At 45.2% G+C, this 144179-nt stretch overlaps 1 long non-coding RNA gene across 2 annotated transcripts; it reads left to right on the top strand.

Moving 5' to 3' along the window:
- Positions 1-33014: 33014 nt before the first annotated feature.
- LOC135901882 (uncharacterized) lies at positions 33015-113249 on the top strand. 2 transcript variants are annotated; one of them, XR_010564299.1, is made up of 3 exons: positions 33015-33218; positions 104877-105011; positions 112969-113249. It is a non-coding gene; the product is annotated as an uncharacterized lncRNA (long non-coding RNA). The 2 variants fall into 2 exon arrangements; XR_010564298.1 differs by lacking the exon at positions 33015-33218 and adding an exon at positions 99891-99987.
- The last annotated feature ends 30930 nt before the right edge of the window (positions 113250-144179 follow it).

Here is a 144179-nt window from a genome sequence, read left to right as displayed (position 1 = left end):
CGACGGATTGTTGCGTCCGCATCCACGGCAAATCTTGTCGTTGGGATTGGGGCACACGTCGGCGCGGTGTCCCAGCCTGCCGCACTCGTAGCACACGTCAATCTGCTTCCTGTAGAGGGAGCATCTGACGAGCATAGGTCCGTAATATACGTATCTCGGTACGTGGAATCCGTCGAACAAAACGATTATGTTGTCGGTGTTGCTCATGCGTTTCGCGTGCAGCACTCCGGGGTTGCGCTGCGTCACTAGATTAGCGATGATGTCTGCCGGGCTCTCGCTCTTGGAAATGTTCCTAATCAGGCCCTTGGAAGTGTTCTCCGGGGCGGCTTGATAGCTATTCGCCTCGAACTCTCGGTCTCCGATGCACAGCTTGCTAATGGCTCCGTAGCGTTTGGCTCTGTCTTCAGACGGCGTGCTGAGCACCACCACGTTCTGTTTAACGTTGAGGCAGATGCTATCTTCGCCGGCCGCTTCTCTGCCTACACCCGCCGCGTTACGTAGGCAGCAGTAAATGCGATCCGTGCCGTAATCGCGCACGTTGAAGCCGCCTCGAGGGCGTACGACGATTTTGTAATCGTCCGGCGGTAACTCTGGCATTCGGCTTGCCATGGCAACCTGCTGCACTTGACGGGCGTACTTCCTTTTGTACTGCGCTGTGGTGACTCCCGTGGTCGATGTGGCTACCGTCTGTGGCTGCATGTGCACATGCTGGTTATGCGCCGACTCGGTCGCACCGTCGGCCTGTTTCTTCCTCTTGACATCGCACCACCCCGCTCCCTTGCCGAAATCTTCCGGCCTAATATCTGTTCCTTCGACCTGTACAACTTCCATTGAACGTCAGGAAAGGCCTGGCACCTTGCCGTCGGAGTCTGGGAGCTCCAATGAGGTCCGGTGGCACGGTAGGCTTGGCACGCCCCGCCGCCGCGGCGGCCGGGCAATAGTAGCCTACGTGGAGATAGGCTTAGCTCGCCCCGCCTGCGTGGCGGGACAAAAGGCGCTGCTTATCGGCCAGAAGATGGGCCCACCTGGCGAAACTTGGTGTCGGGGGAGTCTTGAAGAGTCCGACGATCGCTGGTAAGAAGAATTACCACGAGAAGCTAGATAATCCGCCAAAAACATAGGAAAATAGAGGAGCCGACACGAAGCACACCTGCACTCCGTGGTCTTCTTCTTCTTCCTCTAATTTGTAATAAACGTAGTTTTTTATGTTTATGCTCATGCTTAGCATAGAGGCTGTCCTAGTAAATATATGCCAAATATGACGTCTGATAGCATCTTATACAGCATTTAAATTGGTAAAGGTCCATCGAAATAGTTTCTGGGTTAAGCAAGAAAAACATTCTACAAATGATCTTCCACCACTCTTGAAATTTCCATAGTTTCTTTGGCTAATCCACATAGCTTCTTGGTGGCTAAGACGATATGCATGGACTTGAGCATTCTCGCACCAATAGAGAGGAGCCTAAATTGCTTGCAAGTTAATTGCTTCATTGCTGAGTAACGTGAAGCCGCTTCAGCGAAAAAGACGCTGATGGATTTCATGCATTTACTCGCATGTTGCTGTTTGCTATCGGCCTGCTTGGCATTATCATTAAGGCTGCCAACTCTGTAATGGACGTACTCATGACGGATTGGAGGTGGGGGACAGAGGCAGGAGCCTCTAGGTTGTACTTGCAACAATGTTGCACAAATGTTTTTATGCGAAGCATATTACGAGAGCTCAACCCAGCTCCTCAGGCGCGGCGGTGTCGCCATGAAACCACGTGACACCGTGACGTCACGACAGAGGAGAAGTGGCTTTGGCTCAACTCTTGCAAGACGGGCTGGGTGGGAATCGAACCAGGGTCTCCGGAGTGTGGGACGGAGACGCTACCACTGAGCCACGAGTACGATGCTTCAAAGCGGTACAAAAGCGCCTCTAGTGAATGCGGTGTTGCCTTAGAAACGAGCTGTTTCTAAGGCGTGCGTCTCTTGCTCAGGCGCACATTTCGTTGCCGCGCCGAACGCTGCTTTGCTCGACGCTCACCGCGTCCAGTGCGGGGCGCGTAGTCGCTGCCCTGTAGCCCATTGTCTTACACCCCTTGGCGGGTCGACGGGAACGCTGTCGCGTTCCACTCTTGAAGGCGAAGCAGTAATGCATGAGTTGTTTCTTCGTCTAGCCGAACCAAATATAGCCAAGCAACAGCAGTTCACCAGGCTAAACAGTGGTTCAACAACTAAAATAAAGGCTAGTATGCTTCGCATCCTGGGCTTAACCTTACCTAAGCCACAGCCATTTTTTTAGTTCTACTATGTCACAATTTACAAGAAAAGTGCAGCAGTTGCCTGCGTAACTTGGTGACCAAACCAAATAAAGGGTTACTGTTAAACTTTAAGGTATACTGTTAGGCCGTACAGCACTACTATAACCCCGTAAAAACTGAATCACATGTTTACTTATGGAAACGCAAGCCAAGATAAAAATATGTGCAACCGAGCTGTGCATTGAAACTCGGTTGGAACCTGAGCTCATGAAACCAAATGATTTGTTGGTCAACTGCAAGCCTGCCATCTTAAAATATCACTGTATATTTTCTTAACCGGCGTTAATTCCCAGCAATGTTAATGCAAGTTCAACATCTCTTGACATATGGAAATCAACAAGGTAACTGAAATGATGAATTGCCATGGTTATTTGTGCAACAAAGTGCAAGCTGAGAAATAAATTGGCCCACTGGGTAGTGAACAATACCAATGCGCTTCTCTAGACCTTATTCTAGTTCTTCCGCCTCTTTCTCGCTCCAGCATTAGAATGCATGACAACTTTCACATGTTTGGCATTTTAGCCTCCTAATTTGTGTTCGATAATACGTAATACCTCAGTAAGAGGAATAATACTTCCTTTTAACGGCAAATAGTGCCCGAGCAAAGAATGTCGCTGGAGCCAATGTTCCAACAAGAGGACTTTTCTTCTTTTTGTCAAAACGTTGGCACCAGTGACGTGCCTTGTGCTACCACTCTGCATCCTTTCAAGTTTCCGCCTTCCTTTGTCAATCTGTACTTTTAACGTTTTGTCAATTAAATTGTGGGTCAATGAATTAGAACACGTAGCTGACGAGAGGTTTGGGCTTGTTGGTAGATAATGACGCAGAAATCGCGCAGCATCGAGGTGCACAGAAAGAGGCTTGTGCGTTTTGTCTCCTCCAGCCATGTCTTGTCTGTCCACAATTACTTTGTCGCTATGCAAAGGTATTATCATTCGCCTAATTATACCAAAATGAACAAAAGCAGGAATGAGCACACGCACACGCAAAAAGATATATATACTGTGGAGCAGATGTGCCAAAATACCTGTTATGATTTGTCTCACACTGAATGTGCTGGATAAGATGGCTACTTGCTGTGGCTGTTGGCACTTCTTGAAAACGCGAAATAAAATACATTTCAGTGTTGCGAAATACGCAGGTAAACAGCAGTAGAAAAGCAGATGACACAACAATGCTTCGTACAAGAAGGTAAGCTAATCTCTCATATACGACGAACAAGTTTCTTTTTTTTTTGAAGTGAGAAGAAATATACACCACATTTTATCATACTTCTTTCAGTGGCGTGCGAGCTTCTTCGTGCAATAAAGAACGACATTTCTCCATGGAAGCAGTGGTATCAGAAATGGCCGTCTACTTTTACAACACTATAACGTACAGCAATTAAGCCAACTACAGCTGCATGTACTTGGAACAGATATACGCGCATTGCAATCGCCAAGATAGGGGTAACTTGGGTTCTTATGCAGTTGAGTCGGAGGAACAATGCTGAAGTGAACTCACTTCCGCGTGCGAAATATAAGCGCTAACATAAATGTACAAATGAAGGGATCCTTTTTTTCATTAAGCACATGCCACGAAATAGAAAAGCCAGTAGCAATACTACAAAATTCACCACAGCACACACCACAGTTTTGTAAGCCGGGTAGGTTTAGCTATAGAGGGTGTTTCAGCGAACACTTTCAATTCATTTTTTTCCTCGAGTAGATAGCCTAATTCTAGTCCATGAGTTAGTCTACTTCAAGAGGTTGAGCTCACTTGCCCAAAATATTGAAAGGCATAATGTGCTAATTTACGAAAGTTCCCTAATTAAGCTTTAAACAAATTACCTGATGGCATATATGGCATTTTGCAAATTAGTGTCAACAGTACTAACAAATTAGTATTTGTAGAAAACAGCATTAGTGCCAACAGTAGCAAGAAATTAGCACCAATACTACCAACAGTGAAAATAACGGTTACGTGAAAATGCTACATTTTATATCGTCTTAAAGCATTAGCTATCGTGTTTCTGACTTCTGTGTTTCCCAATTTCTCTCTATTTTCCTCTTTTTTATTGCCCCTTTCTCTTACCTGCAGTGCATGGTAGCAAATTGAGCGCTCGTGGTTGACTTCGCTGCCTTACCTTTACTAGCTCTCTCTCTCTTTGGTGTGCCGTATCGTTGAACCCTCCGTACAGCATAGTAGTGATCTGATTCTATCCATATATAATAATTATATGGACATAAGCGGCAAGTATTAGGTGTCGGCGTGCGCGCGCGGCCCAGTTCGATAAGCCGAGATGCGACACACACACACATCCGTATATATATATATATATAAATATATATATATATATATATATATATATATATATATATATATATATAGTCACATAACGAGAAGCCAACAAACACTGACACCAAGTACAACATAGGGGAAATTGCATGTGCTTAATAAATGAAATAAGGTAATGATAAACTAATGGAAATTAAAGTGGATGAAAAAACAACTTGCCGCAGGTGGGAACCGAACCCACAACTTTCGCATGTCACGTGTGATGCTCTACCAATTGAGCAACAGCGGCGGCGTTTCCCCATCGACTTTCTTGGGTATTTATGTGTACTATATATATATATGTGCAATAAGTTCGACGGTGAGCCGAGATTTATGGTCGCTTGAAGGGTGCCTCATGATGGAGGGGTTAGTTCAGCACGGTTCTGGTTCTCGAGCACTTCCTCTAGCCTGTTCTTATGCCACCCTCGCAGTGTCTTGGAGGTATTCCCCGATGTGTAGAAAGGCTGCGTGCGTTGAGGTCGCGTAATGTCAAGTTTCGGAGGCACGTTGAAGGAAGAGGCAGCAGAAACGTTCGGTCACTTCTGTATGCTCTCTTCATCGTGCCAACGTTGTGTACGCAAGTGTTCACGGTCATTGAGCAAGTCCTGTTCAGCATTGCACGTGCGCGCGTGACACCATGCTTGTCAATTTAATTAGTAAGCGAATGTTTACCGCAGTTCATACAGTCGATAAAACTATAAACCTTGCTTCGTGGCCGCGCCAGTACATCGTTATGGCGATGAAGGATTCGCTTTGAAGGCGAAGCAGCGAAATTGCTGCGTCTCTATTTCTTAGGAGTCTAAATAAATTGAATTAGCACTTCGGGATAAAGATTTCTTGAATGGCAAGATAGGCTGACACCCTTATAAACGTCACTTTACACGTGTTTATATTTTCTGTATATTACAGTACCTTGTTTGAAAAAATGAACCAGTTGTTAGTCTGCGCTGGTATTGTGTGTAGTTCCTCTCGTCTTTCGTCAGAGTTGTCCTGCACACGCAGCATAGGAGCAGCCTAAATAATGTTGAATTCCAATGGCGGAGTCGGAGCAGCCGAAGGACTCCGCGAGCGGGCACTCGACTCTGAAGTAGAGCAACGCCTCCAAATCCGCGAGTGGAACACAACCTGCGCCGCCGGAGCAAGGCGGAAGCGGATCTTCTGTCTCCCAGTTACCCAAGATGCCTTGCGTGTTGTCCTTTCCTTCCGCTGTTTGCTCCCAGCACCGCCCGACCGGTCACTGGTTTCTTCAGCGCCGTTCACCTGTTTTTTTTTTTTTAAGTGCGTAATAGTATCTCGCCAAGCGTGAAGCAGCTTTTGCTTCCTCGCGAGTCGTGACCGGTGGCGCCTCGCAGCAGACAAACATAGTAAAGGAAATACGTCACGCAGAGTTTTGGTCCACTCCGCCGATTTTGGCGGAGCATCTTTTTCTGCTCCACGGAGTGACTGCCGCTCTGAATCGCCTGTGACTCTCTCATTGGAACATCTTACTCCCGCCCTCACTCGGTCATTGGAACAAACGTGCTCCGAAACGAGCACACAAACTTGCTCCGACTCCGCCATTAGAATTCAACATAACTTGGTGAATGCTTAAGCTTCGCGTTTAGAGTTGAATCCGATAGCATTAAAATATGCCTGACTGCTTCTCATGCTTCCCGCCAACTGTAGCTTACGTAACCATAATGCTTCCCGCGAAACGCTGACGGCGTACGTTAGTCACGAAGGCGAGTTTTCTAGTAGAAACTTGGCCTCTTGCGCGGGCCGATCCCGAAGATAGTACACTGCCGCCTCAAAAAGATTACATATTTTTCAGGTTTCTCCTATTGTTTCACACTTTTCAGTCTTACAAGATTTAACATAATATGCATGCGCTGCCGGTGTTTTGTTTCATGAAATATGTTTGTGGCCTGCCATTCACGAAATTCGGAGGAATCATTTTGTCAAGAATGTACGACAAGGTATGAGCAACTTTAGTGCCAGAATGGTGTGGCATTATAACCCGTACATACGGGAAGTCATATGGCAAGGCATGACACATACATATTCCTTAACGTATATTCGGCAATTTTCGCTCACAGGAGGCAAGCGCCGGCTATGACGCGGACAGCGGATTTCCGCGACGTGGGATCGCTATCGCGCCAAAATCAATGTTGCGTACGTTAATTAAATTTGTGGTAGCGAAACGCAACGCGCCGCGGTACCGCAGTGGCTATGGTGTTGCGCTGCTGAGCTGGAGGTCACGGTTCCAGTCCCAACCGCACAGGCCTCATTCCAATGGCGACGGAATGGCAATACCCTCGTATACCACGCATTCAGTGCATGTTAAAGAACCCGAGGTGGTGAAAATTATTTTGCAGTTTCCCATTATGGTGTGCCTAATGATATTATGTTGGTGTTAACGCGCGTAAACTCCCCAAATTTAACTTCAGGTCGCATAACTACTTATGCAGTCGCCGCTGTTGAGTGTCTCAAGAACTTGAATTATTATCGAATTGCTGCGCTCTGTTTAGTCGCTAAGCTTTTTCTTTATATTTGCCTTTGTAATTATACGCAGTAGGGCTAGGCCATGGTGTCAGCCATCTTCTTTAATTTCCCTCCTCATCCCTTTGTCGTCTTCGTTAAGACACCCTGCAAGTTCTTCTTCACAACGTCCACGTACACTCCCCCTCTTTGAAGACTCATCCCTCCTGGGAAGATACATAAATATGTACCCAATGCTCGCAAACTCGAGCACGCCGTCATCGTTGACGTAACCAACTCTCTTCAGAACACATTTTTGCACTGTAGTTTGCACCCCGCAATACGGTCCCATGTACACCTGCTTCGTACCCGGAAGACCTTTTCTGAAGAGTACTAAATCGTTCAGCTGTATACGGGGTATCCGCGTGTTGCGGCGGCGGTCGAACTGCCTCTCTATATCTTCGCGGTATCGCTGGTAGGCTTGCGCAGTTTTCCGCGTCTTGCACAATTGCAGGCGGTCAGCAATACCAAGGTGTTGATCAGCAGGGAGCACCGATGTCTTTCCAAATGTTGCGAAATGGGGACTACAGCCAAGAGTTGCAGTGTGCGACCGATTTTGATGAGCTACAGTGGCCTCCAAGCAGCAGTTGAATCCGCCTTCGAAACTTTGATACATGGAAATAAACTGTTTCAAGTCTCGTGTGATTCTTTCAGCCATGCCATTTCCTAAAAGATGGTAGGGCGCGCAGCATCGCAAAACAACTCCTCGTTCCTTCGCTCACTCTTGCAGATGCTTACTTACAAATGCTGGTCGATTGTCTGACATTACATATTTGGTATCCTTAAACATCTCTCGGCTCAAAAAGGCGCTCACACTATTTGCGTCTTCCCTGGCAAGTTGTGCGGCCACAATTCTAGTGCACTGGTCTATTGCCACTAGAAAAGGCTGTGTTTTTCTAGGCATATGCATGCATCCTAGGCATGCATATAACAGCCAACGGGTCAAACATAGAAGCTATTCGCAAAATCGAAGGCAAGGTTACAGCGGCTACCCGCCTGATCAAACGCATTACAGACAAGCACACGGGCATGAAGGAGGACAGTGTCATGCGCCTCATACACTCTTTCGCAATCAGTCACATCACTTATGTGGCTGCCTTCCACAACTGGAATGTCACTGAAAGGGAGAAAATCAACACCTTACAGACTTACAAGATCGCCCTTGGCCTACCGGAGTCCACAAGCACTGCTCGTCTGCTACAGCTGGGGGTATACAACACGCTTGAGGAAATTGTGGATGCGCAAAGAACCTCTCAACTCGAACGCATGTCTCTGACAGCCACGGGCCGCTACATCCTGCAGAAACTCGGCTTCAACTACCACGTCCAACACGGTCAGAAACAGGCCATTCCACCTGACCTCAGCGACACGCTGGTTGTCGCCCCTATACCTCGAAACATGCACCCCGAATTTAATCGGGGCCGACGCCAGGCCCGTGCCAAGGCACTGCTGCGCTCCTTGGGTGGAAAGAGGACTACGCGCTTTGTAGACGCCGCAGAATACACACGAGAACACCGGTTCACGGCGGTAGTCGTAGACGTTAGCTCCCGGCTTACGCACGCGTGTAGTGTCGCAACAGAATACCCCGAAACAGCAGAAGAGGTAGCAATTGCGCTTGCGCTTACCGACCCCCTCTGCGAGGTAGTGTTTAGCGACTCGAAATCCGCAGTTCGCAACTACGCGCGGGGGCGCATTTCCTCCGAAGCTCTCCAGATTCTAAGGAAAGCTGGTCGACAGCACTTAGATAACACCGCCATCATATGGTTTCCAGCGCACGTCGCCATCCCCACCGATGAGGGCCTCATTAACTTGAACGAGGTAGCCCACCGCTCTGCGCGAGAACTGACCCGCCGCATAGAATCAGAGACCGCCTCTTCGAGTTCAGAACTGCTGGCTCAAAACACGCGAGAACGCCTGGTCAGGTACAATGACATCACCAAGCACTACCAGCTACGCAGGCGGTTGCTGCCCCCACCTCACCCCATGCTGAAACGTCGCCAGGCAGTCATCTGGCGACAATTGCAAACACAAACCTTCCCCAGTCCGGTGCGATTGCAGCACATTTTCCCCGCGCACTACCCGACTGCTCTTTGCAAATTATGCCAGGCAACTAGAGCGACGCTGTCACACATGTTGTGGGAGTGTCGGGTTACATCAGCTACAATGGCAGTAGCTCCGGAGGCTCTTGCGTCGAAGTGGGCCGCCGCTCTGCGCAGCTCCAACCTCAAGACACAAGAGTGGGCTGTCCAGCAAGCCCGAGAGGCGGCGACGAGGCAAGGCCTCGAAGTCCCCTCATGGGAGACCTGAGCCCGGGTCGACAAATTTGCCGGCTTCAGAATAAAGTTGTTTCCATTCATGTGTTTTTCTTACTCCTGCAGCCTATTTCTTAAACTGCAAAATCCACCTGGATGACTTCAAACGGTACGTCAGAATGACGAGGTAGTACCATTTCGTTTGTTCTATGAAGGTACTTTACTTTATGGACGTCGTCTTTCAAGTGTTTCTACCGCAAACGCTAAAGAATCTTGCGATAAGTTCGCCAGAACCCGTCTTGCCTGCCAGAGTCTGGGGAGTCATGATAAAGTTCCAAGACACGAAACACCACTGTTTCCGGAACCACGAACTTTCCATCTGCTCTTTGTTGGTACTGTTAATTTGTTAGTACTGTTAGAACTGAAGAACTCCAGTTCTTCAGTTCCCTCCCGCAGCATAGTTGCGCTGACAGCCTCCTGATCTGGGGTTACCGCAAGTGTGGAGAGTGCGTCTGCATCCTTCAGGTGTTCTCCAGGTCTGTGATGGACCACGAACACAAACTTCTGGAGTTCACTCACTCACCGTTCAATTTTTTATGTAGGCTCTGCGAGATGAAGGATATACCTTAAGACTTAGTGATCAGTAAGGAGCCTGAAGCTCCTGCCATCAAGCTCCTGCCATCCAGGTAAGGTCCAAAATAGCGTGTGGCCATTAGGACTGTCAAAGCTTCTTTCTCCGTAGTCGTGCAATTCAGTTGCGCTTTCGAGAATGTATACGAATAATATTGCACAGCCTTTTGTCGCCAGCTCCGTGGAGCTTGTGAATCCCTCTAGTAAAACACTGCACCTGTGCCGTAATGAGAAGCGTCGGTGTTCAGCTCGAAGGGCAACTTAAGTCTGGAAGCGTCATAATTTGGTCAGACGAAATGATGCTCACAAGGCTTTGATGAACGGTATCACACTCTGCTGTCCACCGAAATGGCACATTCTGCTTGGTCATTTTTGTGAGGCACTTTGTTTTCGTGGCATAATATCTAATGAAAGCCCGAAAATGGCCCGCAAAGCCGAGAAACAACCGAAAAGAGTGTAGGTCATACGGTTTCTGCATTTTTGAGATTAGTTCGACTGATTCCTGCTTTGTGTCTTGGTTTGGCCATCAAATACTCTGCCTGGAAGCACAAATTTTCTTTGGAAAAACTCACTTTTCGTCTCATTAATCTTGAGCTCCGCATCACTGAGTGCTTGAAGTACACTAGCAAGATGCTCTGAGTGTTCCTCCTCATTGCGAAAGTAAATTAGTGTATCGTTGACGTACGCTTTACAAAACATCCCCAAAAAACGGTCGCGAAACGCCATTCATCATCTTCTGGAACCAAGCGGGTGAGTTCTTCCATCCAAACGGGAGTCAATTATACTCATAGATGTCAAAAGCCGTTATGAAGGCAGATTCGTCCTTGTATTCCTCTGAAAGTGGAACTTGCCAAAATCCTTTACATAAATCAATACGCGAAAACGCTCTGCAGCCACCTATCTCGTCTATATATGATAGTCTATTTGTGGCATAGGAAAAGGATAAAGCCCTGTCTGTTTATTACTTTGCCTGTAATCTGTGCAGAGTCGGAGGCTTCCACCTTCCTTAGGTGCAATAGTGATGGGTGACGCTAATGTAGACGTGGATGAACGAATTATCTGTGCATCCAACATCTTTTGAAGCTCGTTCTTCAGACACATTCTCTTCTCCCGTGACATATTATAACTCTTTTTTTCTCACCACTGTAGTATTGCCTAGCTTATATGGTACCTCAAACTTTGTAGTTGCCTTGGGATATCCCTTCGAGCATAGCAATTCTGGGTAAAGCCTCCTAAGATCTCCACATGACAATGGCTGCCTCAGGCTCCTCGAAGGAGGAGTTGAAGAAACGCTGACATTTTACCACCTTTCATCCGTAGTTACTTCTCCAGTCGAGTAGATGTTAAGGCGAAGCGCACTGATGGCTGGACGTGATAGGAGTAATTCATAGCGTACTCCGTCGAGTACTAGGTCCTGCGTAGCAACAGTGTTGCCGAGACAGGATATGGTTAAACATGTCAATTGATCATGAATATCTCGCCTTCCGTCATATGCATGTACTTCCACAACCCGTCCCTGTTGTACTTTCTCAGTCTCAACAACACGGGCATTTTTAATTGTGATGCTCGCTCCACTGTCAACTAACGCTCTCTTTTCCTTTCCATCAACAAAAACAGATACATACAAGAGGTTTGCATGCGACAAATAAGCAGCTTCTCTTGGTGTCTTCAGGCGGAAGCCGAAGCCCTCTTTATTTAGTTTTTTGTCAAAGCATCTGACTCTTCATGTTGGCTTGAGCCTCCTTGGTCAGTCAGAAAGGACACAGGAAAAGCGGTAGACTTCCAGCTTGCAAGCGGGCGTCTTTCATCAGCTCATGTGGCAGTTGGGCACAACGCACCAGGCATTATGGGCTGCCGATGGGGTCCTCAGTCTTGCAGGTAGAGGTTTGGCATTCCCTGCAGAAGTTCTTAAGCAATTTTGGGACCTCTCACATGTATTTGCTTCTGAAGGTCCGGACTCAAACCATGAATGATAAGCGGAACTGCAGACGTCTCGGGCAAGGCTGAGTCAGCCAGCTGGAGTAGCCTCCTTTTCTCATAAGAGAGGAGTGCTGACCCAGACCTGTACTTGAATGCGTTAACTTTATCCCATAATAATTCTTGTTCTCTCCAAAAGAGCCGAGAAAATTTTCCTTCCACTCCGTTCATGGCTTGTTGCTGTGAGCGTTGACACGCCATTCGAAGCAGCTCTTGTCTATTCATGGCAGGAATAGTGGCCATGTTTTTCACTTTATCTTCATCACTGTGCCAGTAGTTTTCATTGCATGCATATTCATAAAATGTTAGCCATGACTCGGGACTACTGGAATCTCCATCGAACTGGCTTCACGTATTCGAGACTCGGCCTGTTCGTTCCTTTTCAGTCACGTTTACAATCAAACGCATTAATTCATTTTGCCGTCTGTTCTGTTACTGTTGCACTTCAAGAAATTAAGTGAGCAGGTTCCGCCACTGCCAGACGGAGCAACGGTAGCAGGCTTCGCGCAATTTCGAATTGGAGTCAGCACAAACTTCTCATAAACTTGAAGTTTCATATTCAGCTTCACTATTTCTTTCGGAACTAAATCATCCTAATTGAGCTTCGTTCTAGCGCTTATATAGGAGACAAATGCGTCAGTGCTCACTGCTTCCGGAAGCGCTTGTTCCTCTTCATCTTGAGGCGTTGCAGCCAAGATTCGGTTGCCGCTGCGTTGATTTGCTCCAATGATGAGGTCCACCCGCATCTTGGCTTGAATGTCCACACAGAAAAAATGCGGCTGCGCCAATTTGTAATATTACACAGTAGGGCTAGGCTATGGTGCTAGCCATCTTCTTTATTATCCCTCCTCATCCCTTCATCGTCTTCGTTAAGACACCCTGTAACTTGTTCACAACGCCCACGTACAACCTATAGAATTCATTGTGATAATTTCAGATATTACTTTGCACCGGAAACCAGCTATCGCTTAGCGTGCGCCATATGAACAAACCTGGTCAAAGAAAATCAGTATCTAGACTTCGAAGTCATCGTATAACATGACAAGGACGAAAGAGCGAGGCACCCCACTACAACCAAGACTGAAATCGAGAAGGTCTGCCTAAGCCAGAAGCAAGTATAAAGGCATAGTAAATTATATGGAATTTCTTCTCCCGCATTATCGTTTTTCTCTCACCAAGACTATTCAAGAGTCACAAAGAAGTCGCGACCATTCACAACGACGCTTCGCAAGCCACTGAGAGTCAAGTGACTCATACAGGAGTATTGGCGATCAGTTTGTGCCTCAACTCACGCTAAAAGGCGCCTTCAGTACACAGGAGGAGAGTTAAGTTGGGCTGACTCAATTTGGCCTCTTCTTTTTCTATACAGTGGTCACCTGCATTGCCTGCGCTAGTGCAGCCTCACTTCAATCCTCTCCACTTATGCATGTTCCTTGCCTTCTGTAGAACCTTTCAAGGTAGGTATTGCTATTCCTTTTGAAGGGAAAGAAATCTGACCGTCTATGAACGAGTAGCGCGTATGATTGAGCTTTTCAAACAAAGCGTCGAGCCACCGCCCGTTGCTTGAGGCGGCGGTTACTAAATTTGAGGCCAGGCGAGCTTGAATAAAAACAGATCGGGAAAGTTTTCGCGTTACAAGGCCCCTGCATGGTAGCCTGAAAGTCCGCGACCCCTGCATGCGCGGTGAATGCTCCGTTTTACGGCTTTGAGAGGCGGTCGGACTGCGACTCTATATGAACCTCTCGCAGCACGAGTGCGGTTCCCAGTGGGACACTTGACAGGAATTTATGACTAAGACAACTCGCCTAATTGCTGCCGCATTTTCGGCCCAGGCACGATAGCATCTCTCTCGCGAGCATGCCTGGCAAAACATAATACAGTATTCGGCCTGCAGCGGTGCATTGCTCGCTAGATGAAGAGTTACATAGGCTGCAAAAGCTGTCTTCGGTGGGTCGGCGTCACGCTCGTAAAGTTGAAAAGGAACGGGCGCATGGTGATTTTACGAGAAGGAAAAAAAGAGGAGGTAAAAAACTTAGATGCAAACCAAAAGACTGTGTAAGTGGCCTCGAACTGAATTAATTGCCACAGAAGCAGAGCGAAGACCCACATTAAGTCTCGTACGTCCCCAGGTGTGCCAAAGAAAAGTGCTTTCCCGTGTCACTTGACGCGTTGCCTTCAAGGACAACGACAGGAGGCCATTCCACACGTCTTAAAGAAACTAGCAGGAAAGAATGAATCCTTTTTTTACGAATGGCTGTATTTTCGAGCGAAGTACGGTTGATTGATCTATATAACAATGTACTTATCGAGGTGATGCTTTACCCTAAATAAAGTATATTGTATCCCACATCTGAAGCATACGTGTGGCATGAGGCTGGGCTTTCCTTTCATACTCAAAATATATTGAGTATAGATAAAAAAAAGGAAGATAAATGGCAACAAGCTGCGAGGTCACTGGGTACGTAAGTTAAGTAAGTGGGTACGTAAGTTTTATTTGACGCCGTAAGAAACAACCAGATTTAAGCACTATGGACCTCTTGGCTCCTTGAACACCTAGAATTTTAGTCTTCCTAACCTTTTACAACGCACTACTAAGAATATAGCTTCTCGGTTTGGCTGACGAGTACGTTTTTTGCAAGGAAACTTGCGTCTGCACTCTTATATGGCTGTTCGGGTAAGAAACACTAATGATAACCTTAGTAACACATGCAGTCTGACTATAATTAATGGAGCTTAACGTCTCGAAGCAACGCTCTCACAACCAGAGACATAGTCGAGGTCGGCGTTAATTTTGTGCAGCAGTGGCTTAGTAACGAAAACCTAATACCTTAGAACACGAGTGTCTATGTTTTCCTTTTCGTTTCTGCTTTGTCCGAATGCAGCACTGTGCCGTGATGAAATTGTACCCATGGTTATTATTATGTAGTGGGTGGCACGAAATGGCGCGTATGAAATGGTTCAGGAACGGCGAGAGCAGCACAATTAGACCGCACAATTACCGGGCGCAACCACGACTTCTTGGTTACAGAATTGGAGCAAAGAAAGATAGTGCGGGAGGGCTATCTTTAATTGCGGCATTTGCAATTGCCGCGCAAACTTCAAAAACTTCGAACATGCTACTTATTTGCTTACTGCTAATTTGACAAAAAAATCGTCCTACTTGCAAAGCTTTTTAGGCGAGTTGGCACTTAGCCGGCTCAAAGAACACGCACACGAACAGTAGGCGTTTGTTCGTATTTGTTCAATTGTTATAGTAATTATACGGGCTCGAGAGGCGAGTTCACACCGTGGTCCTTCGCGCTGTCATTGGAGCCACCTTCCTCTTCATGTCGCGGCCTTGCAGAAAGCACACCGTGAGCGAAAGCAAGGCTCAGACATGAAGGGTTACAAAGTCTCGGCACACGTCGCACACACGGAGTGCATTTCATTTCAAAAATTAGGAAGCGCTACCCTCATGTACCGCTCAATTGACTCTGAAGAGGATCCGAAGTAGCCTTCTGCCAACCATGATGGTATGAGCCTCGTGGTCGAAATGAGAAGTATTCAATCTCAGCAACTGTTTGCGTACCAGACTATGTATTACATAGTGGTCCGAGCGCAACGGACAGGAGTACACTTCAAGCTGCACGCGCTGACCGTTTTGCTTCGGTCTCATCGCGGGAACCGTCGAGGTTCACGAGGTGACACTGAAGTGACCTGAGGTGCATTACTGAAAGCCAAACATTGTCACTCCAATTTTCAGACACTTGATGATTTGTGCACATTGTTCTCACTCCTCTACGTACTTTCGTTCCACCTATGGTAAAGCTTAATAATGCCCTTCCCCGCCCCCCAGGGATCTCCCTTTCCGCTTTAATGAAACAGTGACGTGTAATGCTACAGTGACAATTGCGGGCATTGTTTCATATCACGCCATGAATTTGATTGTAATTGGGGCGGATGCGGAAGAACATCTTTTTCCTAATGTGTTCATTCTGGCCACGTTTACTCGAGGAGTATGAGGGCACACGTTATCTTGCTGGAAGACTAATTTTCCACATGCTCGCATGTTGCGCAGAGACCGACTGAGCTTCTGCAGTGTTTCGGTGTATCGAGTTGCACTTCTAGTCCCATATTTCAATCTTGCAACTATTTCCTGAACATTGCGGTGTCCTATTTCACGCATTGTAGCTATTTTATGTGGAGGTAGTCACCTCTTGTTAGTTCAGTGCGTCAACGGTGACCTCGTTGGCTATAGTTGAGGCTGTCCGACGATGACTACTCCCAGACTGATGTTCAATGCTAGTATGCTCTTCCTTAAAATGCTCCGGATCATTCACGTGTCACCATGCGCAAGTGTTAAACTTTTGAAATATTGCGGCTGCAAGATGCTCTATTACCGGAACGACATGTCGTGTGCTGCCCTGTTGATCAGCGTACTTGTGTTTATGGTACGTAACATCTGCCTACCCAATGCCAAATTTAATGTTCAATAGCGTAGCAAGAAAACGAGAATTTATAATCGGGAGTCAGCCCTAAGGATATGTGCAGGAGTACGTCAATGTAGGTTAATATCTAGCTCAAAGAGAACCCTAGCCATGGCAGGGAAGCCAGAATAAAAATCAGTTCTCGCGCATGCAAAAGGCATTATCAAATCATGGCCGGCCGTTAATCACAACTTTTTGAAAAGAAAACTGTAATATCATTGCATTTCACCAAAATCTTGAAGGTAAGCAAAGAAGCTTGAGAACAAAAGTACCACAGAACGAGCGATGGAACGAAAAAACTGGCCGATTCGCCAGAAGGGTGACGCACTAACTCCGACAGAAACGTTAGCAATGCGCTTAAACTTTTCAGATGGTGTTCTAACTATATATTGGTACGAGTAACACAGGCGACATATGCGGTTGAGCGAAAATCTCTGGCACCCTTAAATGTTATAACACGCCATATAGGGCTTGTAGTGGCGCCACAGAGGCGCTAGTACGCTAACCGTAAAGAGCCGCGCGGCAGTAAAGTTAGATTACTTCCAGCTTTGAGCATTAAACATGGTTCTGCTCTTATAAAAAGTATGATCATTTCAAGATAAAAGGCATGCGCTGTAAATGTTATGTATCATGGCATTCGCTGGCGGGCTCTCATTTTCTAAATTCTGAGCAGTAATTAAGTCATGAAAGTTAGGCATGCTATGAGCAACTTTACAGATTGAATAATGTAGCAATATGTTGCTACATTATTATGTTGCTCATAGCATTACATATAAGAGGTATAGCCACAAGTATGTAACATACATTCACGTAACTATATGCGGAGCACTCTGGTGAAATCGACGGCAAAAATTTGCTTTGAGTGTCCATATAATTACCTGGTTCCCGTTTTCTCATCCCCCCGTCAGCCGGGAGAATTGCTGGACAGCCTGGCTCAGGTCCGGGGACGTCGACCGACACCTTCAACTGGCGGACTGGGCGGAGAAGGCCAAGCAGGCCCAGGGCCTTACATGAGCCCTATTCCTCAGCCACTCCCTCGTTCCCCTTTAGCCTCTCAATAAAGTTTACCACCACCACCTACTGTGGTAACAAAATGATAGACATAGCATCGATATTTAGAAAGATTTTGGTGTGACTGAGACGAATAATGAAAGTAAGAATAAATAACGGTAACATATCATCTACTAGAGCGAGTAAGAAAATCTTAGCCCCTAATTTTATTACCCTAAATAAGTTACATACATACAGTTACAAATATACGTACGTTTCTACGTACCTTATACTATGTTTTCACATAGTCCCTACATTGGTTCAGACATCTCTCCCATCGCAGTACGAAATTTGAAATTCCCCTGTCATCAGACAGCGATGCACGCAGCCTCCCACAATGCTCCTTCTCATGCAAGTCTTCGCGGCCTTCTGCGAGCTGACAATACCACCATCTCACACTTCTCAAGGCTAGACACCTTTCCCCATACGTGGGCTGCATTTACTTAGAGACTTCAATGGGCGTTCGTTCCTTTCTCCATAGGAAACGAATCCTATATCGTTCCTCGTACGCCGTGGACATGCAAATCACAATCGCCAACTGGAACAGTTGACAACAGCCCACTGCCCCGGAGCTACCGGCTGATAAGGCCGGGCCGGTCCAAGGAAGGTCCACCACTGAGAATGGATATGTTGACTTCGCTTTTACAGCGGCAACTTGGCAAAAAAAATACAGGCATATAATTTGTGATTCGCCCTCGTAGTTGGAAGTTGGCAGTGTTAGCAGTTTATAATAAAAAGAACAAAAGGAGGTAGTTAACAGAGAGCCGCGGGCATCGTAATCGCCCCCCTCCTCAGCGAATACGTGAACTGTCCTGCATTCGTGAGAAAGATACAGACACAGAGAACTGTAAGAGAAAAAATGGAGCTGGCAGGGCATGCGAAGCGTTGGCCAGATAACCATTTGTGTTTAGAGTTACAGAATGGGTCCTGTAAGGAGATAGGCGGAGTCGATAGCGGCTTAGTACCAGGTGGTGTGATGAAATGAAAGATCTTGCGGGCATGAGATTAGGTCAGTTCGCGCAAGGTAGGGGTAATTTGGAGACAGCTGGGAGCGGCCTTCAACCTGCAGTGCGGATAAATAGGCTGCTGCTGCTGATGATGGCGATTAAAATGTCATATGTGAATCCATGATTGCGCAAAAAATGGCGTCAGGTACCACCACACACCCATTCTGATGCTCTTGATATCTGCGTACAGAAAACTAACATTGCTGTTTGCATTGCTCTCGTAAGCGTTCTCCCAAACAGCAGGATCAATTCATCGGTTGGCGAAACTTTTCGATGAAAAAAATGGACCAGTTTCGAAGCTTGCCAAATACAGCAGTCGCTGTTGAAACCTGTTTTCAGTCACCAAGGACGAAACAAGGCAAAGAGAAGGAACCATAGGATGGCAGGCAGCTGAACATCCACAAAAAATTGGGGGTATATTGGATTTGCCTATAGACGGTAAGAAAAGTTACCGAATTTTTACGAATTTACTATCTTTTTGGTGTTCCTCGGGGTAGTGTTTTGGGTGCCTTGTTATTTTTAATTTACATTAATGATCTACCAACCGGTATCACCTCTAACATGCGACTATTCGCACACGATTGCGTAATCTACCATAACATTTCTTCTTCAGCTGATCACTTTGCTCTCCAACAGGGCCTGAATCTCCTAATTGGTGCTCACGCTGGCAAATATCTGTTAAGACCGACCAATGTAAACTAATGACCTTGACCCGCAAGAAATCAGCCTCAGCATCTAACCACACTCTTAATAACTGCCACGTAGTACGCAGAACTTCCTACAAGTACATTGGTGTGCATCTTTCACCCAAACTTTCTTCGACCACATACATAGGTAAGATCACAGCACAGGCATCACGCACCCTCGGCTATCTTAAACCAAACCTTCAAGACGCTCCTACTTCGACCAAATCACTAGGATATCTAACATTCGTCCTTCCTCATACCGTATAGGCGTCATCAATTTGGATACACCACCAAACGTATCAAATCAACGCTCTTGAACGTGTATAAAATTGTGCCGCGCGTTTCACCGCCAAAGTCTACAGCCGTCATCCCAGTGCTATTCACATTAAATTTTCTCTGTTCTGATGCTGCGCAGAACCACGCAGAAACATTTCTCTAATCTGCTTATTTCATTAATTAACAAACCAGCAGCACCAAACCGCCCTCCCTCTCTCCCAAACATTACGAACGTCTCGCTATTTGCACAACAACCGCTTCCTAAAACGTATCTTTGAGCACACAAACGCCATCAAGTCATCAGGGTTACCGCTAGCAATTGAACTATGGAATATTCTCCCTGATAATGTTCCACATTCATGGCTCCGATAGGTTACGTCATGAAGTACCCGCTGTTTCTTGTGACCAGTGTTCATTAATTTTCTCCTAATTATGTACACGCCTCTCGCTAACTTTTGCATTTAGGAATGTCAAGAGATGTACCGTTACATTATTTTTGTAAAACTTGATGGTGTTAAATGTTTTACCCTTACAGTGTGTATATCTCAATTCATTCCGATAGTGTATATCGCATTCTGCTAACTATTCTGTAACGGCACCTCGCTTTATGTACCTTAGCATACGTCTCATATACTCGGTATCTCTTCTTTGGAATAGTTCCTCCTATGAAACTATATAGTGTTTAATCCTCTACCCCTCACACAATACTCCTTCTGTAGCCTTTCAGGTTTTTTGAATAGAACAAAATAAATAAATTTAACATATCCCTTTTTGCCATGCCTCGCTAACCTTCAACATTACGCTGGTGCGTTTTGTAGTTACATAAGGTACCATTTTTGAGGATAAGCACAATGTATGACCTGGATTGGGGAGAATTGGGGATAAGAGTTAATGCAGAATACCTTAGTAACTTGCGATTCGCTGATTATATTGCCTTGCTTAGTAACTCAGGGGACCAACTGCAATGCATGCTCACTGACCTGGAGAGGCAAAGCCGAAGGGTGGTTCTAAAAATTAATCTGCAAAAAACTAAAGTAATATTTAACAGTCTCGGAAGAGAACCTCAGTTTACGATAGGTAGCGAGGCACTGGAAGTGGTAAGGGAATACATCTACTTAGGGCAGGTAGTGACTGCGGGTCCAGATCATGGGACTGAAATAATCAGAATAATAAGAATGGGCTGGTGTGCGTTTGGCAAACATTCACAGATCATGAACAGCAGGTTGCCATTATCCCTCAAGAGAAAAGTATATAACAGCTGTTTCTTGCCAGTACTCACGTACGGGGCAGAAAGCTGAAGGCTTACGAAAAGGGCTCTACTTAAATTGAGCACGACGCAAAGAGGTATGGAAAGAAGAATGATGGGTGTAAGGTTAAAGGGGGGGGGGGTAGGCATAAGAAGAGAGCAGATTGGATGAGGGAACCAACATGGGTAAATGAGATCTTAGTTGAAATCAAGAAAAAGAAATGGGCATGGGCAGGGCATGTAATGACGAGGAAGATAACCGATGATCATTAGGGGTTATGGACTGGATTCCAAGGGACGAGAAGCGTAGCAGGGGGCGACAGAAAGTTAGGTGGGCGGATGAGATGAAGAAGTTTGCAGGGACAACATGGCCACAATTAGTAAATGAGCGGGGTAGTTGCGGAAGTATGGGAGAGGCCTTTGCCCTGCAGTAGGAGCAAACAGGCTGATAATGATGATGATGACAAATATGGCGACTTATCTTTACGTTTCTCAATAGACCAAAGGTGCGAAGTCCTAAGATGGGCTTACGCTGCCTACACGCAATGGGAATATGAACTATCTTCAATATGACGTTTTGAATGCTTATTCTTATTTCGCCTATCGAATTCTGGCCACTATACGCGCATTTTATATCTCAACAAAAGGAGGAAAATCTACTACATCGCATTCAAGATCGGCGCGTACGTGCTCATGGAAGTGAGGAAAACGCAGAAGCAATAGCTATCTCCTAGATGATCTTGCAACAAATTCTCAAAGCGGCATTCAGTGTTACATAGGATATACAAACCTGGCTCCCATAAGTATGACTGTTGCCTATAGGACCAGCTCTGGCGCAAATTGTTTTGGTCAATATCGTATCACTGCAGTTTGGCACAAGAGAGTTTCGATCGTAACGCCAAAGTCATGTAGACGATACATGCAGCCAGCCTATGTACAACAATCTCGCTTTAAATGAAGGCTTAACTGTCATGTGAGAACAAGTCATATTTGCTAATATCATGGAAAAAGGCGTCGGTGATTAACACAGCTTTTAAGTTAACGCTTTCCCTGACTGAGGTGTAATTTTATTTCAGTTGCGAATTATGCTACTTCCGAGATGGACATCGCAGCAAGAAATCAGAACGCCTGAAAGTCAAACAAAACGTCTATGTTGATTCGTTTTCGAGCAGTCCTGCTGCTGCACCTATTGTCCCAAAGTGTTGTTCAACCAAGTAGGCCAACTTTGTTGTCTTCTATGTGCTGTCGTTTCACTTTTGCTGTATTGTTTACAGATTTTCCGTTTCGTCTGTGCTAGATGCTTTTCAGCGCTCTTCCGTTGTTTAGGTTCATGTTTGTAAGTAAATGTTCCAACGCATGAAATGACCACCCACTTGCAGCAGTGCGCGCTACAATCTGAATGGTACACAACGAGGTTCGTTTCACTTCCAGAAATAAAGATGAATGAGATATACCGCCCATCTAATTACAGAATGCTGCAACCTTGTGAGATGCAGGAAGCGCTGACAAAGAGCTATTACAATCCCGAAATAATTGCGTTCTCTCAGTTCCAAAAGTAAATTAGGATAGAGCTTTGAATGTCTCCTTAAACACGTGCTCCATGCAAGAAAAAGAACTGAGATGAACAAGTGAATAGAAGTCCACGTAACAAGTTCTTTGTTCTTGTTTGTTCTTGTATGTTCTTTGTATTATACAAATTGATGCAAGGAAAAAAATATCATAATGAACAACGCTGAATCGCCATTCCAACGCGGCTCCAAAACGTAGTCTGTGAAATGAGCACTAAAAAATCCTGCTTTCAATAGGAGATTTGCCGGCCACGTCAGCAGCCTTCATTACGTAGGGAGGCTGAGGGACATCGTGTGTGCGGTAATCCAAAAATCTCATCTGATTGCATGGTTTTACCAAACATTCCCTGCAATGCGGCGCTGCCACCGTCAAAGCTTCGAGCGTAACGAAACATAACCATCGATCGAGCTGGTCGAGAAAAACAAAAAGAATCCTTCAGTCCTTCAGCCGCCTGTGCCGCTCCCTTTGTTAGACGTGATGTAAACGAGCATTGTGCGGCTCAGAATGGACTGTTCTGTGAATCTTAGAAATGCTCTGTTCATGCAGATTTGGAATTACCTTCTTTCGGTGACATCGTTGAGAAATCTCTCATACATAAACTGAGTCAGGAAATACAGAAATTTTCGTCCATTTCTATTCAACGTTTTCTTGTTCTCAGACCGCTTGCGCCGGTAATGGCTTTGCGTAATGACAACTAGCACGAACAGTTATTAAGGTCCCGCCTTAGTGAAGTGCGACGGTGTTCAAACTTTCAAACTTCACTTCTCGCATTGCTGCGCTACACAACAATGTATAATAAGATCAATTCTTTCTTGACTTAAGTGGGCGTAAAACTGGTTATTGCTGTTCTGTTATCTTAGCGGCACAAAACAACAGAACTACAACCGAAAAATAAAATCTATCGGCATAATCTAGTTTGATCGAAAGTCTTTATTGCTGCGGTTCTTAATGTGATAAAAGAAAGGGCAGTACTGAGCTTGCTTGAACGTAACATGCTTCTTGAGTAAAAACTGCAGAACAATGCTGTATAGTCACGGAGGATACGCACAGAAAATGATCGGTCACAACAACTGTATCGACGGGCCTAGCTAACTGAGTGCGAACGGTTCTTGAAACTAAGCACGAATGCTGACATCAACAGGCATTGCATTAGGAGATATAAAGCAGCTGTTATTCGCTTAACGGTAGCTTGTGTCAATCGATACCGGCTGCCTGCTTGCTCGGCAGAGAGAGAGAGAGAGAGAGAGAGAAACGTTTAGTTATAATAGGGTTGGGTGTCTTATTAATACGGTTGAGGAATTAGTTGAATGCCGCATTGTCTTCTACCACTCCGCATGCCCACTGGATCAGGTGTCAGTAATCGTACTGCTTTGAGTCGTCATGCCACCTTGGCTGATCTTCGTGACCAGCCTATATATGAGCTGGTCACGAAGATGAGAGTGAAGAAATTAGTGGGTAGATTGGAGGCTGCGGCAGAGTAATGACGCCTGCAGAATAATATTGTTACCATTATCTGGGTATTTAGCCCTTAGTAAAGCTGCTCTAGTTCTTGATCAATGAAGAACATCTATATATTAGTGATAATTCACGTGACAATAAGAATCAGTTCAAGTCTCGAAACGAGATGCCTGTGCGAATAATTTCTTCATAACGTTTACTAAGAAAAACAATGAGAAACACGGCGGGCCCTATGCCGAAAAGGGCATAATTAAATACGCGCTTTAGTAGATAGGGTGTTAGATCAGCATTTGTGATAAATCGTTCTCAGCAGTTATTTATAAAGTAAGGCATTTTTCCTCTGCACTGTGAAATGAATTTGAACTAAACCGTCTCTTTGGACGTATACGACTGATGTTAGTACGCGGACGACTCTTGCAGCAGCAGATAAAAAATTGTATAGGACATTTCGGTCGTACATGGACCTTTGATTTCGGGAGAAGTCTTCATGGTGGCAGTGTTATGATTATTCCCATTAACTTTATTGGCATTATTATTCAATATTTTTGATTAAAAATTTATTGATTTATATTCTGCAGTAAGACACGGAGAAACACAGCTGCCCTACTACTTACTCCCTACCTCAGGCCCTCCAAAGCAGCTGGCGTATAAATGAACAGAATAGCAATAACTAGAAATCGACACGCTTCATTCACCGCTCAAGCAGCCTATGTACACTTAGCACAACAAAAAATATCTTTACACCGATGTTAGTCGCGCCTCACACCTTATTCCCTCGACCCAATCCAGTGAGGTTAGAAATAAAAAAAAAAACATTCGGGGAAATATTTGCCTTTCCCAACCTAGTCTCATAACGCCTGTTCAAGGGGGAGAACCGGAGGCGCCTCCGCAATCTCGCGCAATCGTGCCCGTCGCACCTGATGCCCACAGCGATGACCCATCGCCAGGGGAAACCACTGGGCCGAGGCGAGCCAGGCTGGGGTCGCATCTATGTGTCTTTTTTTCAGCTCTTTTTTATTATAAGCGATACTTCGCCCTAATGCATACGGTGGACGGCCAACTTCCGGCATCGGTCGCTCGCCTAGTTAATTGCGAATGGGGGGTGCGCGGCAGTTAATCGCGCGCCCACGCCGGCATGGGTCTGTGAACTTTGCACACTTTCTTGCTGTGCCAACTCACGTATAGATAGCGAAACAATTGAGAACAGGCTCTCGCCGATATTATTTAATTTGTTAATATTATTAGCCAGCTGCTCCTTTCTCAATGCTATAGGCTGGACAGTGACCAAGTCAGAATGACGTCATGTTTTCTTTTGCGGGTTAGAAAAATGTAGGTGGTAAGCAACACTGGCGTTCCGATTTATATCTTCTGAGCGGGTGTCTACAAATGTCACTTCTACCGCGCGAGAAAACAGCTTTGCTGCTTTACTAGTGGCGATGCCATAGTTCGCGCTTCTACAGCAAGAATCTAATACTGAGCATTGGAAATAATTGAATGGCTTGAGCGCCTGGAGCTATTTTGTGCTTAACGAGTACAGCAATAATAAAACAAACACAAATACACGAATGTAATGCAAATGATAACGTAATACTTGGCAACTGTGTTGTGTGTCATCATCCACAACCGGCCCAAACAAAAAGCGGTGTGTCTCAGATCTCCGTTTAGTCCGTCGTTCCTTAATTGGCGCACACAAGTAAAACTGAGGGCCCCTACGAGTCTCATCAGCTGGTGGGGTGCTGCTGCTGCTCCACAACACTCAGCACCACCTCCAGGACGCGGCGCGCATATCGGCGTCGCAACCCGACGCGTCGCTAGCGCGGCGTCCTCATTCCCTGATCCAAGATGCCTCAAAGCAGCGCCCTACAAATCAGAGCATGTTGCTCAGATCTCCGTTTATAAAACACGCACAATAACTAAATAAATAAAAGCTTCTGCAGTCTGCTGCGTGACCACGCTGTGCCCAACGGCAGGCAATATTCAAGTATTAAAACAAAACATTTTATGTAGCATTTTAAGGGGTGACAGTAGGTACTGTCGGGCGCCATCTACTTATTTTCTGATTGCATTCACACCCGTGCTTGGAGGAGAGCGATGTTGCGCTTCTAGTGACTGAGGCGATTTCGCAAGTCTTTGCACGTACGGCGATTCAAGGGAATCCTTGTGTGGAGGCCAATCTCTTCGTCGGCGTCTACATTTTGTAATCGCCCACAGCACGCATTACATTCTCTCGTGTACCCCCGGGCATTGTGTGTTTAAATTTTAGTTGTGCATAGAAAATCCACCAAATGATCCGCGGAAGGAACTAATATAATGAAATCTTTCCATGAATGTTTTATTATGTGAAGTTTTTCTAGGATGTAGACGATGATCTCGCTAAGGGAGGATGGGAGGATGGTTAGCGGGGCGAGTTGGTATCCCATTCCCCAGGCGAGGAGCGCACGAATATTAGACTTGATACAAAACCAAGAAAGACAAACACAACAATCTCTATCAACAGAGGTTTTATTAAAATCAACCATATATACTCTGAAGACATGCGTGGGAGAAAATAAAAAAGAGCAGAAGCTGGGTTCCTCTTCCTTGCATATGTATGACGCATTTCTATTTGCTCTATTCCCCTCAAGAATAGAAAGAAAGGGCGCGTTTCTGCAAGTAGCTTGAGCAATGCCTTCTCGAGCTCAGTCAATGAGATCATCGTTGTTGCTCAATTCATAAAGACGATCCTGTTGTCCAGTTCACATTCCAAATCACAATGAATTGTTTCTCGGTGGCGATGTTCGCATGAGTTGGGACTCCAGGTGCAGGTAGCAGAATATATCCCCGGGTTTTAATTATCCCACATATTTCTTTATAGATTTGCTTGTGCTGTTTGGATAGCAGCCAATTAGAATAACACCTTTGAAAATTACCTATCAAGAAGGGGGCCAGGCAAGGAGGCCCAATCTTTTCAATTCTATTCACTGCATGCTTCGAAGAAGTATTCAAACTATTAGACTCGCTTATTAGTGAGTATCAATGGCGAATACTTCGTCAACGTTAAGTTTGCAGATGACATTGTCCTGTTCAGCCACACTGTGGGTGAATTCCAACAAATGATTGAGTACCTTAACCGATAAAGTGCAAGAATGAGGTTGAAGAATAATATGCTCAGCACAAAGGTAATGTTCAATAGCTTGGCAAGGGAAGAAGAACCTATTATCGTTTGTCATTCTCTATACTCTGTGCAGGAGTACGTTTATCTAGGTGAATTACTCAAAGGGGACCATCATCAGAAAAACGAAATTGACAAAAGAATAGAGGGGGTTGCAGTGCATCCGGCAGGCATTACCAAATCCTTACTGGAAGCTTACCACTGTCATTCATACGAAAAGTGTACACTCATTGCATTCCACTGGTGCTAGCAAATGGGGCAGTAACTTATGTTATCTTCGGCTGGTCGTTTCTGAGCACTCTGGAGCGCTCTCGCGAGCGGCATCGTCTTCGGCTGGTTGAAAGAGGGTGCGCGCCCTGCGTTCGGCTGGTTCTTCTCGATTGCTCTCCTCTATCTTGGAGCGCTCTGAGGCGCTCCGAGCTCTGTCGTCGGAGCAGTCATCGAGATTGAAGCGTCATCGCAGCGCCGCGTCGCTGCTCTTGGCGACGGCACACCGTAACCTTGGCAACCTAGCCCACTGCATGCTGGCTTCTCGACGAACGTTCGTCCCGCCGGCACGTCCGCTGGTTTTTCCGGCAGCGCCGGGAGCTTTGGATAGGCGAAACATCGGACGTTGGCAGTAGTCACGTGGTTTCGCATCAGCAATTTCCTACTCCGAGAGCGAGTCGCACGTTCGGCTTGCGCGCTTGTCGCCTACCTTTGAGCTCGGGAAACGACCAATCTACCCGATTCTGCTTCGGGGCATACAGGCGACCAGTCGAAGATACCATTAGTGGTCGACAAAGAAGCTCGAGCATAAGGACCGGGCAATGAGCGGTGGAAAAAAAATGCTAGGCGTAACGTTAGGAGAGAGGAAGACAGCAGGGCGGATCACAGAGCAAATAGGGTAGCCGATACTCTCGATAGCAATAAGGGAAAAACATGGAGCTGGGCAGGCATGCAATGCGTAGGCCAGGCAACCGGTGGGCCAATACAGGTGCAGAATTGGCGCTAATCAAGGAAAGCGCACGCAAGGACGGCAGGGAATTCGATGGGGGGATGTAGTTTGGAAAGTCGCAGGCGCACGGTTGGCATCAGCTAGCGCAAGACAGGGGTAATTGGAGATCGCTGGGAGAGGCTTTTGTTTTACCAGTTGACCTAAAGACAGTGTGATGGTGGTGATTACGATAATGATGATAATCACACCGTAATTCCTGAAATTACACCGTACCATTTTATCAATGAAATTGATAAATACACACCAAAGGCATTTTAAGTGAATAATAACGCATGTAAAAGCTCTATAGATAAGCCGCAAAAATGGACTCATCAATTTTAGCCATTTCTTAAAGCACAGCCATAGGGCGAAAATCGTTTTCCTGCACCCTACAGTTCATGGTGCTCAAGTGTGTGTTCTTCAAGGACTTTATGGGGACTTCAAAGAAGCTTGAAGGATGGCCGCGCCTATTGAGTGCTTGTATGACTTTTCTGAAGCATTACCACCAAAACAACGCGTCCCGACATTTCTGCCTGCTACTCAGCAAAGTCCCGGCGAAGTGTCATACTTTCCGCCATGCGAGAGCTTGCATCGAGATGACAGACTAGTACCACGCCATGTCGTCGATGGAGCCACTAGTTCGGGTCAAAGCTTCAGCGCACAATGCCCATCGAAAACAATTCTTTTAAGTTCCGCGTTATTCGAATTAGCCAGCTCAAGCGTTGCCAATAATCATGGGAGCGATCAGTGTCATAACGAGACAATCGTCCGGTGATGTCCATTCAGTAGTGATGTTTACGTAAACTTACCTTTGTGAATACGGTCTTTTACCCGCCCACGCGATATGACCAATACGCTGTTCTACAATGTCGCGCATGTTGTGTCGATGTGTTATTTGAACTAATATGGGACAATGCCGATGTGTGTGAGTAAACTTTATTTCTGCTTCTCTTCCTACAAAAGTATGCGCAAAAGTACTGAAAGATATATACATAAAATGACTGACTGTTTCCGGTGGTCCCTTGTTTATTTTGTGTTGTTTGTTGCTGATTTCGCCGCTTATAGACAACGAGAAAATGGAAGGTTGTCATGAATAAACGGACGGCAAGCATCGTATGTACGTAACTCCACTTTGTCATTCACATCTGCATGGTGTGGACACGCGGAAATTGTTGGCAGATGGCATAAAGAGAAAGCATCCGATCGGCACACAGGATCGACAAGAGAGAATTAAGGAAAGGAACGAGGATGACGTCATGACAAAAAAAGGAATAAATACGACGGAATGAAGGGGATGAATCGATGATGACGGAATGACGACGATGGTCTAAATGCGTTGGAGCCCACATTCGCGCACACGTAATCATCTGCTGCCATGCGCCACCTCGGTGTGCCCTATGTCCGGTTCCGCTTTACACTTTGCTAGGCACCGAACAATCGTGCAAGACAACACCTTCCTACATATTTACACAAATATGTCCACATATGAATCAAAGCACCACCAGCAGCCAGAAGCCAGTAGCCACGTATAACTCGAGACAGATAACACATAAAGATTCCTTATAAAATAAGGTATTTTAAAAGAAGAAAGAGGGCGCTCTATATAGAATGGATGCGTGGATATATGGCGCTCTGGCTGGCTGGTTGTCTGGCTGAATAGACGGACAGACGGACGGACGGACGGACGGACGGACGGACGGACGGATGGATGGATGGATGGATGGATGGATGGATGGATGGATGGATGGATGGATGGATGGATGGATGGAGCGATGGAATGATGGATGGATGGATAGAGCGGTTAATAAATTTTATTTAGTCTTGGTGAACGTCGTTGGGCCCCTACATGTCCGGCAGGCCCCTGGCCGACATCTCCAAATAGGCACGGCACATCAGCCAGAGGAGGTCAGTCGGGCCGCTGGCCCGAATCTAGAGAACAACGGCCTGCATTTCTGATGTTGCTCGAATTCTAATGTTCCCCAACAACGTACGAAACTTACTGGCTGCGTTAAATGTTGGAAATTATGTGGCTACATGTCGCTGAAGTGCTCGAGAACAGATGGTGCAGCGACGTACTCTACGTTATTTCCATGGGCACATCAGTCACATGGCAAATAACGCTCGTTAACTTAGCAAAGATTAACTCGTCTAACGTTGGCGACGCCCTACTAATGTGATTTGTGACGAAGTGCGGGGAGCAAACTCAGAAGACGTACTTTGAACGTGCACAGGATGGACTACGGCAGTCGTGTCTCATAAATAAAAGTAATTTGAATAATACCATATGTTGAATGAAGTTTGAAACGTGCAAATTGTAGGGCACAATCCCCAAAGAACTAATCTCAGAATGACTGCATACGTTAATGCGATTAGCATTTCGGCCACGTAGCAATACACTGTATTTCTGAAGTCAAGTTTATTTAACACCTGTAGTGGTGATTTTTCAAAGTAAAATGATGGAGAAAATTTGTAAGGTACAACTGACGCATAACCTACAGACATGTTAGCGTCGGATTGTAATTTGTCTATAAGAGAAAACATAACTCTGTTACACGGAAACTCAAACACAAACCGCTCTTCCAACTGCCCTTTGAGGTCTGTCTTAGTAAGAGCGGAAGCAGCCCCCTCAAATCATTGCAATACCATAAAAAAACCCCAGAAAGCTCACCTTCGTGCACAACATTCGCCGTCAGCGTTTCCTGGAAAACATTGAGCTTACATGAGCTGCAGTTGCCGGGAAGCGTGAGAAGAAGTAAGGGAAATTTGAATGCTGTCAGGTTCCACACTTAAAGCCTACGCTTAAGCATCCCCCCGAATTTTTTTTAATCCGATTACCATTCTTTGTCCCGTTCAGGCATTCTAAGCCTATCTATCTATCTATCTATCTATCTATCTATCTATCTATCTATCTATCTATCTATCTATCTATCTATCTATCTATCTATCTATCTATCTATCTATCTATCTATCTATCTATCTATCTATCTATCTATCTATCTATCTATCTATCTATCTATCTATCTATCTATCTATCTATCTATCTATCTATCTATCTATCTATCTATCTACCTATGTACCCACCCCTGATGCTCCACGAGCAAGTTTCAGCTGAACTGCATCGAATGGAAACAGCTAACATCGAACGTGTCTTAGAGTCCGAATGATTATCTCCGCTAGCCGTGGTTTGCAAAAAGGACAGTACCCTTCCACTTTGTGACGATCTCCGGAAAGCTAACAAGGCCATAGTGGTCTAACGATTTTCGCTACCGGGAGCTCATCAACTGCTGCATTGACTTGCCGATGCAACTGTTTTCATTCCTACTGGTGCATGTTCTGCGGCAAACACTTCATTTTTATCTCCTGCTTAAGCTCCGCGACAGCGTTAATTTCCTGCTGAAGCATTGCAGGGCTTCAGTCTGTCATACCGCCGCAATAGAGGGCTCTTGAAGAAAATCACAACCGTGACACCCAGAATTCCAGCTCATCTATGACTAATGCTTCTTCTAGTCCTACTGCACAACCAGAATTAGTTCTTCGTAGATCTACACGAAGTATACAACCCCCGGTATGGTTTAAGGATAATGTTTGAAAGTAGTTATACTATATTGGTTTGCGAGGAAACGCTGGTTTCATATTTTACAAGAACAGTATAAAGAATGGTAACATCCTTACCTGCTTTGTCAGAAACAGCACAACAATGACTTGATAATACCTTATAACATAGACGAGATGAAATGTCACAAATCAGTCGTATACTTACAAGTTCATGCGCTACGGGTCAGATCGTTGAAGTTCCAATAATTACCAGGTTACTATAATTTACTGTATTAAGCATTTAAGGAGCTATGTATACGAGTTCTTCTTTCCTATGCTGCACAGAGAATTATTCTTGCCTTGGAAACTCGACTCTTATGCGAAAAATGCCTTTTCATACACACCGGTTAGGTAAATAGTATACTTAAAAAGGGGGAGTTTCTTTGAACATTCCCGCAGCTTAAACATGCCATACGTTCGCTACCACGTCCGCTACCGTCAAGGAGCGGACGTCGTAGCGTGGACGTGGACGTTGACCCATGCTCAGAGTGAATGACCCACACATCCTTGGTAACCGACGCGGAAACATGGGTGTTCACAATATCTTTCTTTCACATTCAGTGTTCATTAATTGCGTATATAATGTCCTCCCTCATCCAAACAAGTGAGGCTCCTTTCTGTGTTTCCCCAAGGTGGATACAAGCCAGTCTTATTTAACTTTGCCTTATTTACTTTATGTAACTAGTATTGTGTGCAATATATTTCGTGACATTCACTTTTCGGTGTTAGGTTCGTGCGAAAGAAAGCAAGGAGATGCAAAGATATCTCATGCCTATCATCTTTTGCCGTGAACATGGCTGTAATGTTGAAAAAGAAATTCTGCGATAGGTAAACGTAAGCACTTTAACACTGAGCGTTACAGTGTTTAACGTAACGTATAGATACAAGCTTTATAAAGGTAAACGACACTGCACGTAGTGTGCTTCATTTCTATTTCACGTGACAGGAAAATTGATGCGATGATTCTATTCGTCAGCACAACAGCATATTTGTTGTCTTGAGCTTAGTCCTGGGTCACGTAACATTGTTGCATGACACTCACTGTTACTGTGTATTGTATTTCGGGTAGAGCGGAAGACCGAAATTAGGTCTACTGAGAATATCGTGGTATCGATGCCTGCAAAGGAAGAGGCCATAGCCCGCCGTTCCTGTCTGTAGGATGGGCACACGCGAAATAAAGCCGTTAGCCTCTTGGACACATTGCAACGGTCGCAATCCCTACTGTTATAACGGCCAATGAGACGTGCATTGCCTCGCCAAGTCGTATCCTGTGCACCAAACCTGCGGCGCAGCGTCGTAACATCGGTAGCATGGGAAGCTTCATTCATTGAGTGAGTGAGTGAATAAACTTTTATTTGGTCCAGCAAAGCGCGATAAAACGCGCACCTGGCTAATCCCATTTCCATGCCGAATTTATGAGACCATCTGCGCCGCAAGACTAGGTGTTGAATGTGCAATACGTGTTAAGTAGGTGAGTAGGAAGTTCATTATGCGTCTTTAGCGAATGCACTAGTACAACTGGCATTAACGTTGTGTCCGAAGATGCGTGTTTACGGTTAGGAATTATTTTCGCCCTTAAATTTTCTCTTTCTGTATTCAGCAGTCTCAGACTTTTTCGGTGGCATTCCTGCATATTATGTATTCGTTCTAACGTGCAAATATGTGGTGGGAAAAAAATGCGCCGTTTTGTTTTCCTACTCTGTCATAGCATACAATGATGCATCCAATACGATCGACACCAAAGGTATGTAACCTGCCATAGTTCTCTCTAACTTGTTGTAGAGCATTGTCCATAAGACTTCGGTTTAGAACATAGCCAGGACCTCGGACCTACGTGTGACAATTAGGACGAGTCAGTAATGCCCTTCAATTTGCGCATTGTCGTTGCGTCCAAGTATCTGGGCGATCATTTTATTTAGGATGGGCGATCACTTTTATATTCCCCACTGTCCTGCGGCATCGTTCTTGTTTGTTCTGAAGAATCATAAGACCTCTTTATAGTATGTTCCTCACTACATGCGCAGCGTTCCTTATATCTACCTAAATGTTTCATTTTAGATTTCACCGCTGCAAGCTCTGCACATTGTTCAATACGCGTACACTGTTTTTATCCTTTTCTGATTGAGTAGAACACAGTAAATAATATTTGTAACCGACACCCACGAGCACCGCGCAGCGAAAATTTTGCCATGTATTGTCTAATTTTGTGCGCGCAAGTTCTATCAACTACCAGGTGATTTCTGAGTCCTATGAGAATGGAAGGTCACAGTTTCTTCGAATGTCTGTTGATTTATTATTGAAGCAGCGATGAAGAACATAGAAGCACCAAGGTTCGTACGTTCTGATTATTTCTTTCGTTTTTCGCATTCGTTTTCATGCTTCTTCTCAGGGTGTCCGCAGCTTTCATGCCAATGCTGAGAAGGGATGATTACAAATGAATACAAAACGAGAGCAATGTTTGCAAAATTATTCCCGAGCTTCGTACCTCTGTAGGGCTTCGCTTAGCTAAGGCAACCACTTAGCATTGACGGCCTATATTGTTGTACACCCCTTTAAGAAGCACTTGTATTATACCTCTGCGAGAACCTATATCTGACAAACAAAGATATATACGAGGCTCGGCAGGGGGAATTCAATACGCTTTGCATTAATCTGGCTTCTTGCATTGGTGTGGCTTCTCCAGAGTAAGGGAGGAGTGCCGAGACCCGTTACTATTATTTCCTATGAATAAGGGGTCTCGCAGCAGCAACCGTGCCGCAAGCTGACAAAGTGCCAGGTAGTTCCGTAAGATGTCATCACCGTCTGCGTCAAGAATGTGCTCTACAGCCTTCAAATGCCGCGGAGTCAAGTTTACGCCATATTTCAAGGACGTTTTTTAACTCTCCCGATGGGGCTTATAGCGACACAAAGAAAGCAACATTTCCAGCTGTGTTAAAACATATCTTTATACAGAACCACTGTCACTGGCAATAAGAGCAGAGACCTGCTAAGAAAGAAAATACGGAAACCTAAAAGCGGGCGCCGCCGCTTTCACCATTGCGCACAAGCTTGCCTGGACGTCACCTAACTTTCTAGTGACAGCTCGAGCTTAGGTAAATTTTAGCAATAAATATGAACAACAATGTACTCTAAAAGCTGGAAAGACTGAAGTTCAAATTCAAGAACATTTGCTGAGCGACAATGGCTCAAATACGAGAACATACTGTGAAATCAGTGGCGTCACAATACCGCACTGGCAGTGGTGTTCCGGTTTGAAGTAGAAAAAATTGAACTCTAACCTAGAATTTCTCGTCTAATACTCGACGTATTAGCACAAAAATAATGCAGTTGTTTTGCTAGAATTGCACACCCCACAGGAATTTACCAGCCTAGAGGGATTCAGTTTTACCCTTACGGTGTGTATAGGTTCGCTAATGTTTCAATGCCGGCTTTTTGGTTTCACATCTTGGAAAACAAAAGAAGCGCGTAGAGACAAGGACTGAAGAAGGCACATGAAGACGCAGACGCAGCGCTGTCTTTGTGTTCATGTACATTTTATTGGTCTCGGCTGTATTGGCTACGTTACTACTTTAGGCTTATATGTGATCGTGCTTTTGGCACCGGCGATGCGGTTTGCTTTTGTGACCGAGCCGTACTACAGCTTGAAGAAATAACACGGAGTTTGCATTATTTCTCATAAATATTATTGCAAAAACGCGGAATCATCGAATCCACTCAGAACTTATCAGGGAAGGTGCTGTACTGTTTTTATTCCGATAGAAATTACATGGACACTCCATGTGAATTTCCACCGACGTCTTCGTCATCGACATCGCCATTACCGTGATGTTCCGTATAAAGTCCAGGCTCGATAACATTGCAGCCATACGCCGTATGCTTTAGGTGCGAGTGAAAACTTGCAAAGATGAGCCGAGAAGCATGGTGGCACGATGCGCTCCCAAGGAAGCAAGGCCGGGGGGGGGGGGGGGGGGCGCCATAAGGGTGGAGCGGGCACATGGTCGCGCGCAAGAGTGGGGGATGACTGGGGCAGATTAGTGCGCATGTCTTCGTCTACTGCAGGTGCGGCCGCTTAGCGTGATTGTATCGGAAGGTGCGCGACTCAAGCACCGCTGGGTTCCTTACAGCACCACCAGACGGCATTCGCATCCGCGGCAGCCGCGGCGCTAGCCGTGCGGGGTACAGAAAAAGAAAGTGACAGAAAGCTCGCTTTCGCACATAGCCTTCGCCGCAAGCGTTTACCGGTAAGATTACGGTTGCATAGGCTGTACTTGCATTGATGGAACAGCTGTACCATATGAAGCACAGTGTGATATCACTACACTTCTGTATGTAAAAGAAGGACCCACCTGGCAACTGATTTCAATTGTGTTTCGATAGCGCCTTTAGAAGGACAGGCATAGTTAGGACTCCGGAAGAGCAGTGTGAATAAGATAAGCAGCGACGGGAACGGCAGCGTCAACTTGCACAACGGTGTCGTGCACAGGCTAGGCAGGACACAGCGGCTCCTGGCCAAAGCAAGCCACGGACAGTTACGACACCTATGATTTTTTTTTCTATTTAAGAGAACTTCCCCAAAGTGTTGCTTACGAGAGCACTTCAGAATTTTAGAAGCCTACTGAATGTAACCGATTCACCGAATATTACGATACTGCCTACGGCAAAACTCGAGCGCAGCTCTATACGTGTTTTGATTTCGCGATATATTCACTGGCGCAGACAATTTGTTTTGTGGGGTACGTTGCAAACGGAGCGAAGTGCAGCGCAATGGCCTCGCTAATCGGTGCAGCCACCGCACAGAAACCTCCGCTCACGCAGCGATTTGTTTTTATACAGACGACGTGGGCTACTATGGCACCATTTCGTATCCATCGTCGCCGCAAAGCCCATTTCGCGCGGCACCACGCTTTCCTTCTCACGCTTTCGCCATACCCTCCTTCTCCACTTTTCCCGTCGCGCACTCTTCGCTGTCGCCATCTTTCATCTCCCACTTCGCTCCGCGTTCACTTTCATCATTCGCTGTACTCGTTCCCTGGGTCACGACATGACAACGGTTACGGTTACCGCAGCAACGGGCGCCTAGGGGCTGCGCTCCAATAAGAAGATAGCCGCTACTATGCGTACTACCAAGACATACCCCTGGAATGAGTTATTAATATGCGGTTTCATAAAGGATCTATATTTCTTAAAAGATGCTTCTTTTACTCCTAAATCTGGCTTCAGTTACTAAACTGCCACGCAAGCATAACAAAGCTGGCGACATTAACTGTGTGCCCTTTAATTTGTGTTTAGTGTACAGATACGATATTATATTTCGCGCTCTGTTATGGGCCACAGGGGTGCTATCTTGTACGTGTTCCAAAATCTAACGTAGGCTGTCCGTTCTTTACGTCACGAAATAGGCGGTCCGTTTCGTTGTGTTCGTCCGATAGCAGACGACACGGAATGATTGGCAGCAGCAAGTCGCAACGGCTCACGTCACAATTGATGTCATGACCTTCGTCACAGCTCAAATTGACCGACCGTGTGCGGCTCAGTGGAACGGACCGCCTCGGTTCTATTTTGGAACGCATACAAGATCGCACCCCAGATTATCGAACTGCCTGAAGGGACCGTGATGAAGTGCATGCGCCATTATGATGCGGGAATCTTGTATAGCATAATTAACCGAATATGCACACGACGGTGTCTTGGTTGATGAGTGTTGCTACTTCTCTAAGCCATCAAAAAGTGGTACGCAAGTGCAGAATAAAAATAAAGAAGAATTGAACATTGCAGAATAAAAATAAAGAAGAATTGAACATTCTCATGGCGAAGCTACAGAATATTCCCGCGACAAAATGTGTATACCGGCTAGCAGTTTATTTTGTGCCTTTCGTATTTTCTATTTTTTATAGTGTTTTCTACACTGCTAGAGTTAATTTTTGGCGACTGCGATATCTGGCGTTCGGTGGCCTAATCTTCTCATCAGTGCATATTTTAGACAACAAAAACGATGCGTGTCACTACCTGTCTAAACAAATCGCGGTGGTACAGACCGATCAGTGCGCTGATAGCTGCAAGGACGATGGCCGGTCCCGCATGGCCTTGTTCGAGCAAAAAGGCTCCGAAGCCTTCCACGCAGTCGGCCTCAGAATCCCAGTACCACCATCTCCTGCAGAACTGCTCTAAGAATGTAAGAAATATATGTTGCATAAGCGACAATGCTCCGCGCAATGACGTAGTTTTAAAGAGCAATCAAATGCTCATTTTCCCAGGCAAGCGTCGTGCCTTTATACTCGAAAGTGAGAAAGTTATTTTATGATTACACATTTCAGAAGGGTTAAGTGCGAGATTTTATTGTTTTGTTAAATAATTTGATTAGTAATTGGAATGAGGAATTGGAGCCAAGTAACTGCCAGAATAAGAAATCGGGGCCTGTCTTCACGGAAACGCTCTCACGCTATAAGTGTCCGTGAGAGAAAAAACGCAGCAGATCGCAATGCAAGAAATAATACTATTAAAAGTTGCCGGAGAATAGCAAACAGCACTTACGAACGAAAAGCTTTGCGAAATCGGCCTCAAATGTTAGTGATTGAGCTAAGATGTTGTTGTGTTTCGTTCCCACCTTTATGGTTACCACTTAAATATACAGTCTACTGTAAGTCGAACTTATTGCTTTGGATGTTTCACCCTGGCGGCTGTATTATTTTCAAAGCCAGACACATTCGCAGACATTCCACATTTACTATTTGAAGTTCTAGCGCGGACAACGTTATTCATTAGTGTAAGTTCAAATACCTATAGAACTGATATTGGCATCGAAAGTAAAATAGTGCGCGAATTTTCGCACCGCTTAGCGTGAAGCCACAACTGAATATCGATGCGAGCAAATAGGACACTAATGATAAACTGACAATTTTAAGCTTCCCGTATCAGCACAACGCTGATCTTAGATGTGCTCAGAGTGGAAAATCCTGTATCACAATTATTAGTGGAAACGGTGTCCATGCATGTACTCAAGACATCACCATTTCTAACGAACACTCAATGAAAACATCAGAGGATGTATTTACAACCTACAATAGGTTTTTCAAACCGATTACAAGGTTATTCTCCATATTGGCGTGGTGGTGGTGGTGGTGATAAACTTTATTGAAAGGGGGAAGGGTAAAGAGGGACGTGGCTGAGCGTTAGGGCTCAAGTAAGGCCCTGGGCCTGCTTGGCCTTTTCCGCCCAGTCCACCAGTTCCAATTGTCGGTCGACGTCCCCGGAACTGAGCCAGGCTGTCCAGTCAGTCTCGCTGCTGACGGGGGGATGAGAGAACGGGAGCGAGGTGCATATTGGCGTAGTAGTGAAACAATCGAAACGATGAGCTGCTATGGACATAATGTGTAGTTGTGCGAACAAAAATCCTTCAATTTAAACATCCGTTGGAGTGTTTATGGACCTCGTGCAGTACAAATCAAAGTGGTGCGAGCTGCGCTACGGTGACGTCAGCAACGGAACTCGCATTTTTCGTCTCCTACTATCCGCGTTGAAAGTATACATTTTATTCATTCACTCCCTCTCATATCGAGTTGTTCCGTCTCGAAATGGCAAACATATTCTACTTGGATATCACTCGAACCGACGCCTATTACCCTGCGCGCGGCTAGACATGGAGAGTCAAAGTCTGTCCTGGCGTCCAGAGCAGGCTATCGACGGGTACAGAAAGGAGCTCGCTCCAACTAGTCAACCACCACCACCTTCTTTGAAAGAGGTAACGACTGTCTTTGCCTGGCTCCTCTCATTGCTGCAAGGAGGCAACATCCGACGGCTTGTGTTGAAACGACATCGATCCTTGCTTCGTGATTGCCACGTCATTACACCATGGGCCGCAAGGATGCTGTGCCATCATGGTTGCATTGCTGTGAAATATTCAACTCCTCTGATTGGCCGGGATAACGTCATCGGATTTCCTTGACTAGGGACATTGAGGAAAGCAATTGTTTTAAAAATACCTCTTCATTGTGTCGTGAGAGCTTCCTGATACCATGAAAGGTACCACGTTTACTATGTAGCTCTCTTCGTCGACTAGGTCATGTAGACTACTCAGATTTAACGTGCTACGATGATAGCACCAGTTTAATGCTCTAAGCTTCTGTGCCTTACTGCATACGGTGCAAATGAAGAATAAACGTGTGTGTGCAACTTCAACCTCCCAGCCTCGACTGGCAACCAGCAAACAACTCTCGGCGACAAAGATGGATAGTGGCGTGGGTATGCTAAGGTGAATTGGTGGGACGCCTCAATAGCGCAGGGGTGCGAGAGCATTTTGGCTGCTCCGTTGGCGTGAGGAAGCGACCACCTTTAAAGTGACGCTCGATTTCGAACCCCGAACACAGCACGAGAATCCTAATAGGGTGATCATGCTATATGGCGCTATCGATTTACAGGCAACATTTTTTTCTCAAGTTCAGTTGCTACAAAAAATTATTGTTATACCAAGTAAGGGCATCTCTACTTTGAATAAAACCAGATTCTTAGCTAAAAAAGGACACCCGACCATGATGTCGAAGCTCAGCGGGCTTAGCCACGGTACATAATGTGGGATGAGTTAAGCTACCGCGAACGCAACAGTAAGCCCAGTGACGATCTCAGAAGGAGCGGTTGTACAGAATTGGACTATTTGGCTGTGATATTATGAAATGATAAACTGAAAAACACCTAATGCAAATCTATTTTTATATCGCAATCAACTTCAAAGCAATAGTGGGTTGCCCTCTGCACCGCTGGTGCAGCAAACTTCCCTGACTCGACATACACGCTTAAAAGAAGGCCGCGGCCGTTATTAATTAAAAGCTTGGAACGCCTTGTCGCAAAGCGCATTAAGACTCTAATAACCTCACGTCATAACACCGCAGGTAAAAGCATTTACTAGCGAACGGAGAGAAAAAGAGAGGAAAGGCATGGAGTTAACCACAGGCGCGTCCGGTTTCCTGCCCTGCCGTGAGGAAAAAGGTATAGGGATTAAAAAAAAATGGCAACAGAGGCGATAGAGAGAGCACACTTTCGCGCACTCTTAAAGTTTCGCACCGAATTTAAAGACGGTCGCCAAGACCTGCCGACTTGAGGTACTGCAACAACGCTTTCATGGCTTACTGCGCCATCGACGCATACGGCCTTGGTATAAGGATCTTCAATTCCGAAAGTGGTCTAGAGTGCAGTCAGTTAAACGCTGTCCGGAGAGCTAGCTACACGTTCGATGTCGTACTGTGGACAGAGACTTAGGATGTGTTCAGTCGTTTCTATAGTTCCACAGGAGTCGCGCATGGCCGTGCCCCCAATTCAAATGCGGAACGAGTAGAAATTCGTAAATGCTACGCCGAGCCAGAGGCGGCTCAATACCGTCGCCTCAGAGCGGCAAACATTTATTCACACTTGTATTATTAGGGATGCATCAAATCTACGAAGATGGCACTTCTGGAGGTTGGGAGAGGATCAGTATTTGTGTGTCGTAGTTTTAGCCACGATATCAAGCTTTCTTGCAGCGTCCGTTCTCGATTAGAGGATTGGAACTGGTCGGGCGGCCTGAAGGGCATACCAAGGGGCTTCGTCGGCGAAGTCTATACCAGCAACGACGGTATGTTTAGGTAGCCACTGGATTATAATTTGATGCCCTTTAGCGATAGCTTGATGATAGTCATATCTTATTTCATATGTGAGCTGCTCCTTTCTCCTGTGATATAGGGCAAAATGCAGATTGTGAGGCGTGCCGTAAAGTTGCAGAACATTAGCCATTTATGTGGTGTCTTTTGCAGAAGGCATTTGACGGCAGCACACATGGTAGCACCTTCTTCTGCCGTTGATGCTGCTATGTGTGACAGTTTCAATTTTATTGTAGTTTTCGTAGCCGGAACGACAAAGGAACCTGAATAGCTGGTACACGAGACCGAATCATCGGTATAGATGTGTATTCGGTCCCCGTGCGTCTCATTGATCTTTAGCAGCGTCATCTGTTTTAGACCTATTTCTGTGTGACTGGCCTTCTCCTTTACACAGGAATACTCAAGTGCACCTGAAGCTGTAGGAGATTCTGCAACGACAAATAAGTCCTTGCTTCTGGCGTGTATCCTGATGGAAGACAATCCGTATGGGTGATGCTAACGTAAGAAAACGTTGCACAGGGTCTCTGTGAGGGCAAGAACAACAAGTGATTATCCGGGACGCGGGAAAGACGGATATGCGTCCTGAGGCAATCCAAAGCAGCGTTGTTTTGGGAGGGATGATCTTTGCTGAGCACAATTGTTGCAGGCGTTCACGCGCGGCAAGGAGGTCATAAACACGCGCGAAATGCTTGGCGCTGTAAGCTCTCCAATGAGCGAGCATTTGACTTGCACGTACTGGACAACACTGGACGACTGTTGCCTAGATATGCCAGGAATACAGCTCTGTACAACTGATGCATGGAGAGCAGAGATGTGCCCCATGTTTTCCCGAACATGAACCTCAGTACCTGGGCAATCGATTAGTTTTTTCTTCAGGTACGTGCCATGAGCGTACGTGTAGCAGACTAGAAACACAGTTAGTGAGCTTACAAACCATGAATAATACTGGCAGCAATATAGTGGCATCTTATACCCAATTTAGTGGGACTTGATTTGTTTAGAATTGGCACATCTACTGCAATAAAATTAATAGGTTGCTTCAGTTCCAAATGTACGCAAGAAAACGAGAGGAGCGAAATTCCCCAGAATTTGATTCATTTAACATCAATCAAATGCTGGGACGCAAGAGGCGTGCTTGGCAGGATCTAGGCTGCATGTAATGAACTGTACTGCACAGAAAGTAACGAATGACCAAGGGGAACAGCGCATCGCACAACACAATTAACGGTAGACTACGTGACATGTTTCTGAGGAAGATTTTATGGGTGCGTATAGCCGTATCCTTTAAAAGTACAGTGTTGCCGGTGGGCACTGGTATATTTGGACGCATAAACGAATTCACGAACGTACATTTGCATAACCTGTAATATGCACATACGTGCGCCACAGCGAAGCACTATTATTCCAACCTAATGATAGGGACTATAGTTTAAGCATCCCATTAAGACAGACCCTACACAGCATCATAGGCCACGGGCGTGGCAGGTTAGTGTACTTTACTAACTTATGTATGAAACCAAGTAACTGCCTAGTAAAGGCTGCACCATGTAAGTGTGAATTATCTAAGGTAGTAAACAGCTAGTGAAGACAAAATTGTTGGTGATAAGCTGAGCAACTGTGCCCATTACTACCTTTTTCTAACTTAATTTTTCAAGAGCGTACCGAAGGCATAGACACTACAATTCAGTAGAATATTCTGCACCCTCTGTTAGAGAAATCGTGTCTTACGCTATTGAAGAATCTTGAGCAGGACATTAAGAGTGGCATATTAAATTGGCCTTTCCCTAGCAAGCACGCGCGCGGTGTACTCGTGTGGTCCTACAGCTGATGTCACATGGCAGATAGCCGCACTCAAACTTCTTGCAGCCTGCACCAAATAGACATACCAGTTCTCGCCTTGAAAAATGACAAGAAGCAGTAGCGGGTGAAAGAAAGACGGGAAGCAAGAAACGCATACGAAAAGGAGGCCTCTTGCGCATTTGAAGTGCCCCATTCGTTCCCTCCTCCATAAGGCCCCCAATGGAGGAAACCAGAGCAGGCCACCCACTCTCGCGAACTCACGCCCATCACATCTGACGCCCTCACAGATGACCCACTATACAAAGCGAAGCCAGTAGGGTCAAGGGGAGGGGGAGGCAGCTGCCCTCAACATTGTTGTTTAGTTCAGTTCTAGCGCCCCACATTTCACACGCATCCCAAGCTACCTTCCTCTTGAATACGCTGGAAGTTCGGCCTTCGATATCAGAGACGCGTCCTCGTTAATTACGCCGGACGGTTGGCTATAACCAAGCGTTCACATGCGTGCACATGCGTGTACTTTTCATTTGATTTCAGTGTTTTCGTAGCAATCTACTGTTTTCCCAGTCATTTTACATTCAATAGGCGTGTCAGTTGTTTCTCCACTACGATGAGCGTTGGATTCTTCGGTGACATCCAATTTCGTGAAATGGCGCTTAATGCTCGGCAATGATACTATGATAAGCTTAGCCACAAGTGCTTGAGTCTCAACTTCTCTGTCGTTTTGCCAAACTTTGTGCGCATTATCTCGAAAATTGGGCACCGCAACGCACTAGCCAGGGTCATAACCTAACTCCTTTGATTCGCGAAAGAAATGCGCAACTTAACCTGCTAGATCTCGACAAATTCATATCTCCCTCTCATTTAATGTCTATTGCTCTCTGGGTCATACCATTCTATGTTGAAAACACTATCTTGTACTTCTGCTATAAGCACTCCGGTATAAAATGATGGAGCGCTTGCAGAAGTACAGCCTCATCGAAGTATCACGTCAGCCACTTCACATCGCACCACGTCAATTGCACGCCTAAATATTTAGGAATGAAATATCTTGGTAGCACTGTTTCACGGATCGTGTGCAACGTCACAATACGTGCGCTGGACACATGCGCACGCATTTCCGCCGACATTGCTTGGATCACAGTTTGTATCTAACCTATTAACATGTGCGTCTATACACCGACCTGGGAAAAAACCGGGAAAAGATCATCAAGTTAAACGGGCTCCCTCAGCCTTGCCTTTTTCTTTGCTTTAAGAAAAACAGTATCATCACGCGCAAAACAATCATAAGTACAACAGTCCGAATGATTTTCCTGAAGTCAGTGGAGCAGTAGTGGCTGCTTACGCAGCTCATGTCCTGTACGTCTGTCTATAACCATGTGCGCGTAATTACTTGTTCCCTTCCATCTCCCATCGATTTTGTTTCCCCTTATGCCATTGCCATTGAGCGGTTCCGATAGACATAATTTGTTTTTCGTCTACACTGCACACTTCATTTTTCGGTTGATGGGCCTCTAAGCCGATGTTTGAAGACAGGGGCACTCCGTCCCGGGGCACATAAGTATAACGTCAACTTATAGCAACAGTAGAAAGACGGTATTATAGAAGGATTTGTCTGTAGACGGCAAATAAAATAAATAAAGTGACATAACTTGGCATATAAAAGCCGTTTTCTTGTAACGGTGTGTTTAAGTGAGGAAAAAAGGAGCAATTGATACGAAAACACAGAAAAATGCCGTCGCCATGAACACTGACAGCTCAGGTTAATGCCGATCAAGCTCTACCATGCGCACTCCTCTCTGTCTTTTTCCCTTATGCTCTTCATTTTTTCATTTTTCTTCTTATTTTCATCCTTCTCATTGAAAAGTGCTTTTTATCTGTATTTTGTCTGCCTCTTCGGTATTGTGAAATGTTGCTTCCCGAAAATATAGGTGCCTGATTCGCAATGCTTTATTATGCATAGAACTGGTTGACTCCGTTGTGAGGAACCGTCTAACCGGCTATCCCCTTCGTCGCATGGCCAATATATATATATATATATATATATATATATATATATATATATATATATATATATATATATATATATATATATATATATATATATATATAGGTGCGTCTGGGGCTGACCCTTTTTCAGTGACCGTCAGTGCCTCTTGAGATATATATATCTCTCACGAGGCGCCGAAGATCACTGCATAAGGGTCAGCACCAGACGCACCTTCACCGTTCTGCAAACTAGCCCGTACAACAAGAGATGTTCGTACAAAGCACAAACAAGTGCAGTATGAAAAGTTCCATAATTAAATGAAAGAACTTGAGTTCTCCACGAGAACACACAGTTCACAGTTTTGCAGAGGTGCGCTCCAAAGCAACATAGCGTAACACGCAACTCCACAAAAATGATTCTTTTAATTAATACACTTGCATACTGGTCACATATTTTCTCGAAACCGGACAAGTGCAATTGTGTTATAATTTCCTGTCAATCATGAGCCTAGATATTACTACGTTTTATTGGGTTTCCAGTGTATGTACATCAGGATACCATTTTTTGAAACGTGATAAGTAAGGATAGAACAGCCTCTAAGACACTCAAATGAGAGTGCTTAGTTCAGCACAAAGGCACAATTGCATGAAATGCAACGAACAGTTTACATTCTTTTATGTTACAGCTAGCACGACACGGTGGCAACTGTCTGTTACAAGACAAGAACGATTTACCTGTTTTAAACAAGTAGAGAGGTCCTCAAAAAAGAAGTGTTATCTAAACGTTGTGTTTAGTTAGCAATTGCTTCGTACGTACTAATAAATTTTCCATTGGTAGAAAAGCTTTCATAAAAGGAAGCACGTATATAATACAAGCTACTCAACTGAAATGTATGTAGAGATGACTACAAAGCGAGTGATATTACTGCTATCCCTACAGTCGACCTTGACGCCTAGCGTGTGAAAGTACGCTATAGCATTTCAAGCATTATAGCATTATCGCTACACCCGCAGGCATAGCAGGTGAATGAACAGAGACGAGAACGGTTTAAGAAGTGATTAAACATGCAGGAAAGCAGGTTGGGCTTAATTTAATACACAGTGGGCTGGATAAGTTATGCGTTTGACACCTAGATCAAGCGCTTCCATTGTGGCTAAAGCTCCACTCCTTGAACAAAATGAAGCATTAAGAAATGTACAAAACAACACATACCAATTCTGACGAAGGCCAGGGCAGCTTGAGTGAGTCAACCCACCCAGTTCATCATGAAATCATGGAGCTACGCCGGCGCTTGGCATGACAGGAGATGGGGTTGGCGGGGACGGTAGGTCTAGATGCTGAGATTACTGGGGAGGTATGTTAACGGGCAGGTCCCCCGAACGAGTGGCAGATTCCCCTCTCTAGCTCATGAGGGCGCAGAAAATTATATTCACCTTGCACTGTAGTGAACCGATCCTTACCGGTAAGTGGCCTCTCTTGTCAGTGAAGCAACCTGCGTTTTAATTCGGGAAAATGTCCTGCATAACCGTTGCACTTCGCCGACTAGACATGTTTACGAAGAACGGCTTCTAAGAAAGTTTGCAGTTCTTCCCAGTTGAAAAACACAACAGGAAATTTTCACAGTCTGTCGTATTTTGGGACATTGTTTCTGTAGTTCTGTTGCCTGTAGTTCTGTTGTCTGTAGTTCTGTTGTCTGTAGTGTGACGTCCTGTAGTAGAAAGTTCTGTAGTTCTTGATAAATATTTAATTAAAAATGGACAGAGACGTCCGTAAGGTTATGTAAATTTGTTAGTACAAAAAAGAAAAACATAAAAGTAAAAAAAATTTAAAAAGAAAAACGTCTTGGCCTAGGATTCGAACATGCGACCTCACGATTCCCAGCCCGGCATCTTACCACTGCACCACCCCTGACTTTTTTTTTCTTTATTGCCGACTTCAACACGTCAGTTTACAAAATCAGTCCGCGCGAAGAACACAACACGTATGTTAAAAATACGTCACCCTCACTTGGGGTTACGTGATGAGATTAAAATTCACGCATGTGTAGCAAAGCTTCCATTCTTGGAAGCCACTCAGGCACTGGGTCATGTATTTTGTATCCTTCAATAGCTCTGCTAACAGATTCACAAAAATACTGTCTTATGGGCCTGGCATCAATGTCTGCGTGGCTGACCGCCATCCTGGATCGCCAAATACTGTGCAGGCCCAATATCATAATCATGTCAAAAGGAATCCCGTCTTCACTCTCGACGGGCAGAAATCTAATTCCGAAAGCATCAACCGGTAAGTCTTTTTTAATCGTGCGTTGGAGAATGTCCCAAAAGAAAAGGGCTTCCCAACAATCTAAGAAAACATGTTCGATAGTTTCCGGCTTCCGGCATATGAAACAATGATTTCCCCAAGGCACAAAGAAACCCTTCGCTTCCAAATACGTCTTGACTTCAAGAGTGTTCGTATGGAGCTTAAAGAAGAAACTTTTAACTCCGCCTGGTACAGTCATTCTTTTCACACGTTTTAGAACTGACTGCCATGGACCTGCACAGTACAACGACCTGTACAACGGTACCGGAAGAAAGACCTCACACAGGTCCTTATAAAGTTTCTTTCGCGACACCACTGACAAATATTCAAACGAAAATCGCACTTGCAAGACGCGACATGCCATGTACACCTCTTTAAGGAAGCCAAAAATGCTCCCTTGCATACTCTCCGAACTAACAACCAAATTTGGCAAAACCCTGCCCAACCTAACCTTACACACAGTTCGCAAAAAGGGGTCATTCGTGTCACGAAAAAACATAAATCGGTTAACCAACTGGCGCAGATATAGATGGGCCAAACCTAGTCTTCCAGAGCGGACGCGGTGAAACAGATTGGTGCGTCGTGTCCGCTCCCAAGTGCTTCCCCACACAAAAACCACAAATACACGGTGCAGCTTCTGCACATTGACGCGAGAACTGCACCACCCCTGACATGCTATTCGAGTGTACGTTTTGGCCATGTGAACAGTACGACGTACTGATACGCTGGTGTTTACATTTGCATTTTGAGAGGCAAGATCCGCTATCACTCCACCGCGTCAAGTGCCGCATCTCTAGAAGAGCACGAGTGTTCGTACCATTGACAGGTACATCGTGCAGTGCTAGAACATCGATTTTGATGTACGATATCCATATTAAATAAGGAATTCAGAAATAGACAACGTTGACTTTTAGGGTTATTACTGCTAGTTTCGACAGTTGTCTCTCGTTCTTTACACTTTTGAGCGCGCATATATTTCGTGTGTTCAATGCAAAATAGCTAGATAAACATTCGTGGATGAGAGTTCTTTCTGACAGCATACTGGCTTCTCACGGCAGCACTGTACCACATTAATGAAACCCGAGCTAGACACCTTTTCACGCAACTTTGTGGAACAACCCAAATCTTCTTTTCAGCTTCGCATAAGCTTGTGAAATATTCCTGGGAAATTAACTAATGTGTCAGTGTAACAGCACATGTAAGTCCACAGGCCTGTGTGCCACATCTTGCCAAAAAAAAAAAGATGGTATGATTTTGTTCAGCGGCCGATTTTGAGGAGGCCGGTAGGGCGTTGCTGGTGCCGCGTCGTCACGGCACAATTATAACTATTCGCCACGTCGACTTTAATACCGGTGTCGGTGCCATCAACATTGCCGGCTTCAGAGAAGCGCGATTGAATACCGCGCAAGAGAAAAGTACAGTGTACACCACCGATGCGAAAACATACAATTTTAAAGGACCGCGACGGAAAGCGCTTCTGTTGCGAATTCGGAACTCTTGGCCGTCGCGACCTAATGTTTCTGCTGCGACGTCAGAATTGGTGTCGTAACGTCGGAGTCGCTGTCAGGATATAAAGCTGTTGTTTCGACTTCAGAACTCTTGTTGTCGCGACAGAATGCTTCTGTTGCGAAATCAGATATTCTGTCGTAACGTCAGAAATGTCTCCCAATTAAGAAATGTCAACAACTTCTGTCGTACAACAGAATTTCTGTAGTTGCGACAGGAATTCCTTTTGTCTTTTTCAACCGGGCACTACAGAAGCTTGTCGCATCACAAAATTTCAGTGCACTTCTGTTGTCATCATTGGGTACATGCTGCGGCGATAGGTTTCCGTTGTGGAACAGTTCTCTGTAGTACAACAGAAGTTTGTCCATTACTTCAGGAACACTTCTGTTATGACAACTGGGGGCCTGTTGCAATGATAGGTTTCTGTCGTACAACAACATTTTTCTGTAGTACAACAGAAGTTGGTCGCATTACTTCAGGAACACTTCTGTTGTGACAATTGGGGGCCTGTTGCCACAATAGGTTTCTGTAGTATTTCAACAGCTCTCTGTAGCACTACAGAAGTTTTTCGGGTTACTTCAGGAACATTTCTGTTGGGACAACAGAGTGCCTGTAGTGATGACAAATTTTTCTGTAGTACTACAAAAATCTGTTGTAGAGCTTCAGCTTTCTGTTGTAACAACAGACATACAACAGACTGTACTTCTGTAGTAGCAACAACAAATGTCTGTTGTACATCAGAAAAGTCTGTCGCACCATCAGGAATCTGTAGTTACTACAGAAAAATCCTGTTGTACAACAGAAATTTCTGTAGTACTGAACACAACCTCTGTTGTCATTTTCAACTGGGTTTGACATTAAAAGAGTCATTGCTCTTAATGCTTTTAAGCGCTGTAGAAGCGGGGGTTCTGTCAAGGAGTCACGCATTTCCAAGCGAATATCGGCGTTGTTTGTATGTTTTTGTCCCCAGGGAAACCACAATAATATAACTCGCCAGACTCGGTGAATTCTGTGGTTGCCCTTAGGTCAATTCTCGCAAATGACATTATGAGACCCGACTGCTGGATAAAGTATCCCAATTAGCATGATTCTGCGAACACCCTTTACAAATCGTCGCACAGATTTTATTACTTTAACCTTATTAACCGGTAGCTTGTATTCTTCACTATAGTATACCTTCGTGGGCACAACATAATGAAAAAGCTCATGCGCTTCCAGTATACTTAGTCGCTGCACATATCTGTTCTACATTGTATACTGATTTCCTGTAATTCGGTGCCATAATTTATGCCTTATACTAATGTTCTGTTGAGGCGGTTGATCTCCTGTTTCGTTTTGTTTTCAGAAAAATCGCTTTTGCAGAGTAATACCATACGTTATAAATAATTCTACCAATAACTGATATATCGACAGTTTTGCGTTCATAGGCGTTACCTCTCAGGTTTTACAAGAGAGCTGCTACCACTTTCCGTTTCTTGCAAGCGTAAAGACTACTGTCGTACCAGGTGAACTGTTGGTCAAAAACTAAGTCCAAGTACGTTACATTCGCCGCATTATTTAGGTCGTGAAAATAGCAATGATTACAAGAAGAAATATGCAGACGAATTGGGCCTACTCACAGTTATTATCTTTTGGGCATTGTTAAAACACAATAATTTAGTCTTTGCGTGATTCAAATCAATATGATTTTGTGGAATTCATTCCGCAACCTTAGGTACATCTGTTTGAAGGCTGCTGAATCCCGTTTCCTGGTCAACAATTTCAAATGCGATCGCAGTATCGTCTGCTTACTCAAATATCCTTGATGCATAGGTACAGAAGAGCAAGGTGCGAGGCATATATATCATGCAGAATGGGTGCTAGCGTACTCCTACCAGGTACCCCAAACTTTATTATCTGTAAATTGCTGTATTTTGCATTTTACTTGGAATATTGCATCCTATCATAAAAGTAATTCACCCGGCAATTTGTTGAAATACCCACAGAAGCTTAATGTGTATCCTTTTTGTTGACATTAATTTATGATGATTGTGTCGAAAGCTCTTTCCATATGGAAAACTGCGCTAATACCAAATGATAGCTCTCAGTCGAGGTGCTGACGTAACAGCAATATTCAGCAAAAACCGAAACAGCGTGTTTGCTCTTTGCAGAAGTAAAGTGGGCAGAGCTATTTACCGAGTATTTTTTTTTACAAAAGGATTGTTCAGGGCATGCTACGGTATTTTTCGGCATGTGAGCAAGTGATGACTATATTTCGATTGTGCTTTAATTCCCACATTCACTCTTCTTGCCACTTTGGTGAACTGCCATAACGACGGAAGTTTTTGCATATCGCCCGCATGAATTATCGCATTCACTATTTAAAGAAATGTTTTTCAGGTCATCAAAGTGATCCTGAAGCCCTACTCGTGCTCAGTGAAAAAAGGCAATCTTCGGATAACATAGACTGCTGTGAACTTCAAGGCATGATAGTGCACTCATACGAGGCTCGTCGAACTCAGAAGAGGAGTGCAAAGTCATCTTTTTTCTCAAATTCACTCTTTTCAAACAAGGCCTTCTCAATCTTTTCGAGGTAGTCGACGGGTAGCATACATCATCATATGCAAGCTTCACATAGGTGGCTCCTATTGGCTAACATAGTTGAAAGCAATCAAGAAGCGTGTTTGGATCACATTGATTCTTCCTACTGCTACTGCGTATATTTATTGACTCAGTTCAATAAACCAGCTGAAGTAAGCGAAAATATGCGCTTCCAATTTGGTCCACTATTACGTACTTCCGCAACAAGCCGACTCTCTTCTGCGCCCTCTTGGCCGCGGCCACCCGAGATGAAAATAAAGTTTGGTCACACTGCTTGCGGTGTCGTAAGCATCGGGTCTCAGTCATTTCGATTAGCCTTGAAGAATGAGCTTTAGCCTCGAACCTAGCAAAGCTGAAGGTCAGACCACACGTAAGCGTGTCAGCGCGAGCTCGCTCCTGGACGCGCCTGGCTATGTGTCTTTGCAGACATCGGTTTATATTGAACTATGGACAGCCCTTCAAAATGCGAAAATTTGATGTGGCTACCATGCTTCGATCAATCAGGTGCTGGGCTAAGCCAATCCGCAACATATAGCATGGCAGGCTGGAGCCCATGAGCGCGAGCGTGCACTGAGGCCTTGTTCTGCACATAGCAAACGCAGCGCGTACGCTATAAAGTTGCTTGCAGCCGCTACTGCTACGTAGCGTAGATAGCTCTGGCCGCCGTGGGTTACCATGACCTGGCCCCTCGCGGAGGTGCCTGTGGCTCGCTGAGGACGATCATGTTTGACGCGTCGTTGGTGCCGAAATCGGAAATAGTGGCCGGGCTCGCAAATTCAAGCTCAAATTGGAACAGCGCGCCCCGGTGACCTTCGGGAGGCAGAAGGTTGTGGGCACCGCCCCGCTACGCCGAATCCTTCGCTGTGCAAGGCACTGAAGAAACACAGGGAACAATGCGAACGGGATCGACTGTGGCTTATGATTGCCAATAAATGCGCTGTAGCTGAACGCACTGAAGTACTTCTCGCTGCTAATTATTTCTGCGATAATTTATTTTCACTTGAAACGCATTTCTCCACATAGATAAACAGTGTTTCAGGACCCCTTTAAAGCTTTGGCAAACATTGTGAGTACAAAGTCTATCGTAGCATGCAGGCTTCCATATTAGCATGGTGCTGGTTATATCCCATATTTCTTGCTATAACACAGGTGGCACATAGGTCGACTTGGCGAATGCATGTTAAGCTTGGTATTCATAATGGTTATCGCTGTTTGCTTCTCTGAACTTTTCAGCTACAGTTAATAATGTGTCGTTAAACCTATCGCTTAGCATTTTGACGCATTCATTTGGGCAACTACTTTTTATCGTACCTTTGATACTCGAGTGCTTTGTCCTGCCAAATAAATTATTTTCTAATGCGCAGTACTTCTGTAGGTTATATTTACGGAAAACTGGCCTGGTTATTACCGTCTTCTTGCTAGCCTCATTTCGTATTTACCAAATTTCTTAGACCGGTAGTCATAGCTTTTCGCGGTGTCTTCAGGCTGTTTTCAGCTAAGGTAGAAGTCATAATTGACACTGTTTCCTTTTTAGAAGGGGTTCCCTCATTTCCATTACACATTCGGCAATAACTTTCTCACGCACACTGGCATCTACATACGCGAAGTTTTATCGGTCATCTGCTCACAGCCAAGCATGTAAAGCAACACCATCTACTAGCCGTGCTGAGCGTCTGGCGAACACAGACAATGCAATGACTCCGGTTACAGCTCACAAGGACGTAGGATAATTTACTTCAATTTCTTCGCCAGCGCACCATCGTACCACTGAGTTTATTGAAACAGGATGGGTCTGAGCCTTTGTGTCCAACCGGAAGTGTATCATATTCTCTTAGGAGCTTCCAAAATACCGCTGGAGCTTCTCGATATCAGCTCGTTGCCGGAGCTGCAACCGGACGCCCACTGTAAACAGAATCATGATTGATGACGGCCTCGCGGCCAATGCTACGGTCCAAAAGCAGGCGACGCTCCAAAGTAGCAAAACTGAAACCATGCCAGCCACTGCGACAGCTGCCATAACGCTGCCGAGTTTCTTGGCCAACGGCGAAACAGTAAGTGTGCCCCTCCCCTCCGCCTCTAGGAGCTATGGGAAGCGGGAATGGTCGCGAGCTCATGCATGCACCAGCACGCTCAGGACTTGCTCCTGCTTCTTTCCTCCCTCAACAGAATATTAGCGTTGGCAAGCCAACAAGTGGTGGCTTTGAGGCCCTCAGGAAACGCAAGTCTGCGCTGCTCAAAAGATAGGAGCATGCGGCCTTACGACAGGAAAAAGAAATGCAGCGTAATACATCGCATTGTCCAAGTTTTCTAGGGTTTCCTTTCTCTTCGAGATTATGTGTACTTTCTTTTATTTTTGTTTTGCTTTGCTTTGCGCAGGCGCCTCTTGTCTCGATATTTCTGGTTTATATTCTTATAGACGCCTGTTTTGACGTAAACTGAGGTTTGACTTTGGCTTTCTGCATCGTACTTTTGCTGACTTGAAGGAATCTGAATCTCGAAGCAGGCTTTGACTAGGCCTATGCTTGGGATTTGCAGACTCCTGCACTCTGATTCGCTGGTCCTTGCGAGTGGGTTTTTATTTGGTGGCATTATTTCAGTTTTTCTTGGCTTCTTTTTTGGTGAATTTCGCCTTTCATGTATGTACTTCAAGAAATACGGTCTATGAAATTTCACTCCTTCTTTTCACACCTTTAGCAAGACACGTGTCATCGAGCTGCAGACACGAATAAATTTCCTGAGTATAGGACACCAGGCTTGACGTTTCGATGTAAACGAAACTGTCAAAAAAAAAATAACAGAAATGTGGAAATAAAGTATAGAGGGGCTCCCTTTGAACTTGTGTATGTGTCGCTGTTCCGTTTCCTCCATCGTCCCAAATAAATTTATGACTGTTCATAACCTACACATATCAATCTTATCTTTGTTAATGCAGGTCTCTGTGATAAAAACCAATGTCAACGAAATTGACTACATTTATTAGACAGTTTTAGTATAGCGTACGCTATACCATTGCGTACGCTAAAAAATAGCGGGTCGTCACTGCGCATGCGCTGAACGCTAAACAATATAGCGGGTATGCGGGCGTACGCAACGCAAACGAGTAAGCGTTAGCGTTCTTGCGGGGTTTGCGGAGTTTGCGGGAAACATGGCGGCGGTCCCGGCTGCCCGCTTCGAATTGAATTTGGCGTTGATTTTGTAAAATGCACTTCGTTCATAGCAAATGACTGTGTAAACGGCTTTCGCTTAGTCTCAGGCTGCTTCGACGACAGAGTATTATGGGTAACCTCGTGGTGTTTTCCAGATCGCTTCTCGTTTCGAACGAGTCGAAGCCTAACGAAAGAAACGTTCGAGATGTCAGCGCCACCTATCGCTACAGGTGCGAAATAGTCGCAACGACGGCATATGGCCTCTGAGATTCGAAGATGTCACCGGCCTACTAAAACTGTAGAAAACGTGCGCTGCTTAGCGTACGCTATATCATAGCGTATAGCGTACGCTATAGTTACGTACGCTAAACTAAAACTGTCTATTATCTTCCATATCTCTACGGGATTTTGATTAGAATTTCTATGAACACCTGGAAGAGCAATCCTTTTGCCGAAAACTGTAATCTTACCTCAAACCATATACATACGTATTAGTCTGCTGCACAACTTAAATTTCGGATGCAGCGAGTACAGATCTGTCATGTCAGTACCACGAGCATCGGTTCAGTTTCGAACGTTTGTTATAATATGACACCCTCAGCCCAACAATGACCAATATTTTGCGTGGTGGGGGCGGAATTACCTGAACATTTTTCTGCTTTAAAACAAATACCACATTTTCAAAACTTTGTGTGGAAGGCGTCAATGTCAGTCTACTTAATGGCCGCTATTTTCCTGATTTTCCAGCAAAGGCTTAAATACGGTGTTTTTCAAGTTCATCGTGACTTTGCAGGGCTATTGCGTCACACTGAGATATAAATTTCTTTTGACAGAGATGATTCGTGGACATTCGTATCACAGTATTTTCGGCGCTCTTGTGCCTATCCACTTTTGCATAATTATGTATTCAAAATACGTTATTCTTTGGAAGTTCTTCGGAGCAAATTGCAGAAAAGAAAATTAGAAGATCGTGCCTAAATACCTTTCCAATAAAAAGCATATCGAGCAACTACAATATTGTAACACTTATGACACTGAAGATACGAACTCAATTGTATTTTGGCCACTTAATTTCATGCACCTGGGCTGCCACAGTTTCGGCAAATTCTATTGCCCTCTAAGAAGCAATGTATTGAAGCTGATGTTCTGGGAAAGGACTGTCTGTTGCGAAATCCAGCACATATATATATATATATATATATATATATATATATATATATATATATATATATATATATATATATATATATACATATGTAGTGAACTCTATTTGTGCATATCATCGTCGTCATTTGTACACATGCATCATGTTCACATTTTGCCTCGTGGTGTGCTTCGGTTTTGTCTGAGGTGGCTGCTCTGAAACAAAAGCATCGCATCGGTCGCCATTCACAAGCGGAGCGTGCTTCCATTTTCACGCCCTCTTGCTATTGCGGTTCCCCTGAAGCTCCAGTCTGGTCATTGTTTGGTCTCGCCAAACACGATGATGGCACAAAACACCCCATCCACCAATGCTACTACCATCTCTGCTCAGCCAGGTAGGCCTACCTGGAACGTGGACGCCGTAAACATTTAAAAAAGGAGACAGACACCTTACCATATTAGCCATCTCCGCTGCAACGACGTGACAGATTGGCTCGAGCAGTACAACAGAGCAAGCGACATCAACCATTGGGACAACGCACACAAAATACGGTATGTCGCTTTTTACCGCACCGATGGTTCCAAGATGTTCTCTTTTAACCACGAAAGTGACTTTTCGGACTGGTCAACATTCGCCCAACAATTTCGTCAGATATTCGGCATGTCCTCTGGATGCTCTAAAATGGCGAAACAGAAGCTGGCAATGGGCATACAAGAACTGGAAGAGTCCTATAGATCCTACATTGCGGACGTCCTCGCTCTCTGAGGCTGCACACCGAGTGGCATGGCGGAAGCTCACAGCGTTCGCCACATACTGAAGGGCATCAACACAGCCGCTTTCAATGCTCTCATCCATCAGAGCTCAAACAGCGTTCGTGATAATATCAAAGCATGCCAACGTCCTGACGCGCTCCAGTCCATTCGCCTTCCCAGCGCCTCTTGCGACACTCGTTTTAACGCCGAAGCCAAGTTGCGAGCGCTCATACGTACTCTCATCAGGCATCAGGAAAAATGTGCTTCAGGCACATTTTTATAGGCCTGAGATGCTTTCTACCATAGGCCCCGCTCCATCAGCACTTTGACTTTGACATCTTTGACATCAAGGATGAACTGGCGTATATAACAAGCGCCGAACTTGACAAGTCCACTGGATCATTTCGTACGCCCAGTTATGAAGACATTGCCTCCCGGCCTACCTCAGGCGTTCATTCTCCCCCTGCACAAGCTTTCTGCGACCACCTGACATCGATGGCAGCGAATACTCCTGCAGAACAGTACTACCCTCCGTGGCGCTCGTCGCGCCCTGCTTGCTTATACTGCGCTATTCGCAGCCATATGTCTCTCGCGTCAGCAGTTTGAACAGCTACGCTATGCTAAGTTTGAGCTAGACAGGACACCTAGGTTCGATTCCTACGTTACCCGGTTTCAGCCAGATGAAAGGCGAGGCTGCGCTACCTTTGGGCAAGGCAGTGCATCTAGGTTAGATTCCTTTGTTTTTGGACTGCACATAACTTCTTCCGGTCGCTCCCCCTCGCCTTCCCAGGACATGCCTCGAGCTTTCCGATTCTCCCGGCGTCGCTCTCTTTCACGTTACCGCCTTTCCTCATCAACCTTGCGTGCTGCTGCCCAGGTGGTGTATACCCGTTCAGAAAACTGGAGGCTGAAGTTTTCGGAGGAGAAATTGCATCGTATTGCACTGTCAGGATTCCTCCTGCCCGCCCTGCCAATTTACTCTCGGTTTGTACAAGTGCTTCTGTCGACGCCCTTGTGGATACTGGAACCGTTATTTCTGTTATCCATAGTGAACTGTGCTGCTGTCTGCGAAAATTGCAAATACTGTACGTTGGTCAGGTGACATGTGGTGCCAATGACGCTCCTATTAATCCTACCAGACAGTGCACAGTTCGTGTCCTGATATACGGTATTCGTCATTATTTACAACTTGCTGCGCTTTCGTGGGGCGCTCATCAGGTGGAATTAGGATTACACTTCTTGTCCCTTGCTTCTGCACTAAACTCGTGCGTTGACCCAAGGATTCACATCAGCGATACCGACACTTTTCGTGTTTTGGATTTTCTGTGTCCCAACCTCATTGCAGCACCGAATTTTATTACTCCAGCAGACGGAGAACGTATTTTCACCGTCGAGCCAAGAGATATTACCGATGGAGATTCATTGGTTATATCTTCTCAGCGCTTCATTTCTCGAGGACTTGCCATCACGTCTTCCTTGGTCCGGTTCTCACGTTGCTATGCAATCCTCACCACATTTAACATGACTCCTGAGCCACTACTACTGCCGAAAGGGTCTAGTGTCTCCAACCTCGCCGATTTGCGACGGGAGGTGTCGTCACTATTTCGCCTGCCTCCTCCTTCCCTCATTGCATGGCCGCAGGAGGCCACTCTGATGCTAATAAGGCCACCTTGAGATTAGATTTGAATTCGGCCAAGACCAATGTCCTCCTAAACATTTTCCGGAAGCATGAAGCTTGTCTTTACATTTCTTCGCGAGGCTTGAGTCAGACCACCGTAACTACTCATCGAATCAAAACGGATGGATCTCGCATCATTTGCCGTCATCCTTATCGTGTGTATTTTTGGATGAAAAAGTTATAGAAAGAGTGAATGACATACTCACACGGTACATCATAAGGTCTTCAACTACCCCTTGGTCTTTTGTGGTGCTTGTTAAGGAAAGGATGGCTCCGCTGTGATAGTGCATCGATTATAGGGCGTTCTTTACAATTTCCTAGAAGGATGTTTCTCCAATCCCTCGTATCGACAACGCTTTGGATACCGTGCAAGGTGCCGAGTATATTTCGAGCCTGGACTTCCGCTCCGGATATTGGCAGATTCCGGTGCATGAGACTGATAAATAAAAACTGCGTTTGCTACACCTGATGCGTTTTCTAGTTTAACGTGATGCATTTTGGACTGTGCAATACGACAAGTACGTTCGAACGTATTATAAGTGCAGTACTGCGTGGCTCAAAAGAAAAGGCCTGCATTTGTTACTTGGACGACATTGTCATCTTATCGTCGAGTTTCCCTCAGCATCGACAACGTTTAGACGCAATTCTCGCGTGTCTATCAAAGCCTGGTCACCAAGCGAATGCTAAAAAGAATAGATTTGCAAGCCGAAGCAATAAAGTATTCAGCGATATCGTCAGTACGCATAGCATTCATCCTGATCCCGACAAAATCGCAGCAGTGTTGCGATTTCCGCCTACAAGCATGACTAAAGAACTCTACAGCTTTCCAGGACTAGCGTCCTACTTCAGCCGCTTTGTCAGTGACCATCGCCGCCCCTCTTCCCAAACTTCTTCTTCGAGTGCGTCTTTCATGTGGTCAGATTACTGTGAAGCTGCCTTCCAGACTCTCAAGCGATGTCTCACGTCAGGACAAGTGCTCAGTCATTTCGATGCAACCGCCTCTAATTTACTACACACTGATGCAAGGGGGCATGGAATTTGCGCTGTCCTGCATCACCGGAATGAGAAGCTGAAAAGTGAGTCATGGCTTATGCAAGTCGTATTCTTTCTCCTGCCGAGTGCAACTATACCGTCACAGAAGACGAATGCCTCGCCATTGTGCAGTCAATACAAAATTTCGACCCTATCTCTACGGCCGCCATTTCATAATTGTGATCAACTATCATGCTCTCCGTTGGTCGTCATCCCAGAAAATCTCGTCTAGACACTTCGGCCGTTTTGTGCTGTGCTTGCAGAAATAGGAATTCACTGCCACGTACAGGTACGGCAAACAACATCAAGATGCCTATGCTTTGTTGCGCTGCCCGCTTTCGCCAGGAGACCATGCGTCTAAGCACACGCCCAGTAGCCCGACACAGTCGATTGCATCAGTTGATTTTCTTCCGTCGACTAACCTCATCTCGCTCCAGCGTACTTATCTATTCTGCCGTACGCTGATTGGCCGACTCGCTGGCTGTGCACAACATCCGAACAGTTGTTTGACACCACGACTTTCATGTTTAAACTTCAAACTTGCGCGCTATTTCGATTGAAATATCATCCTTCCAGCAACTATGGGTCCCAGTCATACATCACTCCCTTCGACTTCAAGTTTAGAAGCCTTTCACGACGACGCGACGGCTGGCCACTCGGACTTTCACAAGACCTACGGCCGCATCGAAACCCGCTGTTACTGGCCCGGCCATTGCACCTATGTCGCCGAATAAGCTCGCTCCTGCGCGTCAGGCCAACACATAAAACGCTCGACTCTCCTTCCAGCCTGTACTCTGCAGCCTTTACATTGCCAGTCTACTCCCTTCGAATTTTTGAACATAGGCTTAAACTGACCGCTCCCACTCACGCCCGCTGGTCACCGCTAGATCGTTAGCGCAGTGGACCATCTAACGCGCTAAGCCGAGAAAGCCACTCTTCGCTCGACTACTGCTTCCGAAGTCGCTGAGTTTTTCGCCCACGGTACTGTTTTGCACCACGGCGCACATCGTGTCCTTCTGAGTGACCGTGGCAAAACATGTGTTTTGCATGTGCTTCGTGAATTCCTCCAGGCCTTTGACACAGCCCATAACACATCAGTGCAAACAAATGGTCGTACAATGCGTTTTCATCAAACTTTGTCCAATGCTGTCTTGTTTTCGTCGAAGTTTGTCCGATATGATGTCTTGTATGTTCGAGCAGATAACATACACTGGGACTCCATTCTCTTTTCGTGACGTTTGCCTAAAATACTGCCATCCAACGTATAACTACTTACAGTCCCTCCTTCCTCGTGTACGGTCGCGCACCGTCTTTCGTCTTGCACACTGCATTCCTTTCAGCTTCTGCTGCTTCTTCCGCGTCTATTCCAGAAGTTGCTGCTGGCATCGCTCGCTGCCGCGAAATTGCCCGCGCCAATGCCGCTACCATTTAGAACGAAAGGAAAGTTCTGTGTGATATGAATCGTGACATTGCTTAATTTCGCCCACTCGACGAAGTTATTTGTGGACACCAATTCGCGCCTACAGGGGCTCCGTGAATAATTTCGTCATAGATATCTCGGCCCATACGGATTTTGCAAAGAACTATATATATATATATATATATATATATATATATATATATATATATATATATATATATATATATATATATATATATATATATATATATATACATGACCGCAAACAGCGCAGCTGCTTTCGCTCAAATGACCTGGAAAGATTCGTGGTTTTACATCAAGCAAGATCCTTTCACTTATCTGCTTTTTGTGTGCCACTGAGTGATGCGAACTAGGGCAGATACTTCATAAAAAGTAACCTGATGGGCTCTTTATGCCCCATTAAACTAGTGACAAGACAAAATAAAGTGAGAATAACAAATAAATAAGGATAACGCAAGACGTTTGAAGCGCATGGTTCCTAGCGCTTTTCGTCTTGATCAATAGGTGCAGCATAGTTTTTTGCTTATCTCCCTTCTACGCAGTGGTGACTTTGAAACGAAAGGATTCCAGTTCACACGCCGCGATTTCCGCTTCAACAATGAATGAAGGGAAAAGGCGCTGATCTCAATCCTTCCCTCGCTCTAGACGGAAATAGCACACTGACATTTACTCTCTGTCGTGGTTCGTGGGAGCGACAGGAACTCGGGATGTCAGCTTCGTCTCTTCAGCTTTTCTCTATTTTATTTCCTGCGAAGAACGTCTTTTGATTATTTTGTACATATTGTCGCAACGACGGAACCTTGTTGAAGTCCACCTAAACCAAACGCTAAAGAGCACTGCGCAAGTGGTATGTGTTACGTCAAATGGAGGTACCACAACCAGCTATTACTTCCGGCGTGTGATCTGTGTTTGCAAATATGTGTCATCCGCCACAGTGGTGCAGGGCATATTGCGAGCCTAAGCGGCTGCAGACGCTGTCGGGTAATAAATTATAGGTTGTAGATACCACCGCACTGAAACGCACTTGTGCCACGTTCGGAGAGTACATTAATGTCCCTAATTACGGAGGAAGATTTCTTAAATGCTCACTTACTTATATTTGGGTGAAGGTTAAAGAACCGCATGTGGTCAGATTTACTCAGGAGTCCCTCACTTTGCCGTGCCTCATATTCATATCGTGGTTCTGGCACGCAATATCCCAGGGTTAAATTGAAATCTTTAATTGTGGTGCTTCTTTTAGTCGAGTGTAGCGTTGAGGGGAAAACTACCTAATTCAGTCCAATCACAAGAGTTTATCAAAGAATGCATGTCGCCGGAGCCAATATTTCGACGAGGGCACTTGAGTTCTTCAGGACTGCCACATCTTTCCTTTGTAATGACGCGTAGGAGGTAAATAAATGAGCTGTTGCATGGCATGGGGCAAAAAAAGTCGAAATGTGAAGAAAAGGTAGGTTGTTTAGCTGTGCTATGAGGAGACTGGTAGAGGAATAGTTGACGGTGCTTTCCAAATGGGACACAAACGGAACAAGAGCGACATCTGCTGTGGTACCAGTGCCTATTGCTTCAAGCCTGCACCTTTTTCTGAAGGTCTGTCTTATTATAGGCTGCTTACATCATCATAAGGAGTTACTTAAACTTGAGCTTTGAGCTTAAACTGGTAGGTTCTAGTGCATTAGAGTATCTGAATGCCTGGCTTTTTTTTGTTCCTAGCTTTCTTTTGCTCTGTGCCAGGTTATTTGAACTCTAGTATATATCTGTTCTATGTAAAAAGGCGTAGGCGGTGCCGCCTAATGGTGCCAACTATTCTTTACTTTCCTGTATTACAAAAAAAGAAGCGCCACGAATACGAAACCTGTTACTACGAAATAGTACACGTTTAAGATAAATTGCGGTAATCGTAAAGTATGCGGCTCGACTCCACAGACCCAACTTGACTCGCTTTGCAGCTGTAGTGCGACGCAACCTAAATAGTGCAAGTGTAAATTTTTACGGTGACAGCTTTGACTGGCTAACCGCTGTTACGAAGTCATTGCTCGTAGCAAGTTGTAGCTTTATGTATCTTACGTTTCGCGAAAGTTGTAGCCAATTCTATAGCGAACGAATCTCGTCTAATCCAGTTGAATGCGAGACGCGAGTAGTGCTGGACATTCTAGCGCGCACGTGAGCACCAGAGATCAAGCTGGAATCTGCGGCGTCTGACACAAAGATCAGATTTCAATGTCAGACGATCATGCCCGCAGCTGTTTTTATGTTTTGTGTGTCACTTGTTTTTCAGGGAACAAGTTACTAAAGCAAGGTTTTAACTTCTTACCCCAGGCCTTTCGGAGTGCGTTATTCTTCACATTCACGAAATCGTCACTATATAGGACGGACTTGTAGCAACAGTTCTTTCTCTCGTCGGAATGATTTGCATAGTGAGATTTCTAATATATCTTCTCTTGATGTCCTACTATAAAGGATGCGGGACTGAGGGGAGAATCACTGCTGATGCAGGTTATCAACAAAGGTAACAGCAGAAGAAAGCATCAAACCATAGATGCTTGCATCGTGTACTCCTTTGTAGACATTCCACCCCCGTAAAATATCTTATGCCTGTAAACCTTTTGGAAACTGCTCGCTTTATATAAAATTTTTGCACTCCGCATGGACGGAAAGGAGGTTGCAGCAGTGCACACAAGATGAAATGCAGCGACAAGGGATCTAATGAACTCAGTAAGATTCTGCAGCGTGTCTTTTTTTTTTTCATTTCACTGGTTTTGTACGAGTCATTCTCGTCAGCAGCAATTTGCTGCAGGGCATATTCGTGGACCGCTCAATAAAACAGGTACACTTTTTCCGCGCTAATCCATCAGAGCTTAAATGCTCCCTTAAACGGTTGGGACAGAGAGAGAGAGATTTATTTAAAGAAAGACAGGGAGGTTGGCCTGAGCTCACAATTTAGGCGAAGCACATCCTATTAAGAGAGGTAAAGACGAACCCAAGTTGTGGTTCTACTTAGCCATTTTTTTTCTCCTCAGCTCATTCGCCAAATAATTGGGGCTAAGCTCTGCCTTCACTGGATTTGTGCCATGAGGTGACATCCGGTTGCCTTGGAGCCACCGTGCCAAGCCTCTCCAACGTCCCCGCTAGCCGCCTCGCCGTTATCCTCCGTGAGAGCTATCCAAGTAGCGTACATTGCAAGCGTTCTGTTGCAGCGCCGAGCGTGTCCCGTTTTCCGGCAACCGCAGGCGAGCTGGGCGTTTTGAGGGATGGGAGGAGGTGTAAACTAAAGCCCGTCCGTACTACTACGCCTTTGATGAATTGGTTTTAGCGTAAACCTGCGGTATCCTGGGCGGCCTTCGCTGTGCAGCCAGCTGGTTGCTCAGAGCCTAACAATCCAAACACGGAGCTATTATTCCTATAAACAAACGAGAAACATTTTATACGTTTAAAGAGACAACGTTTTGGGGATTGTGCTCCTGCCAGATATTTACACCAGCTGCAAAGTAGAATACACTTTGTTACTGCCATATTTGCTCTTTGTTTGTCTGCTTGGGCTCTGCGCCGCCAGGTGGCTACACCATGCAAGGCCTTCACAATTGCGCGTGCGCTCACCGGTAAAACGGCCTGTCTGCTCGCGCTTACGATTACTCCGGTTTATCCGAATACCAAACACGCTAAAGAGAGGGGCAGAACAAAGGGCAAAGGCTGGGAGGCTAACCAGACGGGAAGATCCTGTTTGCTACCCTATGCTGGGGAGAGAGGGGAGGGGGAGGTAAAGTGATAGCAAAGTAGCAATAAAGAATGAAAGGAGCATATACATGCAGTCACACTCGGTCACTGTCACCGCATACTTTCACCGCACAGCACTGCAGCACTTGCATCACTATAAACACCGTTTCAGGGAACAGCCGCTTGTCCAATTCTGTTGCCTTTAAAAACTGCAACAGTACGTTCGTCGCCCTCCGCTGCGAAGGCTTGTGATGTATTTTGTCTTTGGTGTCTTTTTAATCTAAAATAAGTTGCTGTGTTAGAGGTCTTTGGTCAAAGCGCGCTATCGCAATTGCGAGTGATCGCCTCTGTAAATTGTAGCGAGGACAGTCACAGAGGAGGTATTGAAGAGCCTCCTCGCTACCAGTCATCACACGAGGCGTCGTCAACCCATCCGATTCGGAATGCAAAAGACTCAGTACATAAATCATGTATTGTGGTAGTGATTCTCCGGTTTAAAAACACGTTCGTAAACGCGTAGATGCTGACGCCGATCGGATACTGACAACCCGACGCGCTACAACCACTCCACTCGCATGTTTCAGACGGGCACAATATCGCATCTTGACATGTTCTCGATCGCTGCATTTGCAGCCCACAACTTATCAAGGGCGTTTCATGGTGCTTGCGAAAAGAACGCTCGAGATCAACACTAACCTCGCAGTTCGGTTCAACACGGAGAACAGTGTAACACAAGAAGACGACACTAGCTGCGTGTCCGATATACTCGAGTCAAGTGAAAAATTCTCGTGGTTTGTTTGCTTTTTGTTATTTTCTTAGAGCGTAGGCCTTAGGTGCCCGTTCCTTGGTTGAGCATCCCCGTCCCTCGGAGGACGGCTGCTGCTCGGAGTAACTGCGCTAACGCTCACGCACCAGTCCTCGCGCATTTGTCTTCGTTTCCTACAGCTGGCTCGTTCGCACCCTTCAGCACAACTGCGTGAACGCGCTTCTGCTACTGCTTGCGCGTTCGTCGCTGTCTTTTTACACAGGTGGCTCTAATGCTGCTCATCCTGCTGGCACTGTTTACAAACGTAGGCCCTGGACGGCTTCCGGTTTTGCTCACTGACGTAGCCCGCTAAATCTAGCGAGCAAGAAAGGCATTCACCACTATATCGAGTAGAAGCACTGCGTTGAAATCTAGGCCCGCATATTTTCAACATTTTTCCTCTGTATATAATGACAATTTTACAATTCAACATTACAGCAGGTTATACGAGAAAGTTTACATACTAATATTAAGGCGTAATGCGCATGTCCTTTATCTGAAAACCTAAAAATAGACTTTCCGCATGACGGGAGAACTTAAAAACACGCTTTGTGTTGCGGCGCAGCAGACTGATGAGGCCCGTGACCGGAAGTTCCTTGCGGCCGCACTCTCGCTGCTGTTATCGCGCGAGCCAAACCGTCCCTTCCCGCTGCGAAGGCGCTGGCGGCACTGGCCAACTGCCAGCCGGTGCGGTGATTTCGGCCTCAAACTCTTTCCCTCAATATGTTACGAAATGAAAACATGTATACAGCTGCGTTCAAATTTCGCATTAGGGATTATAGTGATTATCGGACACATTTATAGAAATAATTTAACCAACATTGGAACTATTACGACCAACATTTGTTCACCATAATGTTGGAAAAAATTATCGACGATACCACCAGGGCAGCCAATCGAATAGCTCGCCTAACTGACGTCAATTGGGCTAACTGCGTCAGTCGGGATGGGGTCTCTGAAAACTCAGGTTAGTGGTGCTGCTGCGATCGGCAGCGATGCACATTTTTGAAAGCTCACAATAAGCTTCACGTTCCATGGCGAACACTTCACTGCGTCACCTATTGATCAGGAGGACTTACCGTAACGACTCAATAAGCTTGTACAAAATCGCTAAACCGTTTCACTATCCGTTAAATTTTATTACACTTCTCCTGTATTCCCGCACATTGGCGCATTTTCATTGCATGTTTCACGCAAACAATATGCAGCGCCATTCTTACATGTTACCTATTTTCGAGATAAACGCAGAGTGCCAAAACTCGCGGCAGTGAAAGCAATAAATAAACAGGAATAAAGTGGCTGAAGAGATATGTCTTAATGTAGTTCCCATTATTGCTACATGCCATCGAATCGTTGAGTTATAAGAAAGCTGAAAAGCTCAGTTCATCTTATTTGACTACGCCTGTTGCCGATTGAAACAATTACTTATTTGTGCCCGAGTCCAACACTCTTCCATAAATTTCTAGAATCCACAAAGAGACGACTTTCATGGCACGCTGCTGTCCTTGCTAGCTCTCCTTAGAAAGAAAAAGAAATAACACGCGTCCAGGGACCAATATTGAGCAAAACCACATGACCCTATAGTATAATGCAACTTCCAGACTTTCAAATCGCAGAACGTCCAGTGTTGTCCGGCGCTTCATATGCGCACACTGCTCTTTTGTTCTGTGCTCTATAGCTTAGTAAGTATCGGGTCGATGCTTTTCTTTTGGTGGGGGAATAATGTGCCAAGGTGTCACCAGCCAGCGCTAAGAAAGAAGCTACGACTGGGGCACGCGCTCTGTATGATGCGGGTGCTGAAAAAGAGGAAGTAGATACTGAGGACGGAAGCGTTAGGGTATCCACACCATCTTGTCGAGCGGTCTGTATTGACTACGTTGTGCACGTCCTCCAGTGTCAATTCGTGACAATGCTTGAACTCGCATGTTCCCACATACATATTTAATAGAGTTGCTAGATATGAGAACTATTGTGCTTATGTGCTATCGTTTGCGTGAAAATTATACTTTTGCAATTACCAGGAACTGACGTTTTCAGTAACGTTTCTGCACAATTGCTTCCTTCAGGTAACAATAGGTAACAAAAATTAGAAAAGAGTTACAACATAAGCATTCAACAGACTCCACAATCTTACTTTGACGTTATTATTTCGCCATTACATATACCTTCGGCGCATCCGAACTCGGCAAAAAAAGAAGAGAAGAAACATCGATGCGCACAACAGAAAACTGTCCAATTTCAAATTGGAGAAGAACCACGAGAGGAATCCTTTTTTCGTATTACATTTGGCAAGCGACATTACAAGTTACAATAGCAGTGCGAATAACGATTTAATAGCAGCTCTGTGGAAGCGCATACTACAATGCGGTTTTGCGAAAGTAGCTAGAACCCGTGCATCATCACTGCGCCAGTTCCGGCGGTGGGTACTGACACTACCGAAGCAACAGACTGGTCAGGCGATAGCTGATCAGCATTGCCTGACCTCAGGTAACCCCTTGTGAGCAATACAGTCTAAACAGTTGCCCTAAGAAGGACTTCAATATTGCTTGGAATTTTCTACAAGAATTACTATAGAGAACTCTGGAGCTAGTGTCCATGGCATCTGCAAGCATGGCGCTTCAACCAGCGTGAGAATAATTAATTGTGCCTGAATTTCCTTAAGCAGTGTCCTTCTGGCATTAACCGGCTTTGTGAATTTACAAATTGCTTATTTTCAACGAAGTACTGGGCAATAAGCGAGTGTAAAAAAAAGCAATAAATTAATTAACAGAGATAGTTATGTGCGATGGTGCATTCAAAACGAGGACCTCTAGCGCTGAAGCGCGATACTGAAACCGTTATACCACAAACATTCTTATTCTTTATTTCATTATGTGGAAGTTTACTCATTATCTGCAATCCAGTTAAAGGAACAAGCATGTGAAAATACGTACGTAACATACACCAATAATCGCGAATATAATGAGATCAAAATCCTCGAAGCTTTTCCGAAGGCTATAACTTGCACAACCTTTTTGGAGGGCATTCTTGCCCTTTTTACGTCCGCAGATAGGGGCTTATACTTTCCAGGAAGTACATTCGCGCAGGTGACTCGCCTGGTTCAGAGTAGTACAGGGCCAGTCTGAAGCACCAGAGGCTGGGAATGCCAACAAGCATTGCTAGGTAAAAAGGAACGACATCTTCATTTTCGATCGCTAGATGCCTGATGCTGGCAAGATCTAGCGGCAATTGGGTTTTTTAACTGTCCTTTGTAAAATATCTTAAAAAGTTCACTCTTTTCCAACAAGGCAACAAAACGTGATCTGTTATCTCAGGGTATTTACAGATTAAAGATACATTTACAGATTAACGGAAGTGTTTGCCCATGGTAGAAAATATAAACCATTCTCGTTATCAAAACTGTGTTTACTGAAAGCGTTCCTGTATGGACAATATATAAAAAGTTTTCACCCCTCATGAAATCTGTATGACCTTTACACTTTTTAGTAGATTTTGTCCTTGGCTACCACTCGAAAGGGATCTATTAAAGGCACACGAATTCAATTATCACACACATCCCTCTACAACATTTCTCTTTTGGAGCGAAATAATAATTTTTTTTTCAGAACGTGCAGTTAGGAGAGACACAGTGAAGGCAACCTCCTTAAAAATATCGCTATGATTCCGGAATGCTGGTTGTGTCAATAATAAAGTTTGTCGGAGCTTCGTTCATTTTCATCTGAAACACATGGAGCAAGAAAGGACTATAAATCTGTTTACGAGCTTACGCGCAACGACTTGTTCCGGACCAACTCCCTCACGTTTGACGTGCCTGAACAACTTCGTATGACATCTCTCTCAACTCAATATCCACACAAAACCAGCAAATATGCGGAGAAATTTCTGAATATTTAACTGAAAACAGATAATACCTGAATTTCACATCAAATATTACCGATAAAAAAGCTAATTGGGCACTGTTGCTACACAGATTAGCCACTTTCAGTCAATCCATGTTTTCACGCATCTCTTTTAATTGTTTTCGTTAGTACTGATCATTACCTTTGCAGAATTCAAGCGGCGAAACCAAGATACCTTTCTGGAGTAGCTTCCTAAATAATGCTGTCAAAGGCATGTGGGGTCGAAGGCCATTCCCCTTGCCGAAACGCCCCGGCACTCTCCCCTATTCCCAAGCCTTCCACAGATATCACTAAATTGGTAAACAACTCTCTCTGCCGCAACGCTGCAAGACGGACGGCGTTATCCACGTACGCAAGAGCTTAACTTCTGATGCATGTAAGAGGTAATTTTGAATGGCGCCATTCTGCAATATGGAAAGACACAACGTTCTAATATATACGCAGTGAGAAGAGGGCTGAGGGCAACTGTGGCTTTTGTAACTTTGAGTGACTCTCCTACCGACTGGGTCACAATAAACTTGCTGGAGCAGTTCTGGTACATCATGGCTACATCTTCCTTGATAACAGCACTAAAATTGATGTATTCCAATGTAGTCAACAGCATATCGTGAGAAACACAGACGAAATATTTTTCAATATCTATGTGGAGGACCGCGAGACAAGCCTGCATAGCGTCAGAACACTCCTGAACGCATCTAACACTATGGATACTCCTTAAAATTGATCGACCCTTCATACTACAAGTTTGATGGCCACCTAAAATATGTTACATAACAATCTGAAGCCTGGCTGCTAAGATATTCACTAAGATCTTCAGTCCACCTGTGTTAAAGAGATGCGTCTGTATGGAGCGGGCAGCTTTAGTTCTCCCTTTTACTCTATTTTCGGGATGACGACGGTATGGTGGGTGTTATATGATAGAGACAGACATTTAAGTTCATACGCCTCAGTAAATCTGGCGAAAAAACTAAGGTACTTTCTTATTTAAAATCATTCTAACACGAAACACTCAACCCATGTTCCTGGTGATTTACCCGTGTTTAAATTCTTCTGATATCAGCTGCCACAATTTCCAATTTGTTTCATCATCCAGTCATGCACTGTCACTAGAAAAATGAATTCTGAAACTTATTCAGTCGACGACTGCATAGAAACAAGCTCATAACCAATAAAGAACAAACTCATAACAAACATCCGAACCATCATTAAAGCATTGCATGCCCCCCTCGGAAGTAGGCAACGGCCGGTGATGCTCACCAAGCGAAAAACGAGATGCGACGTGCGGTGCGGCAGGAGAAAGGGGTTCGACAGCGAGTGCTGCTTTCCCCTGTTGAGAGTATGCAACGTGAAGACGAAAAGAAACGTCGCTGATGCGAGTTCGACCCCGCTATACCAGGGCGTGAAGCCACAGCTAAGCGTCAAAAACGAGCCGAAGAAGCCGAAATGGGAAAGCAGCAACGCGACGATGCGAGACGGCAACGCAGAGAGGAGGCAGAAGCTCGCAGATAACGGTTTGCCACACGCGTACTTCCCACTGCGGCCCGTTATGGCTTGCAAGAAGCCTGGTCGCTCCGATCGTATAGCTTAGTGCATTATCAAGTGTGCCAGCGGACCTTCGCCTTCACGTGTTACAGTAGTGTAACATGGTGCCGAACATTTGTTTCTCCTCTTCAAATAAAAATTAACTGAAGCTAGCTCCTGACGCCCAATTCTTGACCTATCCCCCTGAGCGGGTACGCACCGCAAGAGAGAAACATCGTCATCATAATCACCAGCGAGGACCCACCGTGTTGTTCATCAGCCGTGCAGTTGAGCGTCAATTGCCACTCGCTGCTGGGCACTGCCGACGTCTCCGGTTCTCTAGTACCTCGCGCCGCTTGCTCTGTTTCAACAATGTCCATGAACTGCTCCGCCGATTCATCTACAGTATGTGCACCCGCCACTGTGGCGTAGGTGCGAACGCAAATGCAAGGCTCTGTGTCCAAACTGCCTGCACACCAAGTAACGCGGCTATATGCAATCACGGCACACATGGCCACCGCCATGGCAACGCAAGCACTGCATCGGTCTCCCCGGTTGCCAGTTCACCAACAACTTTAATTGACGAGGCAGGTCAGCTACTTCATGCCCAGCTTAGAGCTTGAGGAGCACTCAGCGTGTGGGACGCCTTTTCACTCATACCCTGCACTCCCGAACACTTGCGAATATTCTCGCTAACCATGATAAATTCCATCTAGGCTGTCCGTACACCTCGTCGTCGACACTGTGCAAAAATCAATGTAGCCGAAGCCTTACCTGACGGTTTTGTGAGTCTATGATTAGAGGCCCTCGCCTTCAATTCAATCCGATTCATTAAAGTTTATTATATCGATTAAAATTATACAGAGTTGCGCATATACAGAACGAGTTCCCGAAGTTTAATCACCGCTGGCGGGACCTCCAGTGCAAGTATAACGAGTCAAACTGCAAAGTAAGAAAAGCAGAGCAAGCGAAAGAGAGCCTATATGTTAGAAAAGAAAAATGCGCATATTAGTAAATCAAAGTTCAGTGGCCGATGGGATGATTTATAAATTATAGCTAGAATTCTTTCATATTTTGCTTCAAAATTTGCGAGGAACATAGACATTGTATGAGTGTGTAGACTATTCCATAATGTTACTGAGCATAAAGGCAAAGTGGATTCAGTACAATTATTACTGACAGTGATTACGATGGGTAGCGAAACGAGGATAATTAGGAAATGTTGTGGGAAAGTGCCTAAAGTGAGGTGATGGTTAGAAATTCTAAAGAATATAATGACGATATTATCAGAAAAAGGTTAGACAAAGGCTAAATATCCAAATCAGTAAAAATGGGAAAGGAAGGTGAAAACCGGGGAAGAAATTTAATGGTATGAACGGCTCGTTTCTGGAACTTAATCAATGGAGGGAGGTGAACGGAGTGTTTATCACTCCATGATGAGATACAGTAGTTTATATGGATGTGTGTAGAGGCACAATACAGTGTTGTGAGTACATGGAGGTGGAAGTAGTGTCTTGTTTTAACGAGGAAACGTATGCGAAAAGACATTCTAACGCAGAATGAAGGAGCGTGTTTATGAATCCGAAGATTAGTGTAAACAATGACTCCGAGAAAGGTGACATGACAAGATGAAGCAAGAGCGTGGATGTTGGTCAAAAGACAAGGAGACATATTTTTTTCTGTTTGGTGAATGAAAAATCATAAACGATGATTTATAATGGTTCATTATTAGCTGGTTTGCTGTACACCCCTGCACAAGAGAACATAAATCTGCTTGTAAATTAGAAATTAAAACTATAATGTTGGTGCTCTGAGGAAAGATGTTGGCATTGTCTGTATGTAAAATACACCTAGAGTGAGAAAGGAAGAAATGCAAGGTCATTAATGTATGCAGAGGACAAAAAGGGGTCCTAAAATAGAAACTTGGAGAACACCTTGAATACTGTATGAGGCATTAGCAAAACAATCATCAACAACAACAAGCTGCCGTCTAGTAGATAAAAAGTTTTTTGACAGGGATAGCGCTGGCTCCACAATACCCTCACATTAAAGCTTAAAAAAAAACTTCATGACCGATAGAATCAAAAGCCCTAGAAAAATCCATATAAGTACAGAAGCATAAATGTCGCTATGCTTATTGTATGATTTAATACTATTCGTGAAACATGCAACTGCAGCGTCAGTAGAAAACTCAACTAGCCGCCGGGGTCGCTGCGACACTATGGCGTTGTGTTCATAAGCTTAAGGTCCCGATATGAATTTCTCGCCGCCATGCCTGCATTCTCATGTATGCGGAATACAAGAACATTAGTGTACCGGTGTTCTCGCAGAACTATAAAGAAGCCCAGATGGTGAAAATAATACCCCTAACTACAGCGTTCCTCATATAAAAATACCGTGATATTGGCGCTTAAAACCCGAGAATTCAAATAATTTAGTCAAGCGCGGCTGTAGATGACATTTAAACTTAAGTCACTCTGATTCCGTGTCCACCGACTCTTTCTGGCTTCACTTTTGTTACCTTAAGCGGCCTCCTAGGTATTTGTTCCTATCATGTTCTACAGTGAAAATCATGGATGTGTTTTTGTTTCATTTGCTTGTCCAGCAAGAAAAAGAAGTTGCCCGAAACGTGCGCATCCTATCAGAATAAACGACATATTTTGACACATTCGCTGCTATATTTAGCTAAGAATACGCCACCTAGGGCCCTTCAATGTGTAAAATGCTAAATATTTTATTGCCTTTACTATCATACCAGACAAACATCGCTAAGTGCTTAACATGCTGACAAACAATTTTATATGCAAAATCTTCGTTTCAAAGCTTCTTTACCTTGTCGGTACAAGTATATCGCGCTGTCAGCTGCGTAAGCTTTACAAAACTTGCTGTACTTTCCACAAGCTGGGAAAGCGTCATCCACGACATATCTTGCAATAATAAAAGCTTCGATGCGCCGCCTGTTTGTAAAAGTCTGTCCAATATTCTTCGAAACAATTACCGTATATAATCACTCTTTATTGCTGTAGCGGTGAGATAAGGCCTGTACCTTGCCCCAAAATCGGCACGCTTCATCTTTGGCCGTCCTCGACTACCTAACGTTCCAAGTTTCTTCGTCCGTAGATGCTCTCGACAGAACTGCCGTGTTATTTCAGCCTTGAGGCTTCCCGCGTGCTGTGACGTGAGCGAAGTATACAGACGCGTACAAGGAGCGCCAAGTTTTCGGAAGATTGAGGCACGTACGGCGCTCGTACGACGGGCCTGCGCAGGTGCTCCTCCAGTGGCTTCTCGGCACCACCAGCGAAGCCTGAGAGGCCGGCGGCATAAATGCATACTTTATAAGGGCCCCGAGCACACCGCGTGGACCCAGCGCAGGAAGCTCGGTGAACTGCCGCATCGCCGAAGCTTGGCTGGCACATCCGTGAGCGGCCCGTTCCCGAGCTTCGCCCATTCGCCCAGGTACTATGGCGCAAATAGACTTCCGTCCCAAAGGGAAAAACAGATAAATTGACCGGATGGGATCTCTAAAGCATCACTCGGTGTCACGCCGTGGTTACCCTGCAGCCACTTCATTTTTTACTCCATTGTTCTGCCGCACTGCGCATTAATATCAACCAAGCAAGGAATTCTTCGTTGTTCCTTTTGACTCCGTCACCCTCTAGCCTCTTTCTGTCATTCCTTCCCCAGAAATGAACGATGTAGATACCGGACATCTGTAAGCGGATGCCCTTCTATCGCGAGACAGCTTTCTTATTTAAACTAGAAACGAAATTTCCGCGCGCTCATGCTAACTACCGACGAGTTAGCAAGTTACCTCAGCCTCTACGACCACGAATGCATTATACTTTTTGTGTGTGTAGCAGTAAAGTTAAATAGAACAATGCATGTTATGCAGTGAATAAAAAACGAAGACCACCTTGCCGATTTTCTTTCGACTTTAAAGACTCATGTTGTCTTACTTAAAATTTTGATTCTCTGTTACATTTCCTCGCAGCCATTGTTTTGTCAGCATTTTAATTACTTGTCTTATTCCCTTACATATTGCTTCAGAACTAGGAGAGGTTGAATGCCTTTACGGGGGCTAAATCCTCCCTAGCGTCCGCAAAGTCATACGTAGGAAACCGTACCATCGCCTCCTCGCCTGTTTTACGCTATGCTAACCTTCGTATAGCTGAGATATGTTTTCTCTTTTATCTTCTACTCCTTTGCCTTGCTTTGCGGAGCTATTTTATCGCCGCGAACTCTTTGCGGGAGGGGCGTGTCCAAAAGTCATAAAACTGCCTGCATCGTCGTGCTTTATGGCGCCTGTAAAATGAGCTCTCTCGGGGACATACACTCTGGCACTTACGACTCGGGACGAATGATGCACCAGAGGTGTTCCCTGCGCCTCTAGCAAAGCTGGACCCTCGGCACGTGGATACATGCAGTTGGCACGCTGGAATGTTTGCGAAAAGTAAAAAAGGATGTAACGGATTGATCGCTGCGTTCCCCGTTTTACTTCAGCCCATTACCCGACTATTCTTATCAGCGCGTGCATCGTACCGACAAGGTGTAACAAACTTCTCAGTAGAGGTTCTCGACGAACGTTGTAGCATTTTAGTTCGACGATTGCAGACTATGGGGTGGCGTTCGCACAGGCGCAATATACTAATCCTTCACAAGGAAAAGAGAGGGGACATAGCACAGAAACGAGCATGACAGACAAGCTTACAAGACATATAGTTTGTTGCTCACAATCACGCTTATGGATGTGTGTGGTCAACATAAATCACTGCGTGATACCACAGAAGACACATAGAAATAGTACAACAGAACATTTTAGTGCGGCGTCTTCTAGCGTTCGCGCAGTAATTTCCTAAGGTAATGACGAACCCATTGGGGCTATCCAAGATGTTCTTCTGGCATGTATGTGGTTTTCTTTATTACACGGATGCAGGTACTATACTCATTACATTCCGTTGCAGGAAAATGAACATTGATTTCAATACTAACAAATTTTATTGCAAATAGAGACAGCGCGAAGTGTTTTTCCTCACGAGGTACCTGATGACTTCACGCGAGCACCTATAACTTGGCAAAACGCTGCGCAGGTGTTGCATTTGGCGGAAGACAAACAATGCGCGAATTAATCTGCGGTGCTACAGTTTATGAAATTCACCCACAGAACTCTTAATCGCTCAATTGAAATGATAACCCACTACTTGTGCCATTTGTGAGCAAGAAGAAAACGTGATTTATTTATTTTTTTATTGTGAGGAGAAACGTCCGGCAGCATATTACGCTCCCGTAACTCGTGAAGGCGAAAGCCTGCTGCACACTTGGCATGGCGCCGTCTCGCGCCGTCTCGGTGCTGCTTTAGCAGCTCGGCTGCTTAGGCTCGTTCTCGACGCTTAGCTGCGGCTTCGCGCGTTCGTATAGCGAGGCCATACTCGCGAAAACGATGCTTTTCTTCTCGTTTACGTTCCATCCTCTCAGCAGAGCATGTAGCACGTATTGAGGAACGGACAGCTGTGCCGGTAGTTTTGCATGTTTGTCTACAATTTTCTCATTTACGCTTTTCATCTAACTATAGCATTTGGGAAATTGAATAATTATTTAAGACCGATTATGTAATTAGGCGGAATGCGAAAATTATCTGAGTATCTCTAAGTGACGGCAAACTACATCACCTTAGTTCTGTCCAGCTACGTCACATGTGCACATCTTAAAATCTTCGTGAATCATAGTTGCGACACCCTCTTTATGTGTGTATGTGTGTGGTAAAGGTAATTAAAGCTTGTTAACGTTCATTTACCATGGCTGAGCACAATCGAATTATGTGGAGCGTGCTGAAAAATATTATTAAATAAAGCATTCGTAACTTTTTTAGGTGTAAACGAGCGTTATATATGAAGGCAGTTTATCTTTAGAAATGACGTCACCATGTAATTTATTTCCGAATAAGCATGTCATAAATATCGATTGTTAAAATAGCGTTGCCTTGTTGGTGCAAATTAACTGACGTAATATGCCAGACAGGAAACTATGCAGCTCTTCACAACGTGCCTAAAATATATTTGTCAGTTCTCTCGTTCAAATTATAAAGTTTATTTAGTTACCAGCACAACGTCAGGCAGCCATAGTTTCCTGCGAAGCAGCGTAAAACAACAATGAATGTCTCCACCATGAGCCAAAAGGTAAATGAAACAGTTACCCTGAAATACCCACTCGAATGGCTGATCTCCAATTCAGGTTATTTTTACAAGAACTCCGAACTTTGATAGAAATTCATCTCAAAAGCACCTCCCGTACTAAGTGACCGAGAAGAGACCTGAGATAATATTTGCGAGGTCCCTTCCAGAAAACAAAACTGATGTTCCGAGGGAATCAGTATTCAGGCACCACGAGCAAAGCGGACGGAACATCAATAGACAGATCTACGTAATCCACATTTCCGGAACGCATTTGAGGGCAGAGCGTTCTGTTAGTGCAAAAGCGTTGTAGCCTCCTTTTAGGGCATTTGACCAGTTGTTTATTTGTGGTGGTTTTTCTCGGAGAACTATGTTGCCTTGTACAGCGCAAGAACCAAGCGAACATGGAAGGTAAGTGATTGATGTTCCTTCACTGGGCGAACGGCGAAACTACAACAGTAAGATAACAGTGCCATTAACGTGAATGCTCGCCTCAGTAATCCTAGGTAGAGAAAATACATATCCTTTGAAAGGCGATTGAAAAAGCAGGAGATGTATATGTAAAATTATTTTATTCTGAATTTATTAAAACTTTTCAGGTCAAACTTACGTAACCGCGACGCAAGCATCAGTCTGTGACGTACAGTGTTTCTGGAACACTAAAAAATGTTTCTGTTGGTTCATGCCAAAATGAAGATATAATTATGAGGGACGCAATATTAGTTTTGGCCACCCGATGTGCTCTAACGTGCTCGTATAATGCACGACACACAGGCTTTCTTCAATTCTCCCAAACGAAAATGCCACCGCCGCTGCCACTACACGCTAAACATTTTAACACCCTTAAGGGTGTAAATCAGTTTGTCGCCAGACGAACACCCTAAGGGTGCTGTTGTCTACACCCTACAGTTGGGGTGCCACTATAGCACCCTAAAGGAAGGGTGTCCAGCAAAATAAATTTAGGGTGTAAGGGTGCTCGTGCAAATTAACACCCATCTGTGTGGGTGTTGGAAGGGTGTATGCCCTTTTATTTCTAGCGTGTATGGAAGGCAGATTCGGCAGTACACGCCTTCAATTACTACTATGTACAGCGATCCACGCGCAACTATTGCGTGTGCCAGAAGGTTCAAGTTCGGCTACCAAACGGAATGTCGAACAGCCGGCCTTGAAGCTTCGATGGGCATACACAACACCTATATGTGTGGATCACATTACAAATTAGTAATTCATGGTGTATATTGGAAAACCTGTCTTCGCTGCACAAATACAACCTAGCAAACTTGACACTTTTGAGCATGTATATCAACACCAAGGTTATCACGATTTCTATATCCAAATAACATGCAACACAGACTGGTAAGATATATGCTGCATTTTCAAGAAAACGCAAATATATTTATTGCATGCTGCAATACAGAGTACAACATATACACAAATCACATGAAATATAAACATGCACAATCACCAAACACATCGGTAAGTACAAGAACATGTACATTCCCCACAAAGATACCTAAAATATGTGATTAAATCTGTTATTAGAGAAGAAACTATGTATAGCGGCACTGAAAGAGCCTGGGTTGATTCGCAGTGTTTTGGGTCACATAAAGGAATAAATTTTTAGTATTAGGCTCCAGTGAACGAAAATTCAAGTTTTGATGCCTTAAAAAAGGCATATTGCAAAGGTGAATTAGGGAAGCAATTGAAATGCAGAGCAAACGCACAAGAAAGACACCTGTTATTTTGTACACTAATGTAATCGCAAAGCATTATGAAAAGTTTGGAAAGTCAATGTAAAGCATAACTGGCCAACATTTTCAGACTGAAACAATACTTTCCAAGCATAGACATGCTTTAAGTGAGGTTTATGCCAGGAGCCTTATTGCTAATTTTCTATTTCCAACAAGATTACTTGAGCACAAAAAATATGTAGAATTTTTTAGTGCCTACATAGTTTGTCCTCTTTTGTGAAACGAGAGTTCTCTGGGCTAAAGGTGCTGTGTAGCGGTTTTTCTAACTACAATACCAGTTTCTATAAATTTTTGTTTTGTAACTCTAAGGCACTGGTACATATACAATATGTAGTTTGAAAATAGGTTCTTTTCTTACTATAAATCAAAAGAGTGCATATTCCACATCTACTAGTGCCTGGGTGCAAAGTGCAGTAGGAGGCCTGATAAAAACAAACCACTGTTGATTAAACGATTTTGCTGAGCACAAAATGTGGACAGTGTTTTAAAATACATAGTAAATTTCTAAATTATTTGCACTTAGATGCAGTAATTCAAGATTAAGGCGTGCTATAGCATGTGAGCATGCAAATTAGCAAATAAGGTTCAATAAATTAGCCATACTCTGGTTACTAAAAGAACACAGGCATAGGCAGTCATGCAAAAGTTTAAGTTAAATATCGCACTGCTAACATTTGCCAGCAAATGGTCGTATCAAACATAATTATACTGAACAAGGGTAGTTTCGTGGGATAGTTTGCAATTAATGAGATAAAATTACGTACAGCTTGAATGACAAGAACTGCGAGAGATGACAGACTGCGCTGACTTCCAACAATATTTAATTACGTTGCCACATCATGTGTATTTGTACAAAAGCGGGCATGCGCAGAATATGAGTCACAAGGGGTGTCTAACAGCAAATGACTGTACTAAGAAATCGTCCTTTGAAAAAAAAAACATTAGAATTTCTATCTGTTGAGATACAAGACTTCACTAGGGGTCAGCACGATAGAGGGGTCACTAATGCACACACTAACCAGTTTTCTAGTGAAATCTGTTTCTATAGTTTCCCGGATTACCTGTGTCTCGCTAAAGCTTCCGTGCCTTCAAAGAGGGGCACGCAGCCGCAGTCCCAGCAATGGATGCCGAAGTGGCCTTGAACAGTGTTATGGACGTTGTTATCGTGCTCTCCTAAATGATTGTTTAGGCGCCTGCCTGTCTGTCCAACAAAGTCAAATGAGATATTGTAAAGCTTTGCCTCCTTAACAGCCTCAATAAATCTTGCTCACACGAGATGCAACATAGCGTTGCTGCACAGGCTGATTGCCTTTCTTGGGTTGGCTACCCTTTGGCCTTAATTTCAGCCACAGCGGAACAGCTTCTGAAGTGTACAAAACATGATGAGCGCGCTCGGTCAAGGAACCAGCCGGTTGAAAGACACAGGTTTGCAGTGCTACCGTATGTTCATGATGTCTCCCATAGGCTAAAAAAGATTAGGGAACCTGCAGAAATCACAGTCCTTTACTCAGCCCCAGAAAAGCTGGCAAGGCTCTGTAAGTTAAGATTTTGGCAGCAGCGGCAGCCACCGGCACGCACGACAAGTGAAATCTACTCTGTATATTTACAGCGTCCTTCGCCTGTGGACGAAAGTTTCCTGGCCGCCGAGAACAGCTCCGGCTGCGCTGGTGCAACTGAAAACCGATCGTCGCCCGAAGTTTTTTTCCTTCGCTGTGGAAGCGAGACAGTTCTGGGGAGGGCAAATCGCCACCTGCATCACCGACGCCAGCGACAACTGACGAACAAGCAAGGACCGAGGGGGCGTCTCCCCGCATTTGGCAGCAGCGGCAGCCACCGGCACGCACGACAAGTGAAATCTACTCTGTATATTTACAGCGTCCTTCGCCTGTGGACCAAAGTTTCCTGGCCGCCGAGAACAGCTCCGGCTGCGCTGGTGCAACTGAAAACCGATCGTCGCCCGAAGTGTTTTTCCTTCGCTGTGGAAGCGAGACAGTTCTGGGGAGGGCAAATCGCCACCTGCATCACCGACGCCAGCGACAACTGACGAACAAGCAAGGACCGAGGGGGCGTCTCCCCGCATTTGGCAGCAGCGGCAGCCACCGGCACGCACGACAAGTGAAATCTACTCTGTATAATTACAGGTTGGTCGTATTTACTAATAAGGATTAGACTCTTTTTTGTTGCCGACCCTGCCGCTGCTGCCACGAGTACATTGTTTTCCTGAAGTGTATTTGCCTTTGCACCGCACGACATGTCGAGATGTTGTACATGCCGCTCGCTTGTGCCTGAAAATGTGCCCTCTGCCAGCTGCTGTGAATGTAAGTTTAGTTTTCATTTTGGCGACTGTTCTGGTATAACCGAAGAGGTGTGGCAAACAAAACGTGTGAAAAAAAACTGGAAGTGCAATACATGCAAACATGGCCACACTGTGGAAGATGGAAGTGAGAAGCTTAGTGCAGAAAAGGAAGTTTTAACACGTTTGCTCAAAATTGAGGCTAAACTTGACGCTCTCCAAACCTTGCCCAAAAGAATTAATGAATTAGAAGCCTCAATGCAGCTTATCTCAGATAAGTTTGACGAATTTCAAAACCGGCTGACTGATCAAGAAAAAAACACCAAAGAACTTTGCCAGCGTGCAGACAAACTTGAGAAGGCGGACTCGGCAAATGAAATTGCTCACCTAAAGCGTGAAGTCGAAAGCTTAGAGTGGCAAAGTCGCCGCTTAAATCTTGAAATACATGGCGTCTCTGAGTCCGTCGATGAGGACCTACTAGAAAAGATAAACGAAGTGGCTACCAAACTGAATGTACCGCATGTAACAAGGAAGGATATAGCTGCCGTGCATAGGCTGCCAGCGAAGGCCGACAAAACGCCAGCTATTATCACTCGCTTTTTGAGGCAAGAGGACCGTGACACTTGGCTGGCAAACAGGCATTTGCTGCAAAAAGAGAAAAGCTTGTTTATCTGCGAAAACATCACGCGGCTCTCCCGCACATTGCTAACCTCGACAAAAGAATGGGCAAAAAAGAATGGCTACGCATACGTTTGGCATGCTAACGGAATTCTGCTGCGGAAGCAGACCAGCGACCCCGCTTTCGTCATTCGCAGTGAGCAAGATTTTATCAACTTGCAGTAACGTGCTCTTGTAGCACCCACGATGTGGGCGTTCTTTGTGTTCTTTAGTGCAAGATGATGCACTCATGTTTTGACCTTCCTTGTGAACCTGCTTTCTTAAAAAAAAGACACACTTTCTTTGTTTCATCTTAATGCTAGGAGCTTAAAAACTAAACTTGATGAGGTAGACTTATTCCTAAATGACCTTAAGTATTCTTTTGACATTCTTTGTTTCACTGAAACGTGGTTTTCCTCTGATGATGAGTGTGCTTTTCTTGATGGTTACGACTGCATATCCGTATGTCGCGCTTTCAAACGTGGTGGTGGTAGTGCGATGTATATTCGCTCACACTTCAAGTACAATGCACTCACAGAATATAATATTATAAATGAAAACATTGAATGTGTCGTTGTACAACTTTATGACATCCTGCTAGGAGTGTTTTATCGCCCGCCATCTGGATCCTTGAACCATTTCTTGAACTGTATGGAAGAACTGTTTGAACTAAGTCTTGAGTTAAAACTACAGTGTGCTTTTGTTGGCGATTTTAATCTCAATGTTTCATCAGATACCTCCGGCTATTCGCGCCTACAAGAGCTGTTTGTGTCATACGCGTGCTGTAACTTAATAGATATGCCAACTAGGATTACTCCTACCTCTCAAAGTATTTTAGACCTTTGCATTACAAGCTTTCCGCCTGACGTTGTCAAATCGGGTGTATTGAAGTGCGATTTAAGTGACCATTTGCCAATCTACTGCATTTTACCTCACAAAAGGCCTCATTCAAATAAGCAACCAGTTTTTATCCGCCATTACTCTGAAAAAAATATCAGCAAATTCAAATATCTTCTCTCAAATCAAAGGTGGGACTCCATTTTAATGGAAACAGATGCAAATAAAGCGTACGAGGCTTTTCTTTCCTGCTTTATGGCTGCATACGAGAAGTGTTTTCCCCTCGAGCCATGGGTAAAACGAAAAAAGATAAGGAAGCCTTGGATCACTCATGAACTGCATATGAGAATCAAACAAAAAAACAGGCTGTTTGAAAAATTCCTGAATACCAAGCATGAAAATGACTTTACACTGTTTAAAAAAGTTCGAAACAAATTAAATGCAGATATTAGAAAATCAAGATTTGAATACTACATAACAAAGTTTGCAGACATTACGGGTAACTCACGGCTTATGTGGCAAACCGTGAGGGAGGTACTCTCGAAAAATTTCCAGCACAAAAAGGTTCCGTATCAAAACGACGCTATGACTCACAACGAAGTCGCAAATTTATTTAATGACCATTTCATTGCAGTCGGATCATGCGATGGGAATTCAGTTGATTCACCGTGCGAGCAGTTCATTGCATCAAACGCCGCAAACACATTGTTTTTAGCACCCACTGACGAACGTGAAGTGCTAGATATTATTCTGACACTAAAAAATGGCTGTGCTCCAGGAGCAGATGAAATTAAACCGAAACCTATAAAGGCTGTAGGTGAAATAATCAGTTGTCCGCTCTCTCACATTTGCAACATTATTTTATCTACAGGCGTTTTTCCGCAGAAAATGAAACTGGCCAAAGTGACTGTTGTGCACAAGGGTGGCCCAGCGAACGAACTAACAAATTATAGGCCTATATCAGTACTACCAGTATTTGCAAAGGTAGCCGAACAGGTTATAAACAAAAGATTCGTCCGTTTTCTCACTGCGCAAAATATTATAGCCGATGAGCAATTTGGCTTTAGGAAAGATAGATCAGCCGAAACCGCACTCCTCGGGATAAAGGAAAAAATTCTAAACAACATTGAAGAAAAGGCACACACCCTGGGAATTTTCCTCGACTTCAGAAAGGCATTCGACTGTGTTCAGCACGATGTTCTAATAAGAAAGCTTCCACTTTACGGATTCCGTGGCGTGTCGTTGACCTTAATTGAGAGCTATTTAACGTCAAGAGAGCAATTTACTGTCATAAATGCTGCAGCCTCACACGTAAAAACAATAAAATATGGTGTGCCTCAGGGATCTATTCTCGGACCTGTACTCTTTATTTTATACCTGAATGATATTGTGAATATACCAGGCAGCGAAAACCTAGTGTTGTACGCTGATGACACAAATGTCTTTTTCTCAGGTATTGACCCCTACGCGCTCGAAAGAAAGGCTAACTATTGGTTGACCGGCTTGAGTACATGGTTAAAACTAAACAAGATGCAATTAAATGCTAGCAAGACCAAATACATTCTCTTCAGAGCAAAAGGTGTAAAAGCTCCTGACAACCTAAACTTAAACTTTGAAAACACTCAGCTGAAACAGTGCTCGCAAATTCGTTTTCTAGGTGTACTGTTTCAAGAAAATCTCTCTTGGAATTCGCATGTTGATCAGCTTCGAAGTGATCTTTGTCGGGCGGTTGGCATTTTAAACAAATTGAGATATCTCCCGGCGTCCATAAAGCGGCAAATATACTATTCATTAATACATTCCCGTTTAAGCTACTGTTCCCTTGTATGGTTAACGACGACACAAACAAATCGAGATTCCCTCTTTGCAATTCAAAAGCGGGCGTTACGAGCTATTGGGAAAATACAGTTATTGCGCAGCTGCTGGCCCTTGTTTAGGTCTTATGGAATACTAGAAATAAGTAAACTGCACACATACAAATTATGTCTGGAAATATTACGCCAGTACAAACTAGACAAAATAACCTTCGAAACCACCTACCACACTAAACTTAGCACATACGAACTTAGGAAACAATGTATGGAAACACCTCGTGTACGCACTAATTACGGTTTTCAGAGGTTAGGATGGCAAATTCCTGACTTAATTAATCAATACCCTATTATTCTGGATACTGTACGCAGCACTCCCTCTATACGTAAATACAAAATGTTAATTAAAGCAATGCTCATAAATGAACCTTAAAGGTGAAAACTGAACGTATACCTATCACTAGTGTGTTTTGTAAATACTGCTATGGTCGAATTGTGCTTTGAAGTATGCTGTTTTGTTTTTTCCGCCGAAAGCCTGTGTTTTTTGTAAGGATGTCTTATACATTGTGTAAAAAAATATTGAATGTGTGTTCTATTATGTAATGCTCTTTCTTGATTTTTGTAGCCTGTGGTGCCGCCTGTCATCCGGGTGGCGTGGCCTCGTCAGGCAAAGTATGCCTTTTGCCACGTCACCCTGGACAACCTTTTCGTTGTCTTAAATAAATTCTGAATGAATGAATGAAAAAGTGTGTAAACGCGCCTAAATCACGTCAGAGTTGTTGCTCTGCCGGGCACAGAAAACGATTTGCAATGTGTGCAACGAATGTGGTTTCCCAAATTCCGATTTTGAGGCAGTAAATATATTGGACAGATAGGCAGGCGCCTAAATGATCGTTTAACAACGTCAATAACACTGTTCAAGGCCACTTGGGCATTCATTGCCGGGACTGCGGCTGCATGCCCCTCTTTAAGATACGGAAGTTTTAGCGAGACACAGCTCACCCGGTAAATTATTGAAGCTGATTTCACCAGAAAACTGGGTAGTGTGTGCGTTAGTGCCCCCTCTATCACGCTGACCCCTAGTGAAATTTTGTATCTAAACAGATAGAAATTGTGATGTTTTTTTTTTTCAAGTGACCATGTTCTTTTTACAATGACTTGCTGTTAGAACACCCCTTGTGACTGGCTTTCATTTTCTGCGCGTGACCCCTCTGTGTATACACACACGATGCGGCAACGCAATAAAATATTGTTGAAAGTCAGTGGAGTGTGTCTCTCACAGTCCTTGTCCTTCACGCTGTACGTCATTTTTTATACTGAACAGCCAATATTGATTCAAAATTAGAAAAATATAGTACACATCTGAGCTGCAAAAATGCAAGTGATGCAGCAAAAGGCCTTTAGCTTTCCAAAAGAAAAAGAAATGTTCACGGTTAACCACGAGGTGCAGGGACTCCATTCTCTGAGCATCTTGACCAATATATGCAGCGCATGGCATTGCTGGAATCTTGCATCCTGCATTAGCAAAATAAAAAGAGAATCATGAGAATTCAGTCCATGCAATTACACATGGACTTTGCGGAAAATTTGATAAAGCAACAAGCTCCTCAAAGTAGCAAACTTAATTAATGTGACTGGGCAGAATGCACCGCTCAGGCAACTGGGCAAGACAAGTGAAAGGTAGAAGTTTCTACTTTGCAAATTAAGGAATTCCATGTTACTGTGAATGCTAAACCACTATGTCATTGTGAACACAAGGCACATACAGCAGCAAAAACATAAATTTACAGTAGCCTTTTCACCATAGAAAAAAAGAGTGAATAAAGTTTAAAGACTACGAATGACATCTCTCAACAACAGACATTTGTCCAAGAGTGTGTATGTGACCTTAATACAAAACTGACATTATGAAATCTGCAATATATCTGCATTACACTTTATAAGTACTGCAGGTGAGAAGCTTACGGGATATGGTACATTAAGAGTGAAATGCACAAGGCATTAAAAAATGACTTTTACACAACATTATTACACTAGGAGACAAAGAGAACTGTTTTACAGAGAGAGCACACAAAATGAAAATGAGGGAATCCCCACTGGCATTCTCATTTGCCCTGCAATACATGCATCCAGCCCAACAATATCCAACTCTCCAATGCAGTTTATTAGACACTTTCTGCATCCTAAGATATATCGTGTATTTCTTATTTACTAATTTAGTAAGAATGGGCATTTTGGCATACTTTCCTCGAAAATTTAGCATGTGTTGTCAACTATTTTTCTTAGAGCACGCCCCCTTCTTTCAATGGGTTAGCTTGGCAATGCACTGACAAGTAGTATTCCCTTATTTAAACTTATGATCCTTCCTCATGCTCCCACTTCATGCTCTAAACTGTGATGCCACTCCGATGCAGTTTATGTTAATCTGTGACTATTTACATGGCCCTTCTTTCTGTAGCCTCTCAACTAGAGCCTGAAATTTCTTGTCTCCTAGAACAATCGTCTTTCTTGCCCAAAACATATTGCACGGTTACCCCTCATGGGGGAGGGGGGGGGTACTGTATATGAGTTTTCACATATTCAATGAACCTCAGAGACACAACCATTTCTCATCCTGTGTTGCTACTACCCGCATGAGTCACAATGGTTGTAAATTGGCTACCTGGCCTCTCTCGCTTAAAAGTACATTTTGCATGTGGAAAATAACCACAAGCATCACATTTCATTGAATGAGTGCTCCTGTGCATGTTTTTTTTCCGTCCTGTAATGGCTAAGTTCAACATGTTCAAGTCGTTTGAAAACTGTCTAGCCTCAACCAATACTTTGTGTAGTTTCAAAATTATGATACATTCATTTTTCAAAACTTGTCCCAAATTAAGCATGAGACATTTTCATGATGCAAATGAGGTAAGGTTGTTCTCAGAGACTATGATAGGCCTGCTATATCCTGCAAAACTGAAATGAAATATGCTTGCAATTTTCGTGAGCAGCTAGCTCAGTACAATTAGGCGCATTACCTGCAGAAACGTTTTTTTAACGCTCCCGAGAGGTCCTGGTTTCTTGTAATTTCTTCAAATCCCTTGCAGTCTAGATTGCAATCCGGTGCATTTTGATTTTGATATTGTATTCAAAATAAAAACAGCTGAAATTTTAAGGTTTTGATAATTATATGGGAATAAACTAAAGGTAGAAGAGTGTAATGCAATGAGCAAATAAAAAGCTCATTGCAGAGAGTAAACAAATATTCCTTTCCTGCAAATAAATTGGTAGCAGGAAGGTCATACGAAATTAGCAGTGAATGCACAATAAAGAATATGATGCTACGATGCCCCGACATTCTGTGAATATTCTTGCACAAAGAAAATCCTCATTATGAAAGACCATCAAGAAAATGCAAATGTATACTTTGGATCAGCAGTCATGCGTGCAGTATGCACTGTACCATCAGCAATATTTACAACCACAGACAACTGCACATCATATCAAGCTTAGGCGGCCAAGGAGCCTGAGTTTTAAATTGTAACTTGACTTATTATATTACACTACACAACTATATCTACTTACAATATGTTGTCTTCTCAACCGCTTTCAAGAAGACATTAACCATCTGTCTGAAGGCGAACGCAAGTGGCTTGCTCTTGATGGGGGGCGCCAAGGCTGGGCATTGTGAAATTGCTGCTACCATCTGCATGACCTGCGAGAAACGACGCTCTAAGTACAAGATAAACAAATGCTATAAGAGCAAAAGACAAGATCATTGGCAATGAGCCTCGTTTTGGTTTGCACGAGAAAAGCCAAGAATATGGACTTTGTGCTGCTTACTGAAGAAGAAGCAAGCCTCGTTCCAGATGTTGCAGTCATGCATTAAGATTGTCACACAGCTGCATGCTTGTATGCTGCTGCCGCCAGTACGCCAGTATGCTTTGAAGTTTATTATTTCAAGTTAAATTGATTATTGTGTTTTCTTGCCAATTCTTGGCAAACAGAACAGCAATGAAATAGCTCACTTACACACATACTCCCTTTTGAGGAGAATTCACACACACGCACGCATGCATGGGCGCACACACACACACGCACACATATGCTTCTACCACATGAGCAGCTTCGTGTGCTTGACACACATACATTTTTTTTTATCCTGTGTCACTCCTACTGCTAAGGCATAAAAAATCATTTGTGTTACCAACCCCAAACTCCTCAACCTACACCTCCAGCTTAAACACTTTCTCGAGAGCCAGGACAAGCCTTCAAGCTTCCCCAGTGCTCCAAACTGTAGTTACGAATTTCAATAGGGCTATAGGCGACAGCTCTCGAAGGGCATGCAAATTACCCGGAGACCTTAAGCTTGTATATGATACCTCTAAAGCACAACACTTTAACTTTTCAAAATTCATTAAAGCTCCTGAAGACAATTGCTATATACGTAGAACGTCTCGAATAACCTGCCGCTAACAATCTCAGCGGTTGTCTGCATCAAAAGAAAAGTGGGCTAATGGGAAATCCACGTCTTTAAGATCGGAATTATTGTAATGGCGAAACACACTACCAGATTTCTTAATCATTTATTTATGCTCTGGATGTAACGTTCCTTTCACAATAAAAAACAAGGATATCGATTCATCAGGGCACGGGAGGAAAAAGGACGAAGCGTATACTTGGCACCTTCCCACTGGTCCTCCCGAGAAACGGCGCCTCATACAGCAGTTGTCCAGGGTGGCTTGAAACCAAACTCGGCTTTCAGGCGGGAACACTCGCTGCACCAAATCGGAAGAGTTTTATTGCGAGTAAAACTCTACCGGCCTCATGCAATACATACGCACGCACACAAAACGAACCCACACGCACACACAGGTATACGCACTCTCAAAGCGCAGACACAAAAGTGCGCACGCGCACATTGATGAACACAAACAAGCACACATACATGCATGCAGGCAGACACGCTAACACGTGCACGCACACACAGCGACCCACAGACAACACACTCACAAAACACGTACGCACTAGACACGCGCAAACACGCCGGCCCATACAAACCGGCATGTACTGAACGCACACACACACACACACACACACACACACACACACACACAGCGAGCCGAGCGCACGCACGCACACACACACAAAGCGAGCTGAGCTGAGCGCACACACACACGCACGCACACACAAATTAAGCCGAGCGCGAGCACGCGCAGACGCACAGACAAAGCGAGCCGAAAAAATGCTGAAGGCGTCCGGCAAGCAGCAACAGCAGCACGCGACCGCATCAGGGAGAACCAATACCGCGCCGGTTCCTTCGAAAGGTGGCTAAGCCAGTCCTTTTTCTACGCGACGCAAAAGTGGTCGACCACATTTCTCTGAAGTGCGAACGACCGTATTACAAGCAGCCGCGCTGAACGCACAAGAGAATCACATCAATGAACGTTCAAGCGCTGAGAAACAAAGCGGAACTATGCAGGCGCACCACGCCCGATGTAGATTTGACAAACATTAGTCACACGGGACGCGATCTAGGTAGTTAACTTGCCCTAGTAGGAGTGCAGCTGCTCTTGCTCTTACATTAGCGAATTATGAATTATGCTACGAGATCACAGTGAGATATTTCTAAAGCGAACAAAACAAATACCAAATAAAGGGGCACTTGCCTGAAAGTTCCCATCTTGCCAGTACTACCGACCGGGCACGTTGCAACTTCTCGTTTCAGCCTTCGTGGATCCATCTTCCAGTGCGTACGAACGCTTTGCTTTGAAGTGGGGCACGAGTAATACACAAAGCATGGGCCACATCTTTTTCTACCCCGCGCGCAAAACTAATCACACGTTTAAAATTACTTCGCACAGCGCGCAACGCGAACGCACGCAAAAACGAGCATGATGGCGCAGCTTCCGCCTTCCCGTCCTGCCGCGCGCCGAAGTGATGGTACAGCCGTTGGGTACAGTGTCGTCCCGTCACTTCCGGTCGCTTTTCATTGGCCATGGGGTGGCCGCGCAAATTGAACGTTTATTCTGACAGGTTTGCTTGCTCGCATGGCCGCAGTGGCGTAGCAACAGGGGGGGCCGGGGGGCCGTGGGCCCCGGGTGCACGGGGCCAATAGGGGGGGGGGTGGGGGTGTCATATACGTCTGAAGACACCCGAAAATTGTCGGCATCCCCGCCTTCCTCAACTACACCCGGGGGGGGGGGTGACAGAAGAGCTAAGGGCCCCGGGTGCCAGACGACCTAGCTACGCCACTGCATGGCCGCCTGTTTGCTGCTGCTTCGTTGTGGTCTCTAGCTAGAACGGTGAGGCGGGTAGTTGCTACTACGTTTCGTGCCAGGCATTTTATTTTGGGGTGGGGGGCGCAGTCTGTGCTGCATCACTGAGGGTACAGTACACAAATCGGGACCGTGAGCGAGACGATCGGCGCTCTTCTGCTGGTGCGATTAGATTATTCACTGCGTCCGAACGAAGCAACTTTGCGAGGTCATAGCGTAGTTTCAGCGATATCATGGCTCGATAAAGACGCTCACATCTTGGTCGTGCGACAGCGACGCGTAAACATTCATGAGGAGACTGAAGACTGCGTTTGCAAGTGCATATGCTCTGGATAAGAAATTACAGCTTTGACGACACCAGCCCTTAATATATAGGCTCAGCCTTACAAGCTGTATTTGAGGATGCACTTAGAAAGCAGATCAGTAGCTTAGTAAACCTCTGAATGAATTAGGCAAGGTACGTAGAAATTCGGGTTTGAGAATTTCCAACCTGATCTCGCCTCTAAAGTCTTCTTTATGGATTCACCATGCAAATTGTACGTTGATGCCATTGTACAGCAGAGGCTCGTCCAACAGCACGTCCCTGTTTGTTCAGCAATGTATCCAAACAGCTTCTTCCATTTCACCACTTTTTGTTGGGCTATTAAGGGCACCGAAATATTAGTGCAGAATTGCGCAAGTTGCTCTCGTGTTTTCGCTCTGTGCAGTTTTTCTAGAAGTGTTTAATTGCATGTTAATATTCCTGTGAGCACGAAAAATAATGATAATGAAATTGTAAGTGAAAGGGCGTTCTTTTTCTGGATGATACATTTTTGGAGTGGCCGTCATGCCAGTAACATCAGAATCCTTGAAGAAATATCGACAGTCACTTAGGAATGGGAAAACTTAATCGCTTCACGCATCTACACTTGCAATTGTCACGTGACCATGATACGTTAGTTCATACATTGTCACGTGTTCTTCACAATTCTACCTTAATCTCCCGTAATCCAACGTGCTATAGTTTGTACAAACCTTAATGCAATTTATTCCACCCTTATTCACATTATTTCACATTATTTACCCATAATTGCTCATACTTAACGTTGTTGTATTTACTACCTTCTGTATCACTACTGACGTCATACAAGACGGTAATGACTTCACATTTTATTTATTTATTATATACATTCAAGGCCTAGTAGGCACAACAGAAAGAAGTGGTGAAAATATGCAATAATTGCAATGCAGCGCAAAAATAGAAAATCAAACCATAAGATAATTTGAACGGCGACCTTGAATTAGTGGTGTCGCAAATTGAGACTGTGGAGGCGGGAAGGCGGTTGCATTCAGTGGCTGTTCTTGGCAAAAAGGAAGAATGGCACATCAATTTTGTATTGATGGTCGATGCGAGACGAGAACTTGGTGTGGTGAAAAGATTTTCTTTACGAGAAGGGTTAAATTAGCATATTCTATGAAAAAGACAGAGACGAAAGTATTTGCGACGTAACCAAAGGTCAGGTTCACCTAGTGTTCTTTTCATGGACGTGACGCTAGAATGAAGTGAATAATTTGAGATAATAAAACGGGCGGCGCGGTTCTGAATGCTTTCTCAATGCTTTCAAGGTAAATGACAAGATTGGCATGAGCAGGGTCCCGTGTGGATTGTTGTTGCGGAGTACGCCACCTTTCCTACCTGAAAGGCCATGAAACGCTTTCGCATTAAAAATGCAATACATACACACATTGCTCAATGCGTGGACGTGTACACGTTACTCAGATTTATGCATCAATACGTTCAGCACCCTTCAGGCGTCGATTTAACACCCTTCTGTGAGCAAAGTCACACCTTATGTGTGGTATCCACCCTTGTGATAGGGTGCTTTGGCCGAAAAGGGTGCTAGAAGGGTGTGGGCATGGGTGTAAATGCCGAAAGCACCCCTATTAACACCCATAAGGGTGTAAAAATGTTTAGTGTGTATGTGACTTTCGACATTCTTGGGCTTAGCTAGGCAAATCCAAAGAAACTATGGAACCACGGCTGGCAAATAGTTCAATCAAAGGGTCCCTTCGTTTATAGAAGGTCACTTTTGTTTGCTTTTAAAGCGAATAACATTGCCTACCTTGACATATTTTTATTGTCTGATTAACTGATAAGAAACGAGGAGCGTGAAGTGGCGAGGATTTCGGTAGGCCGCGCTAGCGCCGTAAACCTAGATAACCAAGTGAGAGAGTGTGGTGCCGGTGTTTGCGATTGGTCCGCTTCCCCTTTCCTCCCTTTCTGTGACTTGTCTATCATTGCGATGGCGTACAATGGGGCGCTTAAAACGGCACTGAATGGCGTCCTCAACGAAGAACAGTTGGCGGAGCATTGTCCTCGATGCGGCTCAATAACACTATACTGCCACCAAAGAATTTGTATTATCCGTGAAGAGATAGAGACAACAATAACGTAAAATAAAGGGAAACCGCAGGGTTCTTCCCCGGCCCTGGACGTGGGCGGAGTCCTCACTCCAAGACCCCATAAGCTGCACCCGTCCTGGAAAAAAAGCCTATTTCTTCGGCAGCACCATGTAGCCAGTGCCAGAGCGATAGGCGGGCAGCCCATGTTTATGCCTTTCGGAATGGGGTAGTCTGCAGCTATTCTAAAGGAAAATTTCCACCCAAGCACTCCGTACAGATTGTTAACCAGCGAAGCTGGAACCAGGGACCACGGTACGTGTTTACCATTCGGTTAATCTCGATGGTTTATTAATGGACTGCTTGGTAGACTGCAAGGAACTCGGGACACAGTTGCTGCTTGCTCTCGGCTGCATGAACCTGTTGTAGTGCCCGGCTGAAGCATCAGCACGGCGTAGACGAGCTCGTTCCGAGCTCTGCTGATCCAAAGCTGCTTGCTCCTGGGGAGTACGTATGACGCGTGGTCTACACATTTCGGAGCCCGAGAGAAACTGCTGGGCACGCGCGTCCGGCTGCAACGGAGAGCAACGACATCACTACTAGTGCAATCAATTGCGCGCCTCTCTTTTCTCTCTCTCTTTTTGTACATGCGTGTGGTGTTGCATCGGAGGTGTTCTCGGCGTACGGGCGACAGACAGACGGACAGATCGGCTAGCCGTATACAACTTTTCTGAAAAAGAAACACTAGTTTTGTACGGTATATTAATGCAGGTTTACTGTGTACAGGTAACTTGGACGTCATGAACGCTCGTGGCTTTGTGATGTCGTGTGATAGAAAGGCAAAGTAGGCGCTGCCTAAAAAGGTTTTGAACGATAAGGGTGAGCTACGACGCTGATCCAAGCACCCTCAAGCACCACACCGTCATCTGGTTTCCCGCCCACCTGGGTCGGATCCCCGGCGCCCCAGCAAACCTCAATGAGGCAGCCCACGACGCTACACGTGCGCTTACCGACAGCGTCGTCACCCCCTGGAAACCGCGTGTCGACGAGTTGGAGGTGAACAGGGACGCCCGAGTAACGCGCGACGAAATCAGTAAATACCTTTACCTAGGACGACGTTTCTTTCCGCCTCCGCACCCCAAACTAAACAGACCGCGCCACGTTACACATCGTCTACCCGGACGTCTACCCCGACGATGCGTGCCCCTTATGCGGGGTCACGGTGACATTCGCGTGCGTGCTCTTGCAGTGTAGAAACGCTCGTCCCGACTCTACGTCGGACAAGTGGGAGAAGACCCTAGGAAGCCCGTCACTACAAAACCACCTATATTCCAGCAAGGCCGCGCAAGGTCCAGCAAGGTCCAGCAAGGCCGCGAAGCGGCCGCCATGTACTACCTGTCGGTCCGTGCGTGGGAGACACCCGCTGCGCGCTGACGGGTGTCCTGATGGACATTTAATGAAGTCTATCCAATCCAATGCAACGGGAGAATAACTTTGTTTCTTTTGTTTGTCCTCATTATGCTTAATCAGTGCCTGCACGTCCTCTCAGTTAATGATTTTCCGTAGTTTCCAAGGGGTCGCGTGACAAAAAAGCTAACTAGGCTTGCCTGAAAATGTTTAGACCGTTAATAAAGGGCTACGGTGGAAAAAGGCGTACAATGGGAAAATAAGTTTGTTTCTTTTGTTCGTCCTCATCATACCTATACATAGTCTTTATGTGCACGTCCTCTGAGATAAGTTGCCGTAGTTTCCGTGACGTCGCGCGACAGACAGGCAAAAAGGTTGTAGTACGAAAATATTCCACATATCGGGGGGGCAGGGGGCTGGCGGTCGAAATGAAATAGAGGCAGACTGGAATAGCTTTACGTTAGAGCATGCCAGGAAATATGACGTTAAATCATACGAGACAACTCATTTCACGATGACTGTCGAAGGTTGTGCGACTACCATTCGAGTATAGTAGCGACGCATCTTATTTCTGAAGTCACGTTTGTTAAACATCTCCAGGGCTGGGACTGCCCACACTCATTTTGGAGCAATTTTGGGAGCAAGTGAAATTGTGTTTCGGAGCATTTTGGAGCACGCAATATTGCTGTTTGGAGTACACTAAATTGTATTTTGGAGCAATTTGTAACAGCTAAAATTTGAATTTTAAGCAGTTAAGAATAAGAATTATTAAAAATAAGAATAATAATAACAAAAAATAATAATAAAATAAGAATAATAAGAACAATAAGAATTTTGGTGGAATAATGGACTATGGAATATGGGAGCGCACTTAAACGTCCAGACGAAACAAAGACTAAACCGACACGAAGCGTATATTAGAAGCGCGCTTTGTAGCTATAGCGTACTAGATTACAGAAGGGGTGGGTCGAGCGGTGGCACGGCGCATGCTTTCCTGTAAAGCCGAAAACATCTGTGGCACTACTATCGAAACACATATTCTGACACCGACTCTCACGATCATAGCGGAAAATGTTCTCAAATTATGTGGACGAATCGACGTGGTAACATAATTTTGGGGTTACCATGTGCATACATGTGAACTCGGGGACCTCGAAAGTCAGGAGATTCGCCAAGCGGGAAAGAAATTGCCTGTGACAAAAAAACTTGCTTTTTTCCAGGTCACAGCAACGTCAGAAAAAAAAAACAATGAACGGCTGCTAGTGAAATTATAGGAGATTTCGGCGATCGTACTGTGATGGGAGACGGTGTGTGCGCACTTTTACAATTAAGGAATAATTGAACATATATGTCCTCTCACAAAAGTGGCCCATTTGTACTTTTACTATGTTTGACCGCACAGCATAGTTGCACCACGGCGCAGCTGACTTCTAGAACCGGTTTCACGCTTAATACACGCTTACTCCTCAACGCATCTTTTGATATGAAGTGAACTGAGTTCGTCCTACCCTGGCTGCGCACGAAAGACAACACTGTAAAATAATTTACACCCTAAATGTGAAAAAGGGTGTAAATCTCTCTATATCTCACACCCTTAGGGTGTTATCTATATAACGAACACCCTAAGGGTGTGAGTTATAGACACATTTACACCCTTTCCACTTCTTAAGGTGTAAATTATTTTACAGTGTACGATTTAAATGTGACTACGGCTAGCTGCCTGCGGGTAAGGCTGACGCATTTGTGGCTGTATGACGCGTTTTAATTGTAATATTGTTTTATGAATATTTAGTTTCTTTTTCTTAGTTACAATTAGTTGTGCAGTTAGACAATGAGCAGTTTTTCGGGAGATATATGGCCACCTCGATCAAATCGGTATAACCGGTCGGAATCCGTGACTCCTCGGACAAATCAGGAACTTTCACCGGTATGCATTCCTCATTGCAGACCCAGGATGCCACGATCAACCCTGGGCAGGTATAAAGTGAAAATACTGTAATCTATTTTTATTGCGTTATCCATTATGTGGACACTGCAGGTGCATTACAGCCTTCATCGTGGCCGCGATGTTCCGTATATGTTCTAGGGGCGATTACATGCTTGCCACGCGCACTGTGCTGCCTGTGCGAGTGAAAGCTTGCAAGTAAATATCGCGCGCTCAAGGGAAGAAAGCGGCACGGAAGGGCGCCGTCTTCCATTACGTACAAGGCACTGCGGGAGGCGAAGGAAGGATTCTACTACAGCGGCTGCTGCATATGGCGCAGCCTATCTTGAGAGCCATCTGCCATGGGGACAGACGGCGAGTACTGATAGCTTCGTGTGCGCTGTGTTTCGCCGTTTATCATTCATCGTCATTCCAGCTGCGGAATCTGACTCTTATGCTGCTGTGGCCATCAAACCTTCTACCCAGCGGTCTAAGTTCTCTAATAGCTCGCGAGACTAAGTCTCTGCTTGCGGCCGGGATGCTGTCATAGTGATTTTATTATCGTCTTCTAGCTTTGCCATCCGACACTTCCCATTCGGTCATCGTCAAATTCTCATCGTCATACGCTCGTCGTTTATTCCTGGTCACACCGCCGTCATTGTGCACATATGGTCGTTACATTTTGGTTATTCTAACTTCGTCAGCCACCTTATGCACGTCATTGTCATCGTAATATTGTCTTCAAGTCGTCGTCGTCAAGTTGTCGTTTTACTATTAGCCTCACTTCACTAATGTCATCGCAATGTTTTTATACCATTATATTCATAACACCTTCGTCATTCCCTTGACACTAATCTTCGTCATAACATTCTGATGGTACTGTCCTAATAAGAGAATGAGAACGGGAGAAATAGACTGTCCTAATTAAATTTAATTAAGCCACCCTCCTCATGCCGTCACGGTCAGACACCCGTCACGGCCGTCTTGGTCGCAGCCATCATTGTTACTCTGGCTTTCATTCTACCCTCGTCATGCCGTCGTCGTCTCGCCATGGTCCGCCTACACCCGTTGACATCGCATTGTGCTGATGCCTTCCTTATGCCATCATCGTCATTGCGTCGTCGTCACGTAGTTTTCCATACTCTCGTCGTGATGCTGACACAATCGTCGTCATTCTAGCTTTGACATCGGACTCTCGCCATGGCATCATCGTGAGCCATTGTGCCCGCATAGTCGCTGCTGTACAGTTGTCGTCATATCTCCATGGTCCCGCTGTCGTTTGACCACCGTCATCATTTCGATAACTTCTTTATATTAGAATCCTGTGAACGCCATGAACGGGATTGTTACAGGAATGGGTGCATAGTAAAGGGGGTAATACACATGCGCAAGTATTGTACTCGCTATATAAAGAAAAATTAAAGCGTCATAGCATTGCGTCATGCTATCGTCATCATACCATATGCCATAGTCACTGTCCTATTGACGTCATTCTAGTGTAATCATGTTGCAATTCAAAAGGGATTAGGCAGCCCTTGCGATGTCACCGTGGTCATCGCGTCGTTCGTAGCCAGGAGCTATCATGCGCCAATTGTCAATCATCGACATGCATTCGTGGCGATGCCATCGTTGTATTTCCAGCTTCTTCATCAGGGGCGCTATAACGTAAAACTATTCCAAACTTTTCTATTCGAATTCTGCAATTAGCCCTCGCAATTGGTCAAAAACGTTTTTGGACCACCCCCATTTCACCTGTCTGTCACGCGACATCACGAAAACAGCGATAGCACCCAATCTGTCATGACGCGTACACACTGATTATGCATGATTTCGCCGAACAAAAGAAAAATAGTTATTTCTGATTCGACGCCTTTTCGCCATTACCCCTCGGCTATTGGTCAAAATTTTAGGGCTGTGCCCACTTCACCTGCCTCTCACGCGACGTCACAAAACCGGAAAAACTCCGCGCGTCAAAGTGACGCGTACGCGATAAAGATGCATTAACATGCCGAAAAAAAAACTGAATTTTCTTCTGAATGGCCGCAGGCAGGCCCGTTCCGAAAGGAATAAAAGATGGCTGCCGCCGATCGCTCAGGCACTGGCTACGCGCACCTGTCGAATAGCATGGGTTCCTTTGCCTGTAATAAAACTTTTTGCGTGACCTAGTAACGTTTTCTAGCACTTTCGCCATGTTTACGACCTCGTTCTGCTAACTCTTCCTTACTGAGGATCCGTTTTAGCGTCATTCTTAAGCTTCCGTTGCATGCCGCCGCGATAGTCGACGAGCCACCGCAAGCTAAGTGAGGGAAAGTGGACTAATCGCAGACGCCGGCACCATCCTCTTCATCCGGTTATCGATTTTCAGTGCATGCAGTGGCTTGGCCCTATCGAATCCCTCTCCACTCCACTTGAGCGTGCTTCTCGCCCCTTGTGAGACAATTAGCTAGGACAAGCCACTCAGTGTAGGCAACGTTATTCGTTCTTCAAGCAAAAAATTGACCTACTCTGAACTAGGAGAGCGTTTGATTGGTCTGTCCAAACAACCCTGCGGGTGGCCGCCCAATGCTTGCGTCGGTGGTTACGCAAATTTGACGTCAGGAAATTGGAATAAAAACATATTGGAATAGTTTCACGTTATACGGCCCCTGGGTGTTGTTATATCGCTATTGTCACGCCGTCATTGTCACACATTCTTCGTCCTCTCATTGTCTCTGTGTCGTCATCGTCACGCTGTCGTCGTTGTGCTATCTTCGTCATTTGGAAATTGACATCTCATTGTATTGAGCCGTCGTCGTTGTACCTTTTTGTGGTTTCGTCGACGTCATTCCTTTTTCGTCGTTCCGTTGCAACAGCTGCGTCTGCGTCATACAGTCCTCATCATGCCGCCATAGTCATGGCCGACTTTTGCAAACGGGTGTCATAAGCAAAGTAAAACGGTACGGGTGTATGCCGCGTTTAGCCGAAGCAATGAAAATCTCTGAATTACCCCTACACATGTTATTTAAATGCGACTTCAGGAATACGATGTTTCGCACCGTTGCTCGAATGCTAATATTTTTGCCTTTGACAGCCTTCGTGAGGTATGTTCTGCCATATTTTTTTTTTCTTTTTTATTATGGCCAGACAGAACGGCAGGGCCTGTATACAGGATGCCCCAGCTAACTTTAGCCAGAGTTAAACAATGCATCACTTGGAGATCCACCTAATTAGACAATTAGTTTTAATTTATTAATCCACAACTTCATTGTGATATATACATGAAATTGTGTAAGAAAGCATTGAAAATCGACGTGGAAAACTCGGGAAGAAGCTTTCTGTGTGTGTTCACGGGTTTCTTTCACGCTCGCGAAAACACCTTTACGTAGCACATACTGAGGAACAGCAATCTGTATTGGGAGTTTTTCATGTTGCGCTGGAAGTTTCTCGTTGACACATTTCACGCAATGAAGATATTTGAGAAGTTCATTAAATAATAAATAAATTTTATCTAATTAGGCAGAATGAAAATAATAACAATTTGATTATATCCAAGCGACTGCAAACAACATTACCTTGGTTCAGTCCAGCTACGTGGCATTCGCATTTTTTTAAAAATCTGGCTAAAGTTAGCTGCGAAACCCTGTATAGTTGTTGATTAACAGTTCTTGATCCATCGCGGCATCAGCTGCCCTCCTTTCCTTGAGGCTGCGTTTCCTTCTTCTGCAACATAGCCTAATTTGTAGTCATTTCCAACGAAACGAGCAAATACAACAACCTCACCACGCAAGCGTCATCGCTTCTTTGGTGATGAGAAAATGAGCGCGAATGTACAATATCCATGAAACAACCACTGCAACACATGTGATGTGAGACTGCTTAAGGTGTGTTACAATTCACAAATTTATAATGGATGTATTACTGCTACAAATGTAGCCTACTGCTTTGCACACTTGAATTCGACATCGTCACAACCAAGAAGAAGGATGTCGTTCTTTTAGGGAAGTTCACCGACGTTGTTTGTAGGGAGGCAGACCAGGCATCCACCACTTGGTAATCGCCGACGAAGACACGAGCAAGCGGAGGCCCCCGTTAGTGGCTGCCACACAAGCCTTAAATCTTCAGGTAATTAACGGTTTTTAAGACGTTACAAATCAAGTTAAACGCTATATACCTAATAGATAATTACCGCGATTTAGCGTAAATGGATACCCTAATTGCTTCATCAATCACTGCTAAGTTCGTACGAAATTCGGCACAAGGCAAATAGATGAGAATCTCTCTCATAAAGGTCGTGGAAAACTAATAGTGCCATACACACAAGACTTGATCTGTGGTTATATGTGTCCATACGCCGAGCACGCACGAAGTTGATGAATTAACTTTTACGAACAAAACACTTCTCGTGGCTCCAAGCGAAAATTTGTTCAACACACCGCCTATATGTTTAGGAAACTCTATAAATTGCCGCTACCGTCCGTTGAGCAGTGTTTAGTAAAGACAGCGAAAAGGCGACCAGCTGAACAACAAAAGCACTCTCTTCCCGGTGAGCCAGCAACCGTCCGTTCAAGCGCTCGCATTCTGAACCGCCGTTGCACTAACGCGAGCCTGTGACTATACAGCGCGCCTCTCTACTTCTCCCTTTCGATATGCACCCGCTCATGTCCCGAGCGCGGCGTAGTTGGCGCTCGTGTTCTTGGTTGAGACACTTATCGGAGTTAGCTTGCTTCCTAAATGTGTTGAACAAGGGTGGGTGCGTAACGAGAGTGGGGATTGCGATTACAGCGAATTTTCTTTTTTTTTTTTCCCGCGACGACTGCGCGCGCTCTTTCAGTTGCCCGCCTTACCTCGTCGCGTATCCGCTGAGCCACTTGGAGCACGGGAAACTCGCGCGTTTCGCCCGTATTGTCCCCGCAAACTGCAATTACCTCACTGCTTCTGTGAGTCCTCGACACGTAGCACTTCGCGAAAAGAGAGCTGTAGGTCTTCTGCTGAATTCTTCTCAGACTGTCGCGACGTGCGGTAATTCTTAGGAGAGTGCGAGTGTGCCTTTTGGGAAACCCCGAAAAACTCAGCCGCTCATTGCGAGCGGTCGCTCAGGAGAGAGAAAGCCTGCAGCTACAGACGTCGACAAAGTGCCGCACACTGCAGTGGTTTTCCTGGATAGGTGAACTACGTGTGTGGGCTGGGCCTTATTGGTGTTTTAGTACAGTAGCAACACTCCCATAGTTGCAACTTTGAATCTTTACGTTCAGTGTGGTTGCTGCTCTAGTTATATGTCCATCTATTCACTCTCCTTCTCACTGAAAGGATTGTCGGTAGGAACCCCTCACAACCGCATCATTAGGGAGCATTCGTGTAGAGGGGCTGTGGTGTCATGCAGTTTTTCTATTACAATGGGGTCGTTAGTGGTGTTTTCTACAGTTTTATGTCCCTAAGTAAGTTTGTGAGGATATATGGTGGACAGGGTATGTATAATGCATGTGTTTCACTAAGTCAATTGTTTCTGCTTTACTTCCGTTCTATTCACGTTTGAAACTTTCTGTACGTCACGAAAACTGAAACCACGAGGGCTGAAAGATCAAATACTTATTTCCTGCTTTTCTAAAATCCCGGTGCGGCTCCGCTCGCTTTACGGGCAGTATGTAGCCTGCATTCAACTGTTACCCTACAGCAGGCTGTGAACTTGCATAATCACACCCTTCACGTAGTATGTACTGATGTCACCACAAAAACGAAACTTTGAGAATGCAGCAGAATATCGCTTACAGTTCCTCTGTAGTGTTCCCCCATGTAGTAAAATTTTGGAGTTAGGTAGTCAGCCACAGACGATGGTGGATTGTTGACGTATACAGTCACATGTTACAATAGCTGTGAAACCGTTTTTACATACATGTAACGCGAAACTTCTATGACTCTAAAGACTAGCAATGTTCCGAATAAATCATTACGTGTACTGACTGCTTAGGTATATTCTGCCTCATGATGTTTGAATGCTGCAAGACGCCATCGTTTTCTTGACTTTTCTTCATGTACACTTGTTCTCTTTGGAACGTACCCGCAAATATTTTAATTCATGCCAACGTGCCCTAAATTGTTGTCAATAATATGCAGATGTTTGCGGGAAAAGGCATTAAAGCTGTCAGAGTTTCATGCTAGCTCGGTGATGTATTTCGATTAACTCTTCAAAACATTACAGACGGCTACTTGAAGTATGGAAATAACAGTTAACATAGAAGTAAACATAGCCACAGAAAGGTTACTATATTGACACTAAAATGACCTCACCGAAGCTCACATGACTCTGACACTGATCGCATACTGTGTAATATTAACTGTAGTTCGCTGTTTATTTTATCTTGCAGCTGGATGCAAACTTGCTGGTCTTGAAGCATTACTTCACTGGTCTTGAAGCACTGGTCCTACAGCTTGACCGCCATAAACTTAGTTATCTTGTTCTCGAAAAAAAGGAAGTTTGCTAAGATCACATCACTAACATTGTTGCCATTGTCACCTTTGCCTCGAACCTGCACGATCCAAGCCCCCTAATGCGATCTTTCATTACCCGTCTATTCCGTCAGCTGACCACGAACCATTGCTTAAAATTTCCTCATCTCACACATCACCTAATATACTGCCGTTGTAAGTTGCGTAATCATTGGAATAATATATTGCTAACAAATCTGTAAAGAGCGGACGTACCCTAGAAGTGGAGACGTATTGACTGGCCAGCACTGCCATAAAACTGCGCGCATAGAAGTGAAAAAGAGAAGAAAAAAGAAAAAGGTGAATGACCGGCGCTGAGGAACGAAATGCAGCAAGTGCATGTAAATTTGTCCAACAAAAGGCCGTATTTGCGTGCTTGAGCTGTGCGCCTGGCCCGTGTTGCCCAAGCATAACTCTTACCCGAAATTTGGAAGGAGCCCCCATATGTGGCCTCCGCTTAATCGGGAAGTCGGACCACGTCTCTTTCCTAGAGTGATCTTTCCTACGGCCAGCCTTCAAGAGTTTTCATAAATATCTTGAATATTCCGCAGAACTTGGTTGAACCCTCTTCGTAGATGCATCGAGAGAATTCCAGATGAAAGGAGACAGCAGTGGAAAAGAGCTGCATTGTTATCGAGGCACAGGAATTTGCCTTGTAGTTGCCGCGAATACGGTCAGCAGACAGGGAACTCATCTTCAAAGTGTTAACCAAGCCTTCCTCACTAATATTCTTTTCAATGCATTGAAGAAAGAGAACTTATTTGAAGGAAGCAGGAGAGGTCGACCTAACCTAGCGAGCTGCAATCTGCGAATACGCACAGGGAGATTGAAAGTGGGGATGCAAACCTTTGATGAGGCATGATTATTACACCGAAGAGGAATGCACAGCGGCGCCGAGTGCAAGTCGGGCGTTCTGGTAATTGCCAAGAATGTGAAAGAATGTTATTCATAAATGTCAAACACGCTATCACCGGGTTCCAGATCTTGGCTGTGCTCTCTAATTCCAATAACACTTCAGAAAAAAGAATAAAGGACTTGGTATGTAGGCTTCTGCGCAAGAAGCACAGCCACCAAGATTTTACCATATGTAAAGAGCTTTAATGCATATGTAAGGCAATGTAAGAGAAGGGGTAGGAATAACAAGCTTTATTCCTACTTTATTCCGAATTGCCGTTCTTCATGGAAGAAGGAGGGCAAGTTCCCTCTTACTTCCTTCCAATTTCCCTCTCCTACAGATACTCGCATATATCCGGCGCTGAGCTCTCCCAGGAAACAGGCATGTCCGACCTATCAAGGTCACGCCTTCTAAAAATGAACAGTGGATGATATTGTCCTTCAGGTTGTCGTGGGAGTGTCTTGTTGCTCATGCTTGATGAAAGGGCTGTCACGAAAATGGCCTAGAGATGTGAGAATTACCAATTGACGTACTTACAGCAAACAGACATTATTGCACTCGCAAGAGGGATGAGATCGTCTTCCTTATGACAGTCTAAAGTTCAATGTATTTGTAATTAAACATATTGTCCGCAAATATTCAAGATATCTGTCCATTTGCACCGTTCCTAATGCTGCTGTGAAAATTTGTGCTGCCACGTGGTGCTGTGCTAAAATGTCTTTTCATTATTGCTTCATGGCGGTGAAGAAAAAAAGCAGAGGAAATCACGATGTATATTTTGCTTGTGAAGGAAAAACTTTGAGTTACCTTATTTAGTAAATGCAAATAAAGCAATCATGACATTTGCACTAACTGTTATGTATCAGCTTCTCTTCTCCCAGCTCTACACGTATTATTCCCAGAATGTGGGTGTTGCGGGCTGCATATATTTATTTTTCATGCGGCAATGCTGCATTCAGGGATGGAAAGTTATTCTGAAATGTTCCGTCTATTTAGATGTGCTTTCCACTTGTGCAAAGTATAATTATTGGAAATCACACTATAATTTGATGATGGCATGAAATTATTTGCAGTTCGCAGAAAACTTTCTTTCCACATGGTTTGCAGCAAATAAATATGTTGCAGGGCATGCAACACATTTATTCCTAAAATTATCAAGCATATACCAGCTTATTTTATTAGGTACAGCTTTTTTGAAGCATCCTGTCATCTATAGTGATTGCTTCAAGGTGCCTTGTGTCAACGACCTGGGTGAAAAAATAGCAAAACCGCAGAGGTGATTATACGCGGTGACACGGACTACGGTGAACATTAAGTATGGAGAAACTGAGTTGAAGTACTGATTTCTGCTGAACAAGCTTTATACCAATCGCAACTGAGTTTTAATGAGCGTTATCACAAATATTGCCAACATTGACTGATTAGAATGTAAATAACCAATTTCCGTTAACGCTGGTCAGTGAGCCCTCCCTATCAGGTTGCTGGAAGCCTTTTGCAGCACAATACTCTCAAGGACACATACTGGGAAGGTGCCATAAAATGTAGTGCGGTTCCAGTTGAAACATGTATGTACAGAAGGTTGCTGTAAGCCGTGCAGCAACAATAACTGAAACAGCAACGCACTTTATTGCAGATCCTGACTTCCAACTTCCTGGATCCTGTCTAAACAAAGAAGGTTGAACTAACGAAGCAACAGTAATGCGCGTGACCATGCAAAAGACGGTGACGGCTGAATACATCCGGAGTTACTCGCGTGGGCACCGAATTGGTGTGTAAACTGGCCTTCACACTCCAGGAGATGCTGATAACTACACCCATCGAAAAGGAGTGACAAATACAACGAAATGGCAACCGCCGAATAGCTGTCCAGTTTCGACAGTGATGTGGCGGCTCTTTAGGAACGTGTGTGGGAAGTGGGGGACGGGCCCCTCCTTGGGTACGTTCCTGATATATATATATATATATATATATATATATATATATATATATATATATATACATGTGTGTGTGTTTGTGTGTGTGTGTGGAAACCAAGAGGGCGCGATTTTTGTTAGTCATATCATGAGAAGCCAACAATGACAAAGGATGGGGGAAATGTAGTTCCTACCTGAAATGTAGAAATGATAAATAAATGGAAGTGAAAGTGAATGAAGTGACAACCCGCCGCACTTCATATACGAACCCAGGTATTCGCAGTACGCGTGCTATGTTTTTACTAAGTGAGCTACTGCGGTGCCAATTTCCCATCCACTTTCCGGGGTATTTATGTTTATCTACTGGAACTAACCCTGGCAGTCTTAGCCTGCTCCACCACTCATGACCTTCGTGGCGAATGTGCAACATTCTCTCTGCGTCAGGCGCCACGTCTACGTGACGCTGAATTTACCTGTCACGTCTACGTGTCAACCAAAGATATATAATCTAGATATTATGTATAATATTTCATTGCAGCCGGTGAAGCCGTGTTTACACAGTTATGTGAGAAGCCCAATATGAGGCATTCCTCACCATGACGAACTGTTACAGGGCTTCCACACCATTTGAGCACCGAATAAACATCACATCGATAAGAACTCGAGGCAGCAGTTGAAGGACCACTTCTAAGGCATCCGCATTAAGTAGTGACATAATCCATACAAGTGACGCTGATGAAAGGAACGCAGCTATTGTAAGGCCTCTCTTGCCATTGTATACACACACTTACGTTACTGAGCCGTCTTTTCACTGTCTTGTTACGGCTTCCTATCCTCCTGCGTAACAGAAGCAATTCCTGAGTGAACAAGACACAACACGAAATCATCTTCCTCTGCGCTGTGGGTACAGTCGGCATCTCTGCAGTGCTGCTCTTTAGGTGCTCATCACTCCTATTTATTGGACGCAAGACTTCTCCGTAGCAATCCTGTCTGTCGGTATGTCTCTATCATTCCTTTTCCATCCACCATCTCTCATTACCGTACAAAGTCGTGCCTTTGCCATGCGGTCGTGTGCGGAACTGAGCTGGTACAGACCTTGTTCGACATCGCCAGTCTGATAAAAAGAATAAACCGATCAGTGGAGTTTACACCACGCAAAGGTATGACTTATTTTATGAGTGTAATGGCAATAAGCAAATGTGTTCGCCGTTTAGGAACCGCTGCGATGGCGATAATATGAGAAGTTAAAGCAGGACTCTACGCCAAACAAGCCTGAATATATACACGGCCATTTCCTTTCTTCACAGTGTGCCTTTGGAAAGAATGCCGCTCATGCTCGCTATCTATCATTGCGCTGGGCTAAAGAAGTAGCCTGTTCCTTAAAGGGAAGCTGAAAGCTTTTCCAGAAAAAATTAGTGAAGAGCAGTACGCCGTGGTTTTCACCCCTCTGAATTCGAATATCGCATCGAAATTGAGCGGAAGAGAGTGCAAAACTATTTTATTTCGACGAAAAGTGCAGCAGCAGACACGCCCAGCTCGCGCGCGTCGTTTACGCCTGTGATTGGTCGGGCGCCTCGTGACGTCAACAATGTTGTTCATCCGGACCGACTGCTGCCGCTACAAACGAATCACGGTGCAAAATAGTTTGGTGGTGTTTTGCTGAGAGGGTCATGGAAATTTTCGAGAGCTTGCGTTTCTCTGAGGAGTTCGGCGTTAAGTCCAAACTCTACGAGAGCGATATTGCGCTCGACGGTCACGGGCGACGGCTTCGAGCGACAAAACGGGCCGTCGCTTGAACAGATCTCTTGGTGTTGTCGCTCGATCACTTGTTTCTAGAAATCTAGAACTCGTCGCTCGTCCCCCGGAAATGCCATGAGCGACTAGCCAATTCTGCGAAGCCGAAACTGGATGTACATAACTCAAATACTACGGTTTGTCGCACGGAATGAGCAAACTACTGAATTTTACGCGTGCAAGAATAAGAACCTAGTGCAAGACCTTCAGAAATATTTTGTGCTCCTTCTTCAGTAAAATACACCAACTTAAATTGATAAAGCATGCGTCACGCTAGTTTCGGCGCGTATATTGCTGCCCTAGCTCATACCGGGAAACCGTCGCTCAAAGCCGTCGCTCGCGTGGCGTTCGGCTTGCAGACGACGAGTGAACGCGACAGCCATCGCCTCGCTTGTAGTGCTGTCGCTGTCGCGTGCAAGATCACTTGCAAGGGGTTTCTACTTGTACATACTACACGTACGTACATACTTGTACATACTACATGTACGAGGCGATTGCGAAGAGCCGGCGTCTCCAAGAAGCAAAAAATGCTGGTGCAAGCACTGCTTTCCACGTGAACGAAGGTGAAGTGTTAGCATCTCCTTGTGTTGGAAATGTTCTTTTGCGAGTATGTTTTTTGCTAGGCTGCATTCAGCGTTCCAGTGAGTACGTTTGCGGGCAAACAACTGTAGTGTTATGTTCCTGCATGCCTCCTGGTAGAACGTAAGCGGTGATGCGATCTTCAGCATTTGTGCGCTGCGCCAAAGCTGTCGGCAATCTACACAGACGGTTTAAATGCGGGAAAAGTTTACCGGCTGCTGTAGCACGTGTAGTATGGAACCTTCATCAGCGCGCCATCCGCACGCTACTCGTAACCGGCGAATTTCGTCGGCTACGTGAGATGGTCGGTTTCTTATGTGTGCGAGAGAAGGGGGAGCGCAGCGTCTTGGCGTGAGCAGGCTTTTCAACACATGCAAACTTTACCTTGGCCGTATCCATTGCTGTAGCAAAAAGCTTTTCGTGCGCTAGTGCAGTCCCTGAAGTGTACCGGCATGCGTGACTGTTTATAGCCCTCTCGTGCATCATTCCGCCTGCACACAGTGGTCCCCCCCAATCACTCACTCTTTTCTTCTTTCCCTTCCGCCTTTTCTCTTTGCCTTCTTTAGCGTAAAAACTGGGATGTTTGTGTGACTGAAATCTCGGCCTTTCTTCGATTACAATGGCGCCTCGTGTTATTTTGTGATTGCACAATATTACATCCTTAACAACGTTTATCAAAAAAATGTTTAGCGACCACATAATGCGGACTTTCTAAATTGTTGCATATTTTGTTGCCGTCACTAAAACCAGAATGCAACTATTAAATAGAAAGAATTGATATTTTAGTCATTTTTACAGACAGTACTGTTCTCTAAATTTTGTAAGCACCTCTCAATTTTCGCCTGGTTCGATATCGCTTTAGCATTGCCTCTTCAGTATGACGTCGCACCTTCTGTGGAATAAACAGTGGTCCCTGCACGCACAATGAAGGCCGGGATGCATGTAACATTTTCCTCGATGAATTTCGCACAGAAGAAAGCGCCGCCATGGCGTGACGCTCAACTTCCGCTGTCTGGGCATACATGAAGCGAAAAAGCGGCGGGAGCCCCCTCAGGGTGGCTAGACAAGGGAAAACTGCTTTAGTCAGCACGAAATGCACAAGTAAATTTTGTAGACCTTTGCCCTTTCTTTACAACAAGAATATAAAAGCGAAAAACACTAAATCTCTGTCTAAAGCTCCTTCGGTTGCTGTTATTATACCATGAGTATATTTTGCGCCTGTTTAGCGGAGAGATTGCTCTGGAAATAAGCGCTATGGCGACGTTGCGCCTAGATTGACGTACAGACGAGTCTATGTCTTTATAATCATTATAATCTTTATGATCGACCCTTCCACTATGCCACAATATCTATACCGTACCGATTCTGCACCGCGCAGATAAGCTTACCGTTAAATTCCCCGCGAGCTGCCTTTAAAGTCATGGCCATGACCATCATACAACGTGCCAAGCCTGCGAACTTCAATCAAGCTTTCACACAAAAAAAATCTGGCTCTGTAGGTATGCAGGAGAAAAGAAAATTACGAGGAAGTCAAGAATTTCATTCCACTGCCGAGATGGAAGGTACAACGCTAAGACAGCGAGTGCGATGTAGACGTGAGAATGAGACAGCGAGCGCAATATCGAGACTATTAAAATAGGTTAAGGGAAGACCAAAGCATTGCCGTCGAAATGATGACATGCCCGCAATGTAATTTAAGTAAGCCTGATGAATGAACAGTTCGGATGATTGGTTTTGTGTGAAACTGCGAGCATTCCGCAAACGGGAGCAGACACGCATCAATGAAGAGTGTGTCCTGTCGTCTTGTCTTGCAAAAGGATAGAAAGTTGGGAGAGTTGTTACGATAATATAATCTTGGATTGTAGCGCAAAGCGACAAAGGCAGATACTAGGAGCAGACAGGACGAATGCTCTCAACTAAATCTTTATTGAAACTATGAACGTATAAATAAGTGTTTGCAAATACCGCAGCATGAGAACGTGACAAGGTCGAAATGCATCAGTGAAACATAACAGTGAGGCAAGCCAAAAACCAAAGACAGTACTTGAGATTAACACACGTGCTGAGAAGATATTGGAATTCGCTTTCTAACAGAGATATTGATGCGTCGCCAACGCAAGTGTCTCCTAAGCTGTTAATGGGAAATGCCTAACCTATTTAGCATGCGGCTTGGCATTTGTGTCTTGCAAGGATTTTTTAGTGTTCAAATAAAAGTTTAAAACCGCAATTGCAACAATGCGACATTCATCATCATCATCATCAGCCTGGTTACGCCATCTGCAGGGCAAAGGCCTCTCCCATATTTCTCCAACAACCCCGGTCATGTACTAATTCTGGCCACGCCATCTCTGCAAACTTCTTAATCTCATCCGCACACCTAACTTTCGGCCGCCCCCTGCTACGCTTCCCTTCCCTTGGGATCCAGTCCGTAACCCTTAATGACCATCGGTTATCTTCCCTCCTCATTACATGTCCTGCCCATGCCCATTTCTTTTTCTTGATTTCAACTAAGATGTCATTAACTCGCGTTTGTTCCCTCACACAATCTGCTCTTTTCTTATCCCTTAACGTTACACCTATCATTCTTCTTTCCATAGCTCGTTGCGTCGTCCTCAATTTGAGTAGAGCTCTTTTCGTAAGCCTCCAGGTTTCTGTCCCGTAGGTGAGTACTGGTAAGACACAGCTATTATATACTTTTCTCTTGGGCGATAATGGCAACCTGCTGTTCATGATCTGAGAATGCCTGCCAAAAGCACCCCAGCCCATTCTTATTCTCCTAATGATTTCCGTCTCATGATCCGGATCCGCCGTCACTACCTGCCCCAAGTAGATGTATTCCCCTACGACTTCCAGTGCCTCGCTGCCTATTGTAAATTGCTGTTCCTCTTCCGAGACTGTTAAACATTACTTTAGTTTTCTGCAGATTAATATTTAGACCCACTCTTCTGCTTTGCCTCTCCAGGTCAGTGAGCATGCATTGCAATTGGTCCCCTGAGTTACTAAGCAAGGCAATATCATCAGCGAATCGCAAGTTACTAAGGTACTCTCCATTAACTTTTATCCCCAATTCTTCCCAATCCAGGTCTCTGAATACCTCCTGTAAACATGCTGTGAATAGCATTGGAGAGATCGTATTTCCCTGCCTGACGCCTTTCTTTATTGGGATTTGGTTGCTTGCTTTATGGAGGACTACGGTGGCTGTGGAGCCGCTATAGATATCTTTCAGTATTTTTACATACGGCTCGTCTACACCCTGATAGTCATGCCTCCATGGGCGCAGACTTCTACAATCTTCATTTTGTATCTCTTATTAAGTTTCACAACAAGACCTCCCACCCTCTCGTTAATGCTACAGAATTCCTGTATGTTACCAGCTATATTCTTATTAATCAGGAATTCGACTCCTAGTTCTCTTCTCTCCGCTAAGCCCTTGTAGCACAGGACGTGCCCCCTTTTTAGCACTGTATATGCTTCTTTTGGCCTCCTAACTTCACTGAGCCCTATTATATGCCTTTTAGTGCCCTCTAATTCCTCCAATAGCACTGCAAGACTCGCCTCACTAGATAACGTTCTAGCGGTAAACGTTGCCAGGTTCATATTCCATTGGCGGCCTGTCCGGAGCCAGTGATTCTTAGCACCCTCTGCTGCGTTGCAGGTCTGACCGCCGCCGTGGTCAGTTGCTTCGCAGCTGCTGGGGACTGAGGGCCGGGGTTTGATTGTTGTGTTCATATAGGAGGTTGTGGCGAAGTACTGCACCAGGGTGGCCAATCCTGCTCTGGTGAGGGAGTGCGTTACCGGTTCTGGTCACCGGGATCAGGCGACACTCCAGGCCTGTTTGTGCAATTTTATCAGCACGCGGATTTTTTTTTTTTTTAATCTGGTGGCAAATTGCCGTCACCGGGATTCGAACCACGGACCTCTTGCACGCGAGGCGGGTGTTTTACCTCTACGCCACCGTTGCAACACTGCTGCAACACCGCTGCAGATGGGAAGCATTAGGGTTGATAAGTGATTGGTTTTGTTCTTTTAGTCTGATAATGATACACCTTCCGCTGTGTCGGATGTAATTTTTCCGTCACATTAGTGGAATCGGATAAGCTATACCAGTATTCCAAGGCACTAAAGTCTACACATGCCTGATGCCGCAATCATTTTTTATTCATTTGTGACCCTGTTCAAGTTTCCTATTTATCATAGGACACATGATAGGCAATTTGCGGGGGAGCCGAGAAAACTGTATTCACGTCATATCTATTAGCCCCGTTCTCTAGATCGTGTGACAGCCTATGTACATAGGGCCCGACAGCAAACCTTTTTGTGCTTTTTCTGTTTTTCTTGTTTCTTAGCAGCACGTTTTACCCTTTTCAAATTTTTTTCGCAGCTTAGTGATAATAACTGAACAGGATAACAAGCCTTCTCGAGCCTATCTACCTGTCGTGAAAAACTTTGTTGTAGGCTGTGTGGGCAGGAGTCTCTGTCTGTGTCACTTCGCGCTACAATCCAAGATTACGTCTTGTCTTGATCGGACTGTATATCTTATTTCCGCTAGTTTAGTCTTGTAAATCCGAGAGCTTCTTTCCCGGTAGCTTGCTACACTCGCGCAAGCTCCTGCCATTGGAGTAGTAGCAATGGAAGGCCACACCGATTGAAGTGCCGATCTGGAAGTTGCATATTATGGGCCACCATCAGACAAGCTGCAGACTAACCTTGCACAAATGTTAACTTTACTGTAGGATAAGACAGGGCAAGCGATATATTATCATATTAAAATAACAACAAAAAAGAACATCTGAGTGAGCCTGAATGTAGACGTTGCAAATACTGCTGGAAGTGCATCTTCTCGCTCACATTACGTCAACCCAACATAAGTTTTCGTTTTCCTGCAAAGCCGAATAACATGACTCATTAACATTCAGATGCTTCATGACCAATTTCTTCGGCCTACACATTGCACAGAATAACGTGCGGCCGAAGGTGAAAAAATGCCTTGGTCGTAGATATAGACCTGCCACACAGGACGCTACAGCTGCCGTGTCCTGTGGTTTCAAAGCATCGCATAATGAAAACAAGTTTCACAACACGCGCGATAACTTGGATTCTTCATTATATATGCGGAAATTTTTGCGAATGTACAGTGTACATAATTTTTGCATACCGAATGGTTCTCCTAATGTGAACGCCCATTATGCGAACCAGGTAACAAGTTTGAGCGTGCTAGTTGCGCCCCGAGTGCTGTGGTGCTGAATACTTCTTTTTGTAAAATATTGTAAGGGCCGTTTTCTTTTTATTCATGCGCCACCGCAAAGCAAGAAAAGAAAAAAAAACAGCGGTACAATGCTTCTTGTCCCAGAATCAAAAAGGGTTGGAATTTGCTCTTATGAAGAATTCTAGTATAAGATTGTTTTGCGATTGCTCGTTCGGAACTTCTCTTTCTTCCAGATAAACGCAGCCAAAGGTGGAATTCCGCCTGGCACACTAAAGAAATTAAGTTTGAAACCAGGAAACCAGCCACAGGAGGTGATCGAGTAGAAATGGAGCTTCTAACGTCACCGCTGGAAGCTTTGCCAGAAGAAGAAAGAAACAGAAATATAAGAAATACTAGGCATATGCAAAAGCACGGGAACGGCGAATAGTGTGCGCATGACGCAAGAACGGCCAAACCAGGCGTCCATTCCTCTAGGGAACCTCGCACAAGCTCGACTTCAGGGCAGGGTTGGCTTCCCCATGAAGTAGTGCGAGGGGAGGGGTGGCGGTCGATGGGACAATGAATAAAGCTACGTGTAGTTCACCACCCACCCGTCTATTTCGCGCATCGCTGGGCATTGCTCACTGTGCCCGGTGGAACAGCGCCACTGGCTTGACGTTGCGGAGGGCCGCCAGCAATAAAGGAGACCTTAACGGTGAGAGCCCCTTCGCTGACCTGCCTGTCAGCGCGTCGGCGATGAGGATGGTGCCGGACCGCCTACTTTACTGAACGAACGAGAAACAAGCTTAGAGAGCTGGTCATTCCGCCGGGAAGTTACGAAAGAAATGCGACAGCTTTCACCTTGAGAGCAAGGTGCACAGGTTTCGAGAATATTTTTAGTGCATGCGCAACAACTTTTCTGACCTCTTAGGACGTAGGAGTCAACAGCAGGCATTTCCTACGGCTCGCTACTGCATATTACGGAGACTTCAGTCCCTATGTAGGCTTCTGGCGCTCAGCAACCTATGCGGGTGCCTGGCTTGCTGTCGCCATTTGCGAAGTTACAAGTTGCACACGTATGCGGTTGCGCTTGCGTCCGGACACCGTTGCATGTTGACTTACGTTCGCAGTCAAATTACTATGACCTGAAGTTATTGACTCATAGAACACTCAATTTCCACTCATTTTCCCGTTTGCAATGTGCTTTTTTATTCATTTGGTGTGTCTGGCGAAGCTGAGAAAGGCAGAGATGAATAAAATCCTGTTTACATTTCCCACAATTTTGTGAACATTTCCTTGGTGAAAGACTAAGGAATTAGTGATTACTTGGTTTTCTTCGCACTTGTTCTGAGTATAACCTATTACGTGTGCATGGTGCTGATGAATTGAAGAACCACAGAACGCGACATTAATTTTTCGTATGTAATTCATAAATGCACGAGGTTTAAGATTGCAGAGTCCGTTTATCAGCCCCAATATCTCTTGACAAACATCTATAAAGAAACCAACAAATGGAATAGAAAAAAATTCGGTGTAAGTGAGACCCCCAAGGAAACGATGGCAGGACAACCGTATCATCGTATCATTTAGTATCATCGCATATGACGCGCCCAGCCGATACTATCGTAACTGTGTAACTTCGAGCTTCCCTTCATTTTCCCGCTTTTTTTTTAAGTACGAGTACCCCCTGCCAAGTAGGAGCCAATTGCAGGCAGAACTAGTGACTCACTCTTCTGCATTCCTCGTCTCACGGCATCGAGTAACCTAGCCCGCAATGAAGAATAAGAGAACTCCTTTAGCATAACTGCAACAGATATTCAGAGCAGATCACAAAAATAGCCTAAAAAAGGAAGCAGATCAAGTGAAGACCATAAAAAGAATACTCAGTAAAATAACTTGCGGGGTGCGAATGTGTTTTTCATGTGTTATATGCTCTTTTTCAGGCGCCACCGGCCGTTACGGCAGATCGAAGCCCGAAATGCTGTGGCGTAGGGGGAACCAATAAAGACGACTGAAACGGTCATTCATGGGGAGAAAGCTTGACGTAGAGGGCGGGGGCTCTCGACTGTGCCGCTGTATGGTGGGGGAGAAGCGCATTGTTGCCGCCTCATTGAAACGCAGCAACACGCGTGAACGGTGACGCCCCGCCATTGCATCGCTTACGATGCACAGGGAGGGGTCCACAGGTCCAGATGCGGTGTAGACTAAGTAGTTTTTTTCTTTCTTCTTTTTGTTACCAATTTGGGGGCCATAGCACTGTGAGCAACAGGGTGTCCGCAGCAGGTGGCCTTGAGATTAAGCGGATACTTTGGCGATCTTGTAGCGACTGGCATGACGTCACGTTCTTTCTCAGTTCGATGCCGCCGACAGACGGAGCAGCCTTCTTTTCATCTTCGTACTGAGTCTTGCAGGGGTATTCCCACCACGCTAAGTGCCGCCAAACGCATATCTTGCGAAATGCCCTTAGCAAATCGGAACCTGACCACTCGTCTTTCAGCGCAGCATGGCGTTTTATTACCTGGCGAGCGAAATTCTCCACGCTGGACAGAGAGCACTGAATTTCGCGACGCGGAGCGTCACATCTGGCACTGCCACTGCTGCCACTGTCACAATGCAGAAAGAACTTGTTTACTCAAAGAGTTTGAGAAGAGGTGTGTGAGGTGCGGCACCTGCTCTTCCAGAGAGATTTGGAGTGAGTGCGAAAAGAAGATGTCACGTCTCCTCCTGCTTTGCGTAACTGACACCTAAAGTTGCGTTCAGACTACGTATGGTTCAATCCGATCGCGTGGATTGTAAACGTAAACATATAAAACGCAACTAGTTTGTTCAGACTATTGTCGTATTGAGCGGCAAGTACCCAACATTAGCAACCAGCCAGGGCGTTAATCTTGCAATGCCCGTTAAATTTAGGACAGACACAGATGCGACTGTTACGACGCCGCCAAAGCGCGAAGCAGTTTGCACTCACATCTACCGGTCACGGGGCGGCCGCGACCTTCATATACCTCGATTAAAAAACAGGCGAGCCGGAGGTGCCATCCGACACTGCTGCGTAGTGGCCCGTAGTTCTGCTAGCACCTCTGCTGGAACTCGTTTGCTAATCTGCGCCGTATTAAAAACTGCATTTCCCAGTTGTCCGGTAGCGCTGATTGGCCAGTCCTAAAAAACGCATCTAACCTAAGTACTGAATGTCAAAAGCCGGTTCTTAGCCATGTAACAGATGCTTCAGCCATTGCGTTAAATGCCGTTATTGCAATATTTAGGATAAGTGCGACTGTAGTCTTAACACGGCTTAACAAATGATATGTAGAGCTCTTCGTAGTCTATAAAACAACGAAACTGCGGAGCGAATGCTTCCATTGTCTAAACACTGCCTTCCAGACTAACACCACCTAATGGGAACAATGCAGATTTTAACGTGACAGCGCTAAAATCTTCATTGTTCAAAATAAATTTGTGTATATATTTACTTATGCGTACATGCCGCATCTTGCTATACACCAGAACACCGTGAATTCAAAGGGCGCCGCCATATTGATGAGCGCCGGTCGCGCCATCTATCCCAAGCGCCGCGAAGTAGCAGGCCTGGGCTGCCACGCCGGGAGATGCGACCCGGCGCGAAGGCGAAACTTGGGCTTTTTAGCTGGGCGGAAGGTGTGTTTCGCGTTTTTTCTAGCCTGTCATTTTCGCTGTCTCGATTCAATCAAACTTCAAGACCTCATGCAAGTCCGCAATGGCCACACTGAGTGATGTGCAGACTGCAGAAGCGAATACATCGGGTAGGTACGCTATTACGTTTGTACAAACCGCGCGCTATATGTTAGAACACGTGTGAGCTTTTTGGCACGTAACCTGTGAAGGAATTTACAGCACTGTGTTGGTGCCATATATTATTAAAGCACACAGAACATTGTCATCTGCACTTTCAGTTTGGTCTTGTTTGTCATGGTCTCTACTGGGTTGGCCGCGTTTGGCAACCAACTGGCGAGGTCGTTTGACTGCCTGGTTAGCTGACGCCTGCCCTTCACCACCTGCACATTGAAAACAAAATAGATGTTATAGCAAGAAGGGCTGTAGTTCTTTCCCATGCCATCACGGTTGTGAAGATATAAAGTCCTCTCAAAATGAAATAGAAAATACGCCAGGCCAATTGTATCCTGCAACCACTTAAGAGTACAACATTCAGAACAAAAGCCTACAGCACTCGAACAAGCAGCATATGATGCTAAACCTGCACTCATTGGAAAATGAGGTACTACAGTAGTTATAATGTTCAACTACATGTGCATTCAAAGCCCGTATAACAGGGCGAGCATGACAGATGCAGGTGTTGTACAGTTGCACAAACCATGACAGGGCACGTAAAATTACCATCCCTACTTAAAGCTGCATCATCAGAACCCCTTTGGTACAAGGCAACAACCGCACATGCATTCCAAGAAATTAGCCCCACCAACTGCAGCTACCTGGTAGCAGACCTGTTTCGCTTGTGTGAGGCCATCGGATTGTTGGCGCTCCCTTAGAAAAGAAAACAGTAAAAAAAACTAGTGAGAACGATCAAAATTTTGTTACAAAATACAAGAATAATTAAGCACCCTATTTTCCTCGCCATATGAACGGAAATATTTTGCGCTTTGCCTCGCATAACAGCCCGCACGCAGTTTAGAGCTCAGGAGGCTCAAATGAATTCGTTACGAATGACACCTGCAACACCAGCTCGTAAAGGTAGGTGCGCTGCAAGAACACCTTCGGCGACGAGTAGTCGTCGTTTACGTTTTTGTGGACGCATGCTAGGTGACGCGCAGACTTCGGTTTACTTTCACTAGCAATAGCGCTCACCAGCAAGGCCTACAACTTGTAGTTCACGCTTAATGGTCATTCCGTGCACCAGCTGCAAGTATCGCTAACCGCAAACTCAACTGTTCCGCTTAACTGTCGGGAGCTCTGCCTGAATGAAAACACGAAAAGGCTTGCCTTTTTGTTATAACCAAGGCGAAGCACCGGCGCGGGATTCTGCTCTGTAGGCTTGTTGCCCAGAAAGTGCTCGGAGCAAACCTGCGTGTTACACGTATTACGTTCGTAGGGCGCAAAGTTGAACGTGGCACCAAAATATACACAGATCGAATACTCACTCGTGCATTTTCACTGGGTTGGTAGTTCTTCCTATTCACTGCAGCTATCCACCGGTGGCGCAGCTTGGCATTCTTCGTTGCGGATGGAAATCGGCACAGGCTGAAAACACCGCACCGGCACGATTCCCTACGTGTGTTGTGCTCTTCGCAAACAGCGCTAAGCGACCTGCTCCTTTTCCGCTGGTTGTTTTGGCATCCAAACACGACGCAACGATGCCCAGATGACTTCTTGTACTTTGGATCCGCGTGAGCGGGCACATTTCCGCACTTTGGAGTCCTAGAGCTAGCGCTAGCCATGTCTGCTGGCCGCCGGCGAACACACTTTGGCAGCCCAGAACAAAACGGCGCAGGTCAACCGGGCAATCCGGGTGCGAGAGTATGCGTTCGGTTAGTCTGGGTGCGAGAATAGCGTGTTCTGGTCTATAAGACAGGTGGTATATGCGTGTTATATTTCCACACTATTCTATTACTAAAGTTCCTAATACCACATCTTACATACCTGACACAGTTATTCCTCGGAGTCTTGCACACGACGGCCCACAAACAGAAGAAATGAAACAATACACCGACGGCGCATGCATTTTATGATAAACTTCTCATACTGGAATATAAAAAGTGGGAAAAATTAATAGCAGAAACGTGAACATTGTGTAATTATCATTGGCGTGGCTGTGCACTACCTCCGGGATTAGCCCGCGCAAAAGACTGCGCTTCTACGAGGAATCTCGCCTTCGTGCCTAGCGTTCGCCGACAGCGTTTCCCGCTAAGCATTTGCCTTACTAAGCTGCAGCTTCTGGGAAGCGTAAGAAGCAGTCAAGGATGTTTGAATGCAATCGCATTGTACTCTTAGGAGCCAAGCTAAACGTCGTTCAAACTTTTGTTTAACCAATCCTCAGAGGGCGGCTTGTAATAGGTTGTCATCGCTGCAGTTCAGAGCCGAGTGAATCGCCAAAGTCTGTAGTACTATATTGCATTGTGCTTAGGTAGTTAGATCGTAATAAATAATAACGAGCTCTGCAATTATTATACATGTATATGCAGCAAATACGTCACTATGGGTCGCATTCGAAAACAGCAATAATAATGCCATGACTTTTTTGCTTTTCCTGCTTAAAGAGACTCCCGGATATAAAAACAAAAGATGGCGTTAGGTGATGGGGATGGTATGATGACCAGCGGTTTCGTCAGCACCCGCACCTTATTCTTCGTTGCCCGCTTTTTCTTCAAATGCGTTCGCACATGCCGGGAATGGTCAAGAAAGTAATGGTTACCGCTAGGATTGTAGTTTGTGAGAAAAGGGCTGAACTCGATAGTTGAAATGTCAAAATCTTAATGCATAAATTGAAAATAAGGAATATCTACTTTGTTATATAAATTCAGATTATAATTATAAAAAAGTCACACTTTCGCCCGGAAGACAAAGAGTCGATTGCGATAGCGAATTACGGGACAGCTATACGCTGTAAGGATAGTAGTTTGATCGGCCGTATAAACTTGTAAACATAGGCATACTAAATCCTATAACAAGCATGGTTTCACGCGTGCACACGCAGTAATGAACACATCTCATTGGATGACCGCATAAACTCGCAGTCGCTGTACTGAGGAAACGCGGCAGCAGCAGCGAGCGAATCGACCTTTCATGCCGCCGCTCGCATCAATGCAAACGTAGCTTCGAAAACATTGAGCAGCGCGGAAACCGCAGCCTTCGCTTATGGCTTTCAAGTTAGAGTGGGCACGTCGGGCCCGCGCGGCTACTCAGGCCGTCAAACTATGGTCTGTTGCACACCTAGCAGCTCGATTCGAAGTGACGGCACAGGAAGTCTCTGTTAAACCTCGGGTTCGCGCCGACAAAGACGTTGTTACGGCCATCGGCGGCACAGTCGCCATCTCTACGCCGTCTCTTGCGCTCGGCGTCTCGCGCCCGCTCTTCTTCTCGGGCAGCCGGATCGGCCCGACATCGACGGTTACATTCGGCGGCACGGGCGCATTCTTGTTCTCTCACCGCCGCCTCGGTGGCGGGTCGTCGATGGTCACATGCGAGCCGATGCTCTCGGCGTGGTTCCTTGGGAATACGAACAATTCTAGGAACCCATGGCAACGTCGGAGACAAAATGAGCCTCCATCGCCTTATCGGATGGGCACTACGTCACAGAGACATGGCCTCAGACACAGGTATCCGCTACAACTGCGGTTCGATGCAAAAGCGGTCTCTTTGCCTTTGTAGGCGCTAAGCGCGTGCTTCGATGCGAGAGCATCTTATGTGCCTTTGTGGTTCTACGTCTGAGTCAACTACATCACAGACACGTGGTTTCTGATTGAAGTGGCCGCCAAAACTACGCTTCGATGCGAAAGAAACGTTTTCTTTCCCTATGTGGTTTTTTCACGTCCTCGCTCGCCTTTTGAAGGACGGGTTTCTTTAAATTATGCGGTTTTACTTGCCAAAACCACTTTCTGATTATGAGGTACGCCGTAGTGGAGGACTCCGGAAATTTATACCACCTTGTGTTCTTTAACATGCACCTAAATCTAAGTACACTGGTGTTCTCGCCTTTCGTACTCTGGGGCGAGTTTAGAGGAAAGCCCAGGAGTTTTCCAAGGACCAGCTAGCCATACAAGAGACCCTGGGCCACAGGTGGGATTTCGATGTGAGTCGATGCGGCTTTCCATGTCATGTGACGCTACTGTGATGTAAAGGTGCGTGCGAGCTGGCAGCACACTTAGAGGGGCTTGTCGGGCCGCTTCGTACACATGTAGGTCGGCACTCACAACTGTCAGGACGGTGTGAATGGGGAGTGTCGATGGCTTGCGAAGGATCGCGTCCATACAAGGGGAAGAAATGTAAAAATGCCGTAGTAGCTCGTATTACCGTGCTCATGCGAAAGTTACAAAAGGAAGAACTTGGTCCCAGTTATGTTCAGATGCCACGTACATTGCGAGCATATCGCCGAGAGTGCGGTTAAACCATTCTATGAGCCGGTATTCTGTGGTTGGCATGCCGTGCTCTTTCGATGAATAATGATGCACTCAAAAAGCAGACCTTCGACAACTTCAGAGAGAAAGGCGCGGCCTGTATCACTAAGGAGTTCTCGAGGGGCACCATGGTGAAGGACGACGCAGTTTCGGACCACAAAGGCTACATCCCATGCTGTAGCATTTGTTAAAGCCGTAGTTTTGGCGTAGCTTGTGAAATGGTCCACATCACGTATGATCCACCGACTTCCATCAAGTGTCAGTGGTTGCGGGCTGTAGAGCTCAATTCAGACGCGATCGAAATTTTGGTAGGCCATGGAAGTTGCTCCCAGGCGACAGACGTGCATAATTTTGGAAATTTGCGACGTTGACAATCAGGGCAGCATCGAACACACTTGCTTGAAAAAATGTGTATTCTTTTGTTATTTCTCTGTCCGTGGACTTTTCTGTTGTTTAGCAGTCATGTACAAGTCATGCCTTTGTACTTAAGTTTAGGTGCACGTTATAGAAACCCAGGTTGTTTAAGCTGCCGGAGTCCCCCACAACGGCGTGCCCAATAATCAGAAAGTGGTTTTGGCACGTAAAACCCCATAATTTAATTTTATGTCCAGCCTTTTTCACTTTTGCTTTTTTTTGCGTGTATCATACCAGGTTCTGCAAAAATATTTGTTTTCGGAAACGGAATTCAATAAAACGAGGCCAAATATCTGTTGTGTTGAAAGTGGAATTTATATAGGTTCTGGCACATGCTGGCATACTCAAAACATGGACAAGACTGCGCGTGTGCTACCGCATACAGAACCCACGGTACACCACTCTCTAGTTCACAAACAATGCCTGAGGTAGCGCACATGCGCGATTAAGAAAAAGAAAAATACGTGTCGCGGAGAGGCAATAAGAAAGCAAATGTAAAGGCGGGTAAAGGGTGGAGAGGCAGCGGAGTGGGTCGGCCTAATAAAAACAAAAAGAAAAAAATGCTAAGCAGAGGAGGCGCAGCGCGGCTGCTGTTCCTGTTCCCATCGCAACGTAAAGAATTATGGGGGCCGCCATTTTGCTAAAGCATCGCCTTCCTGTTATGGCCGTAACTTAAGGGGACGTTGGCGTTGGCATCTAAAGAGCGGCTGCCTCAAAACAGCATGCTTCAAAACACGTCGAGGATTCGACGAGGGCTGCATTCGAATGTGAGTGGTATGAAAAAAAATGCTGGTGTATTGTGCTTTGGGTGACCATTAAACAACCGCAGGTGGCCAAAATGAGTCCGGATTCCTCCTTTAGGCTGTCCCTCATAACTCAACGTGTAATTCGACACATTCATTCGACCTGCACACATTCGACCTGCACCGACAGGCAAACTTAAACATGGCTTTAAGCGTTGCCTCCATATCGAATAAATTCGATATTTTCTACTTCCCAACGTGGCGGGCCGTTAATTAGACCATTCGCCGAGTCTTTCAGATCTGCGCGGGAGTGGCGTGCAATGCTGGTTGTGGTTCTGTCCTAAATTTTCCTTTAATAGCTTTCCGACCATCCCTTAAAAGCAAGAAGCCATGCCCCAAATATTCAAGACAAAAATAAAATTCATGAATAAATCTAAGAAATTCAAGTTTATTGACAAGTTTTAATATCTGTGCGACTAGCAATTCTGTCTTTGCTATATTATTCGAAAAAAAGTTTCTTGATTAGTTGCTACAAGATAATGAGTTACGAAAAAAATACTAGACGATTCTTAAGGTTGTTGCTAACAACACACATCTTGTTTCACGCACACTCAAGTCCTCTCTTGATAAAAAGAATGGTTAATCATACCTGCGACGACCAAAGCGCAATGCAGGTTTTTCGTAAGAATTCTGGATTCATAAGCACGCTGTCGCCCTCAGCGAGATATCACTTTAGGTATGGGATGCTGTAAATGAGCTCGATTGCAAAGCTTGGACACCGGCTCCTACTTTAATCTCGTGGACGTTAACCATAGCTTGCTGGCATATAGTGTGCAACAAATGTTTGAGGAATATGGGGCCGAACTCGAGGCAGCACACACTTTCTGAGTGAAATATGTTCGTCCTAACGAGGGTTTGGGTCACACCCAAAATATAAGGCGCAACAGTGCATATTGCGCCTTCGTGTACATATTCCGCATGCGTGTCCGTCTTCTGCACGGTAGCGTGAATGTTCGCCAGCACGGCATGCATGGGCAACGCCCCGTTTTACAGCTTCCAGACGCCGCGTACTCTGATGGCATATGAACCTCTCGCAACACGAATGCGTTTCCCAGTGGGACAGTTAACAGGAATTTATGGCTAGGCCAAGTCTCCGAACTGCTGCCGCATTTTCGGTTGCCCGCATGGAAGCATAGGCACAGCGTCCCTCCTGCGCCCGGCGGGCAGAGTTTAATCTAGTATTCAGCGAACCACCAGTGTGTGTTGTTTCACAGAGGAGGAGGGAGAAAAGCTGCAAGAAACAGTCTTTGGCGGGATAGCTTCCCGCTCGTATGAAGTTCAAAACGCACCAGCAGGTGGCGCCCTAAACTAGAAGAAAAAACGAACATACATATGCACTTAGATGCAACACAACAGACTTCAAGTAAGTGGTCTCGAGCAGAGCTAATTGCCCGTGTAACAGAGCGTAGCCCCATATAATTTCTAAGATGTCGCCACGTTTGGGAAGGAAAAGTGCTTTCCCGTGTCGCCTGACACATTGTGAGCAACGATAAGGCAAGAGCGTTATTCCACTCGTCTGAAACCAAGCAGCAGAAGTCAATAAATGCATTATTTACCTGGTGTTTACAGCAGTCAAGAAAAAACATACACAGAAAAGCACGAACGGGTGTCGTTAAGCCAAACATGGTTAATCGATGTACATAAAATGTAATTATCGAGCAAAGCTTATACCTTAATCTAGTGCACTGTGCCGCACGTGTTGGCAACTGAACAACAACAACAACAATAATAATAATATTAATAATACTACTACTACTACTAATAATAATAATTAAGAACACTGGCAACAAGCTATGAGATTGCTGGAAGTTGTGCGTGAAGTTTTCTTTGGCGACGCAGGGGAAAATATGAGGCTCCAGCAGTTTCAATCGCTTGAAAGTGAAAGCCGCCTATATTACTTGTTCAGGTAACTCTCCGTGGTGACGTATTGTTCTCGGCGTTGCGCTGCTAAGCCCAAGGACGCGGGATGGAACACCGGCAAATGGGGGCGAAGTGCAAACACGCCTGTGTCCCGTGCATTGGTTACACCGTAAAGAACCGCGGGTGGTCGAAATAAACCCGGAACCCCCCCTCCCCCCCCCATGCCGTGCCTCGCAATCATATCCTGGTTTTGGCGCGTAGAACACTAGATTTAATAAATTTTTTACTCGTTCACATGAAATTTACCGCTACCAAGTACACCGTAACGAAAAGAACTTTTTCATTTGGCTGACGAGGGCTCTTGTAGAAAAAAATCTGCGCATCTTTGTCACATGTACGCTAACTTAAACACTAGACAACTGTTTTAGTAACGTAGGGGATGTTGCTGTAAATAGTTAAAGGGCTTGACGTTCTGAAGCAACTCTTTGGCTACGAGAGCTATACTAGTGATGTGTGCAATGTTAATCTTGACCACCTGTTTCTATTATTGTATGACAACGCAAATCTGAGAACACGAGCGTCTCTGCTTTCCGTCTTCTTTTTGGTCTATCGGAACGCGGCCGGTCTGGCAATAAATTTTACCCACATTTATAATTGTTAGGAGGGTCATAAAAAGGCCCTTTTATGAAATCCTTAAAGAAAGGCTGGCGTAGCTAAATTAACTGGCACAATTAACGGATGCAATCTCGAGTTTGTTCTTGTAGAATTGGCGACGAAATAGAGAGAGTGGTATGCCTCCATTTGGGCTATTCTTCATTTGCGGCTTTTTCAACAACCGAATATGTATCCAGAACCAGCTCCGGGAAAAGTACATTGCAATTGGATCATGATAAGATACAAGGTACTCGGGCAGCAAGTATTTGAGAAACAGATACAAGTTACTACCATAATTATTGCATCTGGTACAATACATTCTATTTTTATCGTAAGATACTTCGATACATTCACTAATTCCTGCTTATAGATCTTTATAATGTAACAGCACTCGCGTATGCACAAAAATATTTGCTTCGAAACTTCTTAACTCTGACCAACATTCTTTAATTTGAAAGAAATATCTGTTAGTATCCAAAATTGATGGGAGTCGCTCTTCTGCTTGCCGACCATCTAGCGGGCCGCCATCAAATTACAAGAGCGTCAATAACAAGCATCTGTACGATGGCGCAAATATCACTGTAGGGTTTTACCTTGTCCCTACACGCATTACCGTTTGTGCAATACTGGAGCACCGGACCGATGTACAGCCGCAATAACGCGGGTAGTGCCATTTTCACAGCCAAGCTGTGCACGTCTATACTCCAATGCATCTGTCATGTCAGTGGGCAAAGATGTGGGCCGATGCCAGTATTGCACAACCTGCGGGATCGGCTCCTATATTTGCTCACGGGCCCGACATACGCATTGGGGGATAGACGTACACATCTTGACTGTAAAAATGTCGCTACCAGCGCTATTGCTGCTGTATGCCTGTCCGGTGCCCCGGTATTGTGTAAACGGTAATACGTTCACGGATAACGGGAAACCCCAGAGCGGTATTGTGCCATCGCGGAGGTTGTGCAATGCCGCGTCGACCCACGACAGATGTGAAGCAGACTTTAAGCACTCCGGCCCTAATTATAATAACAATAAATAATGATAAATAATATAACTACATCAATATGCATTATTTAAAGTCGATTAGTATAAAGCAATTGCTTGGCAACAGCGCATGGACCGACGAGCCGGAGGCGTTGCCATACACGCCAAAGACAAAATGTGGGCACGGCGACACACACTTCACTCGCAAGAGGACAACGCCACCAACTAACTCTGCCGTACGAATAAAAGACGGAAGTGGGACATCCACTGCGTATATATCTCCAGGCACACCCAAATTTTGTATTTAGAAGTTCATCACCACACACTTTGCATGGGTTAGTCGTGATGACACTATCCCTGTGGACATTTCAAAACCAGGCAAGAAATGTTTCACTCAGTTCCTGCTGGAACAGTTCGACTTGAAGTGAAACACAAATCCAAGTACCACAACTACTCAACAACGGTCTTTTATAGATTGAACTTTTGCCAAGATTTTGTCTAAGGTTGTAAGCAAACCAATCAATGTATATACCCGTAACGAAAAAGCTGCTAAATGATGAAAATACAAACATGTACCCTTGCCCATACCTGTGCCATGTGCTAAATATTCATGAGACGCACCATGTATACCGAGACCACATAAAGGTGCGATGATTTTTCTTCGGTGATATATCCATTAACGTGAAAATATTTAACGATTTTTCTTATACGAGAAAACTTGTGCAGCCCAAGAACACTTTATACGTATTGCAGTTGTACAAAGCGTCGCAAGATACCACTGCTATTCAGTCTAGTTCCACTTATAGCTGAAATTACCCTATCATTTGTAACAGTAAAAACTATAAGGGTGAGCTAAGAAAAGAAAAATATACCTAAGTAAAATAGAAAGGCGGCTCCGTACCATGCAATCACAGTGAATACGTTGAAACACAATACAAGCGGCACCGCTAATAGGTATGAAATTTAACCATGAAGTTTTATCATCGTCATCAGCCTCTTTTATGTACACTGAAGGACGCAGGGCTCTCCATGCGATCTCTAATTACCTCTGTACTTCGCCAACCAATAACGACTTGCGCCTGCGAATTTGCTAATATCATCACGCCACCTAGTCTTCTCTCGTCCTCGACTGCTCTTCCTTTCTCTTGGCACCCATTCTGTCACTGTAATGGTGCACCGGATATCTAAGCCTGAAGTTAAGTTAAGAACCACGCAAAAAGCGTTGGAACGAAGAATGTTAGGGTAACGTTAACAGACAGGAAGAGAGCAGTGTGGATCAGAGCAACCGGGGATAGCCGATATTCTGATTGTGATTAAGAGAAAGAAATGAAGCTGGGCAGGAAGTATTGTCAACTTACCTCTAAGGTCAGACAATAGGAAATTCATTGCCTGTGTAAAATAGTGTAAAACGGCTTTTGTGGGCGCTCATGAGAAGAAAAGGGTCTTTGGTATTATAATGTTTCGCGAATCTCCTTTCTAACGTCTAGCCTTCATCAGGCTTCGTAACAAAGCACCACGCAAGACACAGTTCGACAGCGGCACTATAGCGACATTAGAGTTCGCGCCACAGACGTTGCACGTATTGGCGTACGCAGCACAGTACGGTCGCAACAAGCAAGTGCCATGCCACCGACGCCTCTAAAAACAATATAATCAAGAAAACAAAAAGTAGGCAGTGCGCAGACGTTCCCGAGCTTATTTTTGTCGACACGTGTCTCTTCTCCACCACTAGGGACACGCCGACCTCATCGCCTGCCCTCGTTGAACAGCTCTGGCAGAAAGATAAAAGAATGTCACTGATTTTAGTGTTATTCAGGTGGTTAAGTGGCAGCAGTATCAGCTTGAGAGGCGAAGTTCAGCCAACGTTCACGGTTTCGCATGGTGATGTTGCGATAGGGGTAGCTAAGATATCCAATACATTCTTTAATGTATCGGGAATACAGATACTCATACACCTCTTGCCAGACGTGTCATGATACAGATACAAGATAGTGAAAGCGTATCTAAGATAGTATCTAAAATACATGTATCGTTGATACTGCCCAGCACTGTCCAGAACCATGCAACATGCCACCTTTATAAAGAGAAGGAAGATGAAGACGACGAGCGATAGGCCCGCTTCCGAACACCCGTCTGTTTTTTAAGTCTTTTTTAGCGAGTGTATAGGAGTTCATTTTTACTCTTTGTGCCTCTCTCTCACCGAACGCCGGTCTGGGGGTCACCGTCCTGCGAGAGAAGCACAGCAAGCGGCTTCCGAAGCGCACCAGACGGAAGCAGCGTGGCGAGCCTCCGCCGTCGGCCACCCTTCGTGATGCTCTGATGGCATCCATCACAAGCAATCGGAAAGCAGGCCAGCATGTTTCTTCTGTAGACCACAGAGAAGATGAGCAAGCAAGGAAAAGGCTACGGGAAGATGAGATCGACACAAGGGAATCTACAGGAGACAACGAAGAGATGGACCAGACAGCTTTCACTGTTGTCTCTAACAAAAAGAAAAGAGCCGCAGGTGTTCCTGGCATATTCAAGCCAACTCAGCCTGACAGCAACTCATCGATAGTCAACCCAAATCTTCTGGCTACGGCGGTCGTGACAACAACCCAAGAAAGGATAATCAGCCAACGTCTCAACAATTATGGCAGTCTCATGTTGACAGTGTCTACACTTCCTGCAGCCAATCGCCTCCACGACGAGGGCTCGAGGATTTGCAAAGGTTATGTGCCATTAGAAGGCGTGCCGAAAGGAAGGCTCTACGTAATAAGAATATCGAAGACCTCACAGCTTGTCGACGGGCACAAAAGTGACAGATCTATCGGGTATTCCTGTAGAAGCTCGAGTTCCATAATTCTACTCTGCCACGTACGGGAGGATACAGGACGTTCCTGTCGAGTACTCGGATGATGACCTCAAGAAATGTTTGAACGAACAAGAGTCATATCTCCTAAAACGCAAGTATTGTACGTCCCTAATGGAGGTGGCGTAGTAACAGAAACCCGAAGACGCTCGGTCATCCTGGAATTCTATAAGGACGCCCCTTTACCAAACCGAGTGTCGCTTGGAATCTGCAGTTATCCCGTAACGGAATACATGGGGTCTGCTACTCAATGTTTCAGATGTGAAAGACATGGGCATATAGCGAAATATTGTAAAGGCCTCATCCGCGCAAGATATGCGCTGGTGCACATACGCATAAGGAGTGTACATCCCGTTCCCAGCCTCGGTGTGCACATTGTGGAGCTGAGCATGCTGCACATAGGGAGAGCGTCCTAAAAAGAAATCAGCCACTCTTGCACGGACAATGGAGCAAATTCAAGGAAAAGTGCGGAGACGATGAGAACCACCACCGAATCTGGATGTGGTATATACATCTACAAACAGAAAGCAACACGACACGGTGTAGTGCAGCGACACGACTTTGAAAAAATCCTTCGCCTCATTCGTTAGAGAACACCAGCACAGGCCTTGAACTGCAAAGAGTAAAACAAAGCCCTCGAGAGATATAACCTAAAGCCCACAACAACAACAAATGTCCCCAACGTCGCAGCAGAAGAACAGGAAGAACTTAGAAAAGCTGTTAGATGGTAGCACTGTAAATGAGACATCAAATATGATGATGTTCGCCCATGATGTTTGCCGCAATCAAGGCTATTCTCCGTGCCAGCCCATCATTTAAAAGCATCCCTGAGGTAGAGGCCGTCCTGGCTTTGGAACCGGTGGTGTCGTCTTCTTTCATGGCGCAACGCAATTCTTCGCAGTAGCAACGATGGCTTCGCCAACAATCGTCTCACAAGCGGTGTCCACCAACAAACACTTCCGCACATGTGCCATATTCCAGTGGAACGCTAGCGGTTTGCGCTCGAAGTTAGCAGACTTTACGCATCTTGCGCGAGTGCACCGATTCTCTTTTATGGTCATTTCCGAGTCTCGCATCAACGATCAGTTTATGATAAATGATTATTAGTTTCATCATTCAAGGTGACAACACGGAATGAGCCGACTGCTCGTTGGATTTCGCAACGACATGCCTGCCTCTGCGATTGACGTAGCACCACATGACAAGAATGAATATATTTTCGCAACCACAGTGATGGCATCCAAAGTGTTTACCCTGGTCGGCATTTACTTGGAAGCAGGATCACCTTTCGACATGACAAGATTGGAAAACTTGTTGACAAACACTGAATCTGCACACATTATTTGTGGCGATTTTAACGCACATAACGAGATCTGCGGCAGTTCACATACGTGTGCTCGGGGTGCTAAGCTGGTGAAGCTTCTTGCAAAATACAACATAGAGCCCTTGAACGATGACAGCATAACATACCTGAAACATCCGGAGACTGTTAGCTGCATTGACATCACATTCGTATCAAGTGACCCCTATGTTCGGGTGGTGTACAGATTTCGAGACTCGAGCTAGTGATCACTACCCAATCCTAATCTCTGCCCTTCATTTTTGGCCGACGTCCAGAAAAGTGAAACTGAAGTCGGTAGACTGGGAAGCTTACACAGCAGCCGTAGACAAAGGGATCACAGCCTCGACTACGAATGCAGAAATAATATTTAAAACAGCTCGTTGCCTCAAACAAAGTACCCACTCTGCCGCTAAGCATTGTAATGTATCAACCAACGACGAGGATTTGCAAAGGTTATGTGCCATTCGAAGGCGTGCCGAAAGGAATGCTCTACGTAATAAGAATATCGAGGAACTCAAAGCTTGTCGACGGGCACAAATACGTATACGACGTTAGCTCACCAAACTGAACCGGAAAAGGTGGAGGGACTTTTGTGGGACACTGGACATACGACCACCGCGCTGAGCAAAATCTGGCGAGTCGTCAGATGCATTCGCAATTTTATCGTCCTCTCATTACATGAGCGTGCATCCCTGAAAGATGTGGCAGAGCAGTACTGCAGGCTCCTTTCCAACGGGGCACAACTTTGTGATACATTCCAAGTCATCAGCCTAGTCCATCTCGAACTACCCTTCCTGACTTAGAATTACCATTCACCATCGAAGACCTCACGGCAGCAATCGGCGACGTAAACAAGAGATCATCACCTGGCCATGACGGTCGGATTTATGAAGCGCTCGCAAATCTATGCCACACATTCCGCCTACGCCTTCTGGAGTACTACAACGTCTCATGGATAACTGGGGAGATTCCTACGAATGGAAGCTTGCGAAAGTTATTTCTATATTGAGGCCAGGGAAGCAGCCGACAAATTATGCTTCCTTCAGACCCATATCTCTGCTCAGCTGCCTAGGGAAGCTATTTGAGAAATCGTCCACAAACGACTAAATTGGTTCCTGGATACTACAAAAGTTTACCCGGAAGAAATGAATGGCTTCCTGCAAAAGCAAAATAGATCCGCAATTGATACTGTCATTGCCTTGGTCTCATCAATTGAAGAGGAATTGATCTGTGGAAACACACCTAGTGCATTACTTTTGGACATAAGGCAGGTTATGATTCGGTCTATCATAAAGCAATACTTGACGCTTTGGAAACCCTTGGTCTTGGAGGACGGCTTTACGCATGGATTGAAGACTATCTTCAAGGACGCCAAGTTTTCATGTGTACCCCGGAGGGCCCCATGGCGCTTTATGCCGTGGGGAAGGGAGTGCCACAATGGGCTGTCTTAAGCCCGGTATTATTTAATTAGTCCTCATCCATCTGAGAAGAAACCTGCGCCGTGGCGTCAAAATCACACTGTATGCGGACGACATTTGCATTTGGAGTGCGGCGCGTTTCCGCAGTACCACCGAACAACGTCTCCAGAGAGCGCTGGCAAATATATCGGCCTACCTAAATCCAAGGGGTCTGAAATTGCCCCCGACAGAAGCGTTGCCATGGCTTTCACGTGGAGGTGTATGAACAAATACCCACTAGTGTTGGGTGGTCGTAGCCTTCCATACGTCAAGAGGCAAATGTTTCTTGGAGTGTCTATCAATAGAAACCTCACATTGTCCCTCAAGTGAAAAAACTGAGTGAGAAGATTTCCTCGGCGTGGCACGTATTCTGATGTTTAGCCAGATTACAGTGCGGCAGCAACTGTCGATCAATGGTGTTCCTCCATAAGGCCTACGTCAACGGAACACTAAGATATTACCTCCCGATCCTGCACAAGATGTCTCCCACAAGCAAGAGAAAACTTGAGGCAGCACGGAACAACTGCATTCGCGTATGTCTTTGCGTTCCGAAAGGGTCTTCCCGCTCAGGAATTGCAGCAGAAGCTGGATGTCGGCCTCTTTGAAATCTATCTTATCAGGAGACACTTCGAATTCACCTCCGCCCCGTTCATCATACGAAGACTCACTTTTTGAAAGATATTTATCGAACCTGTGCTACAACTAGCTTTGGGCAGGCCGTCGGAAGCATACCTATTTCGATTCCTGCTCAGGCATCACAAATTATGCCAGGGCAAGAAACCTTTCACCATGGCCACTGTCCCCACTGGAAATCGTGCCACATATCCCTGGAACCTGTGAGAAAGAAATTGCCTCAAGCAGCGACTTATCAGATAGCTTTGGAATATATGCACAAAGAATACACAGCCGCAACGCACATTTTCGCAGATGGCTCTACAACTCCACATTGCTCATCGTGCGGACTTTTCGTTGACTCTACAGGGCAACGATTCTCCTTTTGTCTTGAGCGAGCGACCTCATCTACTTGAGCGGAGCTATATGGCATTAAGGAGGCCCTTGTGTATGTACTTCGACAGCAGTCGCCAAGGACATCGGTGATTTTCACGGATTCAACAGCAGCCCTACAAAGTATGTGGAACAGGCGCAAGCGTTTCAATAATCAACCTGCAGCATTTTACATTGCTTGTCTTCACCACAAGGCTAAAATTGCTGGCATTACATCAAGCTCCAGTGGATACCTGGCCACGCTGGCATTTCGGGAAATGAAAGAGCGGAAGAAGCTGCCAGAAAAAGACTTCAATACCGAAATTTCAAAAGAAAATATTTACAAATCTCGACGCTGCAAACATGGCAAAAAAATATGCCTATCAAGAAAAAGACCGCATCTGGAATCAGCCGTTTCACCAAGATAACTTCCTGCGCTTCATTAACCCGAAATGAGACCGAAAATTCCACGACCACTTCCTCGATACTTAGAGACATTGTACCATCGTCTTCGACCGAACGTGTCATACACAAACAATTATCAGAAACGCACAGGGCTTACCATTAACCCATACTGTGATAACTGTCACAACTTAGAGACAATGGAGCACATATTACTAGAATGACCCGCGTAGTGCGACGAGAGCCAATTTTTTTAGCAACAAATGGACATGATTTGCCACGAACCGTTAACTTTACCGAATATTTTAGGTCCAATGCCAGGCCCTTCAAAACAGCAGTGGGTTTTGTATTTATTGTTAAAATAGCTGTCAGAAATTGGTCTAATAGGAAAGCTTTAAAGATTGCGCACTTCATATACGAAAGCCCAAACTTACCCGCCATGTCACCTGTAAATATTAGTATCAGGTCCACTTGGACATTTTATATCTTTTTATTATCTTTGTTTCTCACTCTCCTCTGCAATCTTTTAATCCCATTCCCCATCCCTATACAGAGTAGCATGTCAGCGGTTATATGCGCGCAGGGAAAATTGCTTTTTTCTAATAATGAGCCCTCTCTCTCTGTTTTATAAAACAGAACACAGTGCCCTTCCACTCTGCAAAGAAGGATGGCCAGCGAAGCTGTGTATGTGGCCCCTTTACTGGTGAACTGCACTTCCTCCGCTGGTCGGCACGGTATTGCCACATCTTCGGGATCGGCCCACGTATGTTCAGTGCTTAACGCCTGCTTCACTTTCGCCGCGGGTCGGGCCGGTATTGCAATATCTTTGGCGTCGGCCCAGGTATGAAACAATATTGGTCTAGGCGGGGACACCACCCGGCAGATCCTAGCCATAGACATCTTCGCTGTATAATAGAATATTATTGCAAAGCTTATTGGGAGATTTGGTGCTAAGCCGACGTGAACAATACGCGCACGAAAAGCGTATGTTTTCTTCGTGTCTCTTTAATCGCGACAGTAAATATATCTACGCAAGACGCGCATTCGCATCATCGTGGATCTCCCTGCCATTGGCGCCTCCGACCTCTTGTAGTCGCGGTACCGTAGCGTTTGCGAGGCCCCACCTGGAGGGTTCGAAGAACTCAAGGGATGTCAGAGACACGCACAGCATTTCGGTGCAAAATGAGGAAGGCCCCACAGGCCGGGTACACCGCTAAGTCGACTGCACAGCGGAGCCCGGGCAGCGTTCTGCCTCCAACAGCTGGCATGAGCATTGTGCGCAAAAAAATACTACCGTTCTGGCTGAGCAGCTGCGTACACAAGACCAGCTTGGTTGACAAAGCAGCCTGAGCGGAATGCAAAGTAGTACACTTCAAGCTGCGAACGCGGACAGTTTTCCCAATCCCCTCCTGATCACACCATCATTGTGACAAGCCTAGTAGCTGCCAAGGCGCTTCTCTCGCTACGCAGCAGCACTTTCCTCTGATGCTACGTAGCACCAGCATGTCTCCCTCCCGTATATTTAGAACACCGTGTGAAGAGCTTCAGCGCAATGCTATACCTTGCTATAGCTATCAACGCTTTGCCCTTTAGGTTAAAGTGCCAAACTTTTGTTGGTGTCCACAATGCTCACAACTGCCGTACGAAGTCGCTCTTGTTTCGAGAATTGCAGTGGTCGAACAAGAACATGTGGAATTAGGATTACATCCATAAGTGAGCCTTCTGAACGCGTTCTCAAGAAGTTGTACTTTATTTTAATGGCATCGTGCTGAAAGTAATCAGAAACTGATTTACATACGAATGATAATGCTGCATTGCTGAATACAATATTATGCAGACATTTGCTCATTTTTGCAAATTGTCTACAATTCTGTGCATGCATTCTTCCCACCCAACGAAAAGATTTAAAATACCCTGCTTAGAGACAATTAATCATACTTCTGCACCAACTGCCTCTGTTGTTTCGTGTGTCAAGCCACTCAATTGATCGCAGTTGAGGCGGGTGCTGAAACACTTTTCTACCCATTCTGGGGATAATGTTTTCCTGTTATTGGAGAAGTGTTTACGGTGCAGCGTGTCGTGCCTTCAAATTAAATATTCCAGCAGGACGCACAATGCACAATGACCCATCGACTCCCGCAGTGTCTCGGGATATCGAGCTGCAATTATTTCCGGGTATCTCAAGCTTTCAGTCGTTTGCTGAACAGTATGGAGCCCTATTTCAAGCATGCTTGTTATTTTGCTTGGCCTAAGGTCTTCTTTGATGAGTGCCTCAAGTGTCTTCTTAGCGGTTTTAGTCGCGGCTGTCCTGCCTACTACTCCCAGACTAATCTCCAATGCTCATGTGCTTGTCTTTAAAATACTCGAGCTCATTCATGCGTAATTCACCCGTAAGCCTATTATGAAACACTGCGGCTGCAATTTTCTCCTCCACAAGATGTTATGTCACTGCTCCTTGATGAAAGGACACATCGTATGCTGCCACGTTAGTTACAGTACTGGCGGCTCTAAGCTTTAATTTTAAAAGAGATTTAGGGTAACTTTCGCAGAAATAATCCAGCCGTGTAGGCCATGCCATTCATTGGCCTATTAGAGTTATAGAATGGGTGCTCAGTGAAGAGAAGTGCAGTCGATATCGATGAAATGTTGTGAAATTAGCACATTTTCAGGCACATGATCGGCATTAGATTGCGCAAGACAGCTGGAATTTCAAGATCGTTGAGACGCTTTCGTCCTGCAGTGGGCATAAAGAAGCTGCCGCTGCTGAAGATGATGCCATGTATCCATTCATTATTAAAAAGAAAGAAAGTGGTGGCAGGCACCACGGAACACAAACATTTCTGTGTTTCTGTAGAAAAAAGGTGTAGAAAAAATAACGCCAACATTTCCTTTTATCTGACCCTCCTAAATGTATTCCAAAAGGGCAGGACCAAAAATTCTGTTTGCGACACGTTTCAACAATTAAATCTGACTGGCTAGAAAGGTTGCCAAGAAGCAGCAATCGCTGTTTTAATCTGAATCTTCTGCCATAGAGGAAGAAACACGAGTCGGTGTAGAAGCCATGGAATTCTTCGAAGCTCAATGTTTATAATAAGTTCGTCGCTTTTGATATGCACGCCTAGACACTCTGTACATTTAGCATTTTGTTCCCTTCCATGACTAACTCACAGTTGTCCTTATGCGGGCACTATTTGTAGTTACATAAGGGGCAAATGTAGACGATAACAATTACAGATGAAGACTGATCGTAATGTTGCTCACTCAAACGAAGATGCCAAGTTATAATGTTACGTTATGCTACCTAAACAAAATGGGAATATAAACAATTCACAAGATAAAGTTGTCGAATGTCTATTGTTGGTCAAACAGCCGTGTTGGTCAGTCTTGTGTTGCTCAAACAGCCGCCCATTGTGCGCCGGACGCTACCGGCTTGGACGCTGCCGGATGGCACCGGTGCTACTGGCGGCGCCGAACGCGTCGCGAACCTGGTGGGCCACTGGCGATGAAAAGAGCACAGGCAGCGCTGTCTCAGCACCAAAAGATGACAATCAAGTGTATAGTGCCCTGTATAGTGCCTTTTGAACGTCGCTATCAGTAATGACAAATAAAGTTTTAGCGTACTAGAAGTTAAAGCATCAGTGATATCGTGAACAAACATTTGGAAGCACTAGGAAGCCATATTTTTTCTAATTGTGGTCTTGACTGGTTACCCAGATGGTGTCGTTTTGTTCTCGCAACTTGCCCTGAGGTTGTCGTTTAAGTGGCTGGATAATGGCATAAGCACTCTGCTGATAACTGCAACGACCCACCCCACTGTGCAAACTGTGACGGTGAACACCCAGCATACTCTTCTTCCTGTCTTTCATGGAAGAAAGAAAAATAACTTATCACGCTCAAAGCAAAAGAAAATCGTTCCTTCAAAGAAGCACAAAAACACCTCTCATTTGTGGGGCCTTCTTTTTCCGACGTGGCACGGCAGGTGGCTGTGCCACAACGGTTCTCGGCGGCCGGTAGGGCCACGCTTAGTGGACCAGCGGTAGCAGCCCTCGCTCCCACTACGGGATCAGCTAGTGCTGTTCCGCCACTCAGCAAGAAGAGCCAGTAGTCCACTGGAACTGCAGGCTCTAGGACTTCTAGGGCCTTTATTCGCACAGAGAAGCCCGAAACACCCGCGAGCGTGCAATCACCAGCGGGCATCCAGTGCTTGTGCGGAGGCGATGGATACATCAAGTGTTTCGACGTCTGCCATTCCGAAGGGTTGGCGCACCCGCATCACAGGGCCCGGAGAGGGTCTCGTGGACTAACATAGTTTTCCTCTCTCGAACACATCACAGAGCACTGTCACTATAGATACACAAATAGTATATTGGAATTTCAAGGGTCTTCTTCGCAATCTTGATGACGTTAAAGAGCTCCTATATAAACATAATCCAAGGTTGCTGTGTGTTCAAGAGACTCATCTGAAATGCGCACAAACAAACTTTGTTCGTTACTACGCCATGTTCATAAAAGACCGTGATGAGACAAACGCGTCGTGAGGTGGTGTAGGAATCACTGCAGACAGCTATGTAGCTTGTCATCGTGTAGCCTTACAGACACCGCTTGAGGCAGTGTCAGTGCGGGGAGTTTTTTAAATAAGTTTGTTACTGTTTGCTCCATATCCATGCCGCCAAACTAGCACCTCCAAAAAAGATATTTTTATGACCTCATAATTCAGCTTCCGGAACCCTACATACTCGTGGGTAATTTAATGCCAACAAAATCCTGTGGGGGGATTCCCGTTGTGCCACGAGAGGTCGGCTGATCGAGCATTTTCTTCTGACATCTGTTGCATGCATATTTAATAAGAAGGAGCCGGCCTGTTACAACGCGCAACACAACTCATAATTATCGATAGACTTAGCAATTGGTACTGCTTCTCTTCTTCCTGATCTCATTCAGTTTACACACATAAAGTTGCAGGGAAGATGGATACGACGTCAGGCGAAGAAAGAAAGCTGTGCAAGGTTTCTTTCAGGTATAACTTCATATACACAGGAGGCGAAAGTTTGAAATACCCTGAGGCTAAACAAACAGCAAATAAATCCGTTGCCTCTGCGGAACGAACAAGGGAATACCTTAGAAGAGCAGGCAGACTCCCTAGAGGAGCACCTTGAGCGTGTTTCAAGCTCAATCCACTACTCACAATCCTTGATCAAGTACAGACAAATTGAAGAACGTAAAGCATTTGAGCGTAAATCCCCACACAACGAACCATATAACCATCCATTCAGTATTTCCGAGCTGAGAGCTGGCTTGATCGCATGCAAGAGCGATGCTTCTGGACCTGATAGAATAATGTACGACATGATTAAGAACGTACTCACTGATACACAACTGACAATACAGCACTATTTGTGCTGCCGGATATCTTGCACCCGCGTGGAAAGAAGCGATTGTAGTCCCGGTTTTCATGCAAAGTAAGGATCCTTCGTCGGCGGTAAGTTATCGCCCAATAGCTCTTACTAGTTGCATTTATAAGCTGTTTGAGAAAATGTTTATTCGGCGACATTTCTTTGAACAAACCAAATGCTTGATCCATATCGATGTGGCTTCAGAGAAGGGCGGTCCACAACGGATTACCTTGTGCGCACTGAAGGGAATATTCATAGCGCAATTGTACACAAACAGTTTGTCTTATCCATATTCCGTATATGGAGAAGGCGTACAACACGACCTGGCGCTACTGAATCTTGAGAGATGTGGCGGTAATGGGCATCCGTGGCAATATAATAATCCTCATTGAAAGCTATTTGTCCAATCGTACCTTTCGCCCTAAATTCGGCAACGTATTTTCCCGTACATTCATGCCGGAAACTGGTGTACCTCGGGGAGGTGCGCTCAGTTGCACACTCTTTATAGTTAAGATGACCTCACTTCGTGCTTCATTCTCACCGGCCATTTTTTAGTCGGTCGACGTGGATGACATTGAAATAGGCTTCAAATCCTGTAACCTCGCAGTTTACGAGAGACAAGTACAGCAGGGCTTGAACAGGGTGTCTAAGTGGGCTGACAAAAGCATATTTAAAGACAACCCCCGCAAAAGAACTTGTGTACTCATTACAAGAAACAGAGGCCTGGTTCCAAACCCGTGCATGGAACTGTGTGGACATGAAATACCTGTCAACAAAGAGTACAAATTGCTAGGTATAATGCTTCACTCTAAGCTTACTTTCATCCCACACATGAAATATATAAATGTGAAATGTCTAAAAACAATGAACTTACCGAAAATGCTATCTCGCACGTGTAGTAGCGACAGGAAGTGTATAGTGAATATTGACAAGAGCCTCATTGAATCACGGTTAGGCTATGACGCCATAGTATACGACTCTGCCGGCCCGCGCGCGCTAAAGATGCTGGATCCCGTCCACCATCTGAGTGTCCACCTGACCACAGGCGCCTTCAGAACTAGCCACATTGAAAGCTTATATGTAGAATCGAATGAGTCGTCACTCCATCTGCAGAGATAATACATCAGCTTTACATATTTCATTAAAGTGCGCTCTAATCTTGAACATCCATGTTCTAAAAATGTTAACCATTTGACATACTCTGAACTTTTCCATAATCGAACCTCTGTGACACTCTGTGAGACAGCCTTTTTCACTCCTTGTGAATGAACAGATCTCAAGCCTTTTTTGCGAATGAAACTGCGAAGCCAATGGCAACGAAAGTGGGAAAATGAAAGAAACAGTAAGCTCCACTTGATTAAGCCAAAGTCAGGTTTCTGGCCCTCCGTTACAAAAACAAGATGAACTGATGTCCTATTCTGTCGGCTCAGTGTAGGACACACATATGCTACTTACAATTTTCTACTTACTGGCAATGAACCTCAAACCCGTGGTAGATGTGATGAGAGGCTCACCGTCTCCCAGGTCCTCGTAGAGTGTCGGGAAGCTGAAAGAGAAAGAGGGAAAATTTCTGTTATGCATACTGTTATTATCTCGCTCTCCATCCTCGGATATTTCTTGATAAAGAACCTCTTTTTATCGCCAAGTATGTCCAAGGTTTCTTCAACGATGTGGCCTTGCATGCAATAGCCCCATAGTTTCGTAGCGTATTATCTCTCCAGATGGTGCAGCTATAATAGTAGCCCATGTATAGCACACGCCTTCAAGGCCTTGCGCTTCAAGGGCTCTGTTATGGCAGTAGTGGTTTTTGAAATCTTTAGCATGCGACCAATTTTAGCACATTTTAATTCTTTCACATTGTATCTTTCATGCCCTTGGCACCCTTCATAATAATTGTCATACATTGATTACATGTAACTAATACGCTCTTTACAGCGACCGTTTTTTAGACCCCTTTGCAGCCATGTCATACTCATTGCTCGTAATTTATCGCTTCACTTTGAACTCATTGCCATTGTCATGGCGCTCTTTGGTCATATTTGGCTCTGGCGCCAAAAAACACTGTATTCGTCATCATCATCATCAGGCTTGGCAGCGTCTTGCACAGCTTCGAGCGTCTTTGTTGGTCCCTGGTCACACTAAGCAGTCTGTAATAAGCCTCTCTGTCATGCTCATGCAGGGATGGCACAGCCAGTGCAGTGAAGTAGAATATTGGCAGCCGAAACTTATGGTGCACGAATGGGTGAGGAGCTGCCTGCGATGTGGCGCACGTGATCAATGCTCTGTAGGGAAGCGGAACCTGCGCAAACTGGAGCGACGAGCCCTTTTCCCGCAATTGGCGCAACTAGAGGTCGCCTTGCCATGGGCGGAGGGTAGAGTTTATAAATCGACAGGGCCAGGAGCACAGCGCTGATCCGCGACAGTCCGTCAGCTGCCTCTGTTTCGGTGCCATAGATATGGAGGATGTCCGTAGAAAATTCGGAGTAAAAGGAAAGTTGACGAAGCTCATGGTCTCATTACGAGGAGCTGTTCTTCACAGCTGAGGTTAACCGATTGTAGTCGACCAGAATATCAAAGCTATAGCCTTCAAGAAAAAAAACGACAGAAATGCTTGACAGCGCAATACATGGCCAACATCTCCCTCCCGAAGGTGTAGGGTAGCCCTCGAGGCGCAACCATGGTTAACCTCCATAAATTTCTTTTTCTTCTCGGTCTTTATCAGTCTCTCTCTCAGGATTCCATTGGCTTGCTACACTGTGTGCCCGCTAAAACAGCTAACGCAAGTCTTGGTGGTGTGATCTGTCCCGGAAGTTGATGACGAAGAGACTAAAGAGCAGCCTGGAAGGTGCTTCTGAGTAGCGACACCAGTCCGGCAATTTTCTTGCCAATATACTTGAATACTCATCCATGATAAAAGAAATGCTAATTCTTGCCCCATGGCAAACTGCCATATTTGACAATGAAAGTGACTTCAAAAACAGTTGAAGCCCTGAAATGAGCTCCATTGTGCGAATATTTTCTTCGTACGACTTACTATGAAAAAGCAATAACAAACGTAGTGAGTCATCTGCGGAAATAAATCGATATTTTTTTGCAGTGAAGCTGTATATCACTAGGGTTTCGTGCACTTTTCGTGTGCTTCAACAAAAACTACTGGCATCAGTGGCTGAAACACCCGTAAACACTGATACCCTCGTAATCAATAAGAAAGTGCAATGGCGCATGAGCCCTTAAGGTAGATGCCATCAGCACTCCGCGAATTGAAGCGAACAGCACTTACAGCGTTTCAAATCACGCATACAGCATACATAACAGCATGGCTCATACCCCCGCAAGCAATGGCCCGTACACCCATAAGCAATGGCTCATACCCCCGTAAGCAATGGGTACCCCCGAGCAAAGCGTTTCATGCGCGTTCTACAGTTGCTATGGGAAGGCTACGTATATTTAGACAAAAGAATCTTGAGCCATTCCACTCTTACAACTTGCTGGTCTGCGACTGGCCTCGGCCATGTCTACGCGCGCAGTGCCCTCTTTTTGTCTGCGCTCCAATCAGGTTTATGGCTAATTTCCTGCGGCTTCCCCATGATCATCATTGGAGACCTCAGTGTGGGCGTTTCAATAGCACACAAAAAACGGTTCATTCATTTTGTGCTAGCAGGGTGTGTTCTGAAGTGCCATACTAATCCAAGTCACTCATCTACTCAAGAACGGTCGTGCATAGGCTTAACTTAACCAAGATTCTGTGTAAGGTTGTGACTGAATCAATCAGTGTATCACACAGTAATCAAAACCCTATCCTGACTGTCTCTTCTAAATGATGAAAATAAATACATTTGCCCTTCTATAACCTTGTGTGATGTGCTCCAGTTTCGCTGGTCTTCTACGTTCACAGAGTGGAATGCTCGAGCCAAAACGCAATGTTAAACACTGGAGCACTCATTTCCTCAGTAAGCTTGCTCACATGCAAAGAGAACGGCTTTGTCGCCGCAGGTCGGTTATGAAACAGTGTGGCAGCGGTCATCTCATTTATGGCTGAATAAGAAGGGCGCTCAATGTTTGCGTGTGCCTTTTTAATGGTTCCATCCACTGGAGTGCAGAAATAACCGCGAAGTACCCCCTTCATCATCACCACCAGGCGATAACATGCAGAAAGAAGCGGATATAGAGGAAGAATCGGAAGACCAGTGGGAGGCTCTGCTATTGACGCAAGACCCTGACAGCCAGCCACGGTTGGCGAACAGGGCTCGGGCGGCGGCAGCGAGCCATGGCTACCTGGACTGAGGAGGCCACCCAGCTTTGGGCACAAAAAGCCTGGTCTAACAATAAAGTATATTTCTCTGTCTCTCTCATCCCCTTTCTTTTTCATTTATTTTATACGCTTTATTGTATATATTTTATCTACTTTATTCTATAAGTTATACACCAACGTTTGTTAAGCGCTGCTGAGCAATCATTAATAAGGATAGGCACTTTTGCACTGTACTGTGAAGTGAATTGGAACAGCGCTGTTTCTTTGGACGTATACTATTGACATTTAGTAAGTGGATGATTGATAAGCCAACAAATGAGAAACTATATAAACGAATTCGCGCACGTGGATTTTAGTTGTCGAGTGAGGTCTCCACGTTGGCATTGTTATCATTATTCTGATTGTGTTAATTGCAATTCTTATTTTAGAGTTTTGTATTAATATTCATCCATTCATTTAGGTTGTGCTGTAAGATAGAGAAATAGAGTATCCCAGGTACTCTCTACCTCAATCTCCCCAAAGGACCAGGCTAATACCTGAACTGAAAGCCAATAATTTAAAATAAGAAAAGCGAAAATACAGGAGCTAGGCACGCAGCTGCAATATGACGAGAAATCCACACGCTTGAATTACCGTTCACGCAGCATGCGTAGACGGGTTATAACAAAAGCAACTTTACGCCGATGTTCGCCGCGTCTCGCACATTATCCCCTTGGCCCAATACAGCGACGACACAAATAAAACAAATTCGAATGTATAACAACCTCTCCCAACCCAGTTTCCCAACGGTGGTTCATCAGGGAGAACCGGAGGAGCCTCCGCAATCTCGCGCATGAATGTCCGTCACACCTGATGCTCACAGCGATGACCCATCGCCCGGGGAAACGGTTGGGAGGATGCGAGCGAGGTTGTGGTCTTACGTCTCTCTCTTTTTCTTCCTCTCTTTTATGCATTCGAGACTGCGCCCTAATGAATACGGTGGACGGCCAACTTCCGGTGTCGGCAACGTGCCCCGTTAATTGCGGATGGTGGGTAGAAATGGTCTGTGGAGCGCCTATGCGGGCTTGAGTTTGTGGGCTTTGGGTACTTCCTCGCACCGACCGACGGCCCGTACAGCCAATCGAATGAAGTTTCTAGCGCGATTTGCTGCTGGCACGATTCACTTTTCTTGTTCTTCGTCTTTCTAAAGTACCGATTCTTTAATAATTCATGTTGCATAGTGAGCTAGTTGAAATAAAGTCATGTCGTTTATTCCTGCGCATTCAGAAGTGTAGGCGCTAAGCAACACTTGCGCAAATATATTTATTGTTCAAACTAGTGCCTAAAGAGGGGATTTCTACTGCACAAGGAACTGTCTTTCTAGTTTAGTTGCTGTGATGTATGTAGTATAGAAATGAACTTGTTCACGGGCATGCTGCAGAAGTCAGACACTAAGCGTAATAATTTATGTAATGGTTTGAGTGGCCTCGAGTGCCTCGCGCTATCATTATTTCACCAGTAGGCAGTGACTGAACAAACGAATACATGGACCTACAGAATGTGATAACGTAAACCTCAGCGGCTTTCTCGCGTATCACTAGCTGCAACAGCACAATGTGGGTCGCGTTTGTCAAATTATCTTGCTGTTTGGTTCAGTTGCTTCTTGGAGCAGCTGCTATTCGGCGGAGACAATGAAGTCCGATGGCCCCACTTCTAACTTCTTTTACGTCAAAAAGTTCATGATTAGCCGTCTTTCTTCCGCTCACCAATTAAGAAAACGATCGATCGCTGTGATGAGACGATTGCCTCGGCAATGTCCTATAGCTTGTGGCGCTTGGCTAACTTCAGTATGTTGAATACGGGCCCTGTTTCTTACTGTTTCGCCTTTAACCGAGATGTTTATTGATGGCGTAATTATTATGCAGATCCCTTAGCAGCCTAGATAGGGGTACAAAGTGGATAGAGAAGTTATGAGGCAAAGAAAG

The sequence above is a fragment of the Dermacentor albipictus genome, chromosome 2 (genome assembly GCF_038994185.2).
Source record: "Dermacentor albipictus isolate Rhodes 1998 colony chromosome 2, USDA_Dalb.pri_finalv2, whole genome shotgun sequence".
NCBI lineage: Eukaryota > Metazoa > Arthropoda > Arachnida > Ixodida > Ixodidae > Dermacentor > Dermacentor albipictus.
The sequence above is the reverse complement of the archived record's forward strand: the minus strand, read 5'-3'. Positions and strand labels throughout refer to the sequence as shown.